General features: G+C 43.1%; 6 protein-coding genes and 1 pseudogene across 9 annotated transcripts; 3 read left to right on the top strand and 4 right to left on the bottom strand.

Moving 5' to 3' along the window:
• Positions 1 to 14044: 14044 nt before the first annotated feature.
• On the bottom strand, positions 14045 to 27215 carry OVGP1 (oviductal glycoprotein 1). The gene is made up of 10 exons (XM_014780035.2): positions 27136 to 27215; positions 26533 to 26737; positions 25480 to 25536; positions 23600 to 23765; positions 22944 to 23068; positions 21301 to 21409; positions 21015 to 21200; positions 19276 to 19392; positions 15988 to 16123; positions 14045 to 14998 (listed from the first exon to the last, which is right to left on the bottom strand). Exons 2-10 carry the CDS (start codon positions 26610 to 26612, stop codon positions 14397 to 14399), a joined length of 1578 nt encoding a protein of 525 aa, XP_014635521.2. The 5' UTR covers positions 26613 to 26737; positions 27136 to 27215; the 3' UTR covers positions 14045 to 14396.
• Positions 27216 to 35021: 7806 nt separating this feature from the next.
• Positions 35022 to 35580, top strand: LOC106800312 (NEDD8-conjugating enzyme UBE2F pseudogene; annotated as a pseudogene).
• A 2588-nt stretch (positions 35581 to 38168) lies between these two features.
• WDR77 (WD repeat domain 77) lies at positions 38169 to 47099 on the bottom strand. Its single transcript, XM_014780036.2, has 10 exons — positions 46880 to 47099; positions 46453 to 46638; positions 45290 to 45431; positions 44946 to 44995; positions 42190 to 42260; positions 42002 to 42056; positions 41478 to 41549; positions 40534 to 40642; positions 39937 to 40005; positions 38169 to 39293 (listed from the first exon to the last, which is right to left on the bottom strand). The coding sequence occupies exons 1-10, from the start codon at positions 46992 to 46994 to the stop codon at positions 39134 to 39136; spliced, it is 1029 nt and encodes a 342-aa protein (XP_014635522.1). The 5' UTR covers positions 46995 to 47099; the 3' UTR covers positions 38169 to 39133.
• A 136-nt stretch (positions 47100 to 47235) lies between these two features.
• Positions 47236 to 61650, top strand: ATP5PB (ATP synthase peripheral stalk-membrane subunit b). Its single transcript, XM_004420679.3, has 7 exons — positions 47236 to 47392; positions 47670 to 47706; positions 51370 to 51515; positions 54054 to 54217; positions 54820 to 54945; positions 60138 to 60317; positions 61399 to 61650. The coding sequence occupies exons 1-7, from the start codon at positions 47353 to 47355 to the stop codon at positions 61474 to 61476; spliced, it is 771 nt and encodes a 256-aa protein (XP_004420736.1). The 5' UTR covers positions 47236 to 47352; the 3' UTR covers positions 61477 to 61650.
• Positions 61651 to 77187: 15537 nt separating this feature from the next.
• Positions 77188 to 83349, top strand: C2H1orf162 (chromosome 2 C1orf162 homolog). 4 transcript variants are annotated; one of them, XM_087445613.1, is made up of 6 exons: positions 77188 to 77425; positions 80543 to 80578; positions 81372 to 81435; positions 81902 to 81999; positions 82293 to 82342; positions 82597 to 83349. In XM_087445613.1, exons 2-6 carry the CDS (start codon positions 80554 to 80556, stop codon positions 82759 to 82761), a joined length of 402 nt encoding a protein of 133 aa, XP_087301739.1. In that variant the 5' UTR covers positions 77188 to 77425; positions 80543 to 80553; the 3' UTR covers positions 82762 to 83349. The 4 variants fall into 4 exon arrangements, with proteins under 4 accessions (XP_087301739.1, XP_087301727.1, XP_087301733.1 ...); XM_087445601.1 differs by lacking the exon at positions 77188 to 77425 and having other exon boundaries at positions 79706 to 80578; XM_087445607.1 differs by lacking the exons at positions 77188 to 77425; positions 81902 to 81999 and having other exon boundaries at positions 79706 to 80578.
• Positions 83350 to 88004: 4655 nt separating this feature from the next.
• On the bottom strand, positions 88005 to 94380 carry TMIGD3 (transmembrane and immunoglobulin domain containing 3). Its single transcript, XM_004420677.3, has 5 exons — positions 94326 to 94380; positions 92477 to 92827; positions 90855 to 90921; positions 90020 to 90120; positions 88005 to 88075 (listed from the first exon to the last, which is right to left on the bottom strand). The coding sequence occupies exons 1-5, from the start codon at positions 94363 to 94365 to the stop codon at positions 88005 to 88007; spliced, it is 630 nt and encodes a 209-aa protein (XP_004420734.2). The 5' UTR covers positions 94366 to 94380.
• A 6239-nt stretch (positions 94381 to 100619) lies between these two features.
• Positions 100620 to 103799, bottom strand: ADORA3 (adenosine A3 receptor). The gene is made up of 2 exons (XM_004420678.3): positions 103403 to 103799; positions 100620 to 101720 (listed from the first exon to the last, which is right to left on the bottom strand). Exons 1-2 carry the CDS (start codon positions 103750 to 103752, stop codon positions 101114 to 101116), a joined length of 957 nt encoding a protein of 318 aa, XP_004420735.1. The 5' UTR covers positions 103753 to 103799; the 3' UTR covers positions 100620 to 101113.
• Positions 103800 to 107726: the final 3927 nt, after the last annotated feature.

Genomic DNA, 107726 nt, shown 5'->3' with positions numbered 1-107726 from the left:
CTTTATATAAATAAATTCTTAAAGGGAAATTTAAAAGCCACAGAGGATGTACTTATAACAATAACTTCCACTTGTTGAACACTGACTTTGTACCAGGCACGTAATTCATTTAACCATTGTGACAACCTTATGAGGCTATTTCATCTTCCCCAGGATCACATAGTTAATAAAAGGTAGAGCTGGGATTTCAAGAGTGGTTTCTGTGAACTCAACCTCTATCTAACCACAGCCTCCTCCACTAGACCTGATGTGCTCAAGCTCTCTGCTTCAATGTGCATGAAAGTATCAACTTTAAAAATAATGGCAAAGAGATTTATATGTGATTTAATTTTTTATAGAAAAGTATTCTAATTGTTTTTCTCATACTTCCTTAGTTTTCCTTCTGCCTACATTAAAAAAAAAAAGTAACCCTGTGTGCTGCTGCCACCTGGTGGCAATATTCCTAACTTACAAAAACAGGTTTTTGAAACAGAAAGAAACATTTTATGTGACTCTTTAAAATTCGAATTAGAAAGTGACAAAAGCTCATAACATGTTCTCCATGGCTCACTTTCCTAGGCAGAGACAACTTGTGCCTGTTCATTGGTCCTGCCTGTTTGAGCCTGCGCCCTGCCCCATTCCCACCCAGGTCAAGTCAGCCAAGCCATCACCTTGCCAGCAGTTCCTAAGACTTCTCCCACCGCACATCTGTGCCTCTAGCCTCTTGTCAATCCCTTAACGCTCCAGGCTCTCTTAGTGCACTTAGAAAGTCTTTTTGCAGCATGCTATTAGTACATAAGCTCTCTGGGCCTGTTTCCTCGGCATAAGACGAAATAATGTCTGTACAGCACAGACCAACCCTCTGAGTTCTCTCAGATCCATCATTTGAGTACTTGTGTATCTCTCTCACTAGTGTTTAAAGTCTTGTAGGAGCCTGGTTCCTGTAATATCACCCAGTGTCCTCACACAGTGGCTTCCACTCAGGATAATCACTCAGAATTATCCCCCCAGAGAGGGAGGAGGGAGCAGTTATGCCCAGGCCTCCATCCTCCCTCAGTCAAAGATTGCATGAGTGCTTTCCCTTCAATGTACTGGGTCTATGAGGAGACATAGCATTGCCATTGTTCCTTGACAAATGCCAGTTTTTTCAGACCTAAGTAAATTATGTCTGATGGGCCACATCTATGTAGGAAGTGATCACAGAGTCTAAAAGACCAGTTGTTCATATCACAATAATTACAAAGAATTTAAAGAGTTGCGGGGGGGGGAGGAGGCTGTTCATTAGGTATTATTAGAATTCTTATGAAGCATTATTCAGGAATTGAAGAATTCTTCAATATCCTGGCTCAGGGTTATCAGGTCTGAATCAGGGCTCCATCTGGAAAGGCAGCACAAAGAACATAAGGAATCAGAAGGAGGTGTTGGGTCCTGGGCTCTCTGATCTTTTAGAAATCACCAGGGAAAGCTTGTAATTAGGCTTGGAAGCCTTTGGTGTTTTGCTTATCTAAGTATTTGCTACCACTGAGTCCTTTATTTTATATCCTGATGCCATTTTTGAGGCTTGCAAACTGAGCGAAATGAGGAAGATACAGGGAGGAAGCTTTTCGTTTTGCCAACAAGGGACCAACTGTATGATGAAGAAACTTGGTACCCTCAGAGTGGATATTTCAAGACTAATTCCAGGAGTTTGTGTGCAGTATAACTTTTCCATTGTTGATTCATAATCATCCACAATTACTATGGTACAGTTACTTAAGTTAATGAAGTACTTACCAAGCACCGATACTGGGCAGTGGGAGGTGAAGTCCAGATGGGCTGTAACTTCAGCACTGCCTGCTAATCCGGCCTCCTTTGATGTATCTATCATCCCACATCCAGAGATTAGTAGTCTCCTCTCCAGAGTCACAATCTCCCCTCCAGGGATCACGGTTTCCCTTCCAAAGATGTTAGTGAAAGAATTGGGAGGAGGTGGGAACCATATTGCAGTGCAGAATTGAGGATGAGCATAACAGAAAATCAGCAGAAAATACTCTCTTATTTCTCAGAAAGAGGTCCCTGATTAATGGTAGTTAAGTCTAGGGACATAAGTATGCCACCTCCAGGCATTTCCAATAAACTCCCAGCTAAAGTCACGGATAAAATTGTCCCCACTTGAAAACCTGCTCTAAATTCTGAAGCCAGACTTCCTGGGTTTGAATTGCTGCTTGCTGCATCCCAAGGAGAAATCTTCTGGGGTCCATGTTGGAGTGGGCGCTGAGCCATACCCGGGGGGGATGTCATTGGGTAGATTGTGCTCTGGGGGGCAGCATGCTGCATCAAGATTCTAGAGACTGGGTTTGAGTTCACATCTAATATTCTAACTGTTCTTTCTCACCGTTAAGGTAGCCTCTATCCTCACAAGAAATGTCAAAGAAAATTAATCCTTATCTCCAGCTAATCTTAATAAGTCAATGAGAGTAAAATACCAGGTGCTTTATACATCATATTTCAACAAGCCTTCACAATAATACCATGAGTTTATTGGATTGCGTTAGCCCCAAACTTAGAAATTTCCTTAGAAATTCATCCTTCTCCTACCCCATGTGCTTCTAGAGAGGCAAACCTTGTTAGTGCTCCCTCTCCCATTTCTGGCCTCAGTGATGGGTACATTATTTAGGCCTAGAAAAATTGTAGGGCCTCATTCCCTAGAAACAGTGGTCGGTCCCAGGATTAGCACATGACACTCATGAGGCCATCAGGGTCTTTCTTGAGGTTGATATAGAGTTGTTAGGTGAGACAGGTGTTCTTTCCACTGCAAAGATGAGTTTAGGGATTCCAGCAGCGATTGAGTTGATCAGATGAAGAAGATTACCTGCAGAATAAAACCAAATACAAGCGAGCAGAGATATTTGTGTGTGTGTGTGTGTACGTGTGTGTGCGAGAGAGAGCGAAAGAGAGAGGTCCATCTGTGTAAAAGAACTGAAATTTTTCCTTTTTGCTTAAGCTCTTTTGAATTGAGTTTCTGCCATTTGAAAATTTTAAAAATTCTGATAAATAGGCTAAAACCATCCACAATTTTTATATAGAGACTGAAGTTCAAAGAGGTTAAGTAATATAACCAATGTCACATAGCCAGGAATTGTTGAGCTCGATTTGAATCCAAGTGGGCCTGACTCCCAGGTCCAAACATTTCCTACAACACCTGCTGCCTCTGCACCCAAAGTTAAGGAAACTAAGCCTTAACCAGAGGGGCCCGACTTGTCCCCCAGCTCCTGGGTTATCAATACTCACTGCATTTGCCAGGCAGTTCCTTAGAGAGACAGCGGGAGGGAAGGACATGCCATCATAAGAAGGGAAATTATGTATGTTCAGGATTTACTTCTTGGCTATCATGAAATTTGCTCATGGACATGCTAATCAATCATCCAGCTGTTCTGACCACCCCAGAGGAGGTACAGTGGGGTGAAACAGAGAACAAACATCTCGTTCATGTCCTATGTGGTCTCTCAGCCTGATAATTATTAGCTTCTTACTTTACATATGCATTCTGTTCACATAGCTCTATCCCACTTGTCTTTTATGAAATCCCCAGGATGTAGTTTGGGCAGTGAGAGGAAGTATAGAAAAGTGGTTGAGAGCATGCACTCTAGCACCAGACAAGCTTGGTTTGAGTCCTGGCTCTGCTACTTACTTGTGTGACCTCAGACACATTTCTGTGCCTCATTTCCATCCTCAGTAAAATGGGGATAACAAATAGTGTCTACTTCGTACGTTATTGTATGCATTAAATAACGTAATGTATGTAAAGCCTAGTACAGTATCTAACGTATGGTAGGTGCCATATAATTTCTGCTACTGTTGCCAATGAGTGTGCCAGAGGCAGCGAGTCGTCCACTGCCCTGGTTTGGGTTTGTCTGAAAGCAGAGCCTGAGACAAAGACTTGAGGGCTGGTAGTTTAACTTCAAGGTGATCCCAGGATGCAGGAGTGGAAGAGTGTGGAAAGTGAGAAAGGAAATGAGAATTCTAATGTGGGAGGTGGTACAAATCTGGCCTAACTAAGATGGAGGTTGTGACAGACACCAGCAGATATGACACAGAGGTAGCTCATCTCATGTGCACCTCAGCTAAAATCTCAACATTTTCTGAAGAATCTATAAACAATTCACATAATGTTAGGTTTAGAAAAAGTAAGTCTCCCAAAAGTACATGAGACCCTGTTTGTAAAGTTAAAACAACTAAAATCAAAATATATACTCTTTAGGAACTCAACAACTACAACAAAACTTCTCTACAAGGGAAAGCAAGGTAGTGATGAAGTCAAGATAGGAGATGATGGTTACTCACCTCAGGTGGGGGTAGACGTGGAAACAAATTGGTGAAGGTCCTATGTTTACATGTAGTTACATACAGGAAAACTGAGGCAGAGAGAAGCCAGAAGAACAGAATGGAGAGTCCAGAAACAGACGCATTATGGATATTGGATCTATAAAAATGGTGGTAGTGAAAAAAGGATGGTATTTTCAATGAACAGTGCTGGATAATTAAATAACCATGTGGAAAATAACTAATCTTGACCTCTACTCACATATGCAAAAAAAATCAATTCTAGTTGGATATTAGATCCAATTGTGAAAAATAAAACAGTAATGTCACTAGGACATAATATAAAAGAACATTGTCATGACCTTAGGGAGAAAGAGATTTCTTAAACAGGGCACAAAAAGAACTAATCATAAAGGAAACAACTTATAACTTGGAGATAATTAGAATTATTAATCTCTGCTTATCAAAAGGCATCATTGAAAGAGTCAAAATGCAGGGCTCAGAGTTGGAGAAAATATTTGTCATCTATCAGTCATTATCAATTGATTGCCTCTCAGCTCCAAATTCTTCCTGCATTGCCTGCTCTGTGAAAGTGGAACTGGACCTTTTAAATAGTTTTCCTTTGCCAGCTGGCAAGACGTTAGGCTTTCTCATTGCAGAGTGCTAGAGAGGCATTGCTGGAGAGGGTTTTTCCTTCTGGTGTGCTATCTCAGCAGGCTCCTGCAGTGCAGGCAGCCTCTCCAGTGCCTGGCTCTGCACCTGAACAGGAAGAAGCATGGGATGATAGAAAAGCAACTGACTCCCTGTCAATGTGGTGAGGTAAACACTGCAGAAATCTTGCCTGGGGCCAAAAGCAGGAGTAGAACAAGCAGTCTGAGACTGAGAGATCACATCCACATCACACAGGGCCCAGATACTGGTCCAAGTTGCACAAGGCGAGGACACTGAACTGAGCAGGAAACACATGACCTGCTGTGGAGCAATGGACCCTGTAGGGCCACTGAGAAACACGGTCAGATGGTGATGATCCACAAAAAAGAATTACGAAATGTCTGAAAGACAGTCAGCAGACCCAACAAATGGGAAAATACACATGGAAATATATGTAAAAGAACAATCTAAAAATGACTTCAAAATAAGTATGTATTAATCTTCCAAAGATATAAGGTAAGAATAACACCCATGGAAAAAAAAAGAAGGAGGTTATGGAAGTAGTGTGGTCAGTTGAAAACAAGAATAGTTCTATAAAATAAGACTATGGAAATTCAAATATAGTGAATAAAAATATAAAAAATCAAGAGGGCTAAATATGGCCAATAAGCACACAAAAAGATACTCAACATTATTAATCATCAGGGAAACGCAAATCAATCAAAACCACAATGAGATACCACTTCACACCTACCAGAATGACTATAATTTTTAAAAAATGGAAAATAACAATTGTTGATGAGGATGTGGAGAAGTTGGAATCCTCATACAGTGCTGATGAGAATGTAAAATGGTGGAGCTACTATTGAAAAGAGTTTGGCAGTTCCTCAAAAAGCTATACATAGAATTACTACACAACCCAGTAATTCCACTCCTATATACTCAAAAGAATTGACAACAGGGACTTGAACAGACACTTGAAACCAATGTTCATTGCAACCTTATTCACCATAGCAAAAAGATGGAAATAAAGTATCCATCAACAGATGAATGAAAAACAAAATGTGATATATCCATACAATGGAATATTATTCAGCCATATAAAGAAATGAAGTTCTGACACATGCTACAATATGAATGAACTTTGAAAGCATAATGCTAACTGAAATAAGCCAGACGTAAAAGGAAAAATATTGTATGATTCCACTGATATGAAATACCTAGAACAGCAAATTCACAGAGACAGGAAGTAGATTAGATGTTACAAGGGGTGAGGGTAGGAGAAAATAGGGAGTTATCGTTTAATGGTTACAGAGTTTCTGTTTGGGATGATGCAAAATTTTGGAAATAGATGGTGTTGATGGTTGCACAACATTGTGCATGTAATTAATGCCACCAAAGGTAAACTTAAAAATGATTAAAATGGCAACTTTTACGTGTGTGCTTTGTGGTAATAATAAAAATAATTTTAAAGAGTTAAACAGTAGTCTGGCTAGAGCTAAAGAGAAAATTAGCAATTTTAAAGACAAATGAATAAAAAATTGAGAAAATGAAATACGGACATAAAGGCAAAATATGTGAGATGATATTTAAACTGTATGAAGGACAAGTCAAGAAGTTTTAATATATATCTAACAGAAAATACAATTAAAGCAATGAGAGAAAACAGGATTCAAAGAGGTACTAGCTCAGAATTTTCTAGAATGGTGCCAGGCCCTGTTGGGATACTCAGTGAACAAAAATGACAAATATCTCTGCCCTCATGGAGTTTATATGCTATTGGGGAGAGTCGGGTGATGAAACAAAAATTCAACAAGTAAATTATCTAAAAAAAAAGTGACACTTGAAAAAAGACTGAGAATTGAGGGAATGAGCTGTGGATCTCTGGGAGAAGACTGTTCCAGATCAAGAGAACAGTTCATGCAGAGGTCCTAAGGCAGGAGCACGCCTGGGTGTTCAAGGAACAATAGGAGATGGCAGAGCTGCAGCCCAGTTTTAAGAGAGAGAGTTGAGAGAGGCTCCTCTAGAAGTCTGGGAGGCCCAACCATGGAGAGTCTTGTAGGCCATTGGAAAGGCTTTATCTTTCACCGTGAGTAACATCAGGAGCCATTGCAAAGGAGCAACATGATCAGACTTAAGTTTGGCAGTTGGGTTGAGGAGAGACTGAAGGGGACAAAGATAAAAGCAAACAAGAAGGTATCTTAGTAACCCAGGTGAAAGGCGACAGTATCTCAGGCTAGTGCAGGAGCAGTGGAGGTGGCAAGAACTTGTTCGATACTAGTCCTGTTTTGAAGGAAATGCCTTTTCTGGTCCAGAATCTCATTCAGGATGCCACATTGCGTTTAGTTGTCACATCTCCTCAGTCTCCTCCAACATGGGCGGTTCCTGTTTCTCATGGCCTGGACACATTTGAAGGGTATGGCCAGTTATTTTGCAGAATGTTTTTCATTTTGGGTTTGTCTGATGTTTTCTTAAGATTAAATTCAAGCTATGTATTTTTCGAAAGACTGTCACAGAACTGATATTGTGCATCATATCAGGAGTTACACAATGTTAACGTCTCACTTCTGGTGATGTTAACTTTGATCACTTGGTTTATATAGTATCTGCCATGTTTCTCCCACTGTAAAGTTACTGTTTTTCCCTTTGTAATTAATAATATCTTGTGGTAAAATACTTTAACACCATGCAAATATTCTGTTTCTCATCATATTTTCATCCAATAATTTTAGCATCCATTGATTTTTCTTGTCTCCAACAATTATTAGTGTGGTATTTGTCAAATAGTGATTTCTTTTTTTTTTTTTTAACTTTTTTTTTGTGTGTGTGAGGAAGATCAGCCCTGAGCTAACATCCATACCAATCCTCCTCTTTTTGCTGAGGAAGACCAGCCCTGAGCTAACATCTATTGCCATTTCTCCTCCTTTTTTTCCCCTTTTTCTCCCCAAAGCCCCAGTAGATAGTTGTATGTCATAGTTGCACATCCTTCTAGTTGCTGTATGTGGGACGCGGCCTCAGCATGGCCGGACAAGCGGTGCGTCAGTGCATGCCCGGGATCTGAACCAGGGCCGCCAGTAGCGGAGCACACGCACTTAACCGCTAAGCCACAGGGCCGGGCCCAGTGATTTCTATTTTCACTATTTCTTCTACATTCACTAACTGACATTCTATTGTAAGTAAGAACTGTCCCTTCTCCATTTGTTTATTCAGTTATTCATTGATAGCAGTATGGACTCATATTTACTTTATTCTGTGGGTTATAATCCATTATTATCATTATTCTGTTGCTCAAATTGTCTCAATGTTGGCCATTGGGAACTCCGTCAAGGTGGCTCTTGTGTCCCTCTGACATGGCCTCATCATTTTTTGAGTACTTACTTTCTGGAACCATAAGATGTTCCAGTCTTTTCTTGTACTTTCCCTGCTCCAGCCCAAGAATCAGCTATTTCTTCAAGGATCCCTGGTTCCTTTAATTGGAGAACAGAATTTAGAAATCAAGATCTGGGCACTCAATGTATTTCTTACTACTGGGATATCATTGCTTCTAGGCCTTCTCAGGAAACTAGGAAATGTATTTATGTATACACGTATTTCTATATCAATTTCTATATCGACCTATCTATATATATTTTTAAAACCACGATTTCATATAATACCTTTGATTCCAATACTACAGGGTTCATTCAGCCTTTCTCCTTTCCCTATTTGTAACTTAATTCTCCGACAGTGAGAAACCTGGCTGTCATTATCCACAGTATATTTACTTATTTGTTTAATTCTGGAATACACACAAAGTAGTTTCAGAATTGCTAATGTATATACTTGTAAAAAACAAATTTGCTAACTAGAATACACTATTTGTACATAATTCCTTTTGTCTTTAGCTTTTCAATATATAGGCAAAATCTTATTTTCTAAAGTTACTAAGGTTAGTTTTTTTCTTTCCCAACCCCTTCAATGTGGTTATGTTGTTGTATTTTTTTAATACAATTAAGTTCATTTGTTATTGTTAGTATTGCAATTTTGAATTCCCCACCACCACCACCACCACATCCTTGATTCTATTTATATTTTTGGGTCATGTGAAAGATGGTTTCTGAAAGTCAGTCATGGAGTCATGGTTCTGAAAGTCAGAACTACACAAAAAGCCATACTCAGATAAATGTCAATCCTGCCCTCATCCCTTGTACCTTGTTCCCAATCTCCCATTCTTTCCACCCCATCCCCACTCAACTCTTATAGGAAACCAATCTTATTAGTTTCTTGTTTATCCTTTCTGTATTCCTGTGTGCACAAAAGAGCAGACGTGTATTTTCTTATATTCCCTTCTTTCTTACACGAAAGATAGAATACTACAGATGTTCTTTTGTGCTTTGGGGTTGTTTTTCTCTTGACAATATTACATATGCTGTTTAGATCACAACACCAAGAGTGCAAATGTAAATAGAGAACAAAAAAGACCCAGGGACAGAGCTTTGGAGCTTCCCAACATTAAGGGGTCAGGGAGAAGACGAGAAACCAGCACAGCAAACTGTGAAGGAATGACCAGTCAGGTAGAAATAAAACCTGGAGGCCTAGTAAAGAAAGTGTATCAAGGAGGACGAAGTGATCAAGAGTGTCAATGCTGCTGATGAGTAAAGATCAGAACTGAGACTTGACCGTTGCATTAACAGCATGAGCATCACCAGTGACCTTGACAAGAGTAGTTCTGATGTATTGATGGCAGCAAAAGTTAGATTGGGGTGAAATAAGAGAGAATAAGAAGAAAGAAATAGGAGATAGCAAATATAGAAAACTCTTACGAGAAGTTTTGCTTCAAAGAGGAGCAAGTAAATGAAGCAGTAGTTAGCAAAAGCAGTTGAGTCCAGAGAAGTTAGATTTGCTTAATGAATGGAGAAAATAACTCGATTATATGCTAACAAAATGACCCAATAGAGAAAAAATGACTGATGTGGGAGAGAGAGGGGAGAATTGTTGGAGTGATAGCCTTGAGCAATGGAGAGCTCGTGGGGTTTGGTGAACAAGTTGAGAAATTGGCTTTACTAGGTATTCCTGCTTGTTACTATAGTTCACCTCTAGCAATCAGCAGGAAGGCAGAACATACAGGCAGGTATGGTGTTTAAGTTCAAGCTATGCATTTTTGGAAAGAATGTCACAGAACTGACATTGTGCATCACATCAGGAGTTACATAATGTTAACATCTCACTTCCAGTGAGGCTAACTTTGATCACTTGGTTTGATCACTTGGAGTCTGTAGAAGTTGTCCTGTGATTGCCTCAAATTTTTTCAATGAAGTAGGAATCAAAATCTTCAGCTAAGAGTGAGGATTGGAGCACAGATGTGGGAGATTTGAAGAGAGAAACGGTGTAAAGTAGTCATCAACGAGAGTGGCAGAATGATTGGACTATGGTGTATTAGCATATCGTAAGGTTTCTTAGCAACAATAAAGTCCCACTTTAGGTCCAAGGTCATAATTAAAAGTAAGATCAATCAGTGAGGTTCTGTGCTTTTCTCCAGCACCCTCAGCAGCATGAATATAGGTGTGACAGAGTTGAATTTAGTCAGGGTTATGCTTTTGCCAAAAGAGCAGCTGAAGCAAGAAGGTGCAAGGGAGTCAATGTATCTGCAAGGGATTGATGGCAGTGATTGACCATGGAATCTAAGCTAAGTAGGAGGGAACGAAGGCATCCAATGGGTAAGGGATGGTGAAAAGGTAATTGGATCAATGGATCTTGGTGGAGTCAAAGAATCATTGAGATTAAAGTATTAAAGAGAATGACCTAGAAAGATAGAAGGTGGTAGTTGGAGAGTGGATTGCATGACTTTAAGGTTGTGGAGGAGTGGCAATTAGTAGAATGACACCATCCAAGCATGATCTTGGAAGTGACTGAGGCAAGAAGGAGGACAAACTCATTGAAGGAGAGGAATTCGAGGAACTGGGAGGGCAGGGTTCTAAAATAATCATCCACGTAATGATTTTTTGAAGGAATATCTATATGAGAGTGGCAAGAACTAATTAATATTGGAGCAGAGTTGGAGAGTGACAATGAGCCAGGAGCTAAAACTGCCAAAGCAATATGACACCAGGGGTCAGTTGATGACAACCATGAAGGGCAGTAGTAATTGATATAACCTGATGATATGAGATGCAAATTTGGGAGGTTGTAGAAAATAGAGAGCAAGAATCGTCTGAAAGAGGCATGAGGAGCAAGAATGGTCTGAAAGAGGTATGAGGAGCAAGAATGCTCTTTCCAGGCCCAGAGCTGCTGAATACTCTTTCCAAGCCCATCAGTCAAGAGGAAATGGTATTGCCGGGAAAGAACCAGGTTTCCATTAAAGCTGGAAGATGAGGGGACCAGTGAAAGAAGAGATTGAGGCTATACAGCATGTTACTGAGAATAGACTGTGAATTCCAGAGAGCACTACAGAAGAATTTCAGGAGTTGGATGGTGTGAGAGAGATAAAATAGGAAGCTGTTAACAATACCATTTAAGCTGACTGAGAGCCCTTTAATTTGGGATCTCACAGTGTTTTAAAAAATCAATGCTTCTATACCCAAAACTGACCCATTATAAGAGGTGGCTCTAAAGGGCAATTTTAGCAGGAGATAAGACTGTGGTCTCAAACCTTTGTCAAGAATCTCCCAAAAAAGTTCTTGGCCAGATAATGGGAGCCAAGCCAAGGGCACAGATCAGATCAAATATGTTGACTTCCCCTCTTAAACCTATTTCTTCAGTAACCTGTAGTCACTTTTAAGTTAAGGGGTGGGGAAAGATAGGTAGAGTACAACAGCCAAGAAATGAAAGGCCAGAATTTCCAGGATTAAAACTATATCCAAACAAGATCTTTGACTGCGGTTACTCACAAGTGGAATGAACTAGATGCAACTTGACTAAAAGCCTTGCTATGCCTACTATGCTTTCGGGAGATTTGTATTCCCAAAGAACTCTCTAGCTTAGCCTGAAAAGTCTGATCATTCAAACCCTAAAACAACTCCCTGTCCCCAAACTGCACCATCAAGAAACAAGCTACAAAAACTGTACAGCCCACTAGAAGCGTGTACTCTCCAGTGCCCCTTCAGATGTGGTCACGAAGGAAATGGACAATAGAAACCTCCAAGAACGCAGTGGATGGGATGCATAATGTTCCAGGCACTCTTCTAAGTGTTTTAAGTATATTAAAATTAACTGTTTTAATCCTCACATTTACCAACAAGGAAACTGAAGCATGAAGAAGGTAAGTAACCTACCCAATCTCATGTAAGAGCCAAGATCAGAACAAATGCAGTCTGGCTCTGGATATACGCATTAATCATCATGCTATACTTCCTCCCTAAGTGGACAAGAGAGCTCCTCTGAGAGAGCAGAACTAGGAGCTGGCAGGTGGACTAACTAAGCAACTCACACTCCTGCCAAGGAGGGAGTCTTTGCAATTCATAACCAACAGGATATGGTCATTGCAATGTTTCCCATTCTTTTATTTTTCCAAAGGGAGTTTTTATTGGAGGAGGTGAAAATAACATGACTTTTAGTTTATAGGTTATCAGGCCATGGGGTGGGGGGAGACAAGGACTGTGCATTACCCAAAAACCTTGGCCTTTGAACCGGATGTAGTAACTAAAGGAACTTTGGAGTCATTTTCCATAGGAAGATAATAGGTGGTTTCCAAAACTGAAAGAAGGGTTTTCACAGACATCTGAGTGGCCAAAAGGGCAGATGTGTGGCAAAGATTGCTATTTTCCCCCAACATCTGTCCTTCCTGTATATTTAATAGTATAAGAATCCTAACATTTACCTGGGTTTGTGGTCCACCAGAATAAAACTAATATTTCTCAAGTTTCATTGCAGAATGAGAACTAAAGAGAAGTGTGCAACTTCAAGACTGTACTCTCCTCTTCCCCTTTTCCCAAGCTCAATAGAGACAAGGCGCTTGGCTGCCCATTGATCTATGTTTTGGGGTAGATGATGGAGGTTAGACGTCCCAACCAATTTACAGCTAAGAGATAAGTTCCAGGAAGCTTATAAGTTAGATTAAAAAATATAAGTTAGAAACTGCCAGGCACATTATCCTTGAATAAAGCACATGCAGATAATGGGACTGAAAAAAATCACAAAGATTCATCAGAAATATTTATTATCCATATAAGAGCTAGTGGGAAAAACTACATTTCTATCTCTTTCCTAGACTCTTAAGAATAACCAATTAAATGTATAATCCCCAACATTTTAGGAGATGACGGTAGGTTTATACAAGTAGGAGAAGAAACCTAAGACAGTCCATTGTCCAGAATGAAATGTCAACCAATCTCTATTCCATTAGACCTTAATGCAAACATGGAACCCTTTGATCCAATGGCCCTATCAAAGCACCCTGGTGCAGGGGTCATATCTGCTGTCCATAGTCACATGCAACTGCAGACATTTTAGCCAATGCTTTGGAGTCAATAGATTTCTATTAAATACACATACACACACATACCTTTTAGCTTCTCTTAAATATTAGAACATTGAGTTTCTATGGTAGATTGTTGCAATAATATCCTCCAATTTGTTTATGCCTCCCTGTATCCACTTGGATAATTCTCTATCATTCTAACTTTGGGCTTCATGATTTGACTTGCTTTGGCCAGTGGACCAAAAGTAAATATGATTCAAGCATAGGTAGATTGCAGTGTGTAGTATGTGGGAATTCATATTTCTGGAGGAGACCTAGGAGAAATGTGCAAGTAACATGAAAAAAATATTGTGTTTTGCCTTCCCCTCAGCCACTTCTTATAGAGAGAATAGGTGGGGATGTTTTTTCAGAGACAACTAAGATTTACTAAGCAGGGAATATAATTGGAAGATTCAACTTCCCCCTGTTTCTCCCAACCCACCTTTAGGATTGTGGAAAACTTCTTTAGAAGATATTCTGGCTCTGACCAACAGCAAAGTAAGCAGTTGTTCATGGCAGAGAGGGAAACACATAATCTACCCTGAAAAACATCACTGTGACCTAGAGACAAACTCCTTCTCTCCAAAAATAGCAGTAAAGGAAAGAGACCTTGAAAAGGAGAAGCTGACAACTGGGTTGCACAGGTTATTTGAAGAAAAGAACTTCCGAGAACTCAGATGGATTCTTGTGTTTTCAGTTTATTCAGCAGAAAAGAAATTAACTCACTGTGGCTTTGGGGCCTGGTTTGCCCCATGAATAGTTTATGAATGGCTGGGCATAGGCAGCTTCTGTCAGGTGACCTAGAAGAAAAGACAAGGGCTTTCCCAGCTTCTGCCACCAACAGAGCTTAGGCTCCTTGATCCACAGCAGAGTTCTCTGGGTTTTCTTTGTTTATAGAGAGAGGATTTGTTGGAAGAGTCATTAAATTGGCAAAGGAATTGTTCCCACCAATGGGAACAAAAGAGTTGTCAAAGCAAGTGGAGTTTGTCCTGGCAGCTAGATGACAGGGCCAGAAGAGAGCATCCTGTTTTCAGTCTTCTGTCTGAAGACCAAAGGAACCCATCAGGGGGTCAGCGTTCACCTCAGAAGTCAAATTCTCTCCTCTTAAAGTCTTAGTCTGCCCAAAGGTGACTGTCATCTTTCCAGAGGGGATAGTCACCTTTTCAGTGGCTACAGTCTTCCTTCTAAGGGGTATGATCTTCTCTCCAGGGGTCTCAGTCTGAAGATGCATAGGAGTCATAGTCATCTCTGCAGGAGTTACAGACTGATGACCCACAGGGGTCAAAGCCATCCCTCCAGGGGTCACAGTCTGAAGATGCATAGGAGTCATAGTTGTCCCTCCAGGGGTCACAGACTGATGGCCCACAGGGGTCATGGTCTTCTCTTCTAGAGCTATAGTGCTCTTTCCAAAGGACGTAGTTTCCCTTGTAGAGGTCACAGTCTCACCTCTGGGGATTATAGTCATATTTTCAGACTTTCTATGAGTCTCAGTGGTCACAGTCTCTCCTCCTGGGAGCAAAATCCCCATAACAGTGGTCAATGCCTGGGTCTCAGTCAGCCTTTCAGAGCCAGTTCCCGAAGAATTCATAGCAGATGAGAGCCAAAATCTTGGTAAAGGAGTTGAGCTGAACTCTAGAGAAAATCACCAGAAAAGGATGAGATTCCTACCTCTTCCTTCCCATCCTATTAATTACTAGCAGGACTAGAACCATTCCAGGGCTGACGTACCTGCTCCTCAAATCCAGAATTGGGAGGATTTCATAATTCACCCACTTGAGGACAGAGATAAAAATCCCATCACATAGAAGCCCTGTTCCACCACCTCCTCAGGTTAACATGATTCCAGGCACTCATGGGCACTCAGTGGATTTGCTATATTTCCAGTGAATGACGCCAAGGAGGAGCCTGCCAGCTCTCTATGCTTAAGCCCTCACTTTTCCTCTCTGACTGCACCTTCAGCAAGACATTGCCCCCCCAAGGCCTAATTCCTTACTTGTTGAATCCTCAAGGAGAAACCTTCTGTAGGATGCACCAGAAACAAGGCTGAGGGCAAGGAGGCTGCTCTAGACAGCATCTTGTAAAGAACTGGATTGGGGTCCCATCTCTGCCCCTGACTAGTTATGTTACCTTTCTGAGCCCCAGTCTCCTTATCCATAAAATGAGGATTACAAACCATCTCCGAGGATGTTTCAGCTCTAGCATGCCAGGTTCCACCTCCTAACCACCAAGGCAGTCTCTACTATCAAAGAGATACCAAAAGAAACCTAATTTCCTTTTCTAGCCCTTGTCCCATGAAAGCAAGAGAAAGAAACAGAAATAAACTAACATATATTGAGTGCTAATTATGACCCAGAAGTTTTTGTTCCATATCTCATTTGGTTCTTATAATAATGAGTATAAGGATTATTCCCATTTTACAGATACGGAAAACAAAGCTCAGAGAGATCAAATGGAGTACACATCCAAACCAAGATTGGAAAACAGATTGCCTGACATCAAAGCTTACTTTCTTTCCTCAGTGTCATGTTGCCTCACCAAAGCCTTTAGATTTAACAGAAGGGATCCACCTAGTGCCTGGATATGCAACTTCCAACCCCAGCTTCCAGGTCATAGCTACTTACCAGCCTGTACCAGGAGATTATTCAACACATAGACAAGAGGGAAAGGGCCAGTGCCACAGAAAGTGCCCCTGACGTCATCCAGGTCCAATGTCCACACCATGGCACCCCCCAAATGCTCTCTCTTTATGAACAATGCCTGAAAAAGTAGTAGTCAGTCAACCTGCTGTACTGGCCATCCTCCAGACTAGGGACAATGGCAAAGAACAGAAGACGGACTCTCAGGAGGCAATATAGCAGGATGGTTAGGAATATAGCCTGTATTTGAATCTAGCCTCTACCACTTATTAGCTATGGGATCTTGAAAAAGTTACAAATGCCTTACGTGTCTTAGTTGTCTCACTTGTAAAAAAGGGATAATAACATTTCCAATATTTTTAGGATCAAAAGAATTCCTACATGCACACGCTACAATGTGGATGGAACTTGAAGGCTTGATGTCGACTGAAATAAACCAGTCACAAAAGGACAAATATTGTATGATTCTACTCACATGAGGTACTTACAGGAGTCAAATTCATAGAGATGGAAAGTAGAATGGGGATTACTAGGGGCTGGGGGGAAGGAGGAATGGGGAGTTGTTTAATGGGTATGGAGTTTCAGTTTGGGAAGATGAAAAAGTTCTGGAGATGGATGGTGGTGATAGTTACACTACAATGTGAATGTACTTAATGCTATTGAACTGTAACTTAAGAATGGATGAAACATTAAATTTTATGCTATGTATATTTTGCCACAATTTGAAAAATGATATTTTTTTTAAAAAAAGAATTCCAAATTTAAAATATTTGGATCAATACCTTGCACATAGTAAATGTTCATAAATGTTAAATACTGTCCCTCTGGTTTCCACAGTCTGGTAATCACCATTATCATCATACTAAACTATAGATATTGCTTTATTATTTAAAAATCACTTCCATATACCTTATCTCATAGTGTTTCTGTAAAGAAGAGATAGAGCAGATAATATTGTACCCTGTTCACAGATAAGAAAATAAAATGGCTTTTGTCCATGATTTTTAAAACCTCATATATAACTAAATGGCAGAGTTTAGACTCAAATCCAGGTCCTATTTTTACCGTGCCAGTGCTCTCTGTCAAGGCGGATGAAAAAAGACAGACTCCATCATATCCAACTAGCTGCATAACTTGGCCAAATTTGTTGGCTCTTTTCTGGAATATACCTGGGATATACTTTCCCCAAATGCAAAATAAGAGGAAAGAGGAACCCACTCATTGTTAAGTCTGAAACTGTGAAGATTCTGAGATTTTATCCTACTTACAAGCTAACAAGTTAGGCTGCCAGTCTTATGTGTACACACACACACACACACACACACACACACACCCCAGATCTCTGGATCAGAGAACAGACTATTATTACTCACAGCAAAAAGAACAGCCAGAACAGCAACTTGAGTTTGCCCTCTGTGCCCCAATAGCCCAGAGGGTGAGGTGATGAAGGCCAGATGTTCACCTGCATATGCAGCAGGGTCTGTACCACAGGAGAAGAACCCTGAAATTATGAGACTCGAGCCGATATAGTATAGCTGGCATATCTAGCCCTCCTCCTTCCAGAAAGATTGAGAGCTTTGCTCTGGGATATAAACACGTCCTCTCTGGGATGGGGCATTTTACAATCCTCAAATGTAAGCAAGGGCTCTGAGGGAGAGGGTAAAGGCAGTTCTCTATTTTTATCATAGCTGCTCTGTTTCCTTTGCTCAGAATGCCCGGACAGTGCGGGAACACTGAGGAATCCAGAGATAATTATCTCCTGACAGTTATCTCCAAGGTTTCTTTCAGCTCTGAGATTCTGTGATGAAATCCCTTAAACATCCTCACACTGGGTTCGTGTTCCCCTCTAGCTCTGCACGGCACAGTAACTGCCCTTCGCAGAAAGGCCACCCTCCGCTGCTGGTCCCAGACTTCCCCCAACACACAGGGTCAATCCCCTCTCCCGTGGCCTGTGGGTCATATACTGAATTCTGTCCAACTGGATAATTCCACTGAGTGATGGATCTTTTCTGTTTGTGTCTTCTATTCCCAAACCACAGAGGAAGATCCTGGAGGCTGAAAGCCGTGCTTTCTACCCTTTTCCCCGCAGCAGGCCTCACCGGGTGTTATGCACAGTGACCCTTCGTGAATGCTGCCCTATCTCCTGTGCTTTCTAGCCCAAACTTCCCCCAAAGAACAGCTGACACCTGCAGCTTCTACATCACCTACAGTAGGAGAGACTGTGACATCTCTCTTCTTATAAGCCCCGATATCCAGACACTTTCTAAGTCCTGACAATCTCTCATTCACTAACTGCCTCTCCTTCCAGCCCCCCTAGTCCAGCCCTCATTTCCTCACGCTTGCACCCTCCGTGCCCCTCAGAGCTTCCCAAATACCAAACTGATTACGGCAGGATCACATGGGGATATACTAAAAGCAGTTTCCGGATTCTTTCTAAGACCTACTGAATATTCAGGGGCGGAACCAAGAATTTCTACATTTATCAAGTCTCGTATGTGATTGCAAAGCAGAGGCAGTTTCAGGAACACTGGAGCATGTCATTTCTGTTTTAATTCACTATAAAAACCTGCCAGATTTAGCTTCACAGAACACTGCTGATATGGGGGGCAGGTGGTCACAGACAGTCTCACGGTTTCAAATTCACAGATCATATACCTGCTCAGAAACCTGATTTTGCCTTAAAATGCCCACAAGATGAAGGCCAAACACCTTCACCAGCATTCAAGTCCCTCCATAAACTGGCCTACACGTTACTGCCCTCTCTTACACTTTACAAAAATTCTCTGCTCCACCCAAACTCTTATTTGAACCTGCTTTGAAGGAGCTTTCTGTACCAACTGAGCAGCATTTCCCCATGTCATCATCTCCTCTTCCTGCTCACCTCCCTCAGGAAGCCCCCTCTCTGACTTCCCCATTCCTGCCACGTATCAGTAATATTCATGGTCTACCTCATATTCGTATTTATCTGTTATGAAGTTATCTGGCCCAAACAGAAAAGAGACTGTCGCCCAGAAAGCTGTGTGAACCAAGAGAAGTCGTTTCTCCCCTCAAAACCAAGATTCCTTCTTTCCAAAATAAGAGAGTTGGACTAGAAGGGATTAAGAAGCCCCAATTAGTTCAGAGATGTCTGAAACTCGTCTGATCTAATCATCCTCACCTTTTCACCATCCACCCGGTGCACACACACACACACCACACATATTGTACAAACAAAGGCTTCATGAAAGCCAGAGGGAAACCATATGCTGGAGCAAGAAAGGACCAAGGTCTCACCTTGTAACTGAAGCTGATGGCATTATCATAGCCAACCCACTCTTTCCCCTTGTAGGCATACGGGACATATTGATAATCAATCCAGCGTTTCTTTGCTTTCCGGACAAAGGAGCAAATCTGCCAGGAGGATGACCAGGTTATTTCTGTGAAGAGTCATGGAGAGAAACACCAGCAGACACACTGTTCCCTGCCTAGGGTTAAAGAATCCAAGAATTCTTCACCAGGGAGTGAGAAGAAGGTAGACCAAAGAGGAGTGGGGAAGCCACTCACAAAGGACCTCTTCTCTATTCTGGATAAATTCCTACTATTACACGTTCCTTCCTCTAATGTCCAGGATGGAAAGAGAGAGAACCAAGGAGTGGGTGACATCCGTAAGAAACCAAACTAGGGTTTGGTAAAATATGCCATTACTGAACTACTAACAGTAACATATCTGACCCTTGACCAAATCTGTATCTTTTTCAAAGAGTTTTCATAAACAAGTCTTTCCTCTGTTCATTAGAAATCAGCACAAACTGCCCCATCTAGGTAGTTATCAAACTAGTTTTTGAATCTCTAATAAATTTAAAAGTCTTAAATGCAGGGAGAACTAGGTGGTTAAAATCAATCAAGCATCTGAGTGTCTACAGGGTGCCCAGCATTGTACTAGAAACCACATGCTGCAAAGAAGTAGAAATGTTCAAGTTGGACTGAAGAAGTTAATGTCTCAGACATTTTTTTTTTTTTTTTTTTTTTGTTCTTTAAAGGTTCTGTCTATCAAAATCTCTTTGACCCATAACATCCTTCAAGAACGTTAGTTCAGCTATGCCGTCACTCATAACCATGCTTCGTTGGGTTAGCAGGAAAACATCTTCAGCCAGCCTGCACAGAGCAGAGATTGGAGGGACACCGGCACCTCCACTACTTCCTAAGGCAAGGACATAGCTCTCTCTCTGGCACCCTTACATACCTTGTGCCTTTGTACCTGCTGTCCTCTACCTGGGAGGTCCTTCCCATCTCGTCATTCCTGCCCATCAGGGTTCTTCCTGTGCTTCAAAGCTCTGCTCAAAATCTACCTGCTCCATAAGACCTTTCCAGATCCTACAGCCACGCACTCGGTGCCTCTTACTGTCTTCTCTTGGGTTTTACATTCTCTTGGGTACATGTTTCTATTCTCCACTCAATAGCAGCTTTGCTGAGATGGGGATTAAGGGAGTGGAACCGGAGTAGAGGAGAAAGAATCTATAGTACAGGATGTCTTGGAATTGCTTCAAAATAATGTAGTGGTGGAGAGGGAGGAAGTCAGGGAGCAGAGATGAAACAAAATTGGCCACGAGTGGTTAATGATTGAAACTAAGTGAGGGGTATGTGGTAGTGGGGGAGGGGGAGAGGAGGTTATACTATTCCGTTACTTTTGTGAATGTTTGAAATTATATCTATTGCAAATATTAGTTATTTTTATTTAGGCCATATGGTAAGTCAGGATTGATTTATATAACATTTAAGATTATTTTAAGGGGTGAAATATCTCTCTCCCTCCACTCAGACTCCACCTAGCCCCTCATCTCTTACAAAGGACTCAAATAACTTCCCCTGAAGAAAAAGAAAATAACCCAGGTAGTGGATTTGCTTTGCCGCAGGAAACCACCTCTTTGTCCTGTCTCTCACTCTCACCCTTGCCTTTGCCCCTTGTCCTTGCTCTTGCCAGGCTACGGGTGGGAGAGCCCTAACTAATAGACAGAGGCCCCTATTCCTGTCACCTCATAATAAGCCAAGAAGCCAGCTTGCTTGGTGTACTTCCCTGGAGATGCAGGTCCCACAGCTTTGGCCTGCAACCCAGTCTTAGAGGCTTTGAGGAGGCGAAAGGTACGTCCATAGGTGGGGAGCCCCATGAGGAGCTTCTCTGGGGGTGCCCCAAGCTTTCGCCAGTAATTCATGGCATATGCCTGCAGGTAGGAAGAACACAAACCCCTCCTTGTTACCAAGAGCCAATGGCGTGGGGTCAGGGCAGATGTCCGGGCTGCCTGAGATCTTTCCTTTTCTTACCGAAGATTTGGGGTCTCCAGGCAGAGAGAACAGGGGGCTGTTATGTCCTGTGAACTTTTCCCAGCTTCCATGTAAGTCGTAAGACAAGACATTGATGAAGTCCAGAAGTCTGTAAGGGAGAGGAGGAGGAGGTATGAGGATCAGGCTAGCCAGATTTTCAAGTGAGATCATCACAGCACTAACTAGCCACTAGCTGAGCATTGGTCACCAAAGCTTCCCTGCCACTTTTGCCTGTGGGGCCTGCCCAGGCTGTGCCATGCACTTGAGATGCCACTGGAACAAACTGTTGGTAAGGGACAGCTGTGCATCAGGACCTATGCCATGCTGAGAGTGTCCATGGAGGTGGGCAGGAATCAGACAAGAAAGCAAATGCATGCAGGCCTGATCCAAGGGCTAACAGGTCTGCATAGATTGCCATGAGTACAGCAGCACTGTCCCACAGCAGTAAAAGAGCCCTGCCTTTCTACCATTCAAGGAAGCATTGAAACTCATCTCTCTGGAAAGCTTTCATAATGAGGAAGTATAACTGAGCACGTACCAGGTCACAGGTGTAAGGGTTTACATGGATTATCTAACTTAATTTTAATCTGGCCAATGCCCTAAGTACCATAACTGTCTCCATTTTAAAGCTGAAGAAATTGAAACGGGCTAACTAATTTGCCTAAAGCCCTCCCACTGGGTGAATGTAGGCCTCCCTCAATCCTGCCTGGCTGTAAGACAAACACTAACAAACTCTATGCCCACTGGGTCTCTCACCCTTCCTGCCACATTAAAACCACTCTCCTGAAGTGTAACCACACAGAGAAACACGCCATCCTTTCTTTTGTTCTGCATCTACCTCAGTTTTCTCATCTACAAATACTTGATTCCTGAGATTCGAGAAAATTAGCCCAGAGCTGGCATGTCCAGAAAGAGTTATGAGCTTTTCTTTGTCTGGCTTTATAACCTTTTTTTTTAGTGAGGAAGCTTAGCCCTGAGCTGATATCCATTGCCAATCCTCCTTTTCTTGCTGAGGAAGATTGGCCCTGGGCTAACATCTGTGCCCATCTTCTTCTACTTTATATGAGACACTGCCACAGCAAGGCTGCACAAGGAGTGCATTGGTCCATGCCCGGGATCTGAACCTGCAAACCCCAGGACGCAGAAGTGGAGCACACGAACTTAACCACTACACCACCAGGCCAGCCCCTGGCTTTGTAACTTTTGATGGAGACCTGTGCTCTGAAAACTGGGCCTGACCGGGCATTCTTATTTTTGTTTTTGAGGCAGTGGTTGGTAATTCATTTGCCTGTCTGATGCCAGCATCTGCTACACAGTGTGTGTCTACAGCTGTACTCTGGGACGGCAGAGGCCAGGCCCACGGGATTCTCTCCCACGAAACCAGCGAAGGACTATGCAGACTCTACTCAAGATGATGCTGTTTTGGCAGCTGGTACTACATCATCCCTCTGATCTCCTAAGAAAGCCTGGGATAAAATGGAGCTAATCCTTGCCCCCGCCCATGCTCCTCAGCCCACCCCCCCAAACTCACCAGACAGGCACACAGAAAGCTCAAGGACAGTGCTTGGGCAGCTCTGGGGTTCTGAGCTTGACATGCCTCCTTCCCTCCAACACCCTGCCCCAACAAGGCAGCACCCGCTCACCTTCCTAGACGGCGCACATCATAAGCTGTATGGACGATGTATGGGTCCCCAGAGACAGCAGCAGACAGCAGCAGCCTTGGCCGCATGGTGAGCAGCGCCTCCTTTTGGAAGGCAACCAGGAGCTCCTAAGAAAGGCAGACGCAGAGAACCAGACAAAACAGGGTCGAGAGAAAGAAAGTACCATCTAGGAAACCTTTATTTACGGAGCCCCTGGAGCCAGGCTCTGGGGACATAAAGGTGAGTCAGACACAGGCCCTGCTCACAGGCTCGTGAGAAAGGCAGACGTGAGCCAGTGTAGTAAGTGATTTAATAGAGGGGCGGCAGGCAGGCGCGGGAGCACAAGAGTTCACACTGCCTGCCTGAGGGAGTCCAGGAAGCTGCACAGAGAAGGCATCGCTCAGGCTGGAGGGCTGCACAAGACCTGGATGAGAGAGAAAAAGAGAGAAAAAGAGAAAAGAGAAAAAGAAAAGGAGCCAGCAAAGGACACTTGCTCAGCAGCTCTTTTGCCCAACATCTCCGGGTGCTGGCAGTAAAAGAACATTCTGTTACCCCTCTCCTGCCCTTGCCCCCGGCCTTACGCTCCTCCTCTGCCACAAGCCCAGATGTGATCAAAGCAGAATCATTTCTGGGGTCTGAAGCTGCCAGACTGGCCTTACTTCAATTAAGAAGAGAAAAGTCCACCGGTCACGCGTGGGGCTGCCTCTTAGTCCAGGGTACAAGAAGAAGAGGTCCAGACCATCGAAGGCATGTGTCCTCAGGAGGGATATAACTGAATGGATAAACATTTCCCGGTTGGCAAACGTGGACAGCATAGTGGTGAACCTGCAGGGAGACCAGGAGTGACGCTGGGAAGGGTGTCTGCAGAACACTACCTCCTGCAAGGCCTCTTGGTGGGGATGTGGCTGAAGGAAAGGAAGGTTTCAAAGACCTGCCTTCCTTTCTCAAACCTTCTTAAAAGCCCCTCCCACACCAGAGGCTAAATCTAAATACCCAGGAATGGGGAATTCAGGCAGCAGATCGTTGCAAACCATGATCTGCCCCTGGGCAGAGGGCACAGGGAGCAGCAGGCACAAACAAGCACATGGCCTGGGGTGGGGAGAGTCTGCTCAGGCCAGCTCTGCCACCACAAACATGGTATGCCCACTGGGCAGGCGCTTTGCCTCTCCACTGTTTCCTCATGGGTAACTGCTCAGTCCCTCAATCTGTCCTAGCAGGGACATTCTTCCCCTGACTGGATTAGGGGAGGGAACACGACAAGGGCCAGCATTTCCACAAAGATCTTCCAGCTAATGTGGGCCCGGGCTGCGTAACTCGGCACAAGAGGCTCTTGCTCTGACAGGGGGTTCCACTCTCTTTGCACTTTTGTTCATTGGCTATTTGATTTTTTTCTCTTTTTTCTATTGTTTTCTCTTCCACTGTGAAGACACTATTGGAAAACTTCGAACTTACTGGAGTTGAACTTTAAGTAATTCTGGGCTGGTCCTATGTGCAATGATTAGAAAATTAGCCAGATTCAGAGTTAAGCAAGACTGGGTTCTGTTATCTGGCTGCCACATCCTACCTGGGTGATCTCTGAGGGACACCTGGGTGCATAGGGCAAGTTCCCACACACTTCTCACTCTGGCTTTCTTTTTCTACAAATTTGGAATACAAACAGCCCCTCTATATGCCTCCTCCAACTAATCATGAAACAGTGTGCGTAGATCCCCTAGCCCAGCACCTGGCACAAAGCAAATGTGCAAAAAGTGTTTGCAGAAAGAGAGGCAAGGCCTGGGGTCGAGCAGAGCCAGTTCTCACCCAACACCCCAAATCCTGCCTCCATTGTACTTGGGGGTCCTGTACAAGGCGCATCCTCACACAATCCCACCACCAGCTCTCCTTTTCCTGCAGCTCATTCCTCTAAGGTGAAGAAGCAGGCGTGGCCTCTGCCCCTGACTCAGCCATGAAATAGGGGAAATGCTTCTTCAGAGGACACGAAGGCAGCCTGTCACCCCCACACTGCCTCGTGGAGGGTAATGGCTAATAAGAGCAGCTCCCACGCACTGAACATTCACGATGTGCCAAGGCACTCAGCTTAGCATTTTATTTATGTTACTTCCTTTCCTTCCACACAGCCCTTTCAGGTTGGTATCACTGGCTCCATTTATAAAGCGAGGAAAGCCAGGCCCTGTAAGGTTTGGGGTTTATTCTTCCTGTCCTAACAAGACTCCTCCGCTCTCTGGGACGAAATGCCTGCCTCTTATGAAGGGTTGAGAGGACAATTGTGAGCACCTCATTTTGTCCCTGGTTTCCCCTCAACCCCTTTTTCCCCACCTGCTGGAACTTCCCTGTCTCCTCTCACTCACCATGGAGAAGAGGTCAGTGCCCCTTGAATCCAGGGCCAGGTCAGGATTCAGGGAAGCGTCTGCACTATCTTTTCTGCCCATGGCCAAGCTGGCTCCCAGACTCTGTCCTCATCTTTAGCCTTCCTGCTCCACCCTCCCATCTGCCATCGCCCCCCAACCCTAGAGAGAAGGTGGTGACAGTAAAGTCTCACCTCAAGGTGCCGAAGTTCCACCCCCCGATGGACAGCAGCGTTTTCAGCTCCCCGTTCCTATAACGTGGGAGAGAGGGTCAGTAAACTGGGTCCTCCGTCCAGTGGGCAGCTGCAGTCATCATTCTTTTCACTTCATTCATTTGGGGAACAGTAGACGTAGGGGGATGGGAGGTAGGGAAAGCGAAAGGGGGAGGCAGGTGGAGGGAAGGAGCAAGAAGACCAAAGCAGAGCACAGGAAAGGGGAAGAAAGGAAGAGAGAAGAGAACATTCAGCCCTCGGTCTCAGGACCGAGAAACCCCAGGCTGTTCAAAGCCCCAAACTCCTCACATCCCCATGACATTCCCATGAAAAGGAAGACAAAAAAGTCATCTCAGTTGTTTATCTGTACCCATTTTCTTGGTCAACAAATATTTATTGAGCAATTACTATGTGCCTTTGATTGCTTCCGGTGCTCAAGATACAACAGTGAACAAGACAGGGAACTTGTCCTCTAGTGACGTGGGATTTGACCATGCCCATCTGTAACCACTGATGCAGTGACAGACCTCCCCTTGGACAGAAGAGAACCCAGGAGTTCCGGGGAAAGGAGTGTTTAAACAAGCACTTACTGAGCGCCAGCTCTATGACAGGCACTGATCTAGTCACTGGTATACAAAGACATCAGAGACACTGCCCCTTCCCTTGGGGGCTCACAGCTTGGGGGCTGGAGGTGACAAATGGTAATAAAAACACTGGCATTTGTGATGTGCAGGTCCTCTTTGAGGCACTTTAACGGCATTAATACGCAAAATCCTCACCGCTGGGCTTAAAGGGTGAGTGGGGGTGGCCAGGAAGAGAAGAGGGAGAAGGACATTTCAGGCAGAGGCAAGACGAGCTCAGGGTGCTTATCGACACTGGCTTCTCAAGTCAGGGATGCTCCAGAGCCCCGCATGAGAGGAGGCTAGGGCCAGAGGAATCAGAGGAAAGTTGATGAGTGACAGGAGAAGAGGCTTAATTCTCTTCCATCTGTAAAATCTGAAAATATGACCCCCACATCATCCAGTATGAACACACCTCTCCTTGATCTTGTTGAACTCTGGGTAGAGAATTTTCTCATCCTGGAGATCCTTAGCAACAATCTGATTGTTGTTCATTGAGGCAAAGGCAAGTATCAGGTGGGTACAGAGAAAGGGGTCCAGGTCACGGGGTAAGATCGAGGCAGGGCCGGGTCGACTCCGTGCCCAGCTGGTGAAATAACACACCAGTTTGTGGGCAGCACCTGGCGAGGGAGAGCACACATTAGTTGGCAGAGACCAAGGGAGGGGGTGGAGCTCGGCTTCCAGAGAGCAGTGTGAGCACAGCCGGAGAGGCCAGGGCACTGTAACACCCCACACACATATACTTCCCGAAGCTACACTGAGGGCCAGTCCCTCCCCGACCGCTGAGGTCCCACAGGGAAAAGAATGCCTTATGAAATCCTGGCCAGAATGGATCTCAAGTCTGGATCCTGGCACACAGAGAGTGACATAAACAGCAGGTGACTGAAAATCCTCTGCTGAACTGCACCAGCTCAAAGATTCCCGACACAGGGATGGGTGGGGCTGCAGGGGACACGACGCAGAGCACTTCTCAGCTGGAAAATCTCTCTGGCTCTGGAGAAGAGGACAGTTTCCTTACCGTTGTGGTGTGTCAGCACAAGAAGCAGCCCTGTGGAAAACAAAGGAAGAAATAACACACAGATTCACACGCACGCCCAGAGTGGCACGCCCCAGCACACCCTCCAGTTCCCAAGTGCACCCACTAACTCGGCACCATAGCCAGATGCAGACACACAAATGGATATACACACACACCATTCACTCATTCCCCCTGCTCTAAGTTGAGCTGGTGGAGCCAGATCTATCCAAATTCCTTTTCACTCTAATAAGCACCACTTGTATACACACGTGCTTTGCACAGGGACAACAATGACTAAGTCCCAGCAAAAGCTCTAGACCTGGCTGCAAATTTAAAAGTAGTGATATCCTGGCTCCTCCTCCAGAAATTCTGATTTAATTGGTCCGAGGTGGAAACCAGGCATAAAAACGTTTACTGTGCATCCAGGTTTGAGAAATCCTGTTCTGATCACTCCTCCCTGGGACCCTCTGGCCCTTCACTATGTCCTGTCCCACCTCTACCTAATCCCAGCTGCCTGAGTCCCAGGATGCTTCTTGGGAACAAGAGATGATGAGCTTAGGAAGCCTAGTGCCTCCTGGACTGAGTGACATTGTGGGGGCTGGGACCTGCCACACTCACCAACCCACAACCACAGGCTCCCCATCTCAGAGGTCTGAAAGCTACGAGGCTAGAGCTCAAGCCCCTTTATATGAGCCTCCCCAGGGATAGCCCTGGGACAGCCGGGCCACACACACACAAAAGCAGGGACAGTGATGAATGAGCTGCTGCCCCAGAGTCACAGTGACCCCTGCACCTGCTGTCCTCCCTCTGCAGCACAGCTACGGCTCTCAGAGCCGACAGAACAACAAAACTGTCTGACACTGGCGTGGACTGAGCGTCCGCCACGGCCAAGGCGAGGGCAGGGCAGTGCTTAGCCCCTCTTCCTGATTCTCAGCCCCACATGGACTGCGTGTGGGGAAGAAACACAGAATGGCAGCAGTAATTCTATCGTTATAAGATTACTGGTTCGGGAAGCAGGGTAATACAAAGTTTAAAAGCATCAGCTTTGGACTCAGGCAGGCCAACCTTTGAATCTCAGTGTCACCAGTTAGAAGTTTTACAATCTTAGGCAAGTTGCTTAGCTCTTTGAGCTTCAGTTTCTACACTTGTAAAATGGAGATAAGAGTTCATACGTACCTCACAGGGTTTTACAGGAATTAAAGAGATAATGTGTGAAAAGTTGTTAGTCCAGTGCTTTGCATATAATAAAGGCTCAGGGGATGGTAGATTTTATTAGGGATTCCAAAAGAGTTGCCTAGCAGAGGAAGGTTCTCAAACTCAAATGCTGACACTCACCAGGCAGGTAATGTAAATAGGTGAAATGGATGCAGTAAAATAGCTCACTTTCCACTTTGTTAGAATAATAACAGTTCAAGCCCAATGACGCACATCAACTAACATGAAGCCTCTAGGTCAGGAGACAGCAGAGACTGGTATGAACAGAGACAGCACTCTGAGTAGCCACTCCTGGTTGCCACGCAGTGAGATAGACTTAATGTTTGATTTCTCAACAGAAGACAAAAATCTGAATTTTTATATGAGGCAACAATGTTTGAATCAGTATATGAGCCAATGGTGAGACTGTGTCATGAAGCTAATGAATACAACTCTGGACACCCTAGAGCCAAATTTTTGAAAATACAGCAACAACGATGTGAAAGATAAACAAAATAGGTCTGTAGCCAGATGCTTTTATGATCCGTCAATTTTCCTTCTCTGCTACAGAAGATCTCAGACCATGAGTAAGTCCCATATTTCAGAGTCTGAATTTCAATCATGGAGGACTAGAAATCAGATGTTCTCAGTGTATCCAATATGCCCATCCTCTGAGAGACTGACACTGCTCACCTAGTCCACATGTCACCAAGGTACTAACCAGATGTCAATATAATAAATGACACAGGGAAATAACAGTGACTACTGGTTGAATTCACTTCACTTCCAGTTTAAAGAAACCAGGAAATTCTATTTTTTTAATCAGCAAGTTGCTTGGCTATCATGGAATAAAAATGATAAATGGTATAGAATGTTTAGGGCAAGGATATTTCACTGAAACTCTGGAAATGCCTGATGGAATATCCCACCCAACTGAGAGCATGCCTACATTTGTTCATCCATCTTTGCCTTCCTGTATGTATTCACCAAATATTCATTGAGCATGTGCTAGGCCCTGCTATGCACTCTAGATACAATGGTGATCAAGACACAGTTTCTGCTCTCAAGGAGCTTCTATTCTAGTGAACAGATTGATCATATCCCCAAGAGGTAGTGTATGTGCGTGTCTCTCTCTTGCCTCTCTTGGATGGATGCAGCGGGGAAAACGAGTTTTGTTGGCAAACAGACTTGAGATCCTATTCCTGCTCTGCACCACCACTGGAGTCCCACGTGCATAGTCAAGGCCACCCTCCATTCCTTGGGGTAATATTAACCTGAATCAAGAGATAATTTAGGCTCCTGAAAGCAGCACTGGATCAGGCTTGGCAACAACTTGCACCATTGGTTAGGTTACCCCTAGTGTGGTTTCTAACTCTAACGACCATGCACTCACTTGTTTCCAAATTCCTAGCCCATGTGCCCTAATTCTTGTTCCTGGGTCTCTGCTTTGATTTCTCTTCCTATTCTGTAAACTGTAGGCACTGCAGTTGGTTCCTAGGGCCTGGGTCCTATCTCAGTTTTGCCAGGCTCCCAGGCCTTACTGGCTGTCCTTTAAGACCTCCTTGAGGTGGAATGCCTGCCTCTCTCTACTCCTGAGCCTCCACTCACCCCAGCTCCTGCCCCCCAGATTTCACATCACTGAGATTTCCCACTAGGACTGGGTTCCCATCCACCCAGACTCCTCCCAGGGGCACTAGCTATTAATGCTGTACCCATCACAGAGCCAAATTTGCGTATCGGTCTGAACCTCCCTCATCTGCACCTGGGTCAGTCCTCTGAGCTCCTATTCTGCTGCAGTGGGCAAGGCAAGATCTCAGACCTAACTGTTCCATACTTCAAAAGTGATTGATGATGCTGAGAAGAATGCTAAGATATAACAATGGATGCCCAGGAATGACCTCTGCTTCATTCAGGGTTGACTGTGCCAAAGAGTTGGCCACTCTGACTCTCTGTGTAGAGTAGATGATTAATAGCAAAATGCTGAATGAGGGTCATGTTGAAAATCAGTGTGCCATGTCGCTCTGGTTGCTATCAATCATTCTCCTTGAGTTCTTGCTGCCAAAAAATACAACCATTGCTTTTTATTTTTACACACCCACCTGGATACTTAGAAAATACTCCTCCCTCGTGCTTAGCCTGTTCTCATGAAATGAGAGAAGACATTTACAAATGTCTTTTACTTGGCTTACCAAAGATATTCCTATAGCAGTGCAACCCCTTCCATATTTTACAACACTCAACTAGATGAAGGCAAAGTCACAGACGTGAAGTACTTTGGTTTTAACAAAGCATTTGACCAAATCTTTTGTAATATTCATGTGGATGATTGGAGAAGTATGACCTGAAAAAAATCAGTGGGTTGAACAATGTAAGAAACCAAAGAGTGTTGACTACAGATCAGTGTAAACTTGAAAGAGCCTTAACATCTTTAAAATAGAGGGGATAGACTAGAGCAGTGTTTCCCAATATTTGATACAAAAGATGGTTTTTGGTTGTGCATGAGGATTTTTTTTAATTTTAATATTTACGTGTTTATTTTAGTCTGTATTAGAAAATGTGTATTATCCAAAAAACCCATTATTTCATAGATATTAAGTTAAAAAATTGAGGCAATTCAAAAAATAATATTTTAATAAAGTAGTAAAGATAGTACTATTTTTTCAATCTCTTTAGAGGTCATTTTGAGAACATCACAATCCTGAACACATGTATCCTGTAACTCAGCCATTTCACTTTTGGAAATTTGCCATGCACATATATTTGCCTAAGTATACAAAGAAAGTATGACCATTGCAGTTTTATTTGTAACAGCAAAAAACAAAACAAAAATCGTAACTGACTAAATGAACATCATTCAGAGATAGTTAAATATATTATTGCACATCCATACAATGGCCCCTTTCTTTTCCTTTTAAGCCGGTTGTTCTCAATTAGGCAAAATTTTGTCCCGCATAGGACATGTGGCAATGTCTAGAGACATTTTTGGTTGTCACAATGGAGGAGGGGAAACTACTGGTACCTAGTAGGTAGAAGCCAGGGATGCTGTTAAACATCTTACAATACACAAGACAGCCCCAGAACAAAGAATAAGCCAGTATTCATCATTAACAGTACCAAGCATGAGAAACCCTGGTTTAAGCAGAGTTGCTTTTGTTGTTGCTGTTTCCATTCCATCACAAGGCTGACAACATGTTTCTAGTTATAACACCTTATAACCAGATTTAACTGTTTAATCTATCACAAAGTGAGCTCTTTTAGTGAGGATACATGATTGATTTATCTTTGCAACTGCAGAATCAACAATTAAATGGTCTTTCTTTGGAATAAATATGCTGAGGAAGAGCAGAGCCATAGGGGTGAGCACACCCAGGCTTCGAGACAGGCAACTGGCCTCATGTCCAGTCACAGAAGTGGGGACTGTAGCAGCTATATGTTATATTATTTGTTTTTATTTTCGCATTTTCCTCCTGCTACATTATATGAGGGCACTAATGAGGGTTAATTATTTAGGTGAAAGTATGAACAAATGGACATGGCCCAATGATGATAAATAGCTGATGGGATTTTGGATATCTCTTGTATTTAGGACATGAATTTTTACCTGTATTAAGGACAAGAGAGGACACTAAGGGGCACAAAGCGTGGACTGGAACAGATGTTTTCCAATTGTCCCTCTACCTCCCCATCCTTCTCCACCTTGCTCTCTGCCCCGGAAGTTAATCTGTTTGGACTACCTCCAACAGCTCAGCTGGGTTCAGCCTGACAGAAGAGTAGAGAGAGGGAGGACAGTGAGATCAGAGTATTTATTCCCCTGATCACTCCCTGTGAGGTCATAGCAAGGTGACTATTTCCCTCCGTCAAAGGTCAGTGCTCCTCTCAAGGAAGACTGTTCGTCATGACTATCTCTTCCTCTGGTTTCAGGTAACCTCTCCCCGTAACAGCTCCACAGTTGCTAGCCCTGGGTTCCTGCACCAGCGCTGTAGTTCCCCTACACCACTCTCAAACCTTTGTAATTAGTCCTTTTGTAAATAAAACTTCCTCAAATTATCTTAATTTGAGTCTATCATCTGTGTTCCTTAGAACTCTGACTGATAGATCATATAATGTTGGATTATGTTGCTTAATCTTCATGATCCTGTTTTCCTATCTATAATATTAAAATAGTAATAATCACCTTTCAGATTTTTCTGAGGATTAAAAGTAATGCTTTAGTAGAGTGTTTAAAGGGTAATATTAAATATTAAATATTAAAAATGTAATACATTATTAACTATTTTCATTTGTTAGGTGCAAGAGAAAACTCAACTAGAAGTGATGTAACCAAAATGAAAACTTATTAACTCACATTAAAAGAAATCCAGAAGAGGATTCTTCCAGCGTTGCTTAATTCAGGTGCTGAACACCATCATCCAAGACCCAAGTTCTTTCTATCTTTTTTCTCTACCCTAAAGAACATGGCCATCGGATACCTGAACAAAATCAAATTCCTATAGTAAAGATGAAGGAAGGAAGGAGAACAGTTATTAGGCAACCAACTGTACCTGCTCCACTATTATTTAAATATATGGTAATGAGGAGCTTCCTAACCTGGTAGCAGATCAGAGTGGATGGGGCCCAGAGAGACTCTAGGGGGGTTGGAGTGAGCAAAGCAGGGTCAGAACGAGAAAGAAAAAAACTCTTCACAGAAACCAATGAAGAAGGGGCTGCTATTCCAGATGACAGTGAGGACCTCGCAGAAATAATCCCATAACTTTCACAACGGCTACTACTTCACTCCCAACCTCATAGGCCCTGCAGGATGTTCCCCATTAACCAAGACAGTAACTGTCAGGGTGCTAGGGTTGCAAACAATAGAAACCAACTCTGGCTAACTTAACCAAAACAGGAATTCAGTGGAAAGACTGCCAGGCAACTCAGAAGCAATGGGAATGTTATAGAATCAGTCTTAAAGCACAGGCAGGATCCAAGAAAGACTATTTATAAAAGGCACTGCCAGAGGCCTGCCATGAGATGTATGGCTAAGAAGTTCCACTGCTGGGACTGGGGCTGCTGCCACTGGGCTACTATCACTTATCATAGCCAGCTACTCATTCTTTGAATCTTTGCACCACTGCCTCCAGATTTATGTCCCAGATGGGAGGGTCCCAATGGCCAAGCCCAGTTCAGCTGCCTATACCCTAGTGGCCTAGGGACAAAGAAAGAAAACCAGACCCCTTTAAGCTTCCATAGTCTCCCCTCCCAACCACAGCAATGCAACCTATTTCAAAAGCCCATCTAACACATTACCTCCCTGTTTGAGATCCTTACGGTGGCTCACAGCACCCACCACCCATCTGCCATTGCCTCATCTTGTTTTACTCCTTCACCCCCTTTACCTCTAGTTGAAGTGACCTCCTTTTCTAGGATGCTCGAAGCTCCTTCCACAGCAGGACTTTCACACTGTCACTTCTATCTGGAATTCTTCCCCAGCACCAACTGTCAACTAACCCATATTCAACCTTTAGGACTCAATCTAAACGTTACTTCATCGGGGAAGATTTGCCACTTCTTCATGACTGGTCATTATCCCTCTGTTTTCTAGCAATCTTTATATCTTTTGGTTAGCACTTAAACACCAATTCCATCCTGTCTCTCTCTCTAGACTAAACTGATGAAGGCAGAAATAACCATGTTTGTCTTGCTCACTCCCCAACACCACAATGCCTGAAAGCTTCTGATCCGCCACATCTGCTCAGTGGTGAATGACTGATGATTTCTCTGCCTGGTTGCTGACCCATCTAGAGTTCTCAACAGGTCATGGAAGCCAGTGCGTCTCAAACTTTAACATGCACAAGTCACCAGGGAAGCTTGTGAAAATATAAATTCTGATTTAGTAGGTATGAACGTTCTGCATTACTAACAAGTTCCAGATGATGCCAATGCTTCTGGTCTACAGACTACACTTCGAGGAATAAGTCAACACCTTATAAAATCAAATGATAAATCAGACACATAGGACAAATATTGTATGATTCCATTCATATCAGGTACCTAGAATAGTCAAATTCATAGAGATAGAAAGTAGAATGGTGGTTGTGAGGGTCCGGGGGGGAAGAGAGGAGTTATTGTTTAATGGGTACAAAGTTTCAGTTTGGGATGATGGATAGTGGTGATGGTTGCACAACAATGTGAATGTATTTAATGCCACTGAATTTGACACTTAAAAATGGTTAAAATGGGTGGCCGGCCCCATGGCTTAGCCGTTAAGTGCGCGCGCTCCGCTACTGGCAGCTCTGGTTCTGATCCCAGGTGCACACCAACGCACTGCTTGTCTGGCCATGCTGAGGTGGCCTCCCACATACAGCAACTAGAAGGATGTGCAACTGTGACATACAACTATCTACTGGGGCCTTGGGGAGAAAAAGGGAAAAAAAGGAGGAGAGTTGGCAATGGATGTTAGCTCAGGGCTGGTCTTCCTCAGCAAAAAGAGGAGGCTTGGCATGGATGTTAGCTCAGGGTTGATCTTCCTCACACACACACACACACACAAAAATGGTTAAAATGGTAAATTTTATATTATATGTTACCATAATTTAAAAAACCACACACTTAAAAAATATGAGTTGGTCTTTCCATGAGGAGTCTGCCACCACGGGCCCAGGAACAGTATTGGGCACAGAGCCTCTGTCACCTGTCTCCAGGTGTCTAGGTTAAAGGTAGCATCAATGCTAACTCTGCCACCAAACTGAAGTTAGATAATGGTCATAAAGGGCCCCATACCTCAGCCAGTTTCTAACTCTGCTCAGAGGGTTTCTGTGAGAGCCAAGTTGCTTGTTAAAGAGACGGTAGAACTTGAAGCTAGTTGGACTTGTACATGTAAAGTGCTTTTTCTGATCCAAACAAGCTTCATGACTTTCAGCTTGAGATCCCAGATAAGGGTTACTACTAGAGTAGAAAGTTTCAGTTTGAAACTGAAGTTCCTAATGTTTATAATATGGTGCCTCCTGAAGTGAAATGCTTGATCAGAAACTGACACCAAACATCCTGGCGACAGGTGAAATACATCTACACTCACTGAAGAAACTTTCAACCGAGCTCTGGCTGGGCTCCCACCAGGAAGTTAAAGGATATTGTTTGGGGATTAAACTCTTTATTTACCATTCTTTTGAATTTTTATGACCTTTTACATATTGAAGCTACAGAATATCATTTACCAGACAAGGAGAGTTTCCAGAATAAGTTCAGGATTACATTAAACCTTATGCCAGATGATAAAAGGAGATTGTAGGATTACGGATTGTGTGTTGTGTCTATAACTTAAAACAAGAGTGAACCCCTCTTCTCCTAATCTTTGCACTTCCCTCAGTCTCTCTGGATTGTACTAGTCCTGTGACCATGTAATGAAGATTAAAATCTCCATAATTGCCCATTTTTGATGGAGAACTCAACAAGAAAATGTGTTGGGTGTCCAAAAGTGGTCTGCTTATTTACTTTTCCAAAACTGTGCTATAAAGGCTGCTGCTGTTCTTAAGAAATTTTAATTAACTCAAAATTGAGACTAGAGCTTGCTTACCCTTTTTCCAAACAAAATCAGTTTCCTGCACAAGTAATTCTAATGCGTGTCCAGTGTGACCCACAGATTGGCAGTAAGAAACACTACAAATGGTGATTGGATACGAATGCTCTCAGCTTCTTCCACGTAGGTGGGCCCTCCATAAACGCCCTAAAGCTTCCCCAGAACACATAAAAATATTTAGTGTGTCTTACTGAAAGAAACGCTTATTGAGTATATTTTGGAATAAATCTTTTTTTTTATTCTTTTAGTTTGTAGATACAAAGTTAAGTCAAGCAACTACCGAAATACAAAGTATATGAAAGGCACATTACTCATGCGGTCCAAATACAACAAGAATCTTTTTAAAAACCAAAGCCCTAAAAAAAATAATAAAATAAAAACCAGAGCGCTTTACTTTTAGGTCTAGACATGGCAAGAAAGTTTTGGGGCCCTCCGAAGCTGAATGATTAAAAAATAAAGTACGACCTCTCCTGCACCCCTCCCCGGGCACCTCTCCAATTTCCTGCCCTTTCTAACATGCTGCTCAGAACACGGCTGGAAACCCAGAGCAGTCAGAGCTTGAGTGATTTTGCTGCTGTAATGTGATCATGAATCCACAGGTAATGCCTGTACAGCTGTTTATTAAAGAACCAGCCTCCTACTGTCCTATGGGATAGGAGAGATACTTGGGAATCAGCCCAATGTCTGGTGCCACCTGAAACTATACTTGAGCCCTCTTCGGTGTTTGTTGCAGTTCCAAGCACTACCCAAGGGGTGAGCCTCCTATACGCTGGTGGACCGGAGATCAGCAGTAGAACACATTGGGCCATGATAGTGGACTTCAGAGTAAAAATGAAGATAGGGAAACCGATTTACCCCAGTGTTTAGGCATTTGAACCAGTGAAATTAAATACAAGATAAATACTTGTATGGTTTCAAACAAAAATAAAATGAGCCCATTGTTGTCATCAGCAAGTCCCTGCTCACTCTACTGAAACTATTTTCAAGAACCTAGTGAATAACCCTACGTGATACTACATTTCTGATTATTTTGAGGTCGCTTTCTATTTTGAACTATCTTTTTGCTCACTGTAACATACACATTCAACCAAAATTGTGATGATCATTCCTACTGTGATTTTGATTAGGTTTGCAAATATCTTGGTAGCAATCATTAATAGAGGTGACTTACTCTAACCAGCACAGATCTATTTGAATCCAAACTAACACTTTTTACATTAATATGTGGTTCTTCAAAAACTATTTTTTCCTTCTTTGATGTCATTTTAACCACTTCGACACTAACATACATTTTCTTGGATTCTGACCTCTTCCACTGAGTTTTCTCTCCACCATTCTTCAGTCCATGACGAATTCAGCTGTGCAAATTTAAGTCCTACCCACCTTACGCCCTTCCTTACCTTCTCCAGGTGATCACAAATTTTAACCTTTTACCTCTGGGAAGAACTTCAGTGGCTCTACCCACCCACCCAATTACCTCCTAAGAAGTTATAGTAAAAACAGTGAAGGCTTTTTTTTTTTTTAATCCTATGTTTTGTTTTGTTTTTATTTATTTTTGTGAGGAAGATCAACCCGGAGCTAACATCCATGCCAATCTCCCACTTTTTGCTGAGGAAGACCGGCCCTGAGCTAACATCTATTGCCAATCCTTTTTTATTTTAACTTTTTCTCTCCAAAGCCCTAGTAGATAGCTGTATGTCACAGTTGCACATCCTTCTAGTTGCTGTATATGGGACTCCGCTGCAGCATGGCCGGACAAGCGGTGCGTCGGTTTGCGCCCGGATCCGAACCCAGGCCGCCAGTAGTGCAACGCACGCACTTAACCGCTAAGCCACCAGGCCGGCCCCCAACAGTGAAGGCTTTATTGCTACCTCACTCCCAAACCCAGTAGGTCATATGATTACAAATTCCCATGTTTATACTTGAGAGTAACTGCAAGAACAGAGCTCATGCTTGGCAAGGGTGAAGACTGGAAGCTTTACTTACAAATATTTTGTCCATATTCCTTCAAAATGCCCAGTTTCATAACGTGACTGTAGCTCAACTAATCTTGCAAAGCTTGTACATAATTGATTGTATTTAGTTCCAGTACAATCAGTAATTGATGTATGACTTCTAACCAGCAGTAGCCAGTCCACCAACCCGAATAACCAAATGTTTACCTTAAGTTCCAACTAGCTACTTTGGGGAGCTGGGGAAGCACCAAAAAAATAATGGGCTATAAAATTGATACCCAGATAACTCACACAGGTGAAAGATGTCTAACTGCATATAACACACACACTTCAAAAGACAGGCCAACAAAGCCTAAACTTTTTATTTCACCAACCAGTATTTGATTCTCTCTCCGATGCTGCATTTTAAAATCTTCAGAGTCCACAAAAAGAGTATTCAGATTTCCCATATCCAGAGAAAGGGGCCCAGAGGCAGGAGAGGTCAGGCCTCAGGCTGTTTTTGGATGGGAAAAGTGGCAGACATTTCTCTGTTAGGTCTCTGTCAGTTTTCTAACTTAACTGAAATGCCTTTAAGCTCTCCATCATCCCCAAACTTTTTTCTACGGTATCTGTGACAGAAAAACATTCATCTCACATACACAACTCCATGGGCGGGAGGGAGGGAACGGGCATTACACAGGCACTAGCCAAACTTTTTATTCAGCCAGGAAGTGGATTCCTGATTCAGGTCAAAGGCAAGGAGATGTGCAAAACTGTAGTAAGAGCATCCTGGCTCTTCCTCAAGGTGAGCTGGGCTGGATTTTTATAAATGGAAGCATCGCCCACGATAAAGGTGAATTAAGCTCTATAAAAAAGTAACATTGCTCCTATCTCTACGAGTAGTATATGAGCAGCTTCCAAGAATCCAGGGATACCCACAACCCATACTTCATCCAGACATGGCCAATTCCTCAAGCACAGATACATGGGAAGCATAAAACCCTTTTCTGAACTTTTTTTTGGGGGGAAGGGACTTAGGAAAGATGTGGGATGGATTTTTTATTCCCCCCGCCACTAAAAACTACATATGTATACACATACTCAGACACACATACATATCCATTTTCAAGAAAGTTTTTCTTCCCTATCACTACAGAACCCCAGAATCCAGCCTCCCTCAGACAATGCCTATTAACTGCACAGATCTGGTCTATCAACATACTGTATAAGGCTCCTGTGTGTCTCACAAACTGAGAGAGCAGGGGCACAGCAGGGGGACACTCATGGGAGATATGTTTTTTGTCTTAAATCCAATCTACTCGGCAACACTCTTAGGTCCAGGGGCTGGGAGAGGTTCTGTGGGGACGATATGGTGGATGACCTGATGGTCCCAGCCCACTGTGGTAAGGAGGGAGTGATTGAGTGGGGACCAAGTAGCATCTCTCACAAAATCTCTGTGGGCTCGGCTTCTAAACCTAGAAGAGAAAAAAGAAAAAATTTGGGGCATGGTAAGAGACAAGAGGAGAAAGTAGACTTTGAGAAGCAAGACAATCCAACACATCCAGGGCACACTTTTGGATGTGTTACACACACTTCACCATACGTATGGCCTTGTCACCAGGACAGCAATGTAGCTATCCACAGAAGACTTTATCAATCACCCAATTCAGTGTCCTATCTTCATAGAAGAAATGGTGGCTAGAGCAAGGGTAGTGATATGGGCCAGGATCAGGCAGCAAATCACGGCAGAGAGGGAAGTACGATTCAGATCTTCTGTCTGGTGCCTTTCACACTATAGTAGGTTGCATTTCATCTGTGTGGTTCTTTATGTGAAGAGGGTAGAGTGTCCCCTTCCGGGAGACAGTCAGAATACCAGACTTAGAAATTCCACCCACTACCACATTCCTCCTCTATCAGAGACAGAGCTGATTGTGTGTCAGCCCCAAGCACAGGTAGACAATCAACAGTCTGCCTGCTTCCATCACCCAGTCCCCTTATACACAGATGAAGAATTCTCCCTCCAAAAGAGACAATATACTTTTCCGAAGAGAAAAACGACCCAGCCACCCGCAGCTCCCCTCCCTGATTTCTGATCACAGGAGTCCACTTCACACTTACACCTCGGAAAGGCCTGAGTCCAGCACAGCAAGTGAGCAGTCTTCACTGACAGAGGCCAGGAAGGGAGCACTAAGAGAGGAAGGAGAGCATTGTGAAAGGTAAAGCCCATCGATCCCAAGACAGAACCCTGAATAGACCAGCTCCCAACCCCACTCAGTGACCCAGAGAAGGTGGCCTGATCCCCACTTTGGGGACTCAAGTCCACATCACAAGTGCCAAGGAAAGATGAGGGAAATGGAGCAAAGCCAGGATTGACAATCATCCTGGTAACTAAGCATCCCATCTGGTCCCTCTCTGCAGCCTCAGCAATAACCCAGAAACACAAGCTTTTCCAACCACACAGTCCTAGAAGCCCACAATATTAATCATGCTGGGTGTTGAACAGGAATGAGATTACATTTTAGCCATTTTCAGACAGAGACCATACAACCCAAAAAAGGACTATGGTCTTAAGAGATCTCTGACATTCTGGAAGCTCAGCTCTTGCAGTGTCTGCTTTAAGGAAATACCTAATCAGCTAATACTGTGCCAACATAAGCATCCCCTCTCACTGTTCCCATTCATACCCACCAGGCCCTTGATGACAAAGTACAGTACCTGTGTGGGGAGAACACCAGCCCAGTGACACACTGCGAGTGCACAGCTGAGCTGAGGGGACAGTTTGCATTCTTGGTATCCACAAGGGAGACAGTTCCATTCTCATCACCTAGAGAAAAGAGGGAATATGTCATCACAGTGGTTAAGAGCATCAGTGTTGGGGGCCAGCCGGTGGCGCAAGCGGTTAAGTGTCCGCGCTCCACTGCAGTGGCCCGGGATTCGCCGGTTCGGATTCCGGGCGTGCACCGACGCACTGCTTGGCAAGCCATGCTGTGGCGGCGTCCCATATAAAGTGGAGGAAGATGGGCATGGATGTTAGCCCAGGGCGAGTCTTCCTCAGCAAAAAGAGGAGGATTGGCAGATGTTAGCACAGGGCTGATCTCCTCACAAAAAACAAACAAACAAAAAAAGAGCATCGGTGTTAGAGTCAACCAGATCTGGATTTGAAGGCTAGTTCCTCAATCTTGGACAAGTTAACCACTCTGAGCATCAGTTTCCTCTTTTGTAAGGAAGGAATAATAAGTCATTGAGTGGCTGTGAAAATTAAATTAATGGATGAGGTAGTTATTATTTTAACCACAAACAGTGTCACCATATGCACAGCCTAATCACCATGATAGCACTACAACTATCCACAGTGGAAAAGAATTCTCTACATAGCAATCCACTTGCTTTGTGGCCCACTGACTTCTAGCCACGCCCAGAACATAGGCCAGAGAGAACAATCAGGAATCAGATCTACCGGAGGAAAAAAATCATCATGTTCTTCAAAGCTAAATTAATATTTTTGGATCATTCCACACCCCCCACCCCTCCATTAGCATAATTCATCTAGTGCCCAAGTGTGCTGATGAGACGGAGCAGCTAGAGCCTTGTACATTATGGAGTTAGCTCTCTCTCTCATCCTCCCCCTTCCCAGTCAACAGTGGGTCACGCTGCCTTACCAAAGACAAAGACTTCACTCTGCTGAGGATGCCAAGCCAGTGAGGTAGGAAGGTAGCTAGAGGCACTGCAGCCTGCAAAGGAGAGAAGAAGGGTCTGGAACAAGACTTGGAGCCTAGAAGACGCTTCTCAAATGAAATCACTCTAAATCCCAGGAGCACCTTTATTCGGTTCCCCAAACCCTGCTAAGGCAGTCGTGTCTTCATCCTTGACCCTCATAACCTAATTTATCCATCAGCCTCCTGCCCTTTTTGAGCATGAGTCACAGGTAAGTTTCAAGCATAAAACATGACAGTAAGAACTCCGGCCCATTTGTCCACCCACCCAGGAAACGCAAAGTCAACTACCCACCCAGGAACCAGCCCTTTCTCTTGGTACTCGCTGCACAAAACAGGGTCAGCAGAGCCTCAGCGGGAAAGTAAGCGATCATGTCACTTATGTCACAGTGACTGAGCATCTGGCCACTTTGCCTTTAACTCTGGCCAAGGAAAGCCTCTACCCTCCCACCACTGGCTCTCAGACTCACCCATCTGTGATGCTGGCTTCGGACAGCGGGTATCCCAGAGTAAAATTCTATTGTCCTAGACGAAGGAAGAGAAAAGGGGCTTCACAATCCAAAGAAGCAGCTGCTGGCCAGGAGGTCTCCACACTAGACTCTGGCCCAGAGGGTTGAGTGTGGTAAGGGAGCGGGCATGGGAGAAGAGGCCATCTCACCTCACTGCAAGAGAGAAACACCGAGTCCTTGTGGGGAGAGGCAGCAACACAGGTGACCTGCCCAGAGTGAGCTGCAAAGGAGAGAGAAAGAGAAATATGACAAAGCAGAAGCTGTAGGCAGTACCATCAAGTAGCCCAGACACTGTCAAGGGGTAGCAGGAAGGGTGTGAGAAACAGGCCTAGTCTCATGATGCAATTTAACAAATTTCGTGAGAGATTTTGGACCACAAAACCTAAGAGGAAAGTTTGATGGAGCTGTAAACCCTAAAAAGGCCTGGGAAAGGATGAAATAGTAAAGACAACGAAAGAGAAATTAGCAGCAGAGTAAGGATAGTGAAGGAATGTACGGCTAAGACTCCTAGAAGAGCAGTTTTCATACTGTGGTACACATACCTCCAGGAAATATACAGAAACTTCCAAGGGCGTTCTGGACACTGAGAGTTTTAAGGGAATAAACGTCTCCAATGTTCTCTTTCCTAAAGTTGAACTGAGAAGCTGCCTAGTCTGCCAGCGCTCCTTTCCTACCTCTACTTCCACAATCACCCTTCTCCCACTTTTCAGAAGGAAAACCCATCCCACATCATACCAGGGTACAATGCTCAGGAGCATAAAAACCTAAGGTATACAACAAAAGGGGCTTTGCCCGAAGAGCCAAAGAGCATCTGAGTAAACTTCAGTGAAAGGGGCGGGCCTTGTTTCATACACGCCACAGACACAGTGTGGTTCTGTGACTCATCTCTGTTTCTGTCTAATAATGAGAATTTTGAAAAATATGATAGATAGTCGCTATAAGGACACATTAATAAGTTTACCTGAACTTAAAAAAATAAAGTCAGACTTTTTCTGACTGAAAGTTAAGTCTAACTTGGCCAATTGGCTTAACAATGTGGATCAGTTTTTGCCAGTTAGGTTATCTGGTAGAAATTTTGCATAAACTAAATGGGCTTAATCTGCAAATCCAAAATTTTGACAACATGAGCTTGAAACAATATACAATAAATGATATGGTGCAAAATTACATTCTTTGAACTACTTAACCTTAAAATATTTTAGATATTTAAAAATGTGTAAGGGGCCAGCCCCGTGGCGTAGCGGTCAAGCACACGCGCTCCACTGCTGGCGGCCCAGGTTTGGAACCCCAGGCGCGCACCAATACACCACTTGTCAGGCCATGCTGTGGCGGCGTCCCATATAAAGTGCAGGAAGATGGGCACAGATGGTAGCCCAGGGCCAGTCCTTCTCAGCAAAAAGAGGAGGACTAGCATGCATGTTAGCTCAGGGCTGATCTTCTTCACAAAAAAAAAAATGTGTGAAAGGGTGCAGTTTTTCAAAATTCTTTCAGGAGGTCTACATGCAAAAAATTTTGAAGATCACCGGTATATCTTAATTATAGGCTGTTAAATCCACCTTCTCTAAGTCATTCAACCAGACTTTCTGAGGTAGTCTGAATATGGCTCTACCCTGAGACAGAGAATAGGATGAAACCACCTTCCATACTTCTTTCCTAGCCCTAGAGTCTATGGAAAGCCAACACGATGAAAACGAATTCACTGCTCACTTAAAGAAAGCAAAGCTCTGGACAAGCATCATGGGGAAATACAGAAAATGAAGAATAAGTGGTTCCTCTCCCCTCAAGGGATTTGGAATACAATGTGGCGGGGGTGGGGGGGTGCGCTGGATAAGATATAAACGCAAAGGACTAATGAAAAAGGCTGAATGGGAGAAGTGCTGAAAAAGAGTTAGCATTGACCAGGAAAATACATCATATGTCTAAGAACCAAAAGGCAAGTATAGCAGACTTCGGGCATTGGCATTTTAACATTACTGTTTGACTATTTCCAGTGACCCAGAAGGTCCAGGATACATATGAGTTTGTAATTCGCTTTGGCACATATCAGAACCATGCACTCTGAAGTTAGAATTGGCAGAGAAAGGCACTTAGCCATTGAGTCAACCAGGTGATTACCCAGCATCTCCACCTCTTAGCCACACACATTAATGCTCTAGACATTATCTTCATGAAGATATGGTATCTTTATGAAAAACGGCTCCCAAAATAAAGTCAACTGCTAGTGCCGTTAATGAAAGTGAGCAGAAAAAGGAACATTAATAGAAAGTGATGGTTCTCACCAGAAAAACAGAAATTTTGTGGAGGTGCATATTCACAAGTTCAAGATTCACAAGTCTCAGGGTTTATACTTGGAGAACGCGAAGGATATCCCGTGATTGGGTTTAGCTAGTGCAGTGTGCTTGAATGCTTGAAGGGGGAGTGACACTAAAGAGACTTGAATGTCATAACAAGAAAATGGGATTTTAATCTACAAGCCAAAAGAAATCAATGAAAGACCAAAGATTAGAGGTGGAGAGATGAGATGAGTGCCACTGTCTGTATGCGGTAAAGCCTGAAAGTAAATGGGAGCATGAGAAATGGAAACAAAGGTCACGGAACAAATGGAAAAAAACTCAAAAGAACTTGGTGACCAACTGATAGTGGGGAAGCAGGAGCAGAAGAGGACTGAGAGTTTTAGCCTCCGGTGGCCAAGGAGGTGGTTTCAGGCCATCAATAGAAAAAGGGAAATTAAGAAACGGCAAGGGATAGACATTGGGGCCTGACTATAGTTTTGGAAGAAAACTATCAGGCAGGACAGCAAGGAACTGCTGCCTCTAACATCCAAGCAAAGTTCAAGGAGCTCAAAGGGGAGAACAAAAACAAAACAGCTAAGGCCAGGACTGAAAAGGAAGGACCGTGCACTCACCCCGGTATGAGTTCAGTACCATCTGCTGAGCAAGGTCCCAAACCTTGATGCTAAGAAGGAAAAGGAAACAGATCCTTAATTTTGACCTACATTTTATCTACGTAAAAACACGTGTTCCAACAAGAACTTCCTTTCACCAACACATCCTGTGTCTTTGCCTGTTGGGCTTCTGCTATGGTCTATTTACAATGGATTGTAAAATCTCTAAGGAAACCTTATAGACACATTAAAATTAGTCAATGGATTCTTATAATGAGCCCCAAACGTTACTTAAAGAAGCTAACAGGATAGTAAATACAACCAAAAGAGGCCTAGAGACAGGAGTGATGAGAACAGGGACCCACCAGAAGTCTTTGCTACCACTGACAGCTTGTGTGCCAGAGCTCAGGACACTGACTGTAGACACAATGTCATCATGCTCATACTTGCAGAACTTGCTGACAATGAGTGTCTCGTTCTCATCCAGCTCCCACAATTCAACAGCACCTGATGGGGGTGGGGTGGAGGGTGAGAGAAACAAGCTTGGATTATACCAAGACAGTAATTCACTTCTATGATTCAAGTAGTACATTGTCATTAAACTAAAGAAGTTAAGTTATTGCTATAAAAGCAAAGTCCATACCCTTACAGGGTTTAGCTAACTTCCAAGCCATTTGGATTTATGCCAGCAATAGTTTTCCTAATAACTGTCCAGACACTTAGGTGGGAAAGCTTCTAAAAAAAGACAGGTAAAGATGGAACAGCTGGTAAAATCCATTAATCCGCTTCAGTGAGAAAACATTGGAAAATAAGCTCCCAGGAGAAAGGGATGAAGTCTCCACAATTGTCTGTGTAGCACACAGTCCAGTATGGTTAAATCTTCCCAATTATTTGGACACTAATAAATATTTGTTGAACAATTTGAATAAACGCCTTGCAGGGTCTTAAAAATATATACTGAATAATTGAGTGTCTTGCACAGTCACTGGCTATGTACAGAAAACTCCCCAAAAGTTGTCTTGAATATGTAGTGTTCAAGCTCAATCCCCAGAGAGGCTCAATCTTTAATGTCTCACTTTTATCTTTCCACAACATGCCTGCCAACACCCAAATTCTAATTTTTTTTTAATGCCAAAGCCTCCATTGCTGAGCCTGGCATTCAAAATAAAGAAAGCAGAATGAAGACATTTAAGAAGAAGAAAATGGGAAGAAATGGAAAGAGACAGGTAGCACAGATTGGCTGCAGCGTCATCTTTAAGATGAAGATTATCCTTGGTCTGCGTTGGGGGATAAAGAAAAATGGTTCCAATCTACTTCTTATTTTTGTTATGGGTTTTGCTAGAAATTACCAGCAGGCAATTTAGAATGTTGGAAAAGGTATTTTCCACCTACACAGGAGTTCTCGTTCGGGGCAAACACCCTCAAGCTCCCCCAACCACTAAGTATGAGACATTTAAAGATTGAGCCCAGCCCGACCTGTACCCCTAGCCTCTATTCCACCTGTGGGGTTGGAGAGAAAGTGACTCACCTGAATCAGAAGCCACTAGGATACCTCTGTCCCCCACCCAAGTGAGGTCTGCCACTCCGGCCTCCGTCTGGACTCCGGCGGAGCAGAAGCCTTCGTTGGGGGCGGCACAAGGGTCCTTGAAAAGCCAGAGGGAGCCAGCCCAGCAGCGGCCACTCAGGCTGGAGGCCCCGAGCAGGAGCGCCCCATCTACGGGAAGTACAAGCTGTCAGCACGTGAGGGGTGGAAGGGCTCATCTCCATGGTGACCGCACCGAGAAGCACGCGGGCCGGGTCAGGATCGGAGCTCAGGAAAGCAGGGCAGAGTTGGGGACTGAGCTCAGCGAGGTAGGGGTCAGGATGGCAAGCGGGGCGGGGTTGGGCTAGAAGTCCCGGCGAGGGGCGCTCTGGGCCGGCGTGAGGGGGCTCCCAGGCCCGGGATCTCAGCTCACCCGACCGGTACCGCGCAGCCTCCAACTGCCGCTCCATACATGCGGGCGCATTAGGGGGAAGGTTCCACTCGCGGGCCGCGGGGGGGACAAGGGGAGACGAGGTTTCCTCCCGCATGTCCACGGCTCCAACTCCAGCCTAGACCCAAACTGGACACCCGCCGGAGACTCAGATCCGGTAGCAATCCCCACGTGGTACCCCTCCGGGCCTCCGCCTCTCTCGACAGGCTAGCCTCTCGACATCTCGCGAGAATTCTATTCTGCTTTCCGGCTGCCGCCCTCCGGCAACAGGTTCTCAGCGCTCTCTGCCTCTTCTCGCGATAAAAAAAAAAAATTCGAGGCGAAGTTGATGGAAAAGAAGGCACGACGTTCTCTTCTCGCGAGACTTGGGAGCGACCATCTTGCTCCTGTCCCTGACAGATTCTTCTGTCCGGGTCACTGGGACGCTTGGACCCACGCCTTGACCCTCGCTCACCATGCTGTCCCGGGTGGTACTTTCTGCTGCCGCCACAGCGGGTGAGAGATGTAGACCCTGGTCCAGGCTGTCAGAGTGATTGCAAAGAAGCGCGTCTAGCGTTCCGGGGAGGGAGTGGGGGGAAAGGGGGTGAAGGAAGGCGCAGCGAGACTTGGGCCTGAGTAGGGAGTGATTAGCGCCGCTCCGAAGGTGAACGCGGGGTCTCGGGGGACAGGAAAGAGGGCGCATGGCCTTAGTGATCCGGCCCCGCGGGGGCCGAGGAAGGGGCAACCCAGCTTTCACCTTGAGCTTGCTGACCTGCGCCTTGTGTATTTGCAGCCCCTTGTCTGAAGAACGCGGCCGTCCTCGGTCCAGGGTGAGTGTGAGGGGTTAATACTCCCCTTCGTTCACTTCTCGGTAACCTCCTTTTAGCTTTAGGCCAGAAACTACCTTTCTTCAGGTAACTTTGGAACCCTTGAAGCCTCATTCAAACACTTGTGCACCGGTAACTGCCTGGAACATCGTCGTATTACCTAATGGCAAAGATTACGAGCATAGGTGATATGTTCTCACTAAACTAGAAACCGGTTTTGATGTTTTCTAAGCCCCACCCCTCTCCCTGTGACCTTCAGCTAGACAGAGCTGCCACAGCCCGGATCCGAGTTCCTAGATTGCATACCCAAGAACAAGGTTTGTTAAAGCAGTGAAGCATGTTGTTTTCAGTCTGTCTCCCAGTTCCCGACTTTGACTGCCACATCGTAAGAGTCAGAGAAGTCATTCATTGACTCAGTAAATATTTATCTTGTCACCTACATAACCGAAGGTATAAAAATGAGTAAGGCTAACTACCTGCCTTCACGGGGCTCACACACAAGCTGAGAGAGGAGGCAGCTATAGAGTAATGGTTTAGAGTGAGGACTCCAGAAATAGAACAGGGTACATCTGGCTCCTCCACCTACAAGCAGTGTGACCTCAATTTCCTCATCTGCAAAATGGAGAGAATAGTACATTATGGGTTATCAGAATTAAGAGACTTAATTCCTGTGAAATTCTAGAATCAGTGCTACACAATATGTGCTTAGTAAATGTTAGCAGCTGTTATTGTTAATATTATTTCATAGAACATGTCAATTTTCTTTGGGATTTCTCTGTTTACTTCCAAATTTAGTCCTAAATCTGCAATTTGATAACTATCCCATGGCTTGAAAAACTGGCTTTAATCTATCTGTAAGTAATTTTTGTGTATGCATTAAAATGAGGTTATGATTGACTACTTCCAATTTATCAGAGAGAAAAAAGATTCCATACAAATAATGATAATATTTCCAAACAAATAGTCATGATACAGGTAACAAATAAAATAACTATATATACAACATACAAGGAACATCTTTAATTTCTCTTTCTTTTGCATTCCATATCTAATACATCAGCAGGGCTCTTCTCCAGATTATATTTGGACTCTGACCACTTCTTCCACTACTACTGGAGTGTGAACCACCATCAGCTTTCACCTGGGCTCGTTCAGTAGTCTCTTAGCTAGTCTCCTTGCATCTCTATTCTTGTCCCATTACAGCCCATTCTCACAGTAGCTGGAGGGATTATGTCAGTCCCCCACCTAAAACCCTCCAGAGCTCCTCATCCCACTTGAAATGAAATCCAAACTTACCATAACCTGGTAGGCCCAACATGGATTGATCCCAACCTACCCCTTGATTTATTTCCTTTCAATCTCTTAAGCTTATTCTCCAGGCATACTGGCCTTTTTGCTGTTCCTCTGAACACTGCCAAACTTCTTATTGTCTCAGGATCTTTGTCCTTGCTCTTCTCTCTTTTCCACAGGTTATTGGTTCAAATGTCATCTGACCTCCTACTAAAAAAGCCTTTCCCCGACTCCATTGCTCCCTATCCCCTTACCTTGCTCCATTTTTCTTCATAGCACTTAACAGCAGCCTGAAATTGTATGTCGACCTCTACACTCACACTTCCCACACTCCCACTAGAATGGTGAAGGCTGGGACCTTGTCTGCTCATTGCTATGCTCCCAGTGCCTGACATAAGTAGAAAGTCAGTAGATGTTTTGTTGAGTGAATGACTGTTAGTCCAAGATTGGAGAGGCCTGTATAAAGGATATGCTTGACATGTTCTGGAGGCTAATTGGGCTTGGCAGTCACTAAGTGAAAGGCATACCGGGCAGAAGGAGCGGTATGAAGCATGTTTTTGTTTTGTTTGTTTTTGAGAACTGTAAGTAGGACCATATGGCTGAAGGGTAGGAGAATAAAGGAAGATGAGGTTATAAAATTTGACAGGTGCTGAATCATGTATGCTATACTAAGTAATTTGTTTTCTGTAGGCAGGAGAAAGCCTGCTGGAGAGTTTTAAAGTCAAATTTGCATTTTAGAAACATTGGCAGCAGGGTGGAGGGAGCTAGGTTTAGGGGGTATTTGATGAGAAGCAGAGACCAGGTTTTGGATTGTTAACTGGTTTAGACAAGAGATGATGAAGGTTTGAATAAAGACAGCCAGTTGGGAAGAGGATTTGAGTCAGACTAAAGCAAGTTCTCTAATGCTGCGATTTAAATCAGTTGGTCTCCACCTGGGACAATTTTCCTCTCCAGGAGACATTTGGCAATGTCTAGAGACATTTTTGGTTGTCACCACTGGGGGAGGGGGGAGCGCTACTGGCATCTAGTGTATAAAGGCCACAGGATACCGCTCACTCTACAGTGCATAGCACTGCCTTCCACAACAAAGAATTGTCGATAATGCTGAGATTGAGAAACCCTGATTTAAATGAAAGAATCTCAAGCATGATTCCCAGATTTCAAAAGTTGGTGGGGTGGGTAATACATTGGGAGGCAGAAATAATATTCAGAAGACAAACAATGAACCCCATCAATGAGATAATATAAACTCTTACATTGCAAGGAAGTAGAGGTAGAGAGAGTGGGGAGCTGGAGGACAAAAACATACGGAGAATTTGAAGGAGACTAAGCTTAACAGCAGATGTGAAAAAGACCAGAAGATTTTATTTCATCAGAAGCTTAATGAGACACCAGTATGCTATAACTGCTAAAAATGCAATCTAATACAAGAATAGTTTGCAAATCCACAATAATAGTACAATAGTTCAAGCCCAATAATGACAGTAGTAAGTTCTCAATATATATTTGTAGAATGAATGAATTGGTCAAGCTATATTTAGAGTATTATATTTAGTTCCACATTACCTCATTTTTGTAAACAAAACCAGAGAGCTTCTTGTGGGGGACACTCAGGATTGTGAGGGAACTGAGATGTTTAACCCAGATACATGAGCATTATCTTACATAGAAAAATAAAATTAGAGCTAATGGCTAGAAGTTTCATGGATGTACGTAGCAGTTCAGTTAAAGATAAACATAATTAGAGCTACCCAACACTGAAAAGGCCCGTTTCACAGTGATTAGTTAGCACCCTGTCACAGAGAATATTCAGAAAGCTTCAAGTTCTTGCCATGAAGGGGCTCACAACACAGTGCGCATGTAGTAGCTAACCACTTACATATTTTACCTTATGTCAAGCACCATTCTAAGCACTTTACATGTGTTAACTCATTTAATCCTCACAACCCTATAAGTTAATAGCCTTTATTCCCACTTTATTTAGAGAAATCCGAGATTATGAAAGCTTAGGATACTTGTTCAAAGTCAAGTGGCAGGTCTGGGATTTGAACCCAAATTGACTGCAGAATCTATGTTCTTATATACTTCAGTGCTAATAATAGACACGCAAAGTGCTAGACAGATGACCTGTGAGACCTATAGAAGGGATTCTAGTATTGGGTAGGTTACATACGGCTTTAAATAAGTCATTTGCTCTTGTCACACAGCTAATTATTGGACCCTAACCTTCCTGTTCCTAGTCGGTTCTCTTTCCATTATGACAGTTAGTGGGAAATTGCCTCAATCCTCATCCCCATTCGTTGTTTCTGCTAATTGTTTATATATTGTGTTCTCTTTAAAGAATGGGCTTTAAATTTGTATAATTGCTACCTGTAGGGTATTGCAGGCAACAAGGATCTTTCACACAGGGCAGCCAAGACTTGCCCCTGTACCACCTCTTCCTGAATATGGAGGAAAAGTTCGTTTGGGGCTGATCCCTGAGGAATTCTTCCAGTTCCTTTATCCTAAAACTGGTGTAACAGGTGAGCATTTGCCCTGTGTTTGATAGTATGTTTGGATGGTATGGGTTATGTTAACCTAGGATTTTAGTAGCCTCTTAGCACTTCCACATATACCACAAAAACAAGTCAGCTGTTTTTAAAAAGAAATTGTGGAAGTGATTCAATATTACAATTATTTGTTTGCTTTAACTTCTCTTTCGAATAAATTTGTTTGGAATTTTAACTTAATTTTATAGCATTTTCTCCATTTGTTTTTGTTTTTGTTTTGTTTTTGTTAATTTATTTTATTTTGTGTGTGTGTGTGAGAGAGAGAGAGGAAGATCAGCCCTGAGCTAACATTCATGTCAATCCTTCTCTTTTTGCTGAGAAAGACTGGCCCTGGGCTAACATCTGTGCCTATCTTCCTCTACTTTATATGGGACGCTGCCACAGCATGGCTTGACAAGCGGTACATCGGTGCGGGCCTGGGATCCAAACCTGGGCCGCCAGTAGCGGAGCGCGAGCACTTAACCGCTATGCCACGGGGCCAGCCCTCCATTTGTTGATAAACCAAATTTACTGAATGCCTGCTTTATGCCAGGCACTGTTCTAGGCATACAGTGGTGAACTGAGGTGCCTAGCATCATGGAACATACATTCTATTGTACGTTAGACAATGAAGAAATGAGTAACTGTGTAATAAACTGTCAGGTAATGGGAGGAGCTGTGGATAAGAAAGCCAGGTAAAGCAATAGAGACTATTAAATTGTATATATAAGCATGAAAACAGAAATTGTACCATATTTATCAGTTTCTCCCCTTTTAAAAGGTGTAAACTGTTCTGAAACTTTGCATTTTTATAATGCAACATGCTTTCGCTTACATTGTTTAGTCCTTATAATAGTCCTATGAAGACATTTTTATTACCCAGAAGAGCTAGAAAACAGAATTTACTGGGATTTATTCTCTCTCTCGTGACTGAATGGGACTTGAACCCAGGTCTTCCATTGAGTTTGGTGTTCTTTCTACTACATACACTACCTTTCTTGCTATACCCAAATACTGCTATGACCGTGGAACATTGGAAATCAAAGATTCTTTTTTAACCCTGGAGTGGCCTAAAATAGCATTTCCCTAACTGAAATTGCAAGAAACATCAGTGTCGGGGATGACCCGGTAGCGTAGTGGTTAAGTTCGCACTCTCTGCTTCAGCGGCATGGGGTTCGCAGGTACAGATCCCGGGCGCAGACCTGTGCACCCCTAATCAAGCCATGCTGTGGGGGTGTCCCATATAAAGTAGAGGAAGATGGGCATGGATGTTAGCCCAGGGCCAATCTTCCTCAGCAAAAAGAAGAGGATTGGCAACAGATGTTAGCTCAGGGCTAATCTTCCTCACCAAAAAAATAAAGGAAACGTTAGTGTCCTCAGATCTCCATAGATGATTAAAATGTTACATATGATAGGCGTTTTTTGTAACTTCACGTTTAATATTTATATATTAAAGGCAAATTTTTTTTAAAAAGCTGTTGAAACTTTTTATAGCAAACTGGGTAAAATATATTTGAGACTGTAACCCTTTTATTCTCATCATTCATCCTAACATCCTTTGGTTCTAGTGTTGCTCAAAAACACTGTAAAATGCTGCCCTAAAGGCCTGCTTTGTCCCTGTGTAACATTTTGTGAGGCACAGAGGAAAATCCTAAACACATATAAATCATGGTTTGTGTCCTTTCAGAACTGGCCTGGTTAAAGAAAATGGTAGCCATATTTGAAGCATTATAATTAGATGCTACAGGAATGGAGAATCCTGATATTTAATTCTGCCTTTTATATACATACTACTTTATAATTGTTTTTTGCTTATTTCCTGTGTCAGGTTTCTATTCAATAAAAATAGACAAGAATGGGCTGGCCCTGTGGCTTAGGGGTTAAGTGCGCACACTCCGCTGCTGGCGGCCCAGGTTCGGATCCCGGGTGCGCACCGACGCACTCCTTCTCCGGCCATGCTGAGGCCGCGTCCCACATACAGCAACTAGAAGGATGTGCAACTATGACGTACAACTATCTACTGGGGCTTTGGGGGAAAAAAATAAATAAATAAAATTATAAAAAAAAAAAATAGGCAAGAATGGATAAATTTTATCTTGACCAATGTTCCCATTCAATAAATAGTATACTTTGCTGCACAAATTACTTCAGAAAGTAACCTGACATCTTTGTACAATAATAGTTCCTGTTTGTTCAGCAGTTGTGCTAGACACTTTACATATTTTATTTCTCAATTTCATCAACCCTGTGAAGAAGAGATTGTTCCCATTTTACAGATGAGGGAAACTAAGCTCAGAGGTTGTTTGTATTGCTCAGTTTTTTGTAAGTTGCAGAGTCAGATTTCCTTCAGTCTAGATCCTTGTTCTTTCAACTCTGCCATACTGCTTCTCGATCCAGTGTTCTGTCTTTGAATCTGATTATTTTAAATCATTACTTAACTTTGCCTTCAACTAATCAAATGCAGAAATATCTTTCTCTCTTCCCCTTTTAGGCGTAGCATATCCATCATAAAATATCTCTTTCTTCTTTTAGGACCCTATGTGCTCGGAACTGGGCTTATCTTGTATTTTCTATCCAAAGAAATATATGTGATTACTCCAGAGACCATCACTGCCATATCAACAATAGGATTTCTTGTCTATATAGTTAAAAAATATGGTGCTTCTATTGGAGAATTTGCTGATAAACTCAATGAGGTAAGAACCCTAAACCTTATTTCCCATTTTAGACCACAGTAGAAGCATCAAGTGATGTTTTTGATATGAATGTTGGAGGAAGAGTGTATAGAAATGAATCTAATAATGATTACACTTCTAAGTGTTAATGTTAGTTTCTAATTTGAGATAAATTTTTTTAAAATCTACCAAACTTTGTCCAGCTTTTCTATAGTTTTGTTCATTAACAAGATACAGTCATGTGTCACTTAACGATGAGGATATGTTCTGAGAAATGAGTCATTTGGCAATTTTGTCATTGTGTGAACATCAGAGAGTATACTTACACAAACCTAGATGGTATAGCCTACCATACACCTAGGCTGTATGGTACTAATCTTGTGGGACCACTCTCGTATATGTGGTCCATCATTGACCAAAACATTGTTATGTGGTGCATGACTGTATTGGGTAGCTGTTGTGGGCAATTCCTTTTAAGAATTTGTGCATTTCTCCCTATATGTGTGTATGTTTCTTTCTGGGTGTTTTCACAAATAAGGAATATAACTTTAGGAAGCATAAAATGAATGTTTTTTTACCTTTGTTGTTTTCACTGATCTTTGTTGTAAATATCATAATTGCAGCAAAAAATTGCCCAACTAGAAGAGGTGAAACAGGCTTCCATCAAACAGATCCAGGATGCAATTGATCTGGAGAAGTCACAGCAGGCACTGGTTCAAAAACGCCATTACCTTTTTGATGTCCAGAGGGTAGGTTTCAGAACTTTTTAAGGAGGATGAAGTTACTCATTTATGTGCAATTAAAACAAAAATTTGAAATCTCTTGTAAGGAATGATTGAATAGATTGAGCATATTTTATTTTGAAAAGAGAAGATTTGGGTAGGGGTTGGCAATTACAGCTATTTAGACATTTAAGACCTACCAAGTGGATAAATAATTAGAATTATTACTCTAAAATTAGAAATAGTAAAAGTTACAAAAGAACACATTTTGGATCTAAACAAAAGGAAAACAGTCATCAAGTTATAGCTGATTAAAAAATAGCATGCACTGTCTAAGGCCATAGGTGAAATACATGCTGTGTAGTTCATACATGCTTGCTATAAGAAAATCTTCCTGGGGCCAGCCCGGTGGCGCAAGTGGTTGGGTGCGCGCGCTCCGCTGCGGCGGCCTGGGGTTCGCTGGTTCGGATCCCGGGCGCGCACCGACGCACTGCTTGGCAAGCCATGCTGTGGCGGCGTCCCATATAAAGTGGAGGAAGATGGGCACAGATGTTAGCCCAGGGCCGTCTTCCTCAGCAAAAAAAGAGGAGGATTGGCGGATGTTAGCACAGGGCTGATCTCCTCACAAAAAAAAAAAAAAAAGAAAAGAAAATCTTCTTTAGTATACTTGCTATAAGAAAATCTGATACCTTACATTCCAAATTCACAAAGCAAGTTCAGATATCAGTAGAACTTCGTCCTATGGTTAAAGCATAATTAAATTCTAAAATATTTAGTTTCTAAAACAACCTTAGGAATGTATTTCAAGTATTTTGTTATTATTTACTTTGAGCCCAGTACTTTATGCTTGATATTTAAAGTGAGATGCCCTTATATTGAAATTTTAAGTTATAGAAGCACCTATAGATGAAAATTGAGATGCTAAGGTAGAGTAAGGTTCTGAAATATTAAGGATCCTGGCCAGTGTTTCTCAGTGTGGTCTCAGTACCACATGCATCACAGTCGTCTTCTGTGCACGTTTTTGGGCCCGTTCCAAGACCTGCGGAATCAGAACCTCTGTTAGGAGCTATCCAAGAATCTATATCTTTTAAAGCAGGATCCCTAAAGATTCTTAAACACATTAATGTTTGAAAACCTCAGAAAATTTTAAAACCTCTTTCCATGCGTATTTAGGTTACAACTGGAGAATGCTTCCTGCCTCATATATAATATGTATGTACACACAAAACTGGCTTTTGGTGATGTAGCTTTTTCATAAGAATCAAATGATAGTCATTTAGAATTTTTATTTATTTATGAAATATTTATTTAATAGATATTTATTGAGGTTTTCCTGTCTGGAGACTCTGGTCAAAGCAGAATGCTGGGAATACAGCAGAGAACAGAACAAAGTTTCTGCCTACATGGAGTCTACTTTCTAACGGGGGGTTGAGGACAGAATATAATTAGTGGATGTGAATGTCAACTGGTAATAAGTGCTATGTAGAACAACAAACTGGTGTTAAAAGGAAAAGAGATTTTAGGAGGAGGGAGTTATTATTTTTATTGGGTAGTCCGGAAGGGCCTCTGGTGTGATATTTGAACAGAGACCTGAAAGAATTGATGGTGCAAGCTATGTAGATTTCTGGGGAAATAGTGTACTAGGCAGAAGGAAGAACAATTGCAAAGGCCCTAAACCTAGAAGCTTGCTAGCTACAGTCAAGGACAAGTAAAAGGTCAATGTAGTGGAATGGGGGTGAGGGAGGAATAAAAGGAAGCAAGGTAGAGGACGGACAGGGGCTAGATCATGTAAAGTCTTCTAGGCTTCTGTAAGGACTTTGACTTGTATGCTGAATGAAAGAGAAAGTCACAGGCTTTTAAGCAGAGGAGTTATGTGATCTCATTTACATTTTGAAGGGTCATTCTGATTGCCTTGTTGCAGATAGCCTTGGGTGTTGTATGCATTGGTTTGAAATGAGTTGTTAGATAGACCATTGGATATAGCTGTCTAGAATTGATGGGGAGAATTTTAGGTTAGAGATTAGGGAGTCATGAGTGTACAGGTGGCACTTAAAGCCGTAAGACTGGAACACAAGGAAAACAGATGAAAATAAGAGCTATTTTAATTTGTGGTCACCCTACTTATGGTCAAGTAATAAAGGGCCTAAGGATTTGCTATAGGATTTAGCAACGCGAAGGTTCTTGGTGACCTTGGTGAGGGCTATTTTAGTGAAGTGATTGGAGTAGGTTGAAGAAAAAAATGGAAGGAAAGAAATTGGAGTCAGAGTATAGACTCCTGTCAAAATAGTCAAGGAGTCTTACTGTAATTATGGGCAAAGAAATTAGTAGCTAGGAGGGGAAGATGTAGGCATTAAGAGAGATTTTTTTTAAAGGATAGAAAGTATAATTACTTGTTAGCATCTGGTAGAAGTTAGTAGAGAGAAAAATTGATGCAAGAAAGGGGGGAAAAATTTGCTGGAGTGATATCTTTCAATAGGCCAGAGGGCCTGGAATACGGTGCACAGGTGGAGGGATTGACTCCAAGAGTATAGACAGTTCAGTCATAGTTACAGACAGGAAGGCAAAGTATTCGAGTATAGATTGAGTTAGCTTCATTTATGTGGTGGTAGAAGTTTGTGGAAGTTCTCTTATTGCTTCCATTTTCTCAGTGAAATAGGAAGCCAGGTCATTTGCTGAGAGTGAAAGTAGTCAAGGAGATGTTAGAGATTTAAGGAGAAAGAAGAACAGAGAGTGAATGGACTAAAGAAATGTGCTTAGAAGTGTTAAGGGCCTACTTGAGATTAATATCTCAAGCCTTTATATTTAACAGGTACCTGTAAGGATTCTCATTACAGACTAGAAGATGACAATATCCCTGTTACCATTATTTATCAATATTATTCTGGAGGTAGTATCTGATATTATTAAATAAAAGAACAAAATAAAAGGTATAAAAATTAGAAAAGAAAAGGCAAAGTTATCCTTATTTATAGATTCTCTGATTATATACCTAAAGAACCTAAAAGAATCAAAGTAACTCTTTAAACAATAAGCAAATTCACTAAGATGTCTTGGTGCAAAATTAATATCTAATAAACAAAATCAGTAGCCTTCTATATACAAATAGCAGTCAGTTAGGAAATATACTGAGAAAAGATATACCATTTAGGAAAAGATGCCTAGGAATAAACTTCACTAGAAATGTATAATCTTTGTACTTTGAAAAATGTAAAGTACTTTTGAGGTATAACGTTCTTAGAACTTGTTATTTGATTGGAAGACTCACTATTATAAAGAAACCAATGCTCTCTACTTTAATCTCTAAATTTAACAAATTCCTAGAAAGAAAATACTAATAGGCTGAGGGTGGGTGATGCTGGGACTTGGACAAATTGATTAGTAATAGAAAAAAATAAAAAGAATATCCAGGAGTATTCTGAAAGAGAAGTAATGAGGAACAGACCTACCAAATATTGAAACTTAGTATAAAATTATAAAGAACTTTAAATAGTGTGGTACAAGTATATGAATAGGAAGTCAGATTGGTACAGCAGATGAGAGGGTCTAGAGAAGGACCTAAATACATAAGGGAATTTAGATAGATGGCATTTTCTTCTTAGAGGAGGGAAGACAAATCGGTACCTTTGTAGATAATAAAGTTGGTTTCCTACCTTTCGCCTTATACTAAAATTTCAAATGGATTAAAGATCTTTAAGTAAGAAATGAAATCATATGGGCCGGCCCCGTGGCCTAGCGGTTAAGTGCGCGCACTCCGCTACTGGCGGACCGGGTTCGGATCCCGGGCGCGCACCGACGCACCGCTTCTCCGGCCATGCTGAGGCCGTGTCCCACATACAGCAACTAGAAGGATGTACAGCTATGACATACAACTATCTACTGGGGCCTTGGGGGAAAAAAAAAGGAGGAGGATTGGCAATAGATGTTAGCTCAGGGCTGATCTTCCTCACCAAAAAAAACAAGAAATGAAATCATAAAAGTAGAAAAAGAGAACATGAAAAAAATACGATACTCTTCGAGTTGAGAAGACCTTTCTACTAGATACAACAGAATCCTGAAACCATAAGAGGAAAAATTGTTAAATTGATATTATAAAAAAATTTTTAAATTTTACATGTAAAAATTACCACAAACAATGCTAAATGACAAGTTGGGAAGAATTCATGCATTCCAGGTGACACAAAAGGGTAATTTTAGGAGAGATCAACATCCCAGTAGAAAACTAGACATAGGACATGTACAGTTCATAAAGAAATAAGTAAATGTAAGTGGCTTCTAAATATGTAAATTTTCTCCTTATATAATGACAATTAAAATTGATATTTTCCTCTTATCAGAAGAGCAGAGGATAAAAAGTTTTATAAACACTGTTGGTCAGGGTTTGGAGTAACAGGCATTCGTTTTGCTATGGGAGAATGAAGTGATACAACTTTTCTGTGAAATTTGGCAATATTAATCACAATGTAAAGTGGATCTTTAAGAGCATGAGTTTTGTAGCATGATTCCTTGTATTCAGTTCTTGGCTTCACAGTTTATTAGCTCCCTAACCTTGGACAAGTTCATTAGCTTCTGCCTCAGTTTCCTCACAGTAAAATGGATATAGTAATAGTAACTATCCCATGGTGTGATTATAAGACTTAATGGAATTGCCACACAATGTTTAGAACATAGTAGATACTCAACAGATGTTAGCTATTATTTGACCCAGCAAGTATTCACACATAAGTGGAAAGACACATACAATTTATGCAGCATTATTTGTAGTAGAAAAAATTGGAAGCAACCTGATTTATTAATAGAGGTTAGTTAAGTAAATTATGGATTATGGGACTCCAGTATAGTAGAATCCAATGTAACTTTTAAAATTGAGGTGGGTCTACATGTCATAATTTGTAAAAAAGATGTGTGTGTATATGTGTGTAATACCTATATTTTGTTTATTAAATATTTCTGGGAGGGAATACCAGAAATACAGGAAGATGGTGGCCCAAGGGGGTGCTGGAGGAGACTTATTTTTTACTGCATATATTTTTAAATATATTTTTACCATATGCTGTTAGAGTTTTTTACCACATACATGTGCTACGTATTTGTATTAAATTAGAAGAATTTGGCATAAAATACAAGAAAGGGGTAGAGTATTCCAACTGGCAGAATCCTCAGAGTATAAGTGATCCTTCAACTATGCAAACAGTTTTCTTCATTTCTTAATTTTGCTTCAGAATAACATTGCTATGGCCTTGGAGCTTACTTACCGGGAACGGCTGCATAGAGTATACAAGGAGGTGAAGAATCGCCTGGACTATCAAATCTCTGTGCAGAATATGATGCGTCGAAAGGAACAAGAGCATATGGTAAACTGGGTGGAGAAGCACGTGGTACAGAGCCTCTCTGCACAGCAGGTACACAATATTTTGAAGCTTCTGGAGTTGTATTGATATCTCTGACAAGCATCTGCTGATGCTCTGTTAGGATAGGAATAGCTGGCGAGGAGTCTTTAGCCTGGAGACAGTGGGGTGGCCCTGGTTCATTTTTCTAGATACTGGTAACCTAAAAGATGCTACACAACTGCCATGGTGGCTTTCCCCTTTCCTCAAAGTTTGGTTACCAAAGGGTCTCTCGCCTCATAGGTCAAAAACCATGGAAAGATTGTTGAGAACACTGGTTGTAGCAGACTTGTATTCAGGTTCCATTATTTGGGTAATGTTAACTGACATATTTAATTTCACAGTAAGACATAGAGACTGGACAAGGCTATTTCTGATCCCCTTCCGTTTCCTAATTCCATGATTTCCATTTCATTTCTTCTTACCCGCTGCTTAGTTCATTGGTCTTGGATAGAGAAGCAGTGTTTTCTATTATTTACCCAGACTTGATTTCCTTTTTTAAATTTATATTCTTTATTTACTTACTAATGACTTGGTTTCTTCTTTCCCAGATATATAGTATATTTAGGCATTTCTGATCATTTTCTCCATAACCATGGAGGACTACAAAAACAGGATCTATCAACATTTGATGAATTGTTTTTATATTTTTTTAATAAACTGTCTTTTACATAAAAGTAATAGACTTATTTAAGAAACTTGGAAAACACGAAGTATAGAAAACAGATTAAAAATTATTTTCATTCTTTCTTAATATTTGCATATTACTGGTATTTGTTAGGTTGGTCTTTTTCAAGCACCTGTTAGCTGTGCAAGCTAACAGCAATGGCACATGGTTATGGGAGTATCTGGCTTCAAACTCTATACAGGTTTCACTTATAAAAGCTGTGAGCTAAGGGATTTTAACTAATGCCCTGGATTTTCTTAAAATAAATTGCCTCGCCACTGTGTTAAATAATTTCTAGTGGTCTATCATATTAAGCCGGTAATCCATCCTGAGGTTCTGTAGGAACCTCAAGCTCTTGTAGGAATTATGGTGTTTATACCCTTTAATGATTTGGAGAAGTCTAACCAGATTTCTCTTTCCTTATTACAGGAAAAGGAGACAATTGCCAAGTGCATTTCAGATCTCAAGCTGCTCGCAAAGAAGGCCCAGGCACAACCAGCTCTGTAAATGCCTCTATCCCAGTTGAGACAGCTAGAAACAGTTGACTGACTATATGGAACCTAGTCTATGTGACAGAATATTTCTGTATTGCTATCTACTAAGTTACAGCTTACCTTTCCAAAAAATGAAGAGTTTGAGTTTCATATAGTGAGAGAAATAAAATAATCTATTGACCAGTGAGATGTTTCTCATCCTTCTTGCTCTGCATTTTGAGTTGTTCCATGATCACTTTTGAATAAGCTATTTGCTTTTAATTAAATTTGGTGCCTCACTAAAGATTACCAAGTTATAGTTTAAATTTATAATTAATTCTACCATCTTGCAATAAAGTGATAGTTGAAACAAGGTTTTTTAAGTTGCATAATTTTCTGAAATATTGTGTCAACATTTGTCAATTGTGTAAAAATTAAAGATATCATTGAACTGATAATCTTGGTTATAAGACTATTAGAGGTAAGCTATTTCTGGCTAACTGATAAGTTATGGGAAATTTAAAACTTTTTATTATTCTTAAAATAACAGAAATATTGTATATCAAATCATATCATTGACTTTATCATCATTTTAGAAGTATGTCTATAGAAAATATTATGGGCTTAATGTGTCATAAAACCACTCTTTAGAATCCAGCAGATAAATCAGAAAATTCTGCCCTTGCATAGGTTTGTCTGCATTTAATTCTCCTGTACTTGTGTAAGGATTTATTTGTACACAAATGGACAACTTACATAATAGGAAATTTTTGAAAATATGTACCATATGGGTAATTGCTATTTTCATTGACTTCCTAGGACTGTAATTTATGTAACAATCATTTGAGTCAATATTTATTGATGGCTGATGTATTTGTCTAACATAGAAATCAGATTGACATCTTTATTGTTACTTAAAGAGATTTTGATAGGGTCAGCAGAGGTGTTCCAAATTATTCATTTAATAAAGAATTATAAACACCTAGTTTGTGCTAAGCACCATCCTGCACTGGTCATACAGAGATGAAAGTCCCTACCTCAAAGAGTTAAAAATCTACTAGAAAGGCAATAAGAATATGTGATATAATACAGACTTGAGCACAAGGTGCTTTGAGAATATAATGGCAAGCACCATTTTAGGAGTCTTACCAGCCTCATGATTTCCCTTGTATATAACTATATCAGTCAGGGTTCAATCAGAGAAGCAGAACTATGAGGATACGAGTTTATATAATAAGGGAATTGGCTTTATGCTGTCATGGAGCTGGATAAGCAGTCTCTAAGGCTGGTATCTTTGTTTCTGATGCAGGAGCTTCAAGTCCGTGGAGCAGGCAGTTAGGAAGGGAAGATGGATGTGAAGTGGGAGAGGCTAGGAATGAGTGGAAATCTCACAGGCACAGACTGAAACCCTTGTCAGTTTTTATTACTCTGACCCTAATGGTATGACCGTCCTACATAACCCCAGCCGCTTCATCACACACACCTAGTCAAAAGGTTAGAGAAGCTGAAGGACGATCCAGGGAAACGTGGGGAAGTTGCAGGCCCGTCTACTACTGGTGAGCCAACAGATCAGCAACAACATGTATGAGAGACAAAATAGTTGCTGCTTCACATCTGCCCTCTAAGATGACTCAAGAATCCCTTGTGGCTTATTCTAACCAGAACATCCAGGGACGAGTTTACTGGAAGATGTAGTTCAGCTTAACCAAGTTGACACATTATGAACCACCACGATAACTATCCTATTGATAAATGTTAACCTGAATGAGTAATACTTAAAGCAAAAATTCTAGCCCCAAGAAATCAGTGAAAGCATCTAGTAAAATATGGAGAGAGCAGAAAGGTGACTCACGGGTAAGAAGAGAAACAACGTCTGAGCTGGCATTTGAAAGAAGAAGTTAGCCAGAAGAGTGTCTGGGGGTTAGAGTCCAGGAAGACGGAGCAGCCTTTATGATTGTAGAGAATCCAATGTAGGAGTGTAACATTTAAAACTCTCACAAATGAAGAGTGAAACAGAAATAGTAGGGAGTTATATTAGCCCTAAATGCTGGGCTTGGAGGTTGGATTTTGTTCTGAGGACAGGGAAGCCACTAAAAGGTTTTAAGCAGAGGAAGATGGCTAGATTTTTGTTTCAGAAAAATCACTAGCAACACTAGAGGACGGTTTGGAGAGAGGCAAAGCTAGTTAGGCTGTTGCATCATTCTAGCTAAAAGACGTTGAAGACCTTAACTAAAGGCTATGGCAGTGAGGATAAAAAGGAAGGAATTGATGAGAAAGACTAAAGGAAACGTTAGTAGGACTTGAGACTTGAGAAGATGGGAGAAGGGAAGAATCAAGTTGAGTCACAGGTTTCTTGCTTGAGTGAGAAGAAAAAGGGAGGTGCTCTTCACTGTGATTTGGAATACAGGAGGAACCATATCTTGGGAAAGAGAATAAGGCTAAGTATAGAGCCGTGAAGGAACATCAGTGTTTGAAGAATGACAGAGAAAGAGGATTCTACAAAAGAGGGAATGGCCAGTCATTAGAGGAAAAGCAGGAGAGTAGAGTCATAAAATCAAGAGAGGAGAGTTGCAAGTAGGAAGAGCCAATTTTTCAGGGACATTAAGAGGACTGAAAGTGCTCATTAGAGTTAATAGCTTGAAGGCCTTTGGTGGCCCTTCTTAGAGTAGTTTTGGTTGAATGGCAGGGACAGAAGATAGATTACAGTGGTGGTAAAGGATTGAAAGGTGGTGAGGAAATAGACCTATGTAGAATAATTTCCAGAACACTGCTCACCCCAGTAGATATGACATGGTAACTAGAGGGAGCCAAAGGCTGGCTCAGGGGAATATTGTTTTAAGGTGAAAGAGGCTTGAAAAAACAATAACTGTGAAGAAAACACCAATAGAAGGAAGAAGAGGGTGAAAAGATAACAGAGAAGGATGATAGATGTAGTAAAATCCTTAAGTGAGAGAATGAGATTCAGATGACAAGTGGAGGAATTAGCCTCCAACAGAAGGGAAACTTATTCCATTGAAACTAGAAAGGTAAGGATGGACCTTGAAAGAATGAAGTTTTTCAATGGGGGAACAGGAAGCTCATTCAACAATCATTTATAAAAAGCCCACTGTGTGTCAGGCATGGCTCAAAACTAGGGTTCGTAAGACATGGTATCTGTCTACAGAGCTTACAGTCTAAACGTTGGACGGTATGTGTTCCTAATGTTAAAACTGTGGGGTGATAGGGGCACATATAATAAGTGAACTGAATAGTATAGGAGATCATAAAAGGTCTTCTGAAACAATTATGTTTAAATTGTTTTCTGAAGGATAGAGAGATGATAAAACAGGGAACAGCTTATGCAAACACCATGAGATGAGAAAGAGGATGGCACCTTGAAAAACAACTAGAACATAGAAAGGGAAGTGGAGAGTAGCAGAAGATAATGCTGGGGAAGTATATCGTCCAGATATGAACGTTTATGGCCTTTCTGTCCATATTAAAGAACTTTGTTTCTTAAAAGAATGAGAAGCCATTAAAAAGATTTTAAGCACAGGAAAATATAATGTATTAAAACAGCGGTCAGCAAACTCTTCCTCTAAAGGGCCAGATAATAATAGTTTAGACCTTGCAGTCCACATACAGTCTCTGTCGCTTATTCATCTTTATGTTTTGTTGTGTTTTCTTACAACTCTGACTCCTAGAAGACAACAGGAGACAGTAAGAGTGGGTGGGTGGGTGGCAAGAGCAGTCAAGAAGCTATCAGAGTAGGGTAGATGCGAGCTGATGGTGGCTTGAGAGAGAATAGTGATAATGAGAAAGGGAAGTGGACTTGACATAGATTTTAGAGCTTGAATTGACAAGACTTGCTTACTAGATAGGAGGAGAGTGGAGTGTGAGACGGAGAGAAGCGTGTGAATTGTCTCCTAGGTTTCTGGCTTGTGGTGGTACTGTTAATTGAAGTAGAGAATAGATGAGAAGAAGCAAATTTCAAGGGAGAAGGTACTGCATTCAGTTTTACTATTGAATATGAGTATTGAATATCATTGAATATGAATATTATTGAGTATGAATTCAATATTGAATATTGACTATTATTGAATATGAGTGAATTAGATGGCCGTATGGTGACATGGAAATGAGCTTAAGCTCTGGTAAAAGTTATGGTTACAAACATAAATTAAGGTATCAGTTTATAGATAGTAAATTAGGTCTGGGGAATGGATGCAATAACCTAGGACATAGTATAGATTGAGAAGAGGAGGCTGTCTCAGATTAGGCGGAGATCAAGCAGGCGAAGGAGACTGATGAGGAAGGCTCAGAGAGGTGGGAGGAAGACAAGGAGCGTGGTGCCCCAGCAAAGGAAGAAAGTCTGAGTTGGAAACATGCTAAGAGGTCAAATAAGATAAGAGCCAAGTCGTGCCCATTTGACTCAACAACAGAAAGGTCATCGCTGCTCTTAGTGGGAGCATTTGGTTCAGAAGTATGGCTATAAAGAGGAGTAGAAAAATAAAGACAATGATCAAGGTGGATATGTGAGGTAAAGGGGAAGAGTTTGGGGGACTTTTGTATGTTTTTATTTTTGAATGGCAGTGGCTTGAACATGTTTAAATGCTTTGGAAAAGAAAAGCAGAAAGGGAGAAGTTGATATGAGAGAGTGAGAGGATAATTGATAGAGTAAGATTCCTGAGAAGGCAGGAGATGGTAAGATCCAGAGCACGGATAGAAGTAAAGGCCTTCTGTGGGAGGGGGGATGCTAACTTGTATGTCTACACCCCTACTTGCATGTCTTAAAGGCATCTCAAACTTAAGTCCAAAACAGATCTCTTCATCTCCAGCCCCAGCTTGCTCTTCCCTTAGTCTTCTCCATCTCAGGTAATGACACCACCATTCACCCAAATTGCTCAAGCCACAACCTAGGAGTCAACCGTAGTCCCTTTAGCTTCTGCACAATGCAACAGCAAGTCCTGTTGCCTCCACTCTCAAAACTTATCACAAATCTGTCCACTTCTACCACTGCCTAATCCAAGCTGCCATGTTTCACTTGGACTACTACAATTATCTGTTGTCATTCTTGCACCCCTTTTAACAATTCTGTGCAGCCAAAGTGAGCTTTATAAAATCTAAGTCGTGGGGCTGGCCCGGTGGCATAGTGGTTAAGTTCGCGCACTCCACTTCGGCAGCCTGGGGTTCACAGGTTCGGATCCTGGGTGCAGACCTACGCACTGCTCATCAAGCCATGCTGTGGCAGGCGTCCCATGTATAAAGTGAGGAAGATGGGCAGAGACGTTAGCCCAGGGCCAATCTTTCTCAGCAAAAAGAGGAGGATAGGCAACAGATGTTAGCTCAGGGCTAATCTTCCTCACCGAAAAAAAAAAAATCTAAATCGAATCACATCACTCCCCTGAATAAAACTTTCTAACGCCCCATCACACTTAGAATAGAATCTAATCCTTACCGTAGTTTACACGATACTGTATGGTCTGGTCCTCAGCAACCTCCTCTGACCTCATCTACCACTCTCCCTGTTCATTCTGCTTTGGCCACATTTTTCTTGCTGTTCCTCAAACAGCTAAACTTTCCCAGCTCAGAGGCTTTGCACAAGGTTAGAGCTTCCCAAACAGGTTGCTGCGAATGGCATGTATGCCATGAGATACTACTCTCTTCAATCCGTGGGGCAGCCAGGCTAGACAGGAGGCTGTCAGCCCTCAGGCCAGTCACTTCCGGCTGCGAACAGCTTCATCTGAGGCTCCTTATAAGGCCACCTGATCCGAGCAGAGACTGACAGCATGCCCCACAGTCCCCAGAACCAGGGAGCCGGATGAGTGACTCCTGCCCTCACCGCAACAACTGCAACGTGCTGTGAGTAGCCAAGACAATGCTCTGCCACCTGGACATTACTGTAGCAGCCAGGTGTAGAGTGCATGCTGCTCCTGTTGGACAAGGGGCCTGTGGATGTGCTGGACAAGTTTGTTTGCTGTGCCCAAGGAGCGTGGTGTCACAACCCAAAGTGAAGCCAGTCAGGAGTGAGAAGGAGGTGCTAAGTTGAGCAGGTCCCAGAGGCAAAACTCCAGACTACAGCCCCAAATCTCTCCCTTCAAATATCAAAAATTTATATCTCTCTGGTGAGTGTGATTTAGTACTTACACACTGGCTGCGTGGTGATTGGTTGTGCAATCTGCAAATTAGAGTATCACAATTATTTTTTAAATACATAATAAGGAAAAGCGCAATTGAATTTGAAGTATTTTTTTTATTAGCAAAAGAAATGGGTTACACTTGTCAATGAAAAAGGAAATGTTAGACTATTTATTTTTGTTATAAATTTTATAATGACCATAAAAATAATTTCTTGTCAATGATAAATAATAATCTGAAGATCATTCCAATCAAGTGGTCAATCACCCTAGTTCAATGGTTATTCTTAGCATCACTCATGGAAGGATAACCAGGTATGTTTCCTGATGTGATAAAATATGAAGTAGACAATATCACCTATGATGTAATCTAGCCAAAAATATTTAACTTGAGTCTATCAAGATTTAAGATGTAAATTCTAGTTTCCAGGAAATGCAAGTGATAGAGGAATGAGATAAATGACACCAGAGGAAGTAATTAAATTAGGGATTATGTTTTCCATTTATTAGGCCTTAAGTGTTTTTAATTAGAATTTTTTAATCTTCTCTGTTAAGATCCTGTACCTCTTTTGTAAGATTTATTCTAAAAACTTTGTATTAATTAGTATTATAAAATGTACCTAGCTTAAAATTAAATTTTCTGTTTGCTGTTGGAGTGAGAAATAAAATTAAGATTCAGATTCTTGTAACTTTCTTGTTGGGGTTAAAATGAAATTTTGATGCAAAATCTTGTAACATTTGCTTTCAGTAATTATAGACTAGGTAGTTTGGACCAACTCTCCAACTGAAGAAATTTTTGACATGTGGGTGAAATTTAAAACATATCTTAAGAATATTAAAGCACCAAGAGATAATGAGAAATCATCAGGCCAAGAACTGAGAGACAGAGGGAAATTCAAAGAGGTGTGTTTAGCACTCAGGACCACCTTTGCCCTGGGAGCATTTGCCAATCTGAAAGAGATGACTAAGAGACTAAGCTTGGTTTTCAGTGGCTTCACGGAGCTAGAGGAACAAAAGATGGAGTCCAGGACCTGTTGAGGATGGAGACCCTAGTAAACCATCACCACTGCCTACCACCACCACCACACACATAGTCAGCTACACTCTAGGAAGAAAGGTGAAGACAGAAATAACCAGCCCTCACATGGATTACATCATGCTGTGAGCAGATGACCCAGTAAAAACTCAGGCTCTGAACTTGGATCAAGGTGATCCCGGATTGCTGGTGCCCCCAGGTGCCTGGCAAAAGCAGTAAAAGAAACCTTGTTTGGAGGAAGACAATATGATCCTAGTCTTGCATTCGCTGTTCAAATGATTTTTCAAACCCAATTACACAACACAGAAAAAGGTAATCAGATAATTAGGAGCTAAGATACTATGAGTAAGAACTAGATGAAAGAACAGAAATAGACCATAAACTAATTATGCTTATTGTGTTAAAGGAGATAAAAGTCAAGCTTGAAAATGTTGACAGGGAACCAGAAGCTCTTTTAAAAGAAACAACCAATTTGAAAAATATAAATTCTAGAACTGAAAAAATACTAGAAATTAACTCAATTGGCCAGTTTTAATAGCAGATTAGACAAAGATGAAAGGAGCAATCATGAACTGGAAACAACTTAAAAAAGTATATGCAGAATAAAGAAGAGAAAAAAGATGAAAAACGCAAACGGGAGAGTAGGACATCGAAGATATAATAAGGTGTAAATATTGACTGGGAGTCCAAGAGAAAATGAGGCAGGGGCGATTTCTAAAGAGCTTATGGCCAGAAGACAGTGAAACGAAATGGTCAAAGTGTGTGGGGAAAATACCTGAAGAGAACTCTGTAAAAGCAAAAATATCTTAAGAATGAAAGAGAAAGATTTTGAGAGAACGGAAAATGAGTTAGCAACAAGCACTCATTAAAAGACATTCTTAAAAGTTCTTGTCTTAAGACAAGGAAAATGATCCCACAGAAAATGCCAGAAAAAGAGGAAAAAATAAAGAACTACATAGCTGTTAAATATGTGAGTAAATCTAAATGAACATTTTAAGTGTAAATATAAAATCTCGGGAGATTAAAATATTTATATGTAGAAATAGACAAATTCATAATCACATCCGTAACTAAAAAGTCAGTAAGCAGTAAGGATACAGAATTTGAACAACGCAACCAACTTGACCTCATGGAGAGATATAGAACAGTGCTCCCAATAACTGCAGGATACACGTTCTTCTCAAGCACATGTGAAATAATTTACAAAAATTGACCACATAATATACATAATGCATGCCTCAACAGATTTAAAAGATTGAAATCGTGCAGAATACTTTTGCTGATTACAGAGCTATTAGGGTTAAAAGTTAATAACGAAAAGACAGTTAAACATATGTACATATATTTTGCAATTGAGAAAAAACAGAGGTCAGCAAACTACGACCCATGAGCTGAATCTGGCCTGCTGCCTGTTTTTGTGCAGCCTACAAGCTAAGCATGATTTTTACATTTTAAATGGTTGAAAAAAATTGAAAGAACAATGTTTCGTGACACGTAAAATTTGTGTGTTTCAAATTTCATTGTCCACGAGGAAAGCTGTAATGGAACACATCTACACTTCTTCAATTACACGTTGTCTGTGGCTGCTTTCTCACTGCATCTGCAGAGCTAAGCAGCTACATCCGAGATCACGTGGTCCACAAGCCTAAAACCTCTACTATCCGGCTCTCTACAGAAAATGTTTACCGACACTGGCCTGCAGTATTTAATTCTTATGTTTTAGAGGTGCTTCAAAAGAACGTGTACAGGGCTGGCCCCGTGGCTCAGTGGTTAAGTAAGCGCGCTCTGCTGCTGGCGGCCCGGGTTCAGATCCCGGGCGCGCACCGACGCACCGCTTCTCTGGCCATGCTGAGGCCACGTCCCACGTACAGCAACTAGAAGGATGTGCAGCTATGACATGCAACTATCTACTGGGGCTTTGGGGGAAGAAAAATAAATAAATAAAATTACAAAAGAACGTGTACACACCAGATAATGTATGCAGGGTTTTCTATACGTTAATTAGATTAATCTTACTGTATTACACAAATCTATATATCTATAATATTTTGTCTAATTTACTGATTACTAAGGAAGGTATGCTAAAATCTCATAATTTGGTAGTAGATCTCTTAAGTTTTCTTTGTAGTCCTGTCGATTTTGCTTTATAAACTTGTAGCTTCGGTAACTAGATGCAAACAAGTTTAGAACTGTTAAATCTTCCTGGCGAATTAAAGTTTTTATCAATATGTAATGATGATTTTTTTTGTTTACTAATGGTTTTTACATGAATGTACTTTGCCTGATATGAATGTAGCAGTTATCTTGTGGTTAACATTTTCCTGGTGTAACTTTTTCCACCCTTTTTCTTTCAACCTTTTTGTCTCTTTAAGAGATTTTTTTTTACTCAATCTGGCAATCTTTGACTTAATCAGAGAATGTAGTCCATTTTCATTTATTGTAATTAGAAATTACTGTTATATTCGGATTCACTCCCACTAACATATTTCATACTTGCTGTTTTTGCTACCCATTCTGTTTCTTTTTTCTTTCATTCTTTTAGGTTGACTATTTTATTCTAATTTCAAAGATTTATTTCCTCTTCTAGTTTGAGTTACATATTTTCTCTCTATTCTTATAATGGTTACTCTACAAGTTTTAATATGCCTCTTAAGCTCTCTTTCATGTTTTTATCTCCTTGTCTCTCTATTATAGTTCTAATCCACTAATTCCCTCTTCAGATGTTTCTAGCTTAGTGTTTATCCCAACCATTGTGTTTCTAATTTCAATTATTATAGTTTTAATTTCTTTACATTCTATTTATTCTTTTTCAAATCTGCCTGGCTATTTTGTTGCTTTCTTATTCCTTCATTACATTTCAGTATCCACTTGATTTACTTAAAAATATTAAACATTCTTATTTTACATTCTGGATCTGCTTATTTCTATACCTACAGTCTTTCCAGGTCTTTGTTTCTGGCCTTTGCGGTTTGTTACGTCTGCTGTCTCTCTCATGATGGCTTACTTACCCTTTATGTTTTTGTGATTTTCTGTTGTTAGTTCATTTTTATTGGAACTTTGTAGAAGTCGTTGACACCTGGTAGAGGGTGCATTCTTCCACAGATAACTTGCATTTTCTTCAGTCAGAGTCCTGGGGCATTACCAAACTAGAACCAATTTAAATTAAAACCAGTTTAAACTTGGTATTTTTGAGGTTACCCGAGAGAGTGTGAAGTCTGGCCCCAAACCTCCTAAAGCTGGGTTTGTGGTTAGGAATCCTCAAGGAAAAGTTGTTTTGTTTTGTTTTTCTCTTTGTCCACCTTTACCCAGAGCCAAGATTGGGAAAAGCAAGTGTGACAGGCAGGATTCTACAATGTCCCACAGCATCCATCCCCTGGTGTTATTCCCAGTATAATCTCCTCCCCTGAGCACAGGTGGAATCTGGGACTTGCATCTAATCAATAGAACATCACAAAGGTGATGGGTTGCCACTCCCTTGATTAGGTTACTTTATATGGCAAAGGTGATGAGCTGTCACTCCCATCACTGCTTTACATTGTATGAGACATTGTATAAGTTTGTCTTGAGGAAGCAAACTGCCATGTTGTGATCTTCCTATGGACAGGGCCACATGGCAGGGAGCTGCAGGCAGCTTCTAGGACCTGAGGACAGACTCCAGCTGACAGCCAGTAAGAAGCTGGGACCCTCAGCCACACAGCCAAAAGGGAATGAATATGTCCAATAAATAGAAGGAGTTTGGAAGGGAGTCTTCCCTAGTCAAGCGTCTGATGAAACCAAGGCCCCAGCCAATACCTGAACTGCAGCCTGGTGAGACCCTGAAGCAGAGAACCCTGTTAAGCTGTGCCCAAGCCTCTAACCCATAGAAACCATGAAATAATAAATGGTACTGTTTCAAGCCTCAACATTTTTGATAATTTGTTATGCTGTAACAGAAAACTGATACAGCAAGGATCCCTACCATTTCCATCTGTGGCCTGGTTTTTTCCCTAGTTCACCCACTGTGGGTCCCCTTTCAGGAGTTCCCATCCAAATTCCCACCTTTGTGCAAGCTTTAGACTTGGTTTCCTGACCTCATACAAGGCCTTTAGACCCAGGCTCCAGATCCCCCAAAATTGGTGGCTATTCCCAGAGCAAACACCAGCTCCAGGTCTCACTCAACTCTCTTCCTTTCTGACCTTTGAGGATTTCTAACATCTAGGTCCACCAAGCATTTTCAAATGATGGTGTTTAAAATGTTTTATCCAGCATGTGTTGGTGTTCTTTAATAACAAGATCTCTTTAAAGATCTAATCTACTGTGTGTCTTGGGATTTCCATTCATTCTTCAACCCACTGAAGTCTTATTTCCCACCACTGCTACCACACATCCAAGCTGCTTTATCAAAAGAGATTATGGTCTCATTTCTAAATCCAATCAACTCTTTCCAGTCCTCATCTTACTTGACCTCTCTCAGCAGCATCTGGCACTGCTGGGCACAGCCTTTCCTTCCTTCCTTTCCTCCCGGGCTTCTAATAGCATATGTTTGCTATTACTGCTGTAAATATTTCCTCTCAATTTCCTTAGCTGACTCAACTTTTTCTGCCTCCCTCTTAAATATTGGTGTCCCTCTGAGTTCTATCCTAGGAATTTTTATTCTCATTCTACAGACTGTACCTGGACTATCTTATCTATTCCAATGGCTCCTACTGTCACGTGTCTGCTGATGACTTCCTAAACTATTTCTCAGATTGTATTTGGCAGGATAGGTTAGGTTAAACGAGATAAGAAACTATTTCAGGGCTGGCCCCTTGGCTTAGTGGTTAAGTGCGCACGCTCTGCTACTGGCGGTCCAGGTTCGGATCCCGGGCGCGCACCGACGCACCGCTTCTCTGGCCATGCTGAGGCCGCATCCCACATACAGCAACTAGAAGGATGTGCAGCTATGACATACAACTATCTACTGGGGCTTTGGGAGAAAAAATAAATAAATAAAATCTTTAAAAAAAAAAAAAAAAAGAAACTATTCCAAAATCTCAGCAGTGTAACATGGAAAAGTTTATTTCTTGCTCATCCAGAATCCCCTGCAGGTCCGGGTGACCCTCCAGAGCACCTGTCCTCCATATGATGACTCAACGATCCAGCTTTAAAACTTTCAACCTCACTTTCTCATCACAAAATCTCCGTACCACCTTGCAGGGGAAGGGGTCAGAAGAGGTCTTGATTCAACAGTTAAATGCTTCAACTAACAGGGACATATAGCACTTTGATTCATAGTCCAGTGGCCAGAGATTGTCACATGGCACTACCCAACCACCAGTAAGGCTCTGCACCAGAAGGAGAGGACTGGTTGAGAACTAGTACTGTCTACTACACAATCTCGATCTCTTTCATGAACCCCAGACCTGTGCATCCAACTGCCCTCTTGACCTTTCTAACTGAATGTTCCACAGGCACCCTAAACTCAATGTGTCCAAAAGTAAACTCATTATTTATGCCCAATATTACACCCCCTTCTTCTATATTCTCACTATTAATCAATGATACAATGCAGAAACCTGGGCCTTATCCTGAGCTCCCCTCTCTCCTTTACCTTCCTCTCACAACTAACAGACAACCAGATCCATCACCTATCAGTCCTACCTCCTCTTCCCCATGGCCTTGCCTCTGATCAGATCATCTCTGTTTCTCACTTGCAACTCTCCAATACTAAAGGACTCCCAACTGCTGGCTTCTCCCACACTGTTGCCTAAACCCAAATGTGATCGTGTGACTTCCCGTCAGCAGTCTCTCCACTGCCTCTAAGGTCAAGTCTGTTTAGAGTCCTCCATCGTCTGGTCTTGCCCTTCCTCCCCAGCCTTTCCTCTTCCGTTCCCCATCTGCCCCCATCCATTCCCTATAGCACCAGCGATGGTGAAATATAACAAACATGACAAAGCATGCCTTTGCTCATGTGGTCCCTCTCCCTAGAATACACTTCCTTCCTCTGTCTGCCTAGAAAATGTGATTCATCTTTCAAGACGCAACTCAAACATCATCTCTATGATGCTTTTGTTGACACCCACTCTCCCTCCTTATTGTGGAGCCTCAGTTCTTTCTCTTTTGGGTCCCACTCCATCCTGTACAGATGTCTAACACAGCATCTACAACATTTCACTATGCTTATTTACTCCAGAACTTAGCAGTGTGTTTGGGTCACAGCAGGTGCTCAATAAATGTCTGACTAATTAATTAATCCTCACTCTAAGTCTTGAACTACTGCTGTTTCCTTCTCTGGCTCGACTTCCTCCTTTGCCGTTTGGTGATATTTTTTATCACAGTCTTTGACTTTTTATCCTCCCTTGTTTTTGATCCCACTCTCCTAATCATCTCTCAAATTCATTGACATCTCTTCATTTCTCTGCTGCTACCACCCTAGTCCAAGTTACTATTATCCCTCAACGGGATCACTGCAATAATCCCTCAACCAGTCTTTTCATATCTGTTCTGGTTGCCTTCCAATTTGTTCTCTCTCCCCCAGTTTTAGTGATGGTTTCAGAATGCAAGTGTGATCACGTCACCCTTGTTTAGATACCTTTAGTGTAGATAAACCCACTTCTCTTTTAATAAAGACAAAGCTCTGAGGGAACTGGCCCCTTCCTGCCTCTTCAACTTCATCCCCACCCTGCTCCATATTCCCCCAACACTCCAGCGTCACCTTACACACTTCTTTGCTCTTTTGGCTATTGTCACACTGGCCTTTTTGGGGGGACTTCCTACCCTCCTTTCTGGCACAGAGCTTTTGAATTTTAATATTCTGTTCTCCCTGATCATTCCCCCTCTCTAGGCCTGATGGAACTCCAGCTCACGCTTCAGATTTTGCCTCATCTTCCTCCAGGAAGCCTTCCTGGTTCCCCTTATCATAGGCACACAGTAGGGGCTCTGCTCCTTCCCAGCACATATAATTGCTATGATTTACCATTTCCCTGTGTGGTAACGGCCTCTTTTACTAGTCTGAAGGTCCCATGAAGGTAGGAAAAGGCCACGTTTTGCTCACCATTGTGTCCTCAGAACTTAGAATAGTACTTGGCACATAGTAAATATTCAATAAATGATTTTTGGAGTGAATGAAAACTGAATTCTCTCAGCCACCGAGACTCAAAACCTGGAAGTAATCATTGACTCATCCTGCATTTCATTCGCTGTATCCAGGTCCAAGTCTTGTAACTTCCAGTCTTATTACACCTTTGGGTTCCTCCCCATTCCTGCTGCTCACACTCTTATTCAATACCTAAACTACTGTCAGACTCCCCTGGCTTGTTTCCCTGTCTCTTTCTCTACCCACAGTTTATCTTATATGATGTGGTATAATCTTCTGAAAGGCCATGTTTATCAGATTACATCCCAGTTCAAAAACCTTCAGTGGTTCCTTATTAATACTTAAAATATATATGTTGCTTGGCTTTAAAGACTTCCACAATCTGGCTCAAGTCTCTGTAACTATTTTCTACTTCCCACCCCTTACAAATGTCTCACTCTTGAACCATGCTGATATCCCAGAAATATGACACTTGAACCCCAGCAGCCAGTCCTGGGCCTGGGGCACTCCTCACGCAGTCCCTTTCTTCCCCCTCCCTCCAAACCCCACCCATGCTCCCGGTCTACCTGCACGAAGCCTTGCCTGATTTCACCAGCTCTGCCGGCTTTTCCCTTCTTCCAGGCCTGTGAGTTGCTCTGCCTGAAAGTGTCTTCCCCTCAGCTGGGCTCTCCGCCTCACCAGCTTTTTCCTGTCCTCTGGTTCTCAGTGTGTACGGCTGCTCCGTGAACAGGCCTTCCCCATTCATCCATTTTATCTAAACGCATTCTCCCATCATTTACTCTCTGGCATGGCGCTCTGCTTCTCTCCTTCATGGCCCATAACACAAGCCATGATTAATCTGTTGTTTTCTTGTTTGTCATTTTTTTTCTCAGCTAGACGGTAGGCTGCAGGAGGGCTGCCTTGCTGTCTGAAAAATCCACAGCACCTAGCCCACTGTATAGCCCATCTTGTTTATTTAATGAGTATGTTTACTAATATTATTTTATGGATAAAAGTTTATAAATAAATGATTTGCCTTCCCTTTGAAAGGATCTCCATACTTTTAACACACTTAAATTCTACACAACTGGCACCTAACTCTTAACACTGTTCGCTCTCCATTTTTCTTGATCAACCTCATCTCCATGGTTAGAATAAAGGAGACTATAAGACGCTTGACAACAATGAGAATGTCATACTGCTGTGACCCCCACAATATCTGGCATGGTGGTTAAATACTCATGAAATACTTAATTAGAAATAAACTTGTCGGGGCCGGCCTGGTGGTATAGCATTTAAGTGTGCTCCCTCCACTTTGGTGGCCTGGGGTTTGCAGGCTCTGATCCCAGGCGCGCACTGAGGCACCACTTGTCAAGCCACGCTGTGGTGGCATCCCATATAAAGTAGAAGAAGATGGGCACAGTTGTTAAACCAGGGCCAATCTTCCTCAGCAAAAAGAGGAGGATTGGCTTCGGATGTTAGCTCAAGGCTAATCTTCCTCACACACACACACACACACACACGCACAAAAAAAAAAGAAATAAACTTGTCTTATCCCACTGTGTTCTGGCATTCATATGCCAAAAGATACAAAAGAAGCTCTCTGCTTATGGGATTGGAAAATATATAGCGTTAGCCTCAAAGAGGAAGTATGCCCTCGAGTTTAGATAAAATCATTGCAACTTAGCTTGATGGTGGCGGTGGCAGCAATCATTTCGTCATTTCTGAAAAACAGGAGTCAGAACGGAAGCAAATTGAAAAGACAATGGCATCTTGTGACTGGATTTTTTCTTAAAAGGTAAATGCGTTTACCCCATGCTGTTAATCTGGATGAGATAATCATTCACCAAAGGAAAATGACTTCTTAATTTCTAGTGGTTTGTATCATTTTTTTCTTTTTAACTTTATTTGGTGGGGGAAGGGTTGTATTTGAATGGCTGCATTTAGTTGGTGGATTTTATAGAAAACAGTACAATTCTCCAGTGCTGGACAACATGTGAAAAAATATATATAGCACTGTTTCTATTTTGATTTATGCTACTGCCAAATGTTTGGAGTGTTGTTTTCAAAAGGAAATGTATTTCCTGCTTTTCTTGGCCTGGAGCTGTAAATAGCTATTGCCCTGTAGGGTTGTGTGATGGTTTTTTCTTTCAGGGTGGGGTGGCCTACCTTTTTTTTTAAGGTGGCTTTGGTAACATTTCTTTGGCATAGTTGTAAATTCAGAGCCACTGATGTGCAGGTTAAGATTTTTACAGAAACCTACAATCTTCTCCTCTTCCACTTCCCCAGTGGTAAGGCCTAGTAGAAGTTTCATATCTTAATATTTTAAAATTTAAATATTCAATTTCATATTTCAGTATTTTAAAAATACTATATACGTTTTTTATGGTACTCTACAAAAAGCGTTGTTGACTATTAAATTAGAAAATGAACAAGAAGTGCTAGAAAAATCGTTACTACTACTGACTCTGCTGTGGATAGTGGGCTTCCTATTCTCATGGCTCAGAATTCTCACCAGATTCCCCTGTCGGCACCTGTCTTATTATCCTGTATTATACGATCTAAAAAAATTTGGTTGACTGTAAGGCACTTGATAACATTGCTGCTGCTGTTGTAAGTGGTGCATGGCAATGAGGTGCCCTTCTCCCAACCCTCCCCCATGTCCGACTTGGAAATTGATTCAGTTTTGAGAACTGAACAATTAAACACATAAATAATTGATGGCATTTGTTGTCGAAATAAATTACCTTAAAATACAGCAGATATAGCAGCGCTGAAAGTTCTTATCGTGGGTTTACCTAAATATGAAGTAAAATTGTGGCCTCCTAAAATTGTTTTGTTTATTTTATTTTTATTTATTATTTTATTTTAGTTAAATAAAAGTGGAACCAATTTTTTATCAACAAGCAGGGAACTGGTTAAGCAAGCTGTAGTACATAGCTTATAACAGAAAGACCTATCACCACTAAAAATGCATATGGAAAGCTTTTAGTGGCATGGGAGAATGCTTATGATAAAAAACTTAAAAAAAAAGAAGATATGAAGAAATATCTTAACTAGCTTTTAAAAAATGCATGGCACACAAATACTGTATGATCTCATTTATATGTGGAATCTTTAAAAACCAAAGTCATAGTACAGAGAATAGATTAGTGGTTACCAGAGGCCGGGGGTGGGGGTGGGGGAAATGGTTAAAGGGGGTCAAAAGGTAGAAATTTCCAGTTGTAAGATAAATAAGTCCTGGTGATGTAATATATAGCATAGTGACTATAGTTAATAATACTGCATTGTGCATTTGAAAGTTGCTAAGAGAGTAGATCTTAAAAGTTCTCATCAGGAGAAAGAAAAAATTTGTAACTCTGTGAGGTGATGGATGTTAAACTTATTGTGGTAATCATTTTGCAATACATACATATATCACATCATTAATTTGTACACCTTAAACTAAATACAGTGTTGTATGTCATTGTATTAATATCTTGAATTAAAATTCATGGAAGTAGAACTAAAAGGAAATACACGAAAATATCAACAGTGGGTAGTGGGAGTTTGGGTGATTGTGCTTTTCTGCTTGTAAGTACTTTATACTTTTTGGTACAAATAAATAAATAAAAGATGGAAAAGATAGAAAGCTTAGCATAACAAATAGAACCATAGTTAGACAAGGATATTGGCAGACTCGAAAAGCAAAAATAAGAACAGAATAGACGTGTCTGATGGAGCCTAGAGGAAGGACCTTGTAGGGGGAAGAGGGAGAATCTCCCTCTGCCCTTTTTCTTAAGGTTCTTATGGCTGACCAAATAATTAACGAGACAGATTAGCAGGAGAAAATAATACCAAGTTTAATAATATGTATACATGGGAGAAAGCAGGGACACTGCGTTTTTCAACACAATAGCAGAAATTTTCGACTTAAATACCATTTTCAGCCAATGACAAAGGAGGATTTTGGGGGTGGGGGGAGTCAGTTACAGGAGATTACCACTAAAGCACAGTAAACAAGAGTAAGGTTTATTATGCAGCCCCAAGGCCTCACCTTCCACATTGATAAGTCACTAGAAATGAGCTCATCCCCCCTTTTCCCAATACAGAGAGGGAGATACCTTTACAAATGGAGATTTCCCTTATAAATGTAAATGATTGTCTGGCAACTCCTCGCAGGGTCATCCAGAGAATGTAGCCAGAGAGACAGAACTTCTGATAAGAGGGGCTTGTTGGTGCCTTTCCTATTGTAACATTTACCCTACGTTATCTTTACAGCCATCATGATAGATCTGTTCCAGGAAGGAGTTACTATGTCAAATTCTTTAGGCGGTTAGTGGGGGAGGTCAAATGTCCCTAGAGAAAACAACCAAGGTAAAGAGATAGATTTCAGGGTGGCCAAATCTTGATCTCCCACAACCTCCAAGGGCAAGTTTGTCCAAGTTTTCTCAACACCTCCAGGGAAGAGTGAGGCAGAGGCATCAGACCTAGAGGACACTCAATATTAAAATCATCCATTTATCTTCTCCCAAACTTACTTCCGTTCAATGCTCACCAAGCAAAATTCTTGTTTTAATTGGCTTTCTTATATGTTCTGATGATAGAATGCTACTCATTACACCAACATGTTCCATATGTCAGTCTAGTTTATACATCAGCTTCCTGTGAGTTGACTGGTGGGAGTTAGTTCTGGAGCAATCAGTCAATTCTTGGTGCCCTGATAAGATCAAATTTCCAGACCTGCAAAGCTGAGGACTGGCTGCTGAGCTTTGGTAACCACACCGTGTAAAGTGTATGACCACTGACCTCAATAGAACACCCACCCATGCCCTGCCTCTCTCTCATTGTTACTCTTCTATACCAAGATCACAACCGGCCCCCTCCACTGCCTCTCCTTCCAAGCTTTCTACGAGGTACCTTTTTTTATTCTCAGGGGAAGACAGCATGGGAAGAAGTCACTCCAAACCTGGTAAGTTCAGGACACAACCATTACCTGCCTCACGGCTGAGTTAAAATGAACCAGAAACTGGGCTGAAGGGCTGTAAGGGGACAACTCTTCTGAAGTTGGAAGAATCAGATTTTACCACGAACAGACTCCAACACCAAGAAGAGTGAAAAAGGGAAAACAGAGAGAACTGCCTGACCCTCCAAATTCCAGTAAACGGTGTGTCTGTGCTTGCTGTTAGACCAACTGGTTAGTTCTGGTACTCCAGTTCACTTCCCTTACTGCCCCGCCCTCATTTGTGGTGTGAGTCTGGGGAACATTCACTGCAGCTGCCTTTGGCTAGGCACTGTTGATAGCCGCCCTGTAACAATGAACAAATGAATAAACAAAACAAAAGGCAGCTATTTCCAAGGTCAGATTCCCAAGGACTCTAGGAAACGCTCATTCTGGGTTTCACTTGTGGTTCTCTGCTCCCTGGCCTTGAGATTCTCTGCTTAAGCCTGAGGGAACATATCTCCCTAGGGAACCTATTAAAATCTTTGAGGGAGAGATTTGAGATGTTTTGGGGACATAGGGGGCTACAGAAACACCAGGCTCTTCTTTCATTTGTGGAGCCAATTGTTTCTCAGGTTCCAGTTCTACTTTTCATGGTAAAGGACCCAGGATCTAAGAAACATGTTTTCTCCTTTTGCAGAATTGTAGCCCCAGCATTAATCTCCACTGGTTGCTTGGATAGGGTGGGCACCCGGGGACACTTAAGCTGGAAAGATTCACAAGACATGGCAGATACTCCAATCCTCTCTCTGTTCTCTCATAGACAAACTCCACTCCACGGCAGCCCCAACCACGACCTCTGCGCCTTGCCTCTCTGCCTACCCCAAGTGAGTGAGCATCCCCCACCCGTTTCATCTGGGACCACATGGCACTTGATTTTGTGGTGACAGCTTTGCCTTATGGACTTGGGGAGGGAGGCCTGGGGAGAAGGGACCAGAAAGAGTGGAAGAACTAAATCAGTTTTTTATCTTCAGACTGTAGTTCTTAACCTAGGGTCCCCTGAGCCTCAAGAGACTCATGAATCCTCCAAGTGTATGGATAAGCTGAGGGGCAGGGTGTGACTATGAACATTTTCTGAGGCGGGAGAGAGCCCACAGCTTTCATTGAGGCCTTAAGCAGAACTGGAACCTGAAAGTAAAAAGTTGAAAACCAGTGGGTAAGAGTGAAAATTAACAACCAGTGTGAGCGCTGTTTCCAGGGCTTACCTGCAAGCTGGAGAGGTTACACTTCCGTCTTTAGGAAAAGCCTTCAAAAAGCCCAGCAGGTCATCTACTCCTTTCTTTGCCAAAACAGCAAAGAACTTCATTTGGTCTTAGCCTTTTTTGCTGGGGTTCTACTGACATTGCTGCTGATGGCCCTAGTCTTCCTCATCATAAAGATCTACAGAAAATGTAAGTGGTCTCCAAGAGATGGGACAGCTCTTCTTTCTCTGCCAGTGAGAATAGAGTTAGCTTTGTGTGAATAACGAGAGGGAGGGGATAAAACCTGCATAGCCCACTCTGTCTGCAGACCAAAGACTTGAATCCCTCCACTTGTCTCCCTGCCCTCCTCACCCTCCACCGTTGCCACCTCCAACACCTTCTCCCCACCCTACCCCTTCACCCAAGATTCAAGGGAGAGGCTTCTGATTCCTCCAGGCCTCATTGGTGAGACTTGTCCCTTTTCATCCTGACACTTGTGGCAGGTCGCTCCAGTCCCCAGGCTCTGGATCCTCACTCAGATCCTCCAGCCAAGGTAAGATGACCATGCTGTTTCCAGGACACTAGAGCCTGCTGCCGTTGGCATTTCCCTCTATGCAATGCCTTATCGACTAGAATAGTGGTATTGCTTTATGCACACGAGCAAGTGATTTTTTTGAGGGTGCTTCTGATCTCTTTGGGTATTCTCTGACCAAATCTTTCAAGTTACTTCTAAAGAGGCACTTGCTTATGAAGAGACACATTCTTCCAAATGGAACTCACTCATTCCTCTGCCTTCCTCCTCCGCAGCTTCCGTCTGTCCCAGAGGAGACACTCACCTATGCCAGCATGACTTTAAAACAGTCGCAAGGAAAGAGAGATCGCTTGACTGCAAACCGTTCTGCACACTCAGACCCCGTTGTCTACGCTCGAATTAAAGTGACAAATACATCCTGCCTTTCCAGTGAGGCTTGAATTCAGTTCCTCTCACCTCGGCTCCATCTTCATACATCGCTTTCCCTTTTTACAAATTTTGGGCCACAATCTGGGAGAAACTGCTGATGGAGTTGTTTGGGTGTGATCTGGCAGTGTTAGCCAGCAGTTTTGAAGACAGAGGGTCAGTCTTTTTCCTGGCCAGAGAAAAGACTGCTGGCCCTCCCACTTGGACTGACAGCCTCTTAGCCCCATGAGGGCTGAGACTGCCCCCCTTGTCCCCTTCCAAAGTGTGTGGTACAGAGCTCAGGGCACAAAGAGTGCTCACTCAGTGTCATTGATCAACTTGAGAGGAGTCAACCAAATGAACACTCTAGCAAGAATTACAAATAAAAGGAAACCTTCTGCAATGTTGGCTCCTTCTTCATCATTTATTTCTCCGTGTTACCTCCAGAGGTCAGGGCCAAAAGTCCAGAGCTCATCTACAGCCAGAAAAGACTCACAGAGGTGATGGTACACTCAAGTTCAGGATTGATTGGGGCACAGGTCTCAACCTCTGCCTCTAACTAGCTACGTTCATTTGGGCAAGTTTGTTAAACTATTAAAGCTTTAATTCCTTCATCTTGAAAACAGAACTAATAAAAACTAACTCTTAGTGTGAGAATAAATAAGATATCATATATATAAGCACTCTGTACATCCTAGAGTCCCACACCAAAACAAGTCCCTATTGTGTAAAGCACTATTCAAATGTGGATGTCCATCTCCTTGCTATAGCTTAAGAGATATGCATAGCAACATTACATGGGAATCAAGATTAATCTAAATGTTAATCCCCACCCCCCCCAAATCCCAACAGATACTTCCATAGATGATCCCAGTAAAAATACCAATAAGATTATTTTTTACTCAGCAAGATTACTCTAAAATTCCTATGTAAACAATAAACAAAAAAGCAAATCCAGGAAAATTCATAAAAATAAATAAATAAATACATAAAAGTAATATGGGAAGGCTAGCCCTAGCCGCTAACTAAAAGTACTGTTTTATCAAGCATGACGAATTAAAATAATACGTTAACGATGTATGAATAAACAAATCAATGGGCTAGAATAAAAACTCCAGAAATAGACCAAAATACATAAGGAAATTTAGAGCATGATAAAGATGGCATATCAAATCATTTGGGGGAAAATGTTTTATTCAATAAATGGTTGAAATAAATGAAAACAAAATTGGATTCATATCTCACTCCTTATGTCAAAATAAACTCCAGATATGTCAAAAACTTAACTGTAAAAAAACCATGAAAGTACTAGAAGAAAATATGGGAGAATTTTAAATATAATCTCAGAGTGGAACATGCCTTTGAAAGTATGACACAAAACCAGAAACCAGAAAAGATTGATTAACTTGACTTAGGAAATACCGTGTTCAAAAGACAAATGACAAGCTTGGGAAATATTTGCAAGCATCTCATAGACAAAGGGCTAATTTTCTTAGTATATTAAGAGCTCTTATAAATCAATAGGGAAAAAATAAACAACTCAATAGGAAAAAAAAGGGACAAAGGATAAGGTTGGGTGATTCACAGAAAAGGAAATACAAATGGCTTTTAAGCACATGAAGAGATATTCAACTTCACTCATCGTAATAAAAATAGTAATTAGAACTCCAATTAGATAATATTTTCCATCAATAAGGTTAGCAAAATTCACAGTTTGCTAACAAACTGTTTGAGCAAGATTATGGGGAACCAAGACACACACGCACTACTGGTGGGAGAATAAGTGGATACAACTATCAATGGAAGGCAATTTGGCAATAACCAACCACGTTTTTAATTCTTTTTCTAAGAATTTATCCTGCTTAAACATGTGGAAAGTCACCTATGTAATTTTAATTACAGCATTCACTAAATTGGCTAAAGCTTATGCTCTAGGCAGCATTCTAAGTGCTTGGCATGAATTCACGGAATCCTCAGAAAACACTAGGAGGGTACAGTTATTCTCCTCATTTTAGGTACAGAAATGGAGGCCCATAGAGGTTAAATAACTTGCCCAGGTTCACACTGCTAGTAAGTAGTGGCACTGGGACTCTAACCCAGATAGGCTGGCTCCAGAACTGCACATTTACCCATTATGCTCGACTCTCTGAAGCAGTGAAAGATTGAGACAACCCTCCATGTCTATGGAGAAGGGATTGGCTGGTGGAGGACGATTTGGCCATTAAAAACAAGGAGGCAGCTCTTCATTTATGTTCTAAGAAAAAAAAGATCTCCAAGAGATATTGTTCAATGAAAAGTGCAAGCTGCTGAACAGAATTCTGCATATGCTCTATTCATGTACAACAGAGAACGTGTAGGCGCACCTATTTTTTTATATATTTAGTGTGTCTCTGAAAGAAACACCATTAACTGGTCTTAGTGATTGCCCCTGGGGAGGGGAACTTGGTAACTGAGGGACTGAGGGGCAGGGATGGAAGGAGGTATGCTTTCTCTTAAACATCTTTTTGTAACTTTTGAGGTTCTTCATTTTCCTTGTTGAGGATCTTCAGGGTGTCCAATACCTAGCGCTCCCATTCCCCACCTGAATTCTGAACCAACTGAGAAATAAGAATGAGGACTCAGCAGATAGAGAACAAAGTACGGTCTTTATTATAGACATAGTCGACACTGGAGATTAGAGAGTATATCGTAGCTGCAGAGAAGTGAGCTTCGGAGCACTGAACACCATGATTGATAGAACCACACCAAGGCAAGTCCCACCTCCCCACAACCAAACCAGTGGCTCAGCTGTTCCCAGGAGTTGTAGAAGAGATCATGTGCTCTTTGAAAGCTGCACCCGAAAGATTAAGAAAAGAAAAAGGAAAGGCAGAGTGGGTACGCCCGGTTCCTACCCCAGACTCACATATCAGACAGGTCACTCCACCTCCGCTGGGGCGTCACTGAGGAGTGTTACCCTGAGGGAGCTCAGTCCACAGGGGAGGAAGCAGGAGTGGGAGGGAAGCATCCTCCACAAATCTCTTTTAAAAATATATTAAATAATATTTTTAAAAATCAAGGTAAGGAAATTAAAGTTCAATGAATTGATGAAATAATTTACCCAATGTCTCCCAGCTAGTTAAGCGGCAGAACAAAATTTAAATCAAGTCCTCTGATTTCACATTCCTTGCATATGCCTCCACGCCAAGCTGCCCCAGAGCATGTATAGTGGCAGAGAAACTTGAGAGGTCAAGTCAGGTGACGTGCTCGAGAGAGCATGTTCATTCTGAGATAGAGCAGCTGCTCCTGACAGCTGGACTTGGAGGAGAAGACAGTGGAAGAGAGGTTTGATAAAGGAGTGGGCCCTCTTCGGGAGCCAACAGGTCTAGGAGAAAACCGGTTTAGGGAAATAGCCTTGTGAAGACGCCACAGCCCAGCAGAGTGGCTGGCCCCACGAGGGCAGCAGAGCCTCAGGACCGCTCCTCTCGTGCCCTGGCTGCCTGGGGGAAGCACCCACAGGGAGGCCTCTCCCTCTTTCAGCTGGTGGCAAACTGCGCTGACATGAAACAATTCTACCAACCCTGAAGCTAGAAGCCGCGTTACCTTTCCAGTTGAGAGCCAGTGCCTTATGAACAGCTGCAAGAGGAGTAAGCTTGTCCTGCGGCCATCCCCTTGTATGCGAAATATCAGGTTAATTACTCTTCCCTCTGTTTTCTTGAAGCTTCCCATTTTAAACAGCATAGCCCTGTGTTTACAAAGTCTTGTTTTTTGTCTCCCTGTCACGAAAACAGGTGCGCAACTAGCCTTGCTGGAGGAAGAAATGAGTAATTAAATAATTGACCATAGATTCAAAAGGTCTTCGCTAGGTAAGGGAAGAAAAAAGGCTCTTGAACCCCGGATCATGGAATCAAAACAAACCTGGAGGCCTCTCAGGGGAAATAGCTTTCCAGATAGGTAAGTGTAAGTCGTCCAAGCCATCTATAGATGTCTGCCTCCGTTACGGAAGATTGATGTCTGCCATCTTGCCTTGTGTAGTAGGAGGTCCTAACTGAGCCCAGACTGGACTGCTATTTGCAAAACCTGTGGGCTAATGGCTCCTTCATGTAAGTTCAATATACAGCCACAAGGGAGGGACTGTGGTTGTTTTGTGGCCAAGGGAAAAGAGCACTTTTGATATTATTTGATCTGAGACTCTGGGAAGGAGGAGTTCTGGCTGTATAGAAACAAGGAGGATGGCAAGAACGGGACGGTATCCACACCCACCCCTTCCCATCAGGCTGTTGAGCAGCTTTGAGTTCCCCACCTGTGGAGAGTGGGGTTAGGGTGGAAGCTAAAGGAACTGTGTTCATGAAAGACTTCAGGAGAGCCTGGACCTAAATGTGCAGGGCATGTGTAGAATCGTGTCAAGAGCCAATCTCCCTGCCCCAGTCCTGCTCAGACCAGAGGGCCACTTGAGCATCCGCAGCACTAAGATTGGCCAGCTCTCTATTAGAAGAGACCAGAAGAGCAGGGTTTTTATGAGAGCAGCAGAGGCAGTGATGGGGAGACCCTGAGAACTCCCTGAAATGACGGGAGAGACACTATAGGAGGAGAGTGGGTACAGACATGCAGGTGGGAGCTAAGAGTTGTGGTAATTCTGACAATATAACCTTGCACCCACAGCTGCTGATGCCTCAGCTTTAGTTTGTGTTTCCTGATTTGAAGGAATATTTCACTTAAGTTATCACACCTTGGCTTCTCATTGATCAAAAGCATCATCCATTCAGTCTGGTGGCAGTTTCCTATGCAAGACAGTCTTTTCACCCAAAGAATCTGAGAACCACTGATTGAGCCTATCTCCCTTTCTTTGGGTAGGACAGCATGTAATACCAATTCAGAAATAAATTGGAATATTATACTCTAAAAGAAACTTTTCCAGACATACTTTCCCAGTGATATCCCGGGAGAAGTTAGTCATACCTCGGAGTTCATTCAACACTGGTCAGGAATTTATTGGTTAACAAATAAAATACAAGTGATCTGGCCCCATGACCAAGATTCTGCTTGTCCTGCTCACTTCTGGCTAGCCGAAGGCGTGAGAACTAAGATCTTGAGATGTTATCTGATGGCAGCCTTGCTCAGGCGTGGCCTAGATGGCTCCTCTGGCTACCACTCTTCTTACCAAGCTACAAACGATTGCTGCCAAGGTGAGAGGGTCCTTCAGAAGGCTGAGAGATCAGAATCAGTCCCCCGGATGTGGGCCAGTTGTCATGGAGATTCTATTGTAGCATCACTTTATGAACTAAATAAAAGAAATCTTCAGTCATGTCTGTTCAGTACGAGCCATTTCCTTTGGAGTCAGGACACGTGAGAGGGGCTTCAAAGAGTTGTCTACTTCGTTGGAAATAGAAAGGGAAAATTGAATTGAGATCTATTGCCTACTTCTGCTGAGTGTTTCTGCAACAAAAGTTGCAAACTCTCTCCTGGGGGCTTCATGGGGACTAAACACCAAAGTTTGTTTTCAGGGCTCATTGGTCAGTCAGTAGGAAAGCCTGGTACAGGGGCCTTGCATTCACCTCTCACCACTGGGTCATATGAATGCAACTGGACACCTTCAGAACCCAAGAGTGTCAAAGCCAGAAGGGACCTTGATGCAGGCTGCCATGTTTCAACTGCCTGAGTGTGAGGCTATGGCTAAAACAGGTTGTACAACTCCTTGCTAAAAAGGAACAGAGTTGGGTTCCATTGCCTCACATTTCACAGCAGTGCATGTCTCTCCTTTAGCATACTTACTCTAGTTGACAATTTTACATTTGCGTGTGTGTGTGCACGCACACACACACGCACAATAGTTTATCTCCCTCCCACTCTACAGTACATGAAGACAGATGCTATTTCTTTTGCTCATCTTTGTATCCCCAGCGTTTAGCATGGTCCTTGTTTATTGAATATTTTATTGAATGAATAAAAAGTCCTGAGGAGTATGAGAATGGGGTCCTCAATTTATAGAGAGGAAAACCGGCCCAGAGAAGTAACAAGTTGCCAAAAGTCATGCCTTCAAGAAGTGACAATGGTTTTTGCACAAACCTAGACTACAATGGTGTCCCAAAGGGAGTAGTCTTGGGCAAAACAGAGAAAGATGTTGCTTTGTCTACAACCCCCACCTCCTCAGTCCAAAGACCTTGGAGGACAAAAGGCCAGGAATGTGAAGGCTGTGGGAGCCACTACCTTGACTTCTTAGCGCTCCTGCTCTGGCCACGGGGCCAAATTATTGCAGGGAAGTAGGAGGCCTCTCAGCCTCAGCTTTGGATTTGAGATTTGTCTGACTAATAGACCCTTGTGTTTCATTAACAGGTGTTTCCAGGTTTGTTTGTTTTCTCTCATTCTCTGAAATGTTGTTTTTCTACATTTCCATATCCAGAGGATGTTGAAGTCTGTTTTGTAATTATGCCTACAGTCTCTCCATTGACCAAAGTATTTTTGTGGCTTCTGAGCATAAAAAGAAAAAAAACCTATTGGCCAAACAGTGGCACTTGTGTCTAATGTTCCTTCTATGCTGTGTCCACTTGAGAGGTCAGCAGAATCACCACACGGTGGCCTTGAGGATTTCGATCTCTCTGATGCTGCCCCAAAGGAAAAGTGGACAGATCCACATAGCCCCTTCTGAACGAAGTTCCTCTACTCTATTTAGGAATGGGGACCCTAAAGATCAGGTAGCTGTGGGGCACAGGGCGCAGGACAGAGGAGCCAAGGAGGGAACTTACCAGAGGTGTGGGGATCACAGAAGAAGCTTGGCTGGTTTTCTGGCTTCCAGCTAGGCCTTTACCTGTAAGTCCCCAAAGGCAGAGGGAGGTACAAAGCTTAAAGGCCCCTCCTCCGTGGCTCAAGACTAGGGCTGAGGCCCTTGGGCCTGTCCTCTTCCACTCATGACTCTTCTCAAGACCTTTCCATGCCTGCTTACCCAGGGCCCCAGAAGCTCCTTTGACAGGAGCTTTGGCTTCTATTCCCTCAGGTCAACAAAATGTTTCAGTCAAGGAGTAAGGCTGCCTCCCAAAGTGTGTGTGCTGGGGAGGCAGGTGGCCCTCTAGACACGGAACCTGCAGTGGGGTTGTCTCGGGGCCTCCCTCCTTCCTGGTCTACACTCACCTCCACTTACGAGGCTACAGTGCTCTCTCTGTCACCTCTCATGGTGCCTTTGTCAATGTGAAGCAGAACACCCCTACCCATGGGCTGGCTGCATTGGCCTCCAGGGATCCAGGCAACAAGAAGAGGGTCACATTCACTCATTTGAAAGCATTTCCTTGACCTCTTTCATTTTCCTCCCAAATAGCTACTTACCCCTTCTATTCCTTTGACTTCTCCTCCTTTTGGACAAATGACTGATTATAGAGATAATCCCCAAACTCGAGATCAGCATGCAGATGATGAGAATGGACATCCTGGAAGGAATCACAAACAGATTTCATGTCCCTTAGAAGAAACCACCTTTTGGTTCTCTGTTCAGGATTCCCTTTTCCGAGATCTGTCCCCTCTGCCCAGCCCCCATCCCCCACCCAGTCCCAGTAGCTCCTGGCAACCCGTATTCCTGTGGAGCGCCCCCACCCTCCAGACCTCACTTGATTGGACCTGAGCTGGGTGTCTGACCAAGCTGGGCTGAGCCCCTTCCTCAGAAACTAACATGGGACTGAGAAAAGGAGGATCCAGTTTCAGACTGGCGGTCTCCAGACCAGGGGAGAAAGAAACTTAGGAATTAGAAATGGACATCTTTTTTCTCACAGCAAAAATGAAACCTAACAGGGCAGCACTGTTAGGAAGAGGAAGCAAATACACACAAGAGCCGTGGATCAGAGATGGAGATAACAATCCATTGGCTCCTGGCCATTTCTGAGGGTGGCCACATCCCTCCCTTGCGTTTATGAGACACTGCTCTCTCCTTGTGACGAATTCTCCTTTTTAATTAACATAGTGAGACGGCATTTTGCTCCTTAAAACAGAGTCCTAAACTATATTCTTTTGGAAGAAACCGAATGGTCGCATTGAAGATATAGTTCAGGTGGAGAAACCACACGCAGCTGAGAAGCAGTAGGTGCAAATCAATCGTCATGTTGTGTTGTTGTTGACCACCCTCCCCCTCCCCCACAAAGCCAATTTGTCTCCTAAAGTCATGACTCACATGGAGCGATCTGCCTTGTGGACGACTTTGGAAGCCCTGCAGCTTCTGTTCCTGTTGCCTGATAGGTCTGCATCAGAAAGGATTTGTTGAGAGTCAAGTAAGGCCCATTCCCAGACCCGCTCTTTGCCTTCTGCATCTCTGCCCTCATTCCCTCAATCTCCAGAGAATGAGTGCTCTGGGTGACTGCTGGGCCAAGCAGAGGCACCAAGTATAGCTGGATAAATGTGCCCTGCACAGGGCAGAAGGCTGAGGAAACAAGTAGGCGCTGAAATCCAGTGTCACTTGCTTGCCAAGCCATGCATCCTGCCACTGGGCTCTGTGCACCTGGAGGAAGGGGCAGATTTCCAGACTGGCACAAAAGGCCTGGGTGGACTGGAAGTGGCCCACGGTTAGAGAGTTCCAGGCTGAAGGCTATGGAAGGAGACACCAGAGGCACCAGAGAGCCGGTCCCATCCTTAAGGAACTGATCAATAGGTGACATAATTGCCACATGGTGCTTCTGACAGCCCCCAAAACCCAATGGGAGAAGTTCCCCCACAGCCACTCACATTGCCCTCTCAAACAAGACCTGGGGGGAGAGGGTCTCATGTAAACTAAGGAGCACATTTAGGTGGGACCTCTCTTATCCTAGGCCTACAACTACAGAGTTAGGTAAAAGCAGAACCTCGTAAAGTAGAAACACTGTAGGTGCAAAGGATGTCATGCATTCAGTAAGATGCTTGCTGGACAAATTACCAGATAGTTGGTCAAGTATGAGCAAGACTCTCTTTCTAGCACTAGGAGGTGGCTTCCCACAGCCACCCTTAAGTTTCTCTAGTTTGTTTTCCTACTGGTATGGTGCTCGGGTTGTGATAGCAAAAGACTTCCTTTTTAGAAGTGGGAACAAGGAGAAGCCACAGGAGAAAAAAAGAGAGAGCCTAGTGCTTTCCATAAGTGCTGCCTGAGAGACAGAGGCTTTCTGGTGTAAAAAGAGGTTTTCGGCACTTGACAGAAGAATTTTGGTGAGCATCTAGAGATGCTATGTCTTAGCCCCGGTGCCAAGGAGCAGGTGACTGGCTTAGATAGACTTCTCCCTACAGACTCCAGTTCCACCTACACCCACTCAGCAGCCTCTTGACCAGTTTGAACATAATATGCATCCCTGTTCAGTTATGAAATTGAAGTGAACAGTTGTTGAAGGTGCTCATCCAGGCCCCTGGGTCACTTTTGCAGCCTCGGTCACCTCCCAAGAAACTAATCTTCAAGATTCTAGACCAGCAAGGCTGGCCACAGAGCACAGAGGTTTAATAGCAGCCTCAAAGCCTGTCCTGACCAGCAGCGCAAAGCTCTCACACCTGTTAGCCCCCACAAGCCCCTCCCAAGTTCCATGAACCAGATCCCTGTGAGGAAAGGGAGGTTCCAAGAGCACCCCAGGGCCCAGATTCCTTGTATTCCCCAAATTCAAGTTAACCCCCAGCATCACCAGCAATCACCCTACTTTGGAGGGAAGGAGAGACTAGGTTACCCCAAAGTACCTGAGGGGAGCCTGAGTTGGTGCTCACTGCCTTCAGTGAGTATTTACCACACCAATGAATACCCACTACTATGGGTTACCCAGACTAGACCCCTGCCAGGCTCCTTACCTTTCCCAGACCAAAAGTCACTGGCCAGGGCTGCTCCTCTGTTGTCAGTCACCACCAGCTCTGTAAAATCCATGTCATCCCTGGCAAAGTCCCGCTGGATGCCACACCAGTACCAGCCTGTATCCTCCTTGGTCAGGCAGGACACAGTGACAATGAGCTGGTTTCCTGTGTCCCTCAGGGCCACGCGGTCTGTACTGTTGGGTGTGAAGGTGACAATGTTGCAGTAGTCCCGGAAATAGCCTCGGCACCAGTACTTGGGGTGGTCTTTATAGTGAGCATCGTAGCTGCAGACAGCAGAAGCCGTGTCCAGCACAAAGCTTTCCTTGACCTTCTCATCCATGACCATGGCATCTGTCAAAACACACACATGCACACCTGTGTGCACACAGAGACACACCATTGCTCTTGTAAACACGTTGCAGCTCCTGCCCTCCTGGAGGAAAATTAATTGAAACATTGGAGGCTGATTTTTGCCTGTTTTGGCTTGGCAACTGTTATGGGCTGAATAGTGTCCCCCTAAAATTCATATGTTGAAGTGCCAACCCCTAGTACCTCAGAATGTGACTGCACTCGGAGACAGGGCCTTTAAAGAGGTAACTAAGTTAAAATGGGGTCATTAGAATGGGCCCTAATTCAATATGACTGGTGTCCTTATGAAAAGGAGATTAGGACACAGACGACAGAGGGACCACCATGTGAGGACACAGCGAGAAGGCGGCCCCCTGCAAGCCAAGGAGAGAGGCCTCAGGAGAAACCAACCCTGCCGACACCTTGATCTTGGACTTCTAGCCTCCAGAACTGCAAGGAAATAAATTTCTGTTGTTTAAGCCACCCAATCTGTGATGTTTGTTACTAGCAAACTAATACCCTGGAGAAGTCTTTTCCCTTGGCCTAAGGGTGGGTGAAATATGAATCCCCTTCTGCAAGAATCTAGGAGGCCTCTCACCATTGCTTGGTGGGAGATTTGAAGAGCCTAGCCCCCCACTCCACCTTGGCACCCTCAAAAAGAAAGTGAGAAGCTTTGGAAGCTTCTGCTGGCTGCCTTGGGCTAAAAACAGAGGGAGTCAGCTTCTGTCCTTAGGGACTATGAACTTCATATTTCCTCCAGACAAGACCAGTGTGGCACCTCTGTCATCCCAGGATATTGCACAATGAGGAAGTCGTGCACACCACGTCTAGTTTGACAGTGGCTGGGGAAGTGTCTGACCAAGGAGAAGAAATGGGGGCAGCAGAGCACTTCCCTCTCTCAGTCTTCCAGATGTGTGCTGGAGTCCCCTCAAATGCTGCCTCAAATGTAGCTCACCGTGGGTGGGACCAGCCCACAAAGCAGGCTCATGTCCTTGATGCCATTTGATACGATTTGATGTTTTATTCTCAGATCAACCCCACAAGGAAGATCGTGTTATGCTCAGTTTACAGGCATGGAGGCTGACCCGGACAGAGTTGCAGTAACTCTCAAATGTCACAACGCTGGAGGGCGGCAGAGCCAGGGTCGGCCCAGTCTTCTGAGTCTCACCTTTGGGGTCAGGCATGGGCAGAAAGTGGAAAGTCTGGTCCCTATATATCTGCACAAATATTTTTAGGGGGAAATGGGGGGAGGGAAGGGGAACTTAAACTGAAGGAGAGAATACAGAGCCCTCATCCTAGCTGAGGATTTCAAATGCCCCACAACCCTCTCACCAGAGTGAAGAACAAGGACTAATTTGGACAAGATCTATTTTCACCTCCTTTTATTTTCCCATCCCACTCCTTAGATAATCTGCAGGAATTCCAAGTTAGGAGAGGAGAAGGAAATGCAAGGTCTCTGGGAAGTTTGGAAGGCTGGAGATGTTCCTTCCCCATATCTTACCTGACAAGACAGTCAAGGAGAGTAGAATGAAGAGCCCCATGACTGGAAGGAAATGAATCTTCAACTGGAATGACATGATGTACCCAGGGATCTCAGGAATCCTGGATCTGTTTAAGGGAAACAGATATCTTTGAGCTTAAGATGGTTTTATCCTGTTTGGAGAAACTACGGAAAAGGGAACAACCAGTTAATCCAAGCAGTGCTGCTATGTGTAGACCAGGTTGTGCACTGCACAAGGGTACCTCATCAGAGGGATGCCATTCATGGACATAAACTTACTTATATAATAATATGGGATAACTCAGAAAATTATGGGCTTCCCGGCGGAGCCCAAAACGGCAATGGAGATCCTGCTCCTGGATAAATCCACCCAGCATAACAAAGCCTGTACACACTCAGAAGAACACACGCACACACACTATCGCTGGCACACATTTGTGGGTGCAACTGTGCTGTGTCCTGCCAATGGTCTGGGTATCATCAGAGGCCACTCCTCTTGTCCGCCCACCACTCTTGGAGGCCCAATTCCTATTTGGCTGAGAGGAAGACTAGTAAGGAGATTCCTAACCTCCCTGACTCCTGAGTGGACACTGAAGCCTCACCCGGGGAGTGGGGTTGGTGGATGGAGCATGAAGCTGTAAGCAGCAGACGTGCCTGCCCATCTGGAGCATGTGAGCAGGTGAAAGTATGGGTGTCTGAGTGTCAGCAGCCAGGTCTGCAGCCTCCGGACTTCCTGGAAGCTCTCCTGCACAGACCTGGGATAAATCAAGGAGATCTGTCCATGCAGCAGCACAAACTTTCCCTGATTCCTAATGGGACTCATATGGCCTCACCAGTGATTTCTAAAATTTGAATTATGGAACCACCTCTCAGGTGAATTTAAGCTGAGTGCTACTTATCACACCCCAGAGCTAGTACTTCCCAACAAGGGCCAGACCCGGATGATTGTCCAGGTGGTTCAATAATGTCCTCTCTTGAGGAATGGGAGCTTTTCTCTAATTCACACGAAGTCAGCATATGGGGCAGCTGCCGGCCGGCATCATGGTGCATGTTTTACGTGCATCATGCTAGGTGTTTTATCTACATTGCCTCATTTCCTCCTCATCAAACCTCTATGAGTTCAACAAATAAACTTCAAGGTGAAAAAAAAAGGAAAGAAGGAGAAACTTATAGATTAAAAGGAGCTTAAGAAACATAATGACAAATTGCAATATATGAAACTTATTTGGATCCTGGTTGAAGCAAACATTGAGAAGATTTAGACAGTGACTAGACAGTTGATGATATTAAGAAATTATTGTTAAATTTTTTTCAGATGTGATAATGGCATTGTCATAGCCAGCCTCTAAGATGGCTCCTGGTTCTCATGCCATTGTGTAGTCCCATCCTAAACTGAATCAGGGCTGGCCCATGTGATCAATTAGATATTGCAGAAGTGATAGTGTATGACTTCGAGGCTAGGTCATAAAAGGTATGCAACTTCCACCTTAGTCTCTTGCACTGCTCCTTCTTGGGAAAGTCAGCTGCCGTGTTGTGAGGACTCTCAAGCAGACCCATGGAGGGGTCCATGTGGACAGGAACCAACTTGCCAGCATCAACTTTCCAGAGATGTGCGACCCATCTTGGGAGTGGATCCTCTAGCCACAATCAAGTCTTCAGATGACTGCAGATCCAACAACCTCATGAGAGACCCAGAGCAAGAACCACCCAACCAAGATTCTCCTGAATTCCTCACCCATAGAAACCACAAGAGATAATACAGGATTATTGTTTTAAACCTCTAAGTTTTGTGGTAACGTTTTACATAGCAATCAATAATTAACATAGATACTATGGTTATATATTTTTAAAGCCATCCTTATCTCTGAGAAAGCTGCATGCAAAACTAACACTAAGAATTGCTCAGAGATAGCACCATGAAACCAAAGAAAGTATCAACAGAAAGAGAAACAGATTGTGCACAGATATCAGGAAAATGCCCAAGACATGAAAAAGTAACATTTTAAAGTACATGAAAGGCCCAGAGTTACAGAGAATAAACAGATGTATCTATTAGCATTCTGAGTACAGATCTTCCTCAACTTATGATGGAGTTACCAAGTTTATTTGTTGAAGTCATAGAGGTTTGATGAGGAGTAAATGATGTGTCCTAATGAACCCATCGTGAGTTGAAGATTTCATAAGTTGAAATTGCATTTAATATACCTAACCTACCGAACATCATAGCTTAGCCTAGCCTACCTTAAGTGTGCTCAGAACACTTACATTAGCCTACAGTTGGGCAAAATCATCTAACACAAAGCCTATTTTATAATAGTGTTGAATATCTCATGTGATTTATTGAATACTCTACTGAAAGTGAAAAAACAGAATGGTTGTATCAGTTGTCTCTTGTGACTGTGGGGCTGACTGGGAGCCGTGGCTTCCTGCTACTGCCCAGCATCATGAGCGACTATTGTACCGTGTATTGCTAGCCCAGGAAAAGACCAAAATTCAAAATTTGAAGTGCAGTTTCTACTGAATACATATCACTTTCACCCCATCATAAAGTCGAAAAATCATAAATTGAACCATCATAAATTAGGGACTGTCTATATTACTTGGTGTTATTAGTTCTGTTGCTGCCTCTTAAGGGTAGAATTAATTTTCACTCTTTAGATGTGTAAATAAGAAGGTAAATGGGTAACAAGAATAAAACAATTGATAATTTTAAAAATATGCTTTAGAAATACAAACCAAAATGTGTACAGATGAAATAATTTAATGTCCAAAATTTCAAGATAATCAGGGTAGGGCAAGTGGGTGGGGCATACATGAAACAAGATTGGCTATAAGTTGATCATTATTAAAGCAGGATAATAGATACGTGATGATTCATTATTCTAATCTCTCTACTTTTGTATGTTTGAAATTTTCATAATAAAAAGTAAAAACAAAAAACAACTGTGACACAGGTATCATTAGTCTCATTTTACAAATGAGGAAAATTGAGGCTCAGTTTAAGTAAGTTGCCCAAGTTCACACAGCTAGTACAGCCACTACGGTCTGATGCTAAACCTGAAAAAAAAAAAAAAGTTCTTTCCATCACACTATTCTTCTTCCTCAAAAGGAAGAGTACTGCAAAATTATAGAGCACTTTAGAGCTTACAAAGAGACTTTACATACACCACGCCATCTGAGTATGGGCAAGATGCTGCCTCTTATTCCCGTCGTACCAACTATAGTATCCAAAAGCAGAGTTTCTCTAGAAAATATGCACCTAGTTGTAAGAAACTGAATACACAAACGGTCATTGGCTAGACCATATATAAAAATAGAACTCTGGCCCACAACCAGCCCAGGAAACCAGCCCATTACGTACAGGAACTGGCCCAGGAAGCCAGCCTGCTAGAAGCCAGACTTGTGAGAAGTCAAACCATTATCTCTAGCAACAGTCCAGAATGCCAAAAAATAATCCCTGTAACAATTGGCCTAAAATGGCCAGGAGTTGATTGATAACTGACAGCTTCCCTAATTTTTGTCCTGCTTCCAACTCGGAGCCAACCAGAGAAAGCCAAATATACACCTCTACCAATCACACAGGATGCCCCACTTCTAGTTAGCCTACTTCCAGCTTCCCGAGGCCAACAGCTTCCAATCGTGGCACTCCTGAAGCCTTTTCTTTTCCCTGCTGTAGAGCTTTCCCATCCTCTGTCTGCCTTTGAGTCTCTGCCAAGACGCAAGAGACAGTGGCTGAGTCCCTTGCTATAGCAAGCTCAGAATAAATAGCCTTTGCTTTTGTCATTTGGTCTTTGCTTATTTCCACAGTTGACACGATAAAAAATTGGGTAAATAAGCCCAGCTACTCAACATCTACCTTTCCAGTGAATTCACATGAGGAACGAGGAAGCAAACCTCGGTTTTGTTTGAGGTCTTTTTACCTTATTCCTTTAGAATAAAACCCAACAGCCACCCTTTACTGTTTAGCTGAAGGCAGCTAGCCAAGAGACGACCTCGGAGAGACTCCCGTGACATAATCTCTAAACCTGAAACCAGGGTGGGTCTCGCCACTTCTACCCAAGCTGCTCGCCGATGACTCTCGGTTCATTTTTTTGAGTCCACTCCAAAAGGAGTTTTCATGTTAAGGGCTTCTTCTGGGCTGGTGGAACCCCTTAGCTCAGGAGATCCCCATTTGACCAAAAAAAAAAATACAACTCCCTGCAAACCCTCAGTGGGTTTGCTAAGCAGAAGCCATCAGAAAGAAAAAGAAAGAGAAGGCGAAGAAGGAAGAGAACGAGAGAAAAGAAAAATGAAAACAAAGTCTTTCTGAAACTCAGGAGCTACAGCTCATCTGATGACACCAAATGACCAGGATAGGCTGCTGTTTTAATTTTTTTTTTTTTTTGGTGGGGAAGATCAGCCCTGGGCTAACATCCATGCTAATCCTCCTCTTTTTGCTGAGGAAGACCGGCTCTGAGCTAACATCTATTGCCAATCCTCCTCCTTTTTTTTTTTCCCCCCAAAGCCCCAGTAGATAGTCGTATGTCATAGTTGCACATCCTTCTAGTTGCTGTATGTGGGACGCGGCCTCAACATGGCCGGAGAAGCAGTGAGTCTGTGCGCGCCCAGGATTGGAACCCTGGGCCGCCAGTAGCGGAGCGCGCACACTTAACCGCTAAGCCAGGGGCTGGCCCCAGGCTGCTGTTTTGTTTTGAGGGAAGGGGTCACTTTAAATCAGGTTTCCAAAAAAGGCAGGTGCAAGTGTTGCTATAGCAACTAGGTTAGAGATTGTAAATTAAAAAGCGCTGTGTGAAGATTATGTGGCACTGACAACTAACCAGCACTTCTTTCAAGTCTCCAACTGGGCAGATGGTTCCTGGGCAAGACAGTGTGCCGGGGTGACCAGAGCCCCAGAGTAAACCCAGGGCCTCATCCTGGAGGGGTATTTTAACTAAACACAAAAAGTAATTTAGAGAGAAAAGCCTTAACTCAAATAAGGGGATATCATTAGGAAAAAAAATTTGGGAAGGAGTGGAGAGCTTATATTTTTAAAGAAAAAAGATCCCCTAAAATGTTGAAGGGGAGATTGTCAGGACTGAAGTAACCACCCACATCCAGGACCCACAGGAACAGTGGGCTGTATTCCAGGCCTCTGCCTCTAAGATACCATTGTGAGTGGTGCTGGGAAGAGGGTGGGTGGAGCCACCAACTCCGTTTTGCATTGCTAGGAAAGTATGTGCAAGTTTTTTAACTGCCCAGATAGTGCTGATTCTTCTTGGGGTAACAGGAGGAGAAATAAGGACCTTTGCTGAAATGAAATGTTAACAAGATAACCATGGTTATCGGGCTCTGGCCTAAGATTGGGGTTAGGATAAACTTTCAGGACTGGCTAAGAATTAATAAGAAACATTTTCAGTACATCATCCTCTTTGACATGGTTTCACTGAAATCTGCATCTTGCTGCTCTCGTTAAGTTCATATATTTATTGTCTTGGGAATGAGAGTCCACAGCTGCAAATTTGAGTAGACTACAGTGGAGCTGCCACGTTGAATCCCCAGAGCCATGCTCAACACTCCAATGATGGGACCGGAACTCCACCCCTGTCTGGTGTCCTGATTAATGAGATCAACAATAGCAGCTAAGGCAAAAAACCCCAGCAGTCCTCAAGTATACAAACCGTAGATTGTACCCACGTATCTGCTAATTATTCAATAGGTGAACTTGAGAGTTTGGAGTTTGGAGAAGTTACAAGTCCCTCTTCATGTCTGAGAATAGGTGGTGGGAAGCTTGGGTTCTCCCATAAGGCAGGGCTGAGTTTAAATCCTGGCTCTACTTCTTGTTAATTGTGTGACTATGGACAAGTCACTTAACCTCTCTGTGCCTCAGTTTTTTCTTCTGCAAAATGGAGATGATAATAATGGTGGTACCTACCTTAAAGAATTGTCAGGACCAAAAGAGATGATTATGCATGGTGCTTAGTGCATAGGAAGTGCTCAACAAATAGTATCTACCCAGTGTCTCTTTTTGCCCCATCCTCACCACTCCCATTAAAATGAAACACCAGAGGAAATGATTAGGACTCAGCTCTAGAGAGAGAATCATTCCTTCTCTAACAATGGATTAATGGTTCATAAAGTTGACAAATGTTCTGATCAGCCCAGGAAAAAGGAGCATGGTGTTCTGGGGCAAGGGATGAAGGGCCCAGAATTCACACAGGTGAACATGCCACATGGCTCCAGGTAGCAAGCAGGCTGAGTGCCAAGACCCAGCAAAGAGCTATACAACAGTTAGCTATCATCTTTTATTTACTCAAATACATTTATGGGTGAATTCAGCAGTTTAAGTTCCCCTTAAACTCAGTTCACTCCTTCTGTTCCCACCATCTCCCAGCATCTGCTGAGAGCAGGGTTCTCTGCTTAGTTCCACGATGGAGGAGAACTGAATCACCATCATGTATATGTCCAGCTCCATTGGTGTCTTCTGTCAGCAAGTCAATGAGGCATCCTTCAGATTCCATGACTTCTCCTCCTGTTTGGGAAGGAGGAACATAGGCAGTAATAACTACAGAACATTGTCCTCAAGTCAGGCATCCATAAAATTGAATTAGAGAAGGACAAGGAAAAAAAATAGAATTAAAGGAAGAGAGTAGTAGGAAAAGTAAAATTGGAGGCAGCGAGCCAAATGTTCCCCACCTCAGTGGAAGGAATCAAGGATGTGAAAGCCTCTGGCCCAGGTGGATAGGCCCTCAAGTGTTTGTTGATGCTGAATCTGAAGGTGAATGGGATGGAGAGTCATTTCTCATGGCTAACTACTCAGAAGTCTGCTCAATGCTTGGATCCAAGGAATCAGAGGATTGGCAGATCATACAGGCTTTGAGGATCAAGAAATAGGTTTCCTTGAACTTCTTTATTTTACAAGCATAGACGATAGGGTTCATCATGGAGTTAGCATGGGACAGCAGGATGCCCAAGTACATCACAATTTGTGGTACCTCACCATTAAAGTATATGATACAGTTGATGATGGATAAAGGCAGCCAGGACAAAGCAAACAAGAAGAGAACCAGAAACAGAGACTTGGCTGTCTTGAACTCCCGTCCATAAAATGCTCCTGTCTCTTTGGAGCCAGAAAAGTTCAGATTGAGTTTGTTCCGGATGACGTAGAAGATGTCAAGATAGATGGCACTCATGACAACCAGGGGGATGAAAATCCAAGTGAAGAAGCTGAAGTAGACCATGTAGTCCATCCTCACGACGGAACGGAATTGGCATGAAAGGAAGGTGACATTTCTGTAGTACCCTGAGGTCAGTTTCATGTTCCAGCCAAACATGGGGGTCAATCCCACCAGGAATGATACCAGCCAGCAAAGGCCCAGGGCCAACCATATTCTTCTTTGAGTGGTGACCCTCCTGTATCTGTTTGAATGGAAGAGAGTCAGTGAGCTCACAGCAGGAAGTGCTAAAGGATGGGGGGAGCTGGGACTGGAGAGCATTGGTATTCTATGGTGATTTCAGCTGAACTCTGCTGGATATGAAGACAACATGAGCAGACAATGATTGGAGAAAAATCCAGCAAACTTCTCTGGGGACTCTTCTAAAGAAGTACTATCTAGAATGGATCAGGAATATGTTGCCTAGAGTCACGTGCTTGCACGCACCACTCACAGCTCTATTTCCAGCCCAATTCCTGGGAGGTAAGAGTTATCTAAGTCCCTAGAACCACCTACCTGGTGAGAAATGATCCCCTCAAAGCACGTTTGCCTCCTGTGCTCAAGTGTTTATTTTGGCTATTGTGCTGATGCCCATAAATTATACTGTGCCTCTCCCTCTTTTCCCCTCAATGTGTGCATGCCCCCATGTCTCTGTTTGCACTGGCATCCACACTTAATGTTTAGTCTATGGAGTTGCAAAGGTCGTGTTGAAGTGCTTCTGGGACCTTCAAAGCCTCATCCAATGAGAGTCACCATTTCTCCTTAAACCATCCTTCCTGACAACATCCTATATAGACTGGAAGAAGGAAACTGATCTCGTTAAGTACTAACTATGTACTCAGTAGACTTTATCTCAAAGAAATCCCACAACAAACTGGAGATATTTTATGATAATCTCCATTTCATTAATGGTAATAGTGAAAATAATAGTAGTTATAGCTACCATTTATTGAGCATCAACTGTGTGCCAGGCATTTTTTCTAAGAGATTTACATGGGTTAACTCATTTACTCATATGAGGAAGGTGTAATTATTATTCCCATTTTATAAGTGAAAAAAATGAAACAGACAAGTAAGTAACTTGTGCAAGCTAGAAGTGGTGGAGCTAAAAGTGAAAAGAGGTCTGAGTTCAGAGCATCTTAACCACTATGAGAAGATGAGAAACTGAAGCAGAGAAAGTTAAATAACCTGCCCAAGATCAGATCTCAAGATCTAGGTTTTGAACCCAGGCTTGTTTGTATCAAAAGCTTGTTTGTAGCTCCCTCACCAGGCTCTTTCCCCGGGAGGAGGGAGGAGAAACATGAGACAGGAGGAGACGCAGTTCAGGACACCTGGGCAATCAGATTTCTCCATTTGGCAGGACGTTCTGTTCACATGGTCACAGGAACGGTTGTTACTACTTTTTGCAAAGGAGAAATCTTTTGACCCCCTTCTCAACAAGGAAGAGGAAGCAAAGTTAAAATAACTTTACAATAACCTACATTGGCCAAGAACAGAACCATCAATTTAGCTCCTCTTATTCTTATGTGTCTGCTCCTTATTTTTTCTAGTAGATTTCTATCATTTCTAAAAGCCAAGAGCATTTTTTACTAATTAAAAATGCATCAAGCTTTCATCATCTTTAGCTTCCTCAGGGGATCAAACGTACACTCCCAGAGTCAGTGGAGAGCGATGGGAGCATTCTTCTTTTTCTAGTTCCCGAATCTCAGCTCATTGTTGCTAAACCTCTCACACACCAAATGGTTAGAAGAAAGTGAGTGCCCTCTTTCAAGTGCAGAGGCCAACTTGGATTTGTTTTCACTCAAAGAGTCTGGGATCTGAACTTTGTAGCCCCACTTCCCAGGCACCTCTATCACTGCCGCACACCACCCCTCTCAAGCAGGTTACCTGATCGTGAGCTTGACCCGCAGGTATCGATCCACAGCAATGGCTAGCAAGGACATGATGGAGGCGTGGGTGAAGACCAGTAGCAGGCAGGTCATGAGAAGACAGCTGTAAAAGTGGGTCGTGATGCCCAGGCTAACGACAACGGCCAAAGGCATGACCAGGACGCCAACAGCAATGTCAGCCAGGGCTAGGGAGACAATGAAATAGAAGGTGGTGGTCTGCAGGCTAGGGTTCAGCTTGACCACCCAGATGACCATCACGTTGCCCACTATGGCGCAGAGCCCAATGAGAATCTCCACAGTGATGTAGGTAATGGTGGCCAACGACAGGGCAGTGCTGTTGACAGGCATCTTGCTTTCCCAGAGGAGCCTCCCAGGAGACAGGCATGCCAACAGGATCCGTGTGGGCCAGTGAGCCTAGCTCTTGCCAGACATCTTGCCAGAGCTCCAGGTGCAGCAGCAACAGTCTAAAACTCACAACTTAACCATTCCTTCTCTTCTCTGGTGGGGGCTCTCTTAGAGGACTCCTTCTCCTTAGAAAGATCCCATCACAAGGCAATTACTTCCAGCCCCTTTGCAGGCCACACATCCCCGGGTTCCTGGAATCCTGGGGGACAGTTCTATGTGGGCTGAATCTGAAAGTGCTGCTGCTCTTAGTTCCCCAGACAGACACGCTCAAGGCCTCTGCCTTCCCCTGCCTCCGTAGGGCTACTCAAGCTCCATCAAGATAAGCAGCCCTCTTCAGGGGTGTTTCAGGAAGTGAGATGGGCCAAGAGGAAGCACAGAGCCAAGAACACTCAGCAAGATGGAAAGAACAGAGGAGGGGGTGTGAGTGTCATGGAGAAGGCTCAACATTCATTGACTCAGGGACCGGATGAAAGTGCAGCACTGGGTGGGAGAGGAGCTGGGAGCACTGACTGCGTAATATTCTGGCTTTCTGCTAGCTTAGCACAGAGAAGCAAAGGGAGACCACAGAGGAACAAGCAATAGACTTTGGTGGCAGCCTCTAACCTTAGCCAGAACTTATTCTTTCTTAATGCATTCAATAGGCTGAATGTTTGTGTCCCTCCAGAATTGATACATTGAGATCTGATGCTCAGGGTGATGATATTTGGAGGTGGGGCCTTTGGGAGATTATTAGGTCATGAGGGTGAAGCTCTCATGAATGGGAATAGTGTTCTTAGGAGATCCCACAGATTTCTCTTGTCCTTTCCACCATCTATGAACCAAGACGTGGGTCTTCATCAAACATGATTCTGCTGCTGCCTTGATCTTGGACTTCCCAGCCTCCAGAACTATGAGAAACAAATTTCTGTTGTTTATAAGCCATGCAGCCTTTGGTATTTTGTTATATCATCCTGAACAGGCAAAGACAGTGCAGAACAGCAAGCACTGAGAATTCGGCCGCATGAGTTGACTCTTTGCTGGGCACAGCTGGAACCCAGCCTTTGTATCAAAGATCTTTTGCCAAAGGGATAAGCTAAGATTCCCTGCTCAGAAGAGCAAAACTTCAGCACCTCGCATAAGCACCACAGCTGCTGACCCTCCGTCTCCCCTTCTCCGCCCACATACCCACCAGGCCTCCACACTAGCAACCAGCCTGTGTCAAATCTATTTGAGGAACAACAGGACAACAGGATGACCAGCCATGCAGAACAGAGGGAAAGGGCACCATGTGCCCATAATCACATGGCATACCCTCCTCCCCTCGTGCCCCACACCCCACCCCCACCCTGCAGGAACAAGTGTCTGCTGGGAATCACACCCTGTCCCTGAAGTGGCTCACCTGGTCTCAACTCCTGGGAACCAGACACTTGAATGCAATCGTTATTTGGGGTACCTAGTTCAAGGGTTTCTCAGTGACGCCCAAAGGGGTTATTTAGAGAGACAGCAAAAGGAAGCCCACACAGTGGATTGAAGGGTTTATAATATTTACCTTACACACCAATCTATGTACAGCCAAAAATAAAATTCAACGATAACAACAGTGTCATTCTGCTGTTTACTAACACTTTTCATGGGGCACCAGCGAGATGCCTCAGCACGGGGCCTGCCAGGGTCTTCTTCGGTTGTTCTGCTTTTACATCACCCACTGATCCCCCGCAGCATCCCAAGTCGGCCCAAGTCTGTCTGAAGCCTTGCTTATCCCCACTAGACTTGCCATTTCGCCCTGAGTGAACTCCCCAGGCATGAAGGGGGAGCCCTTTCCAACTGCATTTCTGTGTCTCTGGCACTTTTCGGTGTTAGCTCTACCCACATCCCTGCACTGTGGGAACTTGTGAGGCTTTGCCAGCCTCTAGTGTGGCCTCTCATGAATGTCTCTACTGCCACTGCTTTCTTTATCTCTGCTGGGGAGAAGGAAGCCACAGAGAGTGATTTCTAAGAGGCTGCGTGCTACCCACACAAGTGCTTCTCACTAAAGCAATCGCTGAATCTTAGTGACTCACTGTAAAAAATGTACCCTCCCCTCGACCCTCAACCACCAGTAGCACCAAATAACCTTATATAAGAGAAAGACCCTCTGGTGTAGGGACGAGTCCTATTGCCTGGTTGTGGCAATTGTACAGCCAAGGAGTGATTTCCCGGAGGGCGTGGCAGCCCCAGGTCTGCCCTGGTGGCCAAGGCCAGAGGGAGGGGGCCCGTGGCAGAGAGGAGCACAGACGTTTGTTCTATGTTTGAGAGCTGGACAGACAATGGACAGCTCCTGCATTTGGGAAGAAAGAGAGAGGGGCCCTTGTGTGGTTATGGGCCAGAAGCTGGTGGGAAGGAAAAGGAGGTGGAGGCCAGGAAAAGTGCCTGAGTGATGGATCCAGCCCACCAGAAGTGGACCGAGGTGTTAGGGACAGATTTGACAGCTGGAGCTGGAAACTGACTGGCATGTGTTTTTGGATTCTTGCCCCTTTCTTCTCCTTTAGGACCCAGGTGAGTCCTCTTGGGACCAGCCCATCTCAGCTGGTTAGAGACAACAAAGAGAGGGGTTTTGTCCAAGCACTAGTCACAAGAGCAGCGTGCTGGGGAGAGGATAGCCGTGAGAGAATAAACCACAGGATAATGGAGAGGCGGGGGACACACCTGCAGCCACCAACCTTGCCACCTCTTCCCATATGGGAATTCTGTTTCCAGAATTCTCTGCACATATCTGGGGAATTTCCTCTCTGTGAACATGGGAAGCCCTGTCCTTACATTTTCTGAGTAGAGCCCATTGCTGCTCAGGGGGCAATTTGAGGGGTGAGGGGAAAGGCTTTCACAGTCACTTAACATTTTGGCCTAGGATGGGCCCTGAGTGTCCTTTTCACTCTAGATTGAACACCAAAGGGCAGTGGGGCACAGAGGACAGAGAGGCCACGGTGGCCTGTCACCTCACTTATCCATTCCCCCGCCAGAACCCACAGCCAATCTTGGTTAAGTAAGTTCCCTTATCATCTCTCACATAGAGACGCCTCAGCCTCCTAACCCATCCCCAGATGTGAGTCCCCCCACAGCCTCCAAGTTGCCCCCATTCTTGAAATGGCGATGGGGTCTCCCAGCCCCCACAGTGTCCTGCTGCCTGGTTTCCCCAGAAACCATAAGCGCACCCATGCTGAGCACTGGCGGCTCTGAGGCCTGCTCTTTCACCTCTGCTCCCCTCGGTTCCCCGCTTTTCCAGTTAGGAAGGCCCTTCTCCGCCATGCCCACCTAGAACACAGGCACTTTTCCTTCAAGCAGGACCTTGAGTAAACTTCCCAGACACCGCCCCCTCTGGGACCCCAACATGCTGTGTTTATACAGCCCTCCCCTGTTATCCTCTAAGCTCATGGAGGGCAGGGACCTCCACTTCTCATCTCTGCATTTCCAGCCCCCATCACAATGCCTGGCAGAAAGAAGGCGCTCAGTATACTGAGAAATGAATGAACAGAAAGGGACCTCAGTGAACCAGGGGCCATCAAGTCAGCATTGAGTGTATAACACCAATAAATCAACCAGGGCCTCTTAAGCACTTTCCATTATATCAGTTACTAATATTAAGCATTTTACTTACATGGTCTCATTCAATGTTCTCTGATGACATAGATACTATCAACTGTTACTCAGTTGAGCAAACTGAGGCTCACAAGTGTTAAATAATTTGCCCAGGTTTGCACAGTTAGGAAGTGGCAGAGCTGCATTCCAACCCAGGCTCCTGGCTTCAGAGCCCAGGTTCTGACCCACAGCCTTTGGCAGATGAATGAGCAAGTGAACCACCATACGAAGCTTTCACAAATACAAAGAGGCCCTGGATTTGACATTGTCATATTATCAACAGGAGGTTCTAACCTTATATCTGGAAAAGAAATTGGCGACCAAGA

Source organism: Ceratotherium simum, chromosome 2, assembly GCF_057802395.1.
Source record: "Ceratotherium simum simum isolate JZ-2026a chromosome 2, ASM5780239v1, whole genome shotgun sequence".
Classification (NCBI taxonomy): Eukaryota; Metazoa; Chordata; class Mammalia; order Perissodactyla; family Rhinocerotidae; genus Ceratotherium; species Ceratotherium simum.
Note: the sequence above shows the minus strand (reverse complement) of the source record. Positions and strands in the feature narration are given on the sequence as shown.

Excerpts from the sequence above, each read along its gene's own strand:
- OVGP1 (XM_014780035.2), bottom strand. The coding sequence starts at position 26,612 with ATGAACAACAATCAGATTGTTGCTAAGGATCTCCAGGATGAGAAAATT. Across the intron at positions 19,393-21,014 it reads GCTTCTTGGCTTATTATGAG|ATTTGCTCCTTTGTCCGGAA; the intron begins GTGACAGGAATA and ends TCCTCCTGGCAG. Across the intron at positions 16,124-19,275 it reads CCATCAGCTTCAGTTACAAG|GCATTGTTCATAAAGAGAGA; the intron begins GTGAGACCTTGG and ends CTACTTTTTCAG.
- WDR77 (XM_014780036.2), bottom strand. The coding sequence starts at position 46,994 with ATGCGGGAGGAAACCTCGTCTCCCCTTGTCCCCCCCGCGGCCCGCGAG. Across the intron at positions 44,996-45,289 it reads AGTGGTAGCAAAGACTTCTG|CATCAAGGTTTGGGACCTTG; the intron begins GTGGGTCCCTGT and ends TTTCCTTCTTAG. Across the intron at positions 42,261-44,945 it reads GGTACTGAACTCATACCGGG|CTCACTCTGGGCAGGTCACC; the intron begins GTGAGTGCACGG and ends TCTCCTTTGCAG.
- ATP5PB (XM_004420679.3), top strand. The coding sequence starts at position 47,353 with ATGCTGTCCCGGGTGGTACTTTCTGCTGCCGCCACAGCGG. Across the intron at positions 54,218-54,819 it reads TTGCTGATAAACTCAATGAG|CAAAAAATTGCCCAACTAGA; the intron begins GTAAGAACCCTA and ends TCATAATTGCAG. Across the intron at positions 60,318-61,398 it reads AGAGCCTCTCTGCACAGCAG|GAAAAGGAGACAATTGCCAA; the intron begins GTACACAATATT and ends TCCTTATTACAG.
- C2H1orf162 (XM_087445601.1), top strand. The coding sequence starts at position 80,404 with ATGACCACTGACCTCAATAGAACACCCACCCATGCCCTGCCTCTCTCT. Across the intron at positions 82,000-82,292 it reads CATAAAGATCTACAGAAAAT|GTCGCTCCAGTCCCCAGGCT; the intron begins GTAAGTGGTCTC and ends CACTTGTGGCAG. Across the intron at positions 82,343-82,596 it reads ACTCAGATCCTCCAGCCAAG|CTTCCGTCTGTCCCAGAGGA; the intron begins GTAAGATGACCA and ends CCTCCTCCGCAG.
- TMIGD3 (XM_004420677.3), bottom strand. The coding sequence starts at position 94,365 with ATGGGGCTCTTCATTCTACTCTCCTTGACTGTCTTGTCAG. Across the intron at positions 92,828-94,325 it reads CTCCTTGACTGTCTTGTCAG|ATGCCATGGTCATGGATGAG; the intron begins GTAAGATATGGG and ends GTGTTTTGACAG. Across the intron at positions 90,121-90,854 it reads CACAAGGCAGATCGCTCCAT|GATGTCCATTCTCATCATCT; the intron begins GTGAGTCATGAC and ends GATTCCTTCCAG.
- ADORA3 (XM_004420678.3), bottom strand. The coding sequence starts at position 103,752 with ATGCCTGTCAACAGCACTGCCCTGTCGTTGGCCACCATTACCTACATC. Across the intron at positions 101,721-103,402 it reads CGGGTCAAGCTCACGATCAG|ATACAGGAGGGTCACCACTC; the intron begins GTAACCTGCTTG and ends CCATTCAAACAG.